At 39.0% G+C, this 144,179-nt stretch overlaps 1 protein-coding gene, 1 long non-coding RNA gene and 1 pseudogene across 6 annotated transcripts; 1 reads left to right on the top strand and 2 right to left on the bottom strand.

Moving 5' to 3' along the window:
• Positions 1-17,204: 17,204 nt before the first annotated feature.
• Positions 17,205-17,798, bottom strand: LOC106844404 (small ribosomal subunit protein uS2 pseudogene; annotated as a pseudogene).
• A 13,774-nt stretch (positions 17,799-31,572) lies between these two features.
• On the bottom strand, positions 31,573-85,347 carry ZNF782 (zinc finger protein 782). Of its 4 annotated transcripts, XM_044756758.2 has the most exons (7): positions 85,257-85,336; positions 84,026-84,196; positions 83,483-83,877; positions 83,081-83,136; positions 79,044-79,170; positions 35,608-35,703; positions 31,573-34,896 (listed from the first exon to the last, which is right to left on the bottom strand). In XM_044756758.2, exons 3-7 carry the CDS (start codon positions 83,487-83,489, stop codon positions 33,032-33,034), a joined length of 2,151 nt encoding a protein of 716 aa, XP_044612693.1. In that variant the 5' UTR covers positions 83,490-83,877; positions 84,026-84,196; positions 85,257-85,336; the 3' UTR covers positions 31,573-33,031. The 4 variants fall into 4 exon arrangements, with proteins under 4 accessions (XP_044612693.1, XP_070351743.1, XP_070351744.1 ...); XM_070495642.1 differs by lacking the exon at positions 84,026-84,196 and having other exon boundaries at positions 85,257-85,347; XM_070495643.1 differs by lacking the exon at positions 84,026-84,196 and having other exon boundaries at positions 83,523-83,877; positions 85,257-85,347.
• An 18-nt stretch (positions 85,348-85,365) lies between these two features.
• Positions 85,366-136,812, top strand: LOC139041685 (uncharacterized). 2 transcript variants are annotated; one of them, XR_011497344.1, is made up of 3 exons: positions 85,366-85,559; positions 135,655-135,801; positions 136,535-136,812. It is a non-coding gene; the product is annotated as an uncharacterized lncRNA (long non-coding RNA). The 2 variants fall into 2 exon arrangements; XR_011497343.1 differs by having other exon boundaries at positions 85,407-85,559; positions 135,658-135,801.
• Positions 136,813-144,179: the final 7,367 nt, after the last annotated feature.

Raw genomic sequence — 144,179 nt, 5'->3', positions numbered from 1 at the left:
TGCCTCTCTATATAAACTTTACAATCAGTTTGTTTATATCCATTGCTTATATGTGGGATTTTGATTGGAATTGCATTGAATCTATAGTTCAAGTTGGAAAGAACTGACATCTTGGTAATATTGAGTCTTCTTATCCATAAACATGGAATACCTCTATATTTACTTACTTATTCTTTCATCAGTTTGTAGTTTTGCTCATATAGATCTTGCATATATTTGTTAGATTTATATTTAAGTTTTTCATTTTCTTGGGATGCTATTGTAAATGGTATTGTTTTTAATATCAAATTCCACTTGTTTACTGCTGGTTTTTAGGAAAATGATTGGCATTGTATATTAACCTTGTATCCTGCAACGTTGCTATAATTGCTCGTTAGTTCCAGGAGTTTTTTTTTTTGTTGATTCTTTCAGCTTTTCTATGTAAGACAATCATATCATTTGTGAACAAAGATGCTTTTATTTCTTCCTTCCCAGTCTGTAAATGTTTTGTTTCCTTTTCTTGTCTTATTGTATTAGTAGGATTTCCAGTATGATGTTGAAAAAGAGTGGTGAGAGGGGACATCCTTGCCTTGTTCCTGATCTTAGTAGGGAAGCTTGTAGTTTATAGCATTAAGTATGATGTTAGCTGCAGGTTTTTTGTGGATGTTCTTTGTCGAGTTGAGGAAGTTCCCCTCTTTTGTTCCTGGTTTGCTGAAAGTTTTTATCATGAATAGGTATTGGATTTTGTCAAATGTTTTTTTCTGCATCTATTGTTATAATCATGTGATTTTTCTTCTTTAGCTTGTTGATGTGATGGATCATATTACATTGCATTGATTTTCAAATGTGGAACCAGCTTTGCATACTTGGGATAAACCCCACTTGGTGGCGTATAATTCTTTTCATCCATTATTTGATGCAATTTGCTAATATTTTGTTGAGAATTTTAGCATCTCTGCTAATGAGAGATATTGGTCTGTAGTTTTCTTGTAATGTCTTTGTCTGGTTTTGGTATTAGGGCAATGCTGTCCTCATAGGATGAAAGGAATTATTCTCTCTGCTTCTATGTTCTGTAAGAGATTGTAGAGAATTGGTAATCTCTTCCTTAAATGTTTGGTGGAATTTACCAGTCAACTCATCTGGGCCTAGTGCTTTATGTTTTGGAAGGTTAGTAATTATTGATTTAATTTCTTTAATAGATATGGGCCTGTTCAGATTGTCTATTTCTTCTTGTGTGAGCTTTGGTAGATTGTGTCTTTTAAGGAATTGGTCCATTTCATCTAGGTTATTACATTTTTGGGCATAGAATTGTTTGTAGTATTCCTTTATTATCCTTTTAATGTCCATGGGATTTGTAGTGATGTCCTAACTTTACTTTCTGATATTAGTAATTTCCGACATTAGTATTGTGTCTTCTCTCTTTTTTCTTAGACTGACTAGAAGTTAATTTTATTTATCTTTTTAAAGAATCAGGTTTTAGTTTCATTGTTTTTCTCTCTTGACCTCATTTTCAATTTCACTTATTTCTGCCCTAATTGTTTCTTATTTCTGCTTACTTTGGATTTAATTTGTTCTTCTTTTTCTAGTTTCCTAATGTGGAATCTTGGATAATTGATTTTAGAACTTTCTGCTTTTCTAATATATGTATACAAGGCTACAAATTTGCCTCTAATCACTGTTTTCACTGAATTCCACAAATTTTGATAAGTTGTATTTTCATTTAGTTCAAAATATTTTTAAATTTCTCTTGAGATTTCTTCTTTGATTCATATGTTATTTAGAAGTGTATTGCTTAATCTCCAACTACTTTGGAATTTTCCAGCTACCTTTATATCTTGATTTCTAGTTTAATTCCATTGTGGTCTTAGAACATACATTGAATAATTTCTATTCTTTTAAATTTGTTAAGGTGTGTTTTATGATGTAGAATGTGGTCTGTCTTGCTGAAGGTTCCATGAGAGCTTGAGAAGAATGTGTATTCTAGTGCTTTTAGATGAAAGAGTTTATAGACAATAATATCCAGTCGATCCATGGTGCTGTTGAATTCAACTATGTCTTTACTGATTTTTTTGCCTGCTGTATATGTCTGTTTCTGATAGAGGTCTGTTGAAGTCTCCAACTGTACTAGTGGATTCATCTGTTTTTCGTAGCAGTTCTATCAGTTTTTGCCTCACATATTTTGATACTCTGTTGGTAGGTGCATACACATTAAGGACTATTATGACTTCTCGGACAACTGACCCCTTTATCATTATGTAAACCCTCTTTTTTCCCTGATAATTTTCCTTGCTTTGAAGCTGCTCTGTCTGGATTCATACAGCTACTACAGTGTTCTCTTGATTAGTGTTAGCATGGGATACCTTTCTTCATCACCTTACTTTTAATCTATATGTAGCTTCACATTTAAAGTAAGGTTTTTGAAGACAATATATAGTTGGGTCTTATTTTTTGATAAACTCAGACAATCTCTGTCTTTTAATTGGTATATTTAGGCCACTGACATTTAAAGTGATTATTGATATAGTTGGATTAATATCTACCATATTTGTTACTGTTTTCTACTTATTGCCCTTGTTCTATGTTCTTATTTGTCTTCCATTCTTTTTCTGCCTTTTGTGGTTTTAACTGAGCATTTATATAATTCTGTGTTCTCTCCTTTTTAGCATATCAATTTTACTTCCTTTTTTACTTTTTTTAGTGGTTGCCATAGAGTTTGCAATATATGTTTACAACTAATCCAAGTCCACTTTCAAATAACACTATATCACTTCACGGGTAGTTCAAGTACCTTATAAAGACAAAATATTCCTAATTCCTCCCTTGCAGCTCTTGTAACATTGCTGTCATTCATTTCACTTATATATAAGCTATAATCATTGAATACATTATTGCTATTATTATTTTGAACAACTGTTACCTGTTAGATCAATTGGGAATAACAGAAATAAAAGTTTTTATTTTATTATCACTTGTTCCTTTTCTAATGCTCTTCCTTTTGTAGATATGAGTTCCTGACAAATAGAATTTTCTTTATCTTTGAAGAACTTTAGCATTTCTTGCAAGGCAGGTTTACTGGCAACAAATTTCTTCAATTTTTTTTTTGTTTGAAAAAGTGTTTATTTCTGCTTCACTTTTGAAGGATAATTTTGCAGGATATAGAATTCTAAGTTAGTGGGTTTTTTCTCTCAACACTTTAAATGATTTTTTCTACTCTTTTGTTGTTTGTGTGGTTTCTGAGAAGTCAGATGTAATTCTTATCTTTGCTCCTTATAGGTAAAGTATTTTTCCTTCTGGCTTCTTTCAAGATTTTTTTCTTTATTTTTTATTTTCTGCAGTTTTAACATGATATGACTAGGTGTAATTTTTTGGGGTATTTATCTTGCTTTGTGTTCTCTGAGCTTTCTGGTTCTGTGGTTTGCTATCTGACAATTCAAGGAAATTCTCAGTCATTATTACTTCAAATATTTCTTTTGCTCTTTTTTCTCTTTCTCCACCTTCTGATATTCCCACACTTTTTGGATGTTCTGTTCCACTTTTTCAGGCTTTTTTTCTCTTTGCTTTTTAGTTCTGGAGGTTTCTATTGATATGTCCTTAAGCTCAGAGATTATATACTGAGCCATGTCTAGTCTACTAATGAGTCCATCAAAGGTATTCTTCATTTCTGTTACAGTGTTTTTGGTCTCTGGCATCTGTTTTTTTGAATTTCCCTCTCTCTGCTTACATTATTCATATGATCTTGCATGTTGTACACTTTTTTCCATTAGAGCCCTTACCACATTGATCATGGTTAAATTGCTGGTCTGATAATTCCAATACTCCTCCCATATCTGACTCTGCTTCTGATGCTTGCTTTGTCTCTTCAAACTGTGTTTTCTTTTACCTTTTAGTATGACTTGTAAATTTTTGTTGAAAGCCAGACATGATGTACCAGGTATAAAGAACTCTAGTACATAGGCCTTTAATTGTGTTGTTGTGAGGTGTTGCGGGAGGGGAAGTGTTTTAAAGTCCAGTGATTAGGACTCAGTCTTTTAGTGAGCCTGTATGCCTGGGCTCTGTACTTCACAAGTTCTCATTAGTCCCCTTCCTCACATTAGGAAGGGGAGTGAGTTCCCCTTCCTAATGGAGGCTGGAGTTGGGTATTTCTCTCCCTCCAAGTCATTTAGGTTCTGATAAAACCTCAGCAGGTTAGCCTCTGATCACAGTTTCCTTTGAGGGCAAACCTTTTGTTAAGAAGAACAGAATGCTCTGGCTGACTGTAAAATGGCTACTTTCCCCCTCCCCCTGCCTGAAGCATGAGAAGATTTTTCTCCAGTCTTCACTGGGAGCACTTGATAGAGCTTCTGGAGGTAAAACTCATGAAAGTGTGAGGACACTCCCCTAAGACTGGGCCACCTTGAAGTTTCTGATCTCTTAAACTTGCTCCTACTTAGCCTCTAGCAGTTCATCAGTTACAGTTCAGATTTTTCTCAGTGCTGGTTTCCCACGGAAGTTTCCGCTCACGGGTCTCTGTTCCAGTAAGTCATGATTCTCTGTATCTGCCTCTGTGTCTCTCCAACTTTTGGGGCTGTAGTTTGTCTTGTGACTTCAATTCTTTGATGTTTCTAAGAAGAGTTGTTGACTTTCAGCTTGTTCAGCTTTTTACTTGTTACTGGGACAGAGTAACAGCTTCCAAGCCAGACATTCAGACTATCTCCATCCACTTTTTTCTTTTTCTCTTTTTTAATTTAATTGTTCTCTGGCACTAAAGAAACTCCAGGTTAATGTTATATTTTCCTTGCCCCCTTCATCAAATCAGCAATTTCTCCAAGGAGCCCTTGCTCCTTTCATTTAAGAACCCAAGATATGGGCACTAGGTATGCTTATTACTATTGGGGTATCACTGCTTCTATGTACTCTCAGCAGACAGAGCTAGAATATATTTATACCAACCCACACTTAACTTAAACATGAGTTCATACTAATGTTTCTGACTCTAATCTAGCACCACAGAGTCCATTGTAGCATCTTCCCTCTTGCTAATTTGTAACTTATTTCTCTGACAGAGAGAAACCTAGCTCTCTACAATATATTTACTTATTTGCTCAACTCTCATATACATGCAGCTTCAGAATTGCTAAACTCTATCCCTGTTAGAACAAATTTGCTAGCTAAAGTAGTGGTTATATATAATTCATTTTGTCTTTGGCCTTATCTTATCTAGACAAAACATTGTTTTCTGGATTTATATGGGTCAGCTCCTTCCCAACCACGTTCAGTGAGGTTATGTCGTTTGTCATAGTCTACATTCCATCCTGAGTTCCTTCGACTCCAGTCAATTTTTAAAATTTGCATGTAGTAAGTCACTCTTACTGGGCTACAGTGCTAGGGGTTTTCAGAGATGCACAGAGTCACATATCCTCTGCCATACAGAACAGTGCCATCACACTAAAAATTCCCTTGTGTGGCACTTTTGTTGTCAATGACTCCCTATACTGCCAACCCCTGGCAACTACTGAACTATTTTTCACTCTTCGTTTGACCTTTTACAGAATGTCATGTAAATTAAATCATAGAATATGCAGCTCGTGAGGTCTGGCTTTGATCATGTAGCAAAATTCATCTATGTTGTTATGTGTGTCCATAACTTACTTATTTTTACTGAGGAATAGTATTCCAGGGTATGGATACACTAAAGTTTGTTTGGTTGAAGGACACTTGGTGGCTTCCAATTTTTTACAATTATAAATAAAGACACCGTAATGTAACATTCACATACAGGTTTTTGTATGAAAATTAGTTTTCAATTCTCTTCTTAAAATCTTTTCTTCTTTGAATTGTCTTGTATGTCTATTCTTTTGTAGATATGCTGTTTGGATTACTCTACCTTTATAGAAAGTCTTGAAATTTCTTAGTGTGAATCTTCCAATTTTGTTCCTCTTTTGCAGAATTGTTTTAGCTCTTCTCGTTCCTTTACTTTTCCATGTAAATTTTAGTATTAGTATGTCAATATCTATAAAAAGATTTCAGAGATTTGGGAGAATTGATATCTTAATCCTTTAATCCATGGAAATGGTATATCTCATTTAGCTCTTTGATTTCTTTCATCTGTGTTTCGTAGTTTTCAACATACAGATTCTGCACATATTTTGACAGATTTATACATAAGTGTTTTTTTCCTCTCCTTCTTTTTTTGTGTTATTAGATTTTTGTATGAATAGGTTTTTTAAAAAAACATAAGAAGTGGGGTTCAAGATGGCAGTGTAGGAGACTCTGAACTTCACCTTCTTTCATGGACACAACAAATTTGCCAGTACATATGAAATAATTTTCCTCTGAAAAGGACCTGAGATCTAGATGAACAGTGCCTCTAAAACAAAAGGGAAAGAGACACACCACCTCAGGCACAGTGACCCACATTTGGGAAAGTATCCCCCAAATACAGAACTTTCCCTCAAGGAGTGAAGGGATTGTGCTGCACATCTGGCACCCCAACCCTTGGGCCCGGCACCAGAAAGGCAAGCCCTCAAAATGTCTGTTTTGAAAATTAACAAGGATTAAGTCCAGGGGAACCATGGAACTGTAGGGAATGGAGAATCTGCTCTTAAAAGGTTTGTGCACAGACCCACTCACCCTGAGATCCAGCACAAAAGCAACAGTTTGAAAAGCACCAAGGCCATAAGTGAGGGAGTGCCACTTAGTAATCCTAAAGCAGCTGCTGAAGAGGCAGGAACCTGCAGTGGCTTTCTCTGGGGATGGAAGCACTGGTAGGCACCATTTTGGGTGCCCTCCCTCTAGGCTGCTAGCACTGCTGGGTGTGCCCCACACCCCACATCCCCCATGCAGTAGCTGTGCCACAACTGTGCTCCACCCACCCACACCACATTCACAACCCTGCCACAGCTGGCCAACACACATAGCCCACACAAGGGCTCTAGTGGCCAGGGAAGATGTGCTTCTGAGACCCACAGATCATCTCCTACATAAGACCACTCCTTCAAGACTGGGAGAGGTAGATATTTTGCCTAATACATATAGACAAATGTAGAGAGTAAGGCACAATGAGGCAGAGTAATATGTTCCAAGCCAAAGAACAAGACCAATCCCCAGAAAAAGACTTGATGAAATGGAGATAAACAGCCTACTTGATAAAGAGTTCAAAGTAATGGTCATAAAGATGCTCACTGAACTCAAGAGAAGAATGGATGAACACAGTGAGAACTTCAACAAAGAGATAGAAAATATAAGAATGCACCAAATAGATGTTATAGCTTAACTGAAAAATACACTAGAGGGGTTCAACAGCAGAATGGATGAAGTAGAAGCATGAATCAGTGAGCTGGAAGACAAAGCAATGGATCTCACCCAGACAGAGCAGCAAAAAAAAAAAAAAAAAAAAAAATGGAGGGGTCAGAAGATGGGCATGGATGTTAGCTCAGAGCTAGTCTTCCTCAACACAAAGAGGAGGATTGGCAGCAGATGTTAGGTCAGGGCTAATCCTCCTCAAAAAAAAAAAAAAGAAAGAAAGAAAGAAAGGATGCCTTAAGGGACCTCTGGGACAACATCAAGTGGAATAACATTTGCATTATAGGAGTAACATTTGTATTAGAAGGTTTGCATCTCAGAGAAGAGAGAGAGAAAAGGCTAGAAAAATTATTTGAAGAAATAATGGCTGAAAACTTCCATAATCTGGGGAAGGAAACAGATATTCAGGTTCTAGGAAGACTGGAGAGTTCCAAATAAGAAAAGCTCAAAGAGAACCACACCAAGACACATGATAATTAAAATGGTAAAAGTTAAGGATAAAGAGAGAATCTTTTTTTTTAGGAAGATTAGCCCTGAGCTAACTACTGCCAGTCCTCCTCTTTTTTGCTGAGGAAGCCTGGCCCTGAGGTAACATCGTGCCCATCTTCCTCTACTTTACACATGGGACGCCTACCACAGCATGGTGTGCCAAGCGGTGCCATGTCCACACCCGGGATCCGAACTGGCAAATCCTGGGTTGCTGAGAAGCAGAACATGTGAACTTAACCGCTGCGCCACTGGGCCAGCCCCTAAAGAGAGAATCTTAAAAGCACCTAGAGAAAAATAACTTCTCACATACAAGGGAAATCCCATAAGGCTATCAGCAGATTTTTTAGCAGAAACTTTAAAGGACGAAAGGGGGTAACATATTCAAAGTGCTGAAAGAAAAAAATTCCAAGCAAGAATTCTCTACCCAGCAAGGTTATCATTCAAAATTGAAGGAGAGACTAAGAGTTTTCCAGATAAGCAAAAGCCAAATAAATTCACTACCACTAAACTGGCCTTACAAGAAATGTTAAATGGACTTCTCTAAGCTGAAAAGAAAAGACACTAATTAATAATAAGAAAAATATAAATATAATAATCCCACTGGAAATGGTAAATATATAGTAAAGGTAGCGATCAATCACTTATAAAGCAAGGATGCAGGTCAAAAGACAAAAGTAGTAAAATTAAGTAAAATTAATTCATTAAGGGATGCATAAAATAAAAAGATGTAAAATGTGTCATCAAAAATATAAAACGTGGGGGCAGGGGAGTAAAAATGTAAAGCTTTAGAATGTGTTCAAACTTAGGTTGCTATCAACTTAAAAGAGACTAGGATATACATAGGATGTTATATGTGAACCTCATGGTAAACATAAAGAAAAAACTTATAGTGAACATACAAAAGAAAATGAGAAAGGAATCTAAACATAATACTAAAGTAAGCTATCAAACAACCTGGGAAGAGAGAAAGAGAAGAAAGAAACAGAGAAGAACTATAATGACAGAGAAGGGAACTCTTCCAAACACATTTTATGAGGCCAGCATTAACCTGATACCAAAACCAGATAAGGACACCATAAAAAAAGAAAATTACAGGCTAATATCCTCGAAGAACATAAATGCAATTAGTTTACGACAAAGAAGCCAAGAACATACATTGGAGAAAGGACAATCTCTTCAATAAAGGTGCTGGGAAAACTGGACAGCAATGCGCAAAAGAATGAAACTAGACCACTATCTTACACCATAGACAAAAATTAACTCAAAATGGGTTAAAGACTTGAATGTAAGACCTGAAACTCTAAGACTCCTAGAAGAAAACCTAGGTGGTGATTTCCATGACATTGATCTTAGTGATGTTTTTGTGGATCTGACTCGAAGGGCAGGGAAACAAACGGAAAAATAAGCAAACAGGACTAATCAAACTAAAGAGCTTCTGCACAGTGAAGGAAGCTATAATGAAAACAAAACGACAACCTACCAATTGGGGTAAATATTTGCAAGTCATATATCTGATAAGGAGTTAATATCCAAAATTTATGAGGAACTTGTACTACTCAACAAAAACAAAAAAACAGATTAAAATATGGGCAGAAGATCTGAAAAAACATTATCCCAAAGAAGACATACAAATGGCCAAAAGGCACATGAAAAGTTGTTCACCATCACTAATTATAAGGGGAATGCAAATCAAAATCACAACGGGACATCACCTCATAACTGTTAGAATGGCTATTACCAAAAAGACAAGAAATAACAAGTGTTGGAGAGTATGTGGTAAAACAGAACCCTCATACACTGCTTGTGGGATTGTACATTGGTGCAGTCATGGTGGGAAACAGTATGGAGATTCCTCAAGAAATTATGGATAGAAATACTATATGACCCAGCTATCCCACTAGCAGGTATTTATCTGAAGAATACAAAAACATTAATTCAGAAAGATATCTGAACCCCTATGTTCATTGCAGCATTACTTACAACAGCCAAAGATACAGAAACAACCTAAGAGTCCATCAATGGATGAATAGATAATGATGCAGTATATATGCAGTGGAACACTTTTGTTTTTGTTAGTGCTGTTGAGTCATTTCTTTTTTTTTTTTTAAGATTGGCACCTGGGCTAACAACTGTTGCCAATCTTCCTTTTTTTTTTTTTTTTAAAGATTGGCACCTGGGCTAGCAACTGTTGCCAATCTTTTTTTTTTTCTGCTTTATCTCCCCAAACCACCCCCGCCCCGCCCCCCCCCCCCACCGTACACAGTTGTATATCTTAGTGGTAGGTCCTTCTAGTTGTGGGATGTGGGACGCCTCCTCAACATGGCCTGACGAGCGGTGCCATGTCCGCACCCAGGATCTGAACCCTGGGCTGCCGCAGCAGAGCATGCGAACTTAACCACTCGGCCACGGAGCTGGCCCCTGTTGAGTCATTTCTGACTCCTAGCGACCCTGTGTACAGCAGAGTGGAACCCTGCCTGGTCTTTTTGCACCATCCTCTATTCTGGTGCCATATCACAATTCTCCACTGCTGTTCATAGTCTTTCATGGCCAATATTTTCAGAAGTGGGTGGCCAGGTCCTTCTTCCTAGTTTGTCTTAGTCTAGAAGTGTCACTGAAACCTGTCCACCATGAGTGACCCTCTAGGTATTTGAAATACTGGTGGCATAGCTTTTAGCATCACAGCAACATGCAGCTGCCACAGTATGAAAACCAACAGATCAGGAAAAAACCCAGGCTGCAATGGTGAGACCACTGAATCTTAACCACTAGACCATAAGGACTGGCTAATGGAATACTACTCATCCATAAAAGAGAATGAAATCTTGCCATTTGCAACAACATAAATGGATATTGAGGGTATTATGCTAAGCAAAATAATTCAGAAGGAGAGAAATATTGTATGATTTCACTCATATGTGGAATCTGAAAACAAAACAAATAGAACAAAAACAAACTTATGGACATAGAGAACAGATTGGTGGTTACCACACAGGAAGGGTTTGGGATTGGACAAAAGGGGTGAAGGGTGTCAGTTGTAGGGTGATGGATGGTAACTAGGCTTTTGGGGATGATCACCTTGTAGTATATATGGATGTTGAATTATAATGTTGTACACCTGAAACCTGTATAATAAAAAAGAGAAATCCCCTCATCAAGTTCCTATTCATTACTTGTATACAGGAATATGATTGACTTTAAAAAAGATTTGAATTGAGGTAATATTAGTTTATAACATTATATAAATTTCAGGTATACATCATTATATTTTGACTTCTGTATAGACTGCATTGTGTTCACCACCAAAAGTCTAGCTTCCATCCATCACTATACACATGTGCCCCTTTACCCTTCTTGCCCTCCCCCAGCCCCTTCCCCTCTTGTAACACCAATCTGTTCTCACTATTGATGTGTTTGTCTATCTTCCACATATGCATAGAGTCATATGGTAATTGTCTTCCTCTATCTGACTCATTTCACTTAGCATAATACCTTCAAAGTACACCCATGTTGTCACAAATGGCAAGATTTCATCTTTTTTATGGCTGAGTATTATTCCAGTGTGTGTGAGTGTATGTTTGTGTGTGTGTATATATATATACACACCACATCTTTATCCGTTTGTCCCTGATGGGCACCTAGGTTGCTTCCAAGTCTTGGCTATTGTGAATAATGCTGCAATGAACATAGGAGTGCATATATCTTTTTAAGTTAGTGTTTTTGTGTTCTTTGGATAAATACCCAAAAGTGGAATAGCTGGGTTATATGGTATTTCTATTTAAAATTTTTAAAGGAATCTCCACACTGTTTTCCACAGGGATGCACCAATTTACATTCCCACCAGCAGTGTATGAGGGTTCCTTTTTCTCTACATCCTCTCCAACTCTCATTATTTTTTTGTCTTTTTAATAATAGCCATTCTAATGAGTGTGTGGTAATATCTCATCATAGTTTTGATTTGCATTTCCCTATTAATAGTGATGTTGAATATCTCTTCATGTCCCTGTTGGCTATCTGTATATCTTCTTTGGAAAAATTTGTGTTCATATCCTCTGCCCATTCTTTGGTTAGGTTTTTGTTTTCTGTGAGGAAGAGTGGCCCTGAGCTAACAACTGTGCCAATCTTCCTCTATTTTGTTTATGGGTCACCACCACAGCGTGGCTTGATGAGCACTGTGTAGGTCTGCACCTGAGACTCGAACCCATGAACCCCGGGCTGCCAAAGCAGAGCATGCGAACTTAACCACTACGCCACTGGGCTGGCCCCAGGTTGGTTTTTGTTGTGGTTGTTGTTGAGTTGTATGAGTTCTTTATATTTTGGATATGATCTCATTATTAGATATATGATTTGCAAACATTTTCTCCCAATTAGCATGTTGTCTTTTTGTTTTGTTAATGCTTTCCTTTGCCGTGCAGAAGGTTTTTAGTTTGATGCAGTCCCATTTGTTTACTTTTTCTTTTGTTTCCTTTGCCTGAGGAGACATGATATTCAAAAAGATACTGCTAAGACCACTGTCAAAAAGTATACTACCTATGTTTTCTTCTAGGAGTTGTGTGGTTTCAGTTCTTACATTCAAGTCTTTAATCCATTTTGAGTTAATTTTTGTGTATGGTGTAAGATAATAGTCTGCTTTCCTTCTTTTGCAGGTGGCTGTCCAGTTTTACCCACACCATTTATTGAAGAGACTTTCTCCATTTTATGTTCTTGGCTCCTTTGTGGAAAATTAGCTGTCCATAGATGTGTGGGTTTATTTCTGGACTCTCAATTCTGTTCCATTGATCTATGCATCTTCTTTTCTGCCAGTACCATGCTGTTTTGATTACTATAGCTTTGTAGTATATTTTGAATTCAGAGAGTGAGATACCACCAGCTTTGTTCTTTTTTCTCAGGATTGCTTTGGCTAGTCAGAGTCTTTTGTTGTTCCATATACATTTTAGGATTCTTTATCCTATTTCTGTGAAAATGTCACTGGGATTCTGATTGGGATCGCATTGAATCTGTAGATGGCTTTAGGTAACTTGGACATTTTAAGTATGTTTATTCTTCGAATTTATGATCATGGAATATCTTGTCCTTTCTTTATATCTTCAGTCTTTCAACAATGTCTTATAGTTTTCAGTGTACAGGTCTTTCACGTCCTTGGTTAAATTTATTCCCAAGTATTTTATTATTTTTGTTGTGATTGTAAATGGGATTGAATTCTTGATTTCTCTTTCTGCTAGTTTGTTAGTGTATAGAAATGAGACTAATTTTTGTATGTTGACTTTGTAATCTGCCATTCTACCGTATTCAATAATTATTTCTAATAGGTTTTTGGTGGATCCTTTAGGGTTTTCTATATACAGAATCATGTTATCTGCAAATAGATAAAGTTTTACTTCTTACTTTCCAATTTGGATCCCTTTTACTTCTTTTTCTGAAACTTCCAATACTATGTTGAATAAGAGTGGTGAGAGTAGGCATCCTTGTGTTGTTCCTGTTCTTAGAGGAATAGCTTTCAGTTTTCACCATTGAGTATGATGTTGGCTGTGTGTTTGTCATATATGGCGTTTTTAAGGTGTACTTTCCTTATGCATCTTACTGATAGTTTTTATCATAAATGGATGTTAATCTTGTCAAATGCTTTCTCTGCATTTCTTAAGATGTTGATGTGATTTTTATTCTTCATTTTGTTAATGTGTATCACATTGATTGATTTGCAGATGTTGAACCATTCTTGTGTCCCTGGAATAAATCTCACATGATCATAGTATATTATCCTTTTAATGTATTGTTGTATTCGATTTGCTAATATTCTATTGAGGATTTTTGCATCTATGTTCATCAGTGATATTGGCCTGTAATTTTCCTTTTTTGTGTTATCCTTTCTGGTTTTGGCATCAGGGTAATATTGATCTCATAAAATGGGTTAGGAAGCATCCTGTCCACTTCAATTTTTTGGAAGAGTCTGAGAAGTATAGATATTAAATCTTCTTTAAATGTTTGGTTTCACCAGGGAAGAATTCATCGGAGAAGCTGATTTATCCTGGATTTTTTGTTTTTTGGGAGGTTTTTAATTACTCTTTCAATCTCTTTACTTGTGATTCATCTATTCAGATTCTTTATTTCTTCTTGATTCAGTTTTGGGAGGTTGTATGATTCTAAGAATTTATCCATTTCTTCTAAGTATCCAATTTGTTGGTGTATAGTTTTTCATAATATTCTCTTATAATCTTTTGTATTTCTGTGGTATCCACTGTAATTTTTTCTCTTTCATTTATGATTTTATTTGGTCCTTTTTTTTTTTCTTAGTGAGTCTAGTCAAGGGTTTGTCAATTTGTTTATCTTTTCAAAGAATCAGCTCTTAGTTTCATTGATGTTTCTATTGTCTTTTTAGTCTCTATTTCATTTATTCCTGCTCTGATTTTTATTTCCTTCCTTCTACAGACTTTGGACTTCATTTGTTCTTTTTTTCTAGTTCTTATTGTTAGATTATTTGATATTTTTCTTGTTTTTTAAAGTAGTCCTGTATTGCTACATACTTCCCTCTTAGAACTACTTTTGCTGCATCCCATAGGTTTTGGTATGTTTGTGTTTTCATTTTCATTCATCTCCTGGTATTTTTTGATTCCTCTTTTGATTTCTTTATTGATCCAACAGTTGTTCAGTAGCATGTGATCTAGCCTCCAGATATTTGTGACTTCTGCAACTTTCTTCCTGTAGTTGATTTCGAGTTTCATACCACTGTGGCTGTAAAGAGGCTTGATATTATTTTAATCTAAATTTATGGAGACTTGTTTTGTCTCCTAATATATGATCTATCTTTGAGAATGTTCCATGTGCACTTGAGAATGTGTATTCTGTTGCTTTTGGATGGAATGTTATATATACATTAAGTCCACCTGGTCTAATGTTTCATTTAAGGTCATTGTTTCTGTGTTGACTCTGTCTGATGCTCTATCCATTGATGTTAGTGGGGTATTAAAGTTCCCTACTATTATTGTGTCACTGTTAATTTCTCCCTTTAGGTATGTTAATATTTGCTTTACATACTTTGGCGCTCCTATGTTAGGTGTACACATATTAAGTGTTATGTCTTTATTGGTGGAATGTCCCCTTTATCATTACATAATGTCCATCTTGTCTCTTATCATTTTTGGCTTTAAGTCTATTTTGTCTAAGTATGGCAACACCTGTTTTATTTTGCTTGCTATTTGGAGTATTATCTTCTATCCCTTCACTCTGAGCCTATGTTTGTCTTTAGAGCTGAGATGGGTCTCCTGAAGGCAGCATATTGGTGGCTGTTGTTCAATCCATCTATCCACTTTTGTGTCTTTTGATTGGTGATTTCAAACTACTTACATTTAAGGTTTGACATATGGATTATTGGCATATGAGGGCTTATTACTGCCACTTTATCTTTTGTTTTCTGGTTGTTCTATATTTCCATAATTTCTTTTCCCTTGTATTTCTGTCTGCCATTTCAGTTTGGTGATTTTTCTGTGATGTGTTTCTCAGTTTCCTCTTTTTTTTTTTTTTTAATGTTTCATGACTCTGCTCTGAGTTTTTGTTTTGTCGTTACCATGTAGTTTGTATAAAAGATATCATAGATGAGATGGTTCTTTTTCTGCCAATAGCATCTTATCTCCATTTGCCTATGCAGGTTCCATCCTTTTCCTGTTCCCCCTCTATGTTTATGTTGTCACAAATTATCCTTTTTTGTATTGTGAGTTTGTTACCAAATTAAAATGGTTATAGTTATTTTTGATGCTTTCTTTCCTCCAGGCTTTATAATTGTTTTCTAACCTATTCTGATATAGAGTTGCAATTTTCTGATTCTGTCTATCACCTTGCTCAAAGCTGTGTATACCTTTGTTATTTTGTTTCAGGTAGGAGGGCTCCTTTCAACATCTCTTGTAAGGCAGGTCTGGTGGCAATGAACTCCCTCAGCTTTTGTTTGTCTGGGAAAATATTTATTTCTCCTTCAAATCTGAAGGATACCTTTGCTGGATAGAATATTCTTGGCTGACAGTTTTTAATCTTTCAACATTTTGAATATATCATTCCAGTCTCTCCTGGCCTATAGAGTTTCTGCTGAGAAATCCACTGATAGCTTAATGGGGGTTCCTTTTTCTAAGTAATTTTCTTCTTTCTGGCCACTTTCAATATTTTGTCTTTGTCATTGACTTTTGGCAGTTTTAATATAATGTGCTTTGGAGAAGGTCTCTTTGTGTTGAGACAACTAGGTGTTCTATTAGTTTCATGTACTTTTATATCCAGTTTCTTCCCCAGGTTTGGGAAGTTCTCAACTATTATTTCTTTAAATAAGCTCTCTGCTCCTTTCTCCCTCTTCTCCTTCTGAGATACCCATTATCCTTATGTTGCTTTTCCTAATTGAGTCAGATACTTCCCATAGAATTGCTACATTAAAAAGCAAATCTTAGTTCTCTGTCCTATTCCACCTGAATCATTTCTAGAGTTCGATATTCAAGCTTGCTAATTCTATCTTCCATATTACCTGCTCTATTTTCAATACTTTCTACTTTATTCTTCAGCTCATTAATTGTATTTTTCATTTCCAGAATTTGTGTTTCAACCTCTTTGGTGAAGTACTCCTCCTGTTCATTAATTTGATTTCTGAGCTCAGTAAACTGTCTTCCTGAGTTTTATTGTAACTCATTATTGTAATTTCTTCATGACACCTATTTTGAATTCTCTATCAGACCACAATCTTCTGTGACTTCAAGTTTGGTTTCTGGAGAGCCATCATTTTCTTCTTGTGCTACCATGTTACTGCAACTCTTCATGGTGCTTGATGAGTTGTTCTGCTGCCAGTGCACTTGTGGTAGTAAACACCTTTCTTATTTGGATGCGACTTTGGTTACTTTGATTCTAAGCTGATTCTTGTTGTATTTGGGAGCCTCCATTTTTCGCCCTCCACTGACTCTGCCAGAGGCATTGACAGTTCCCTCCTTGTGCTGCCTTTGCCTCTAAGATTGTTGATGCCTTGCTGCTTATATCACTGTAGTTGTGGGTGCTGCCACTGGGGTCATCAGGGTGCAAGCACCTTTGCTGTTTCTGGGGTCACCTGGATCTCATGTTACCTCAGCATGGTGGAGGGAGGTGGTGAGGTGAGAGCTGGGGTCATGCGCACCTTCACCACCTCTGGGTTTATTGGGTCTGCGGGCACCACTGCCACATATGGGGCTGATGTGGGCACGTCTACTGCGGGGGACTGGGGTTTTGGGCTCCACTGTCAGTTTCCTGGCTCTCTTCACAGGCTCAGGTGCTGCTGCTCCTGGGTTAATCTGAGGGTGCTGACAGCACTACTGCCAGAGGTGCTGAGTTCTTTGGTGTTGCCACTGCTGCCAGGGACCTGGGGTCTTGTGTCCAGCCCCCATTGCCAGTAGGGCTGGTGTTGGTGGTGCCATTACCGGGACCTGGGTCACGTGAACTGCTGTGGCTCCTGAAGCCTCAGGTCACAGATGCCCCTTGCCACTTCTGGGGGCGAGGGTGATTGTACCCAGCACATGGGAAACTTCCCAGGTCAGCATCCACCACATCAGACCCACTTAGTGAGCTCCTTTTCTGTTGCACAGGATGGCATGTCCACCTAGTGCAGAGTAGACTCTGTGTAACAAAGAAAAATGGTAGGCACGTTAACATAATATGCCTCTGTGAGAGGAGGGTGGTCAGTCCTGAGATCAGTACCAGAAGTCTCGGCTCCTGGAAGGCTGCCCATATCTGGTAAGTGAAGCTTCCCAGGAGTGAAGCAGCCAGCAGTGAGTGTCTCCAGTGGCATCATCAAACTTCAGCACAGCTTTCTGGCTAGTATTCATCAACAATGTGACACTGTCATCAGCTGGGTTTTCAATGGCAACAATGGCACAAACAGTCAGCAGAAACATCTTCCAGGTTCTCTTCAGATTTATGATGTAAGTGCCTTCAGTTTTCCTTTTGTAGTTGAACTGTTCCATTTGGAAGTCAAGATTGGTGCCACCTAAGTGGGTTCCTGCTTCAAGGAACTTGAGAACATCCTCCTTCATTTGCAGGACATGAAGGGCTCTAAACATTGTGGAAGTATATACTCCTCTCTGGGTAGTGCAGAAAGGCCCATTTGGTGTATAGTGTAGTTCAAATCCAGCTTCCTTACTGATTTTCTGTTTGGATGATCTATCCATTGTTGAAAGTGAGGTATTAAAGTCCTCTACTATTATTGTATTGCTATTTATTTCTGCTTTTAGTTTGTTAGTATTTATATATTTAGTTGCTCTGATTTTGAGTGACTATTTTTAATTGTTATCTCTCCCTGAAGAATTGACTCCTTTATCATTGTATAATGAGCTTCTCTGTCTCTTGTGATCTTCTTATTTTGGCGAGGAAGATTGGCCCTGAGCTAAAATCTGTTGCCAATCTTCCTATTTTTGCTTGAGGAAGATTCACCCTGAGCTAACATTTGTGCCAATCTTCTTATATTTTGCATGTGGGACGCCACCACAGCATGGCTTGATGAGTGGTGTGTAGGTCTGTGCCCAGGATCTGAAGCTGTGAGCCCTGGGCCACCAAAGAGGAGCATGTGAACTTAACCACTATGTGACTGGGCCAGCCCCTCTTGTGACCATTTTTAGCTTGAAGTCTATTTTCTCTATATAGGTTTAACTACCCCAAGCTCTCTTTCATTTACCATTTGCTTGGAATATCTTTTTCCATCCCTTCACTTTCAGCCTGTCTGTGTCCTTAAAGTTAAAAAGAGTCTCTTGTAGGTGGCATATTCGATCTTGTTTTTCTTTTTTTAATCCATTCATTCTCTTTTGATTGCAGAATTTAATCCATTTACTTTTTTTTCACTTTTTAAATTAAGATTATGATAGTTTACAACCTTGTGAAATTTCAGTTGTACATTATTTTTAGTCATGTTGTGGGTACACCACTTCACACTTTGTGCCCTCCCCCCACCCCCACTTTCCCCTGGTAACCACTGATCAGTTCTCCTTGTCTACATGTTAACTTCCACCTATGAGTGGAGTCATATAGAGTTCATCTTTCTCTGTCTGGCTTATTTCGCTTAACATAATACCCTCAAGGTCCATCCATGTTGACGCGAATGGGACGATTTTGTCTTTTTTATGGCTGAGTAGTATTCCACTGTGTATATATACCATATCTTCTTTATCCAATCATCAGTTGCTGGGCACTTAGGTTGGTTCCACGTCTTGGCTATTGTAAATAATGCTGCGATGAACATAGGGGTGCATGGGACTCTTGGAATTGCTGATTTCAGGTTCTTAGGATAGATACCCAGTAGTGGGATGGCTGGGTCATAAGGTATTTCTATTTTTAACTTTTTGAGAAATCTCCATACTGTTTTCCATAGTGGCTGCACCAGTTTGCATTCCCACCAACAGTGTATGAGGATTCCTTTTTCTCCACAACCTCTCCAACATTTGTCACTTTTTGTTTTGCATATTTTTGCCAATCTAATGGGTGTAAGATGATATCTTAGTGTAGTTCTGATTTGCATTTCCCTGATGATTAGTGATGATGAGCATCTTTTCATGTGTCTATTGGCCATCCTTATATCTTCTTTGGAGAAATGTCTGTTCATGTCCTCTGCCCATTTTTTGATCGGGTTGTTTGATTTTTTGTTGTTGAGCTGTGTGAGTTCTCTATATATTATGAAGATTAACCCTTTGTTGGATAAGTAGCTTGTAAATATTTTTTTCCCAATTAGTGGGCTGTTTTTTTGTTTCAATCCTGTTTTCCCTTGCCTTGAAGAAGCTCTTTAGTCTGATGAAGTCCCATTTGTTTATTCTTTCTATTGTTTCCCTCATCTGAGGAGTTATAGTGTCTGAAAAGATTCTTTTGAAACTGATGTCAAAGAGTGTACTGCCTATATTCTCTTCTAGAAGACTTATTGTTTCAGGCCTAATCTTTAGGTCTTTGATCCATTTTGAGTTTATTTTTGTGAATGGTGAAAAAGAATGGTCAATTTTCATTCTTTTACATGTGGCTGTCCAGTTTTCCCAGCACCATTTGTTAAAGAGACTTTCTTTTCTCCATTGTAGGCCCTCAGCTCCTTTGTTGAAGATTAGCTGTCCATAGTAATCCATTTACTTTTAAAGTAATTATCGATAGGGAAGGACTTAGTATTGCCATTTTGTCAAATGTTTTCTGACTGTTTTGGTGTTCCTTTATTTGTCTATTGCTGTTTTCCTTTGTGCTATGTTAACTTTTTGTGGTGGTATGCTTTCATTCCTTTATCTTAATCATTTGTATATCTACTACACGTTTTCCTTTGTGGCTACCATAAGGCTTAAACAAATTATCTTATAGATACAACATCCTATGTTAAGATAACAACTTCAATAGCATACAAAAACTCTACACTTTTGCTTCTCCCTCCCTCACATTTTAGGTTACTAATGTTATAATTTACATCTTTTTAATGTTGTGTATCCAATAATAAATCATTGTACTCATATTTAATGTTTGTTTTTTTAACTTTTAAACTAGAGTTGAAAGTGATTTGTGCACCATCACTATATTAGAGAATGTGATTTTGAGTATATAATTAGATGTACTGCTGAGTTTTACATATTTCTATTTTTATGTTAATTAGCATCCTTTCATTTCAGCTTGAAGAACTCCCTTTAGCATTTCTTGTAAGGTAGATCTGGTGGTGATGTCTCTCAGCTTTTGTTTGTTTGGGAAAGTTTTTATCTCCTCTTCATTTCTGTAGGACGGCTTTGCTGGGTACAGCATTCGTGGTTGACAGTTTTTTCTTTCAATATTTTTAATATGTCATTCCACTCTCTCCTAGCCTGAAAGATTTTTGCTGTGAAATCCACTGATAAGGGGGTTTCAATGTATGAAATCAATTGCCTTTATTTTGCTGCTTTAAAAATTCTCTTTCTTTTTGACTTTTGACAATTATAATGTGTATTGGCGTAGCCCTTTCCAGGTTCAACCTTTTGGGGACTTTTGGGTCTCAAATCTGGGTCACCATTTTCTCCCCATCTTTTGGAATTTTTCAGCCCAGTTTTCAGTCTATTTGTTTCTTTAAATAGACCGTCCCTCTCTCTCTTTTCTTCCTGGGATTCCTATAGTGCCTATATTATTTCATGATATAAATCTTGTATGCTTTCTTCATTCTTTTTAATTTTTTCTCCTATGACTGGATACTTCCACATACTTTCTCTGAGTTCACTGTTTCTTCTCCTTGGTCAAGTCTGCTGTTGAAACTTTCTATTGAGTTTTTCAGTGCAATCACTCTATTCTTCATCTCTAGAATTGTTTTTATTTTTCTTTGTTGAATTTCTCTTTTTGTTCATGTATTTTTCCCCTAATTTCATTTAGTTGTCTGTGTGTTCTTGTAGTTTAGTGAATGTCTGTAGGAGGATTATTCTAAATTCTTTGTCAGATCATTCATAGATCTCCATTTCTTTAGGGTCAGTTTTTGGAGCTTTATTAGTTTCCTTTGGTAGTGTTATGTTTACCTGATTCTTTGTGATTTCCTTGTATCCTTGCTTTGGTTTCTGTGCATTTGAGGAACTGGTCCTCTCTTCCAGACTTTACAGGTTAACTTTAGCAGGGAAAGACCTTCATCAGTCAGCTCGGCTTGGGGCTCTGGAGAGGTGTGCCAGTAGTGTCTGTGGGCAGGTAAGGCTTGCCATTAAGGTCTTTAATTGTGTGATGTCACTGCCTGTACTCTGAGGTGTGGGGAAGGTGCCAGCAGGGCTCCATGTTCAAATGAGACTTCTGGATGGGTTCCATGGTCAGTCATGGCCACTAGTTGGGCTCTGAAGTCACCTCTGGTTGGATGTAGTCACAGGCTGTTGCATGGTATTGAATTGGTAGCCACTTCTTGGACACTGATTGGGTGGGGTTGCAGGCTCTGTTTGCAATTTCTCTTGGTTGAGTGGGTCCTCAGGCTGTTACTCAGTCAGATGGTGCCACTGGTTGGACACTTGATTCAGGCAGGATCACAGGGAAGGCTTTGGGACTGGATGGGGCTTCAGGTTGTGCTCTGTAATCAGGTGGGGCTGCAGGCTGTGCTCTATGATTGGGCAGGCTGCAGGTTGTGTGCCACTGTTGGGTGAGGTCAACCTGGCCCCCTGGTCTGGGGGCCTCCAGCTGTATCTTGCAGTTGGGTGGGATGGGAGACTGTGCTCTATAGTTGGGCAGGGTCACTGGACTTCCTGGTCAGAAGGGAGCCACAGGCTATGCTCTGTGATTGGGTGGCATCATTGGCTGGGATACCTGACTGGGCAAGATTGCAGGCTGTACTCAGCAATCAGGTGAGGCCATTGACTGGGATCTGTTGCTGGGTGGGGCTGTAGGCTGAGCTCTAAGCCTGTCTGGAGTCATTGTTTCAGCTTTCTGGTCAGGCAGGGCTGGATGTTATGCTCAGCAGTTGGGCAGGGCTGTTGTCTTACTTTCCTGCAGGGGTGTAGTTCATTGGCTGGGGACCCAAACCAGGCAGAACTCCTGATTGACCTCCTGGGTCAGATGGGGCCACTGGCTCAGCTCTGCTAAGGAGCAGAGCCACTGGCTGGGACCTTGGCTCAGGCACCACTGCCAGCAGGTTTGCTGAGATCTTCCTGTTAGTTGCTATAAGCCCTTCTTCTGTGTCTGCCCCTCCTTCTCTGTCTCTGTTTCCCGGTGGTCCAGCACCACCCATTCCCCTGGTGATTCCTGTGACATGAGACCTAAGTGGGCCTCTTGGGTAGCATCTTTTAATGCTGGGGATCCTACATGTCCACCTTGGGCTTTTTTCTACCCGAGAAACTGTAGACACAGGAGGGCTCTAAGCATGGCACTGTGACAGCCTGGGGGGAGAGGCGATGTGGCCAAAGTGAGATTGCATCTCTTACTCTTCTAATGTGGTCCTTTCCTTTCTGTGTGTTCAAGGGGGTGCTTCAGTATCACCCCTGGGTTCTGAGATTTTCATGAAGGTCTTGAATATGGATAGTTGCTAGTCAGTTTTTCATGAGGGGGTTCGAAGCTGAGGACGACCTCTTCTTCCATCTTGCTAATGTCACTCAAAATTACATCTTTAATGTAACTGGCCCCTCACTGCAACTTATCTATTTCTATTATGAGTGTGAGCAACAAGTCTCAGTAGTATTGGAGGAACCACGACTCTGTCACCAACAGAAATCACAAATATTCTCATATATCACATACCAGTTATTTTAAGTATTTAAATTTGCTGATGTCTACTTTGAAATTATGATAGTTAATAAATCTGACACTAGATTTTGGTATTTGATGCATTAATGAAGTTCACATTTATTACCATACCACAAATTTATATTTAAAAAGTTTTGATTACTTTTAGTACATTTGGTTTTCATTGTAATCCTATTATGCTTTATGCACTTAAAAAATTTATTGGGAAGGACTATTGTCTTCACTGAACTGCCAAAGTTGTCCATTGCATAAAATATTCAGAAACCAAGACACGAGGACTTGGCATTGCAATAACCATATTAATTTTCAGTAACATTACATTTCCCTACTATTTTGATTTAAAATACCACACACTGATTTCATACAGTGAATTAATTTTGATTAATGGAAGCCAGTAACAAACTTGAAGGAACCAATACTAATTAGCTACGGTGATTTGTGAAAATATAAAAGGTAATGAATCTTCATGAGTTGGTCTGCCAATGGCCCACAGCCATTCACAAGAGTCGTTGGCTTACTATTGCTAAACAGCCCTTCCACAGAAAGGAAGGACACCTGAAAGCCATATCTGATTAGAAAAATGAAAGACGTCAGGGCCCCCATAATTAAGTTTCACAAATAGTCTAAGTGGGATTTAAGAGGTAGAATGAAATTAATATTAACTGATAGCAGGAGTGCCACATAAGGGGGTAGGGAGATTTAACTCTTAGAAAACTACCCAACACAATTACAAATCTTTCCCATGGGCTTAAAGAAAAATGCTATAGATAAAAACAAGTACTTAAAATGTAAAATCATACATCAAATGCCCGACTAAACTGTTCAGCTTCTTAGAAACAAAAAACTTGGCTTTCCAGTGATTGAGGATATTGACTTCAGCTCTAAAAATTTCCAAGCCACAAACTGGAAAACGATCAGAAATAAGCAATAGAACTGAATATGGCTAAAGATGCTGTTATAGAAATAAAACAAAACATTGTCTCTTAAGTAAATTATTAACCATACTAAATTCAAATAGGAAAAGGAGGTGAAGCTAGAGGGAAGATGGTGGGATTAGGAAGGACTAAGAATCTTTCTCCCCACCTAGACAAAAATTCTGCTGGCAGAATCTGTCTGATGTAACTATTTTGGAACTCTGGAGTCTATTGAAGGCTTGCAACTTGCAGGGGAAGGCTTGGGCTTGTTGACTGCTGTTAATTTCAGCCCTTAGCACCACAGCAGGTACCCCTCTTTCATACCCCCAATCCCACTGCAGGCCACTATGAACGTGTTCCTGGAGCAGTCTGCATGTAGCCTTTGGGTCCAGGGTGGGCACCAAGGACCCATCCTCCAAATATCGGGGATCTGTTTTGATTGCTGATTGCTGTTTCTGATCAGAGGTGCAGAGACAGAAGTGGACAGCCATTGTTATAAACCCCACCTCCATGGTTGTAAGCTCCTCCTCCTCAGGCTGAAGCATATTCTAGGGGATTTATAGGGCCAGCACTGTTTTCTCCTTCATTTTTCTCTTTTTTCCATTTTTTTGGAGGCAGACATTTATAGACAAGGACAAAAGCAACCACACACGTAAGGGAATTTAGAAAGTCATCATGAATGCCCAGGGAAAGGAGCAGACTCAGAAAAGACCCAAGAAGACCTTAAGTTCATACCCGAGGCTAATTCCTAGCATAGAGACACCCTACAACATTTTAAAAATGAACAAAACAGTAAACCTAGGGAGAAGAGAGAGAATCTGATTTCTAGAGTCACTAACATCTAGTTTTCAACAAAAAAGTCAGAAGGCATACAGAGAAACAAGAAAGTATTGTCCATTCAAAGGAAAAAAATAAATCAAGAGAAATCATGCCTGAAAAGTCTGGATGGTGGACTTTACTAGACAAAGATTTAAAATAACCGTCTTAAAGAGGCTCCAGGAGCTAAAAGAAAATGTGCACAAAATCAGGAAAAAGATGTATGAACAAAATGGAATTATCGATAAAGAGACATAAAACATAAAATGGAACAAAAAGAAATTTTGGACCTGAAAAGTACAATAATTGAAATGAAAAATTCAATAGAGGGATTCACAAGCAGATTTGAGTAGGCAGAAGAAAGAACTGACAAACTTGAAATATGAGAATGGAAATTATAGAGTCTGAGAAAAAGAAAAAAAATTAAGAAAAGTGATCAGAGCCTAAGGGACCTGTGGGACATCATCAAGTGGACCACATTGTGGAAGTCTGAGAAGGAAAAGAGAGAGAGAGGGGCAGACAGATTATGTGAAGAAATAATGGCTTAAAACATCCCAAATTTGATGAAAGACATGAATATAAACATTCAAGAAACTCAACAAACTCCAATTAGGATGAAGTCAAGCACTCACACTGAGGCACAATGTAATCAAACTTTTGAAACACAAAGTACCTTGACAGCAGCAAGAGAGAAGCAAATCGTCACATACAAGGGATCCCCACAAGATAAAGAACAGATTTCTCATCAGAAACTTTGGAGGTCAGAAGGCAGTGAGTTCATATATTCAAAGTGCTGAAGGAACAAAACCGTCAACTATGAATCCTGTATCTGGCAAAACTGTCTTTCAAAAAAGAGGCAGAAAGTAAGACATTCCTAGATAAAACAAAGATGATGGAGTTCATAACAACTAGACCTCTCCACAAGAAATGATAAAGGGAGTCCTTCAGGTTTAAATGAAAGGACACTAGTAACTCAAAGTCATATGAAGAAATAAAGACCTCTGGTAATGGTAAATATAAAAATAAGTATAAAAATTAGTATTACTATAACTGTGGTTGGTAACTCCACTTTTTGTTTTCTACATGATTTAGAGAATAATGCATAAAAGCCCCTGATTATTAGTTTATGTTTTTGGACATACAATGTATGAAGATGTAATTTTGTGACATCAATAACTGAAAGAGTATAAATGGAGCTGTATAGGAGCAGAGTTTTTGTACGTTAAGTTTAAGCTGATATAAATGAGAGTGCTATAACTTTAGGAAGTGAAATGTAATCTCCACAGTAATCACAAAGAAAACAGCTATTGAATATACAGAAAAGAGAAGGTAATTTACAAGTTTCACTACAAAAAAAATCAGCAAAATACAAAAGAAGATGAATGCAGGAAATGAGGGACAAAAAGGCTTCAAGGCATATAGACAACACACACCAAAATAAATGGAAGTAAAACAGAAGTAAGTTCCTCTTTGTCGGTAATTACTTTAAATGTAAATGGATTACACTCTACAATCAAAAGAGAGACTGCCAGAATGGATTTTAAAAAACCATGATCTAACTCTATCTATCCAACTCTACATGAGACTTACTTTAGATCCAAAGACACAAACTGCTTGATAGTGAAAGGAGAGAAAAAAAATATTCTATGAAAATAGCAACCAAAAGACAGCAGGTGTAGCTATACTATCAGACAATACAGACTTTAAGTAAAAGAGGTTAGAGAAGACAAAGAAGAACATTATATGTTAATTAAAGGTTCAATACAGCAAGAAGGTATAACAGACCATCAAAATACATGAAGCAAAAATTGACAGAATTGAGAGAGAAACAGACATTTCTACAATAATGAGATTTCAATAACTCACTGTCAACAATGGATAGTACAACCAGACAGAAGATAAATAAGGAAATAGAAGACGAACAAAATAAACCAACTAGATCTGACAGACATTCACAGAACACTGTACCCAACAACAGAACTCATATTTGTCTTAAGTGTACATGGGACATTCTCCAGGAGAGACAAAATATTAGGATACAAATTAAGTCTCAATAGATTTAAAAAGACAGATATCATACAAAGTCTCTTTTATGACACAACAGGATGAAGACAGAAATCAATAACAGAAGGAAAACTGGGAAATTCACAAATTAAACAAGACACTCTTTTTTTGAGGAAGATGAGCCCTGAGCTAACATCTGCTGCCAATCCTCCTCTTTTCTGCTGAGGAAGACTGACCCTGAGCTAACATCCGTGCCCATCTTCCTCCACTTTGTATGTGGGATGCCTACCACAGCTTGGCTTGCCAAGCAGTGTCATGTCCGCACCCAGGATCCAAACTGGTGAATCCTGGGCCGCTGGAGTGGAACGTGCAAACTTAACCGCTGTGCCACTAGGCCGGCCCCACAACACACTCTTAAACAAACAATACATCAAATAAGAAATCACAAGGGGATTTAGAAAATACTTAGGGACAAATGAAAAGGAAAACGTAATACACCAAAATCACTGGATGCAGTGAAAACAGGGCTAAGGGGGCAAGTGTGTGGGAAGTGCTGCTGCGCAGCCTCAGTGGAGCACCAAGCTGACCATAAAAAACGTGTCATGATCCCCAGGACCCTGAAAGTGCCTGCCATCAGAGCAGCCAGTAAGAGAGCATTCCCTGCTGGTGTCCCATTTTTACCTACCTCAGACTGTCGCTCTCCATGAAATCAGGCAGTACCACAGGTGCAGGAGCTTCTGATCCTCAACAACCCTTTACAAATCTGATCTGGGAAGTTGCTCAAAGCTTGCAGCCTGACCAGAGTGGGGCCATCAGGATTTACAGGAGGCCCCTGACATCAACCTGTTTGGTCTGTTTGAAGAGACCAATCTCTGTGCTATTCATGCCACGAGGTTCACCTTCCTGCCCAGGGACCTGCAGCCACTGTGGAACTTCCGTGGGGCAAGCACTTGGCCTGTGGGCCCAGTAGAAGACATCCTCTTATGGGGATGCAGGCATTGGATTTTGCTTTTTCCAAGAATAAGTTACTGAAACATATGATGCAAATGGAAAAGCAAATAACTGAAACCCTCATTTCCATTTTAAATATAATAGGTGAATACAGAGCATTAATGCAGGGAGTAAGGGTCAGCAATTAGAACTGATGGTAACTTAATAGCTGCTGTTGCATACTTATGTACAGTAGACTCATCCTTTCACTATAACCTTCTATACTTGTTTTCCTATATCTTGTGACTAGAGGCATACCTTCGAGATAGTGCAGTTTGGTTCCAGACCATCACAATAAAGCAAACATTGCAATAAAGTGAATCACACAAGTTTTTTGGTTTCCTGGTCATATAAAAGTCATGTATATACTACACTGTAGTTTATCAAGTGTGTAATAGCATTATGTCTTAAAAAACAATGTAAATACCTTAATTAAAAAATACTTTATCGCTAAAAAATGCTAACCATCATCTGAGCCTTCAGTGAGTTGTAATTCTTTTTGCTGGAGGACCTTGTAAAAAATGTAGTACCTGTGAAGCGCAATAAAATGAGGTATGCCTGTATTGTTTTTGCCCTGTTCCAATAATTTCAATATGAAAATAAATTATACTACCAAATACAAGACTGCTTTTGTCTCATCACTTCATTGGATTTCACCTCATCTGCTGCTGAAGCACTTACAGGTATAGTTATGCCCGTACCACTGATGAGTGCTTCCCTTGGAGATATGGAAGGGCCTCTGAGAAGTCAGCTCAATCTCCCCTCGAGGTCCTTATCAACATTCTCCAGTAACCAAGATGAGTTTCAAACTCTGGCCCAAGTCCTGCCCCTATGAACTCTACACATTGGTAGGTGACTCTCTATTACTTGAAACGGTTTTTTTTTTTCAGGTCCTGATACACCTGTGGTGAAGAATGTAAAACCTCATGCCTTTTGCCCAAGATTAGGGCCAAATCAGCTGCCAATCTCTGAGTCCTCTTTTCTTAAGAGGTCACCATGATGTGATTCCATTACAAAGGAGAACTCAGGATGCAGTTCCTGTGTAAGAGGCACCATGGGTCACACCTGAAATCACTTCCAGTATAACAGGGAAACAGAACTTAGGGCAGCACTGGCATTATATGCTGCCAAAGTTAAAGGTTGTACGTGTGTATGTTGTTAGCTCTATCCTGAAGTGTGGCTTCTCTCCAGAATGTTTATACATCTGGTGTGTATACACGCTACCCTGAACTGTAGCAGAGAACCCAAGTGACAATACTTCAGCTTAGTTTTGGCTTCTAAAAGCTTCCATCAGAGAGAATCTCTGGGGGGAGGGAGGACAGTGAAGAGTCACGGAGGGCTTTTTCTGCCTTTGTGGAAAAGCAATTTCCCAGGAACTGGATAATTAGAAAATGTTTTGGGATAAGTCACGTCGGCCAGACAATAGGGCCTGAGGCTTCAAAAATTTCAGAAATAGTGTCATCAGATAGTTAGTATAATTGGTGCCACCATAGAGTGAGGAATTCCCACCTATCACATCAAGGCTGCACCTCCTTTAGGCCTAATTCATTCCTGTTTTATTATGAACTATAATCTTGCTTCAAGCTCTTTTAAGGAACACAGACCTTTATTTTGATTTTTAATAATACTAGTAAAATAATGATATCTATTTATTGCTTACTTACTCTGTGCCAGGCATTGTTTTAAGTGACTGACATAGATTAACTTAGAAAATGCCTCCCAAAAGGACTGTAGGTAATTATCATTATTATGCATCTTTCACACATGAGGAAACTAAGGAACATAAAGAATTGACTTGCCCAAGGTCACATAGCCTTATGGGTAGGGGGAAGGGAATAAACACCCAAGTAGTAAAGTCAGGAAGCCACTTGGCAAATGCTGAGTCTCATAATACATGGGGGATCCAAAATTAACTTCTATAATTTTTAAAATCAACTGTATTGAGGTGTAATAAAAGTGTACACATTTTTGGTACATTTTCACAACTCATTTTGATGAGTTACATCTTTGTAAACACTACCACAATCTAGATACAGAACAATCCCTCACGCTAAAACAGTCCCTAGTTCCCCTATGCAGTTAATCCTCACCCCCACTCCTAGGCAAACAATGGTCTGATTCCTATCCCTGTAGATTAGATGTCTTTTCTAGAATTTCATAAAAATGGAATTATACAGCTCTATTTTCTTGGCTTCTTTTCCCAGCCGAATCTTACTGAGATTTATCAATGTTGTTATATGCATGAGTAGTTCTTTCTTTTTATTGCTGAGTGGTATTCCACTGTAAGGTAATATTTCTGTTTATACACTTATCTGTTGATGGACATTTTGGTTCTTTCTAATTTGGGGCTATTATGAATTTTGGTACAATTCTTTAAAAAAATTATTTAAAAATTCTTTATGTTTCTCTGGGAGGTAAATATTTAGAACTGAAATTGTTGGTTGTAGGTAAGGTATCATTACCTTTATAAGGAACTACCAAATGGATTTGTAATGCTATCATATTATAGTTCTAATTTGCACTTCCTTGAGGACTAAAGCTTTGGACATCTTTTCTAGTACTTACTGACCGCCTACATATATCTCCTTTAATGAAATGCCTGTTGTGACCATTTTAACTGGATGCTTGTATTATTATTGCATTATGAATATTCTTTACATATTGTGAATGCAAGTCTTTGTGAGATAATTCTACTTCTATTTTTGTCTATAATTCTATTTCTCCCAATATTCATTTTCTGTAATCTTTGCTTTTCTTTTTTCCTTAATAAAGTCTTGAAAAGGAGACACTTTAAATTTTAATAAACTCCAACTCATCTTTTTTGCTCTAACATTTTTTTTTTGTTACATCTCAAAAAATCTCAGTGTCTCAAAGTACAACTAGTTTCTTCTGTTTTCTAATGAATTTTGTACTGTTAGCTATTTTGTTTGGATCTATGATTTATTTTGAAGAAATGTGTAATTATGGTGTAAACATCAGTGTGCATTTAAAATATATGAATATCCAGTTATTTTAACACCATTTTTGAAAATAGTCATCCTTTCCCCATCAAATTACCCTGAAACATTTGTCAAAAATCCACTGACAATTCTCAGTTATAGCTCAGATAAGCAGAGAGCAGGAAAGAGCATTGCTCCTATCCATAAAACAAGAAAACAGCTGGGCAGACTTTACATTAACAACTTTTCTTGAACATATCAGATATCTGAGATCACACAGCAAAAACTAACCCAAAGTCTGGAGAGCTAGGTGGCTGCAGGGAGAAACAAGAGCCCAGGCAGTTGCTAACTGAGACAGAGAATACCAAACACCATATAAAATGACTCAACATGCAAGACCAGATAGGTTATTTCAGAGAGAAATGGAAAGTACAATAAACTTTAAACACTAGAAATAAAAAACACAGTATCGTAAGTGAAGAATGCCTTCAAAGGGCTCATCAGTATACTTGACACTGCTGAGGAAAGAACCAGTTATCACTGAAGACACAGAGGGGGAGGGGGAGGGGGAGAAAGAGAGATATTTGTGTGGGGGCATATACGCTTAAATGTATATGTTTAAATGTACTGGTGACCCTGAGAGAATACAACAGTACAGAGAAAACCTTGTTTGGCTTCTTTGAAAAGAGACAGTTTAGTAACAATGGCCTTTCCTATATGCACAGGTCAGAAGGCAGCAGGAGAAAGGAAACGTAGCGTGGGATTCTGAATTTTCAGATAGTTCCTGTAAAAGGTTTATTTGTTATTCACATACATGTGGCAAAATGTAGCTGATGTCAGAATAGTTACTAAGCAAGGGGTACATAATTCTATTACAATGATGTTGAGTGCCAGTACACATATAAAACAAATAACTGTTAAGTGGCATGCACAAATACATACACAGATAAACAACAGAGAACTCAGAAAATATTCACATACATTCAATGCTGTTCAGTTTATGGAATTTATTTCTTGTTCTTTTAAAGCTGCTTCACCTAGTGAATGTCTATGAATCAATATTGTTATCTTTCATTAAATGTTTTAATACATGTGAAACAATAGCTTTGACATAACAATTTCTAGGTAAAGGCTATTACTTACCTTTCTCAAATTGACAGATTTTCCCCCTGTAACACACTGAGAGATATTAAAGTTTGATGACTTGAAAACTTTCACACATTCACAACTCAATTATCAGATATTGAATGAGACATCATTTTTTGATAAAGGATTTCCTACATATGTTGAAATATTGAATTTCTTCCCCTGCTTATTTACGTGACTGAGGAGGAGCAGTTGTGGATAAGAACTGTGGTGATTCAGGATGTCAGGGGATTCTTCTGAGTGATGTTTCCCATATTTACTGAGTTCAGATGTCCACAAAAATCATATTCATACGCTTTGTTAACTGAGGGCTGGTGACTATATGTCAGTATTAAGTATACCCAAATCTGTAGAAGCTCAGGAAAGAAAAAGTTTATTTCCTCACTGCAAAAAGTCTGTGTACATGGAGGAGAAAACTCCATCCCATGGTCACTCTTTGACCCTGTTTCCTCACATCTCGTACTCTCCCATCTTCAGTGCATGAGCCCCATGGTTTCAACTGGGGGTAATCTCCACTCCATTCTGATAAGGGACAGAAGAAAACATTGAGAATTTGAGGGATGTATTTAATGAGACTTGTCATTGACCCTCACATTCCACTAGCTAGAGGTTACTAACATGACCCCATTTGGATGACAGAGTGGTTGAGAAATTTGGACTAGGTATAGCATGAGGGAGAAGAGAAAATGGGTTACTGGTGAACAAGTAATGGTCATTATATGACATATGGGTACTACCCCAGTCTAAGTCAAATTGAGGGCTGACTTATAGAAGGATTCCCCACATCCATTACCTCATTCCTTGTCTGTGTTGAACTATGAGGTCTCTACCCTCTATGTATTTTCTGCTGTACTGAGAAAGCTGGCTTTTGGCTGAAAGTTATCATACACTCATTATATTCTCAGTTTTCTCATTGTGTGATTTCGATCATGAATGAGTTCTGACTGCTGGTACAAGTTTTCACATTTTTATTACATTCCCAGAGCTTTTATGCAGGGTGAGTTTTCTGCAGATTGAATGCACAGAGTATTTCTCATATTCATTATCTTTATAGAATTTCTTTGATGCATGAGTTCTCTGATTAACAATGAGGATTGTACTCTGGACGAAAGACAGCCCATATAAAATACATTCCAAGAATTTTTCTCCTGTGTAAGTTGTGTTTAGTGAAGGTTGGTATCTTGCAGAGGAACTTCCAAGTGTTCACTATATTCATAGGGGTTTCCCTCCTATAAGTATTCTCTTTTGTATCGTAAGATTTGATTTCCAGCTCAGAGTTTTTCCATATTCTTTACATTCATATGTTTAATTCCCTGTGTGGGCTTTCTGATGTTCTCTAAGGCTTGATTTCTGGCTGAAAGTTTTCCCACATTTATCACATTTGTGGGGTTTCTCCCCTGTGTGAGTTCTCTGATGCACTCTGAGATTTGACTTCTGGCTGAAAGCTTCTCCACAGTGATTACAATTATAGGGTTTCTCTCCTGTGTGAGTTCTTTGATGTTTTCTTAGGACTGACTTCTCACTAAAAGCTTTTCCACATTCATTACACTCATAAGGTTTCTCCCCTGTGTGAGTCCTCTGATGTCCTCTGAGATTTGATTTCTGCCTGAAAGTTTTTCCACACTCATCACATTTATAGGGTTTCTCCCCAGTGTGAGTTCTGTGATGTACTCTGAGGTTTGATTTCTGGCTGAAAGCTTCCCCACAATGACTACATTTATAAGGTTTCTCCCCTGTGTGAATTCTATGATGTCCTCTGAGTTGTGATTTCTGACCGAAAGCTTTTCCACATTGATTACATTTATAGGGCTTCTCCCCTGTGTGAGTTCGATGATGTTTTCTTAGACCAGACTTCAGTTTGAAAGCCTTCCCACATTCATCACATTTATATGGTCTTTCCCCTGTGTGAGTTCTCCAATGATTCCTTAGGCCTGACATGTGGCTGAAAGATTTTCCACATTCATTACATTCAAAGGGTTTCTCCCCTGTGTGAGTTCTCTGATGTACTATTAGGATTGACTTATAGTTGAAAGATTTCCCACATTCATTACATTCAAAGGGTTTCTCCCCTGTGTGAGTTCTCTGATGTATTCTTAGGCCTGACTTTGCACTGAAAGCTTTCTCACAGCCATCACATTTATAGGGTTTCTCTCCTGTGTGAGTTCTCTGATGTTTCCTTAGGCGTGACTTCTCACTGAAAGCTTTTCCACATTCATGACATTCATGCGGTTTCTCTCCTGTGTGACTTTTCTGAGGCTGAATCAGGTGTAAATTCATACAGCAGGATCTTCCACATTCATTACACTCATAGGATTTCACCATTATGTGAGTTCTCTGATGTATATTAAAAGTTGACTGGTAACCCAACGTCTCTGTACATGTGTCAAGATCAGAGGATTTGTCTGTTGTATGAGTTCTCTGATGCACTGGGAGGGCTGAATTCTGGCTGAAATTCTTTCCATATTCAAAAGGTTTTACTGCTATATGAATTTTCTGATGTTCTCTAATGTGTGATTTTTGGCTGAAAGATTTCCCTTCTATGTCAGCTCTTTGAGTGAGCCTACTGAAATTATTTCTGTTTTCAGTACACTGATGGAATTCATTAAACTCACAGTGACTCTTCTCCTCTGGAGGACTGTTAGGAGAGACTATAAGGGTTGATTTATCACATTGCTTTTCCCCAAATTTGTGTTTCACTTTTGAGTGGGTACTCTTAGATGTCATGAGGGCAGTCTTTTCAAGGAAAGCTTTTTCATATTGATTATATTCAAAAGCTTTCTGCAAAGTCTGAATTGTCTGGTGCTGACTAACTTCCTCTTTATGACCAAAGGGTTTCACATTTTTACTATAAACAAAAGATTTCTCTCCAGTATTAGCTCTGCCATCCTTAATACTGAGAAGCCATTTCTCACATACATTAAGCTCATGAACCTTCTTTCTTGAATACTGACAGTGTGGGGCCAATGAGCTGAGATGAAAGTAAGCAGGCCTTGTAGTGTCAAATTTACAGGGCATTGTTCTTGCAGGAAAAATGTTTATGTCCAGATTGCATGGTTTTCTTGAAATTTCTTGCTCTGTAGTCAATGATTTGTTGGTGAATAAAACTTGCCACAAATGTTTGCCTTGGTTTTCTAGGCTCTTCTCTGAGAGATCCTCATGTTGGGATTCTTCTAAAAATGAGAAAATTACAAATATTTCATGATATTTAACACATTTCTTATGGAATGGGACTTAAAGACATCTGCCCTACTATGTGTGTGACTCCTTGGTTTTTGGCTCAGTTCCCCAACAATAAAGTAATTCCAAGTGTGTATTCTCTCTTTTTTGTTGTCAAGAAAACTTTTTGTAGTGGAAGAGAAAAATGAATATACATAGATATTTGGCATCCTCAAGATGTATAATTTTCAAAATTGGTTAAAGAAGAAGATATAAAGGAAAGGAATAATTGAGAATAGAGGATACATTGAAGAGAGTTGGATCCAGTGAAGAGAAAAAGTAGAGAATGGGATAAATTCAAAAAGGATTATGGCACTAAGTAGATAACAAAAATCAACGGAAGATGGCTTCAGTGGATTTATCTGCTTTAAAAACCTTTCTTAGTTTTTACCTTTTTACTGTTAAGTATACATCCATTACTTAATTTTTCAGCTGCACATGGTATACTTAGCTCCTATCTGTTAAAGATGAGACTATCAACATGCTTACAATTCATTCCTTTTGTTAGCTGTCCCTATTCCACATTTTACTATTATTTCTAAAATTTCAAATGTAAAGGTCTCTAAAAGGAGAGTGCTGAAAAAATACTTCAAATTGCTCACTTGTAGCCATTCACTTTGGATCTAATTTTCTTGGACATCTTCTGTCAGTATTCAACAACTCACCTGGGGAGCTTCTGCTTAGAAATTCTTTCTTTAATAACCATGGATCATCTCCTTGTTCCAATGTGAAGATCAGTTCTGGTTTCGTAAAACAGTACCCTATAAATGGGAAATAATTTAGCATTTGAGTTAACTGCATACGTTTTACTGTTTCTCAATGTGAAGGAAGGCATAGCTTCAGGAGCAGCACATTGAGGGTGCTCACCAGAACTTTTTTAGGAGGAATTGACAATAAAAAACATTTTCCTATAATTTAAAGAATCAGTCTCCTTAAACCCTTGAATCACAAGCCTAAATAACATTAAATTCTAAAATGGTCAATGTGTTTCAAATAAGAGATTGTATAAGGACTTCCAAGTCTTTCCATAATGGAGTAAAAGGAATTGATTACCCCTCCATATCAGACATCTAAAAAACCATACATACTACATGAAATGGTTTTTAGACTTTAGACAACAGGCAGTGCAGACAGGGATACCTGAGAATACGGAAACAAATGAAGTGAGGCCTATGATTATCACAGCGTACTGCTGAGTTTCAAACCCATAGCACAAAAAGAGAGCACCAAAACAGAGTGCTTACCTGGCTGACTCAGTAAGTTGAGGCAACAAAACTAGATTTTAAGGAAGCCATGGCAACTAGAATTTGTAGGATAAAATACCAGAGAAGAAAGAGTTGTACTGATACAGTGTCTTGGGGATCTGCACAAGGGTCTCCTAAGTACTAACTTGTATAACTGTGTAGAGAAAGGACCAGTGAGAAAGAATAGGCTGAAAAATCACCAAAGCACACACAGAGGTAGGAGGTTTCTGTTCTCACCAGTCAGGGTAGAAAAATCTCATAATTCATGGCCAATTGAGTAGAGTAACCAGAAGGGTAATTATTTCTGAGTAGAGGAGACAAATTTTAGTCCTAGACCAAAGTGAGCTCTGAATCCAGCATAACAAACCTTAAAGCAATACTTGAAAGGATTAAATTAATTCCAAATAACTGAACGACATCCCAGAAAAGGCCCCAAAAGATTTAAAATAATATAACAAAACTAGTAGCTAAAATATAAAACTCATAACATACAACACCCAATAAAAAATTACTAGTTATGAACAGAAGCAGGGATATACGACCCTTATCAAAGGAAAATCAATCAGTAGCAACAGAATAAGAAATGACACATACGATAAAGCTAATAATCAAGGCCATTAAAACAGTGAATAAATGCCATATGTTCAAGAAGAGAAAGAAAAATATTAACATGATGAGAAGAAAAAGGGAATTTATTTAAAAAGTTCCAAACTGAAATTCTAAATACGAAAAGCAACTGAAATAAGAAAACAAATCAACCAAACAACAAGCAAGAAAACACTAGATAGGATTATTAAGAGTATAGATATCACATAAAGAAGAATAAATACATAAGACAGATTAACGACTTTAAGGCATAGCAATGAAAACCATGAAATAAGAAACCCACAGTGAATAAAGACTGGAAAATAATAAACAGTTATCTGTGACCTGTGTGATAAGATCAAGCAGTCAAACATGTGTAATTAGCACTTTAGAAGAAAAAAAGGACGATAAAAAATTTGAAGAAATAATGGGCAAATGTTCAAATTTTGATGAAGTGTATAAACTCTCAGATCCAAGAAGCTAAATTAATGCCAAGGAGGAGAAACATGAAGAAAATCATACCAAGTTACCTTAAAATCAAATTACTGAAAACACCTGATAAAGGGAAAATCTTAAGTCCAGAGAAAGATGAAATATGTACAGAGGGATGAAGATAAGAATGAATGCTACTTCTTGTCAGAATTATGCAAGCCAGAAGACACCAAAGTGAAATTTTAAAGTACTGAAAGAAAAAAAAATTTACCTAGAATTCTATACTTAGCAAATATAAGACATTTTCAGATAAATAAAAGCTGAAAGAATTTATCTCCCAATGACATATATTACAGGAGAAATTCTTCAGACAGAAGAAAAATGCTATCAGGTGGAAATTTGGATTTAAACAGTTATGCACTGCATGATGATATTTTGGTTAACAATGGACCGCATATACAATGGTGGTCCCATAAGATTATAATGGAGCTGAAAAATTCCTATAGCCTAGTGACGTCACAGCCGTTGTAATGCCAAAGCACAATGCATTACTCAAACCTACTGCAATGCCAGTTGTATAAAAGTACGGCACATACAATTATGTACAGTACATTATACTTGATAATAATAAACGACTATGTTACTGGTTTATGTATTTATTATACTATTATTTTCATCATCATTTTAGAGCATACTCTTTCTACATATAAAAAAAGGAATACTGTAAAACAGCATGCTGTGTCATGCCGATGGCAGCCTCATACATCTCATGTTTACTGTGTCTCTTGATTGCATCATTTTCTCTTGTGCTTGATTTATTCTCACATTGTTTTGTTCACATGGCCCCTAAGGGTACAAAATCCACTACTAATGTTGCCAGTAAGATGCCACGTCAAGCGACTGACCAGGAAACAAAATTAAAAGTGACTAAGGACTATGAAGGTGGAAAATCAGTGATGGTTAATTGCTTGCCAGTCAGGCATGTCCCATTCCACCATAGCTATAATCTCGAAGAACAAAAACAAGGTGATGGGGGCTGTTAATGGATCTACTTCATTTAAGGCAAGGACACCAACAAAATTGCGAGACAGGTCTATATCGGACATGGAGAAACTTCTAATGACCTGGATTGAAGCCCAGACACAGAAGTGTATCCCTTGCAACACTGTGACAATTACACCAAAGCAAAAAGTTTATTTGCAATGTTGAAAGAAAGGGTAGGATTCGACTACGATGTTGAATTTACTGTTAGCTCTGGGTGGTTTAAACAATTCAAGAATCGTTATTCATTATATAATGTGGAAGTGAGTGATGAGTCTGTGAGTACTGATGTGCAGGGAGTGAAAGAATTTTTTAGGAACTCTAGATAAGCTGATTGTGGAAGAAAATTATTTCCCAGAGCAAATATTCAATATAGATGAAACCTCCCTATTCTGGAAACAGATGCCTGAAAGGACTTTCATCCATAAGTAGGCCACATAAATGCCAGGTTTTCAAAGCTTTTAAGGACAGGATAACAGTCTTGCTTGGGAGGCAATGCTGAAGGCTACAATTTTGTGATCTGGCACAGTGGGAACCCCAGGGCCTTCAAGCATATCAGTAAGCACACACTGCCAGTGTACTAAAGGAACAGTAAGAAGTCACTGATGACCCAACGTCTCTTCCAAGATGTCCTCCTGAATTGCCATGCCAGCAAAATGGAGAAGTACTGTCTGGAGAATAACATACCTTTCAAGATTTTGCTTATTGTTGATAATGCTCCCGGACATCTTTCTACTGGTGATCTTCATCCCAATATCAAAGAGGTGTTTCTCCCTCCAAATACCATCTCTTTGATCCACCCAATGGATCAAGGAGTTATAGCAGCTTTTAAGGCCTACTACTAGAGCAAGACCTTTGCGCAGGCTATTGTTGCAACTGAGGAAGACACTGATGCAATTCTGGAAGGATTACAACATCTATGACTGCATCAAGAATCTTGTTTAGGCTTGGGGTGATTTCGCCAAGGAGTGTATGAATGGCATCTGGAAGGAGACACTCAGAGGGGTGTCCGTGACTTTAAAGTATATGCCAGGGGCTGGCTCCGTGGCCAAGTGGTTAAGTTCGTGTGCTCCGCTGCGGCGGCCCAGGGTTCGGATCCTGGGCGCGGACATGGCACCGCTCGTCAGGCCATGCTGAGGCGGCGTCCCACATCCAACAACTAGAAGGACCTGCAACTAAGATATACAACTGTGTACGGGGCGGGGGAGGGGGGCGGTTTGGGGAGATAAAGCAGAAAAAAAAAAAAAAGATTGGCAACAGTTGTTAGCCCAGGTGTCAATCCTTAAAAAAAAGGAAGATTGGCAACAGTTGTTAGCCCAGGTGCCAATCTTTAAAAAAAAAAAGTATATGCCAAGGATGAGGAGGTTGCAAAAACCAGTAAGGCTGTGGTAGAGATGGCAAACAGCTTTAACCTGGGCGTGGATGAGGATGACACTGAGGAGCTCCCAGAGGTGCTTCCCGAGGAACTGACTAATGAGGAATTACCGGAACAGGAATGCATAGCTGAAAAAGAGGCAAGAGAAAAGGAAACTGCAGAAGAAAAAGAACCCCCAAGAAAACTCACAAACTGGGTTTAGCAGAAGCTTTTGCAAACCTCAACAAGCCCCTTAAAAAGCCTGAAAACAGACTCAACACCAAAACGTTTTCATTAATAGGAATGTTCATGGTGCATTATTTGCTTACAAGCAAATCTATAATGAAAAACAAAAACAAAAAGAAATCAAGCAAACCACCATGGACATATTTCTGAAAAGACTGACACCTCTTCAAGAAGAGCCTCAGGCAGATCCTTCAGGAGGTGTTCCAGAAGAAGGCATTGTATCAGGAGATGACAGCTCCATGTGTAGTATTACCCCTAAAGACCTCCCAATGGAACAAGATGTGGAGGTGGAAGAGAGTGATTTTGATAATCCTGATCCTGTGTAGGCCTAGGCTAATGTGTGTGTTTGTGTCTTAGTTTTTAACAAAAAAGTTTACAAAATAAGAAAAAAATTTAAAAATAGAGAAAAGTTTATAGAATAAAGAAAATATTTTGTACAGCTGTACAACGTATTTGTGTTTTAAGCAGTGTCACCTCAAGAGTTAAAAAAATTAAAACATTTATAAAGCAAAAAAGTTACAGTAAGGTTAATTTGTTACTGAAGAAAAAAATTTTTCTAACAAATTTAGTGTAGCTGAAGTGTACAGTGTTTATAAAGTCTAGAGTAGTGTACAGTAATGTCCCAGGCCTTCCCATTCATTCACCACTCACTGACTCACCCAGTGCAAGCCCCCTTCAAATAAGTGCCCTATACAGGGGTACCATTTATTATCTTTTATACCATATTTTTTACTTTACCTTTTCTATGTTTAGATATGTTTAAATACAAAAGTACTTACCATTGTGTTACAACTGCCTACAGTATTCAGTACAGTAACATGCTGTACAGGTTTGTAGCCTAGGAGCAATAGGCTATACCATATAGCCTAGGTGTGTGGTAGGCTATATCATCTAGGTTTGTGTAAGTGTACTCTATGATGTTTGCATAGTGACAAAATCACCAATGAAGCATTTCTCAGAATGTATCCCTGTCATTAAGTACTGCATGACTGTACATAGAAATAAAGAGTACCACAATTTGGAAACATGAGGATAAAGATAAAATAGTTTTCTCATTTTCTGAACTCTTTTTTCAAGAAAGGTAAATTATCTTTTAAAACAACAACAATTGAACAATACCACAAAGGATGGAAGGCAAAAAATGGAAAATTATTATAAGATTCTTGTAATACATATGAAGTAATAATTTGAATATATATTGTGATAAGTTGAAGACCTACATCGTAAATGCCAAAACCACCACATAACCACAGAAAAGAGGCACAGCTAATAAATCACTAATATAGATGTAATGGAATCATTAAAAATACATAATTAATCCAAAGAAAGCAGCAAAAGTAATAAAAAGGGAAAAACAGATTGGAAAAACAATTAACAAATAGCCATATGGTACATTTAAACACAACCACATCAATAATAACATTAAACACAAATAGTCTAATCACTGCAATTAAAGGGCATAGATTAACATATTGGATATAAAAGCTAGACCCAAATATATGATGTCTACAAGAAATCCACTTTAAATATAAAGACACAGATAAGTTATAAGTAAAAGGAACAAAAAAGATATCATGCAGACATAATAAAAGGAAAGTCTGAGTGACTATATTAGTATCAAAATAAAATTCAAAAGAAAAAATATCACCTGGGATAAAGAGAAATGCTACACAATGATAAAGGGAATAATTCATCAAGAGGACAAAACAATCCTAAACATTTTTCCATCTTATAACACTACCTCAAAATATATGAAGTAAATCCTGATAAAGCCGAAATAACCAAATCCACAATTACAGCTGGACGGTAACTGAATCTTCTCAATAACTGATAGAAAAAGTAGATGAAAAATAAGTAAGGGTATAGAAGACTTGAACAATACTATTAACCAATATGACCTAATTCCCATTTACAGAACACTGATCCATGGATTTAAAAAAAAAAAAATGACCCAACTATATGCTGTCTACAATAAATTCATTTCATAAATACATTCAAATTGTTTTTCCCTTATAAGGTATCATTTTTCTCTCATTGCCTTTAAGATTTTTCTTGTCTTTAGTTTTCCTAAGTTTGAAAGTCATGGAGTTCTGGCTTGGATTCCTTTGGTGTTATCCTACCTGGAGTTTGCCCAGCCTCTTCAATCTGTAGGCTCTTCCTTCTGAGACTCCCGAGATACAAATGTTAGACGTTCTGTTGTAGAGCCATAGTCCCCGAGGCTCTGTTCATTTTTATTCAGTCTTCTCTGTAATGACTGAACCACTTCTATTGTTCTATCACAAAGTTCAGTGATTTTCCTCCTCTGTCCTCTCCATTCTGCTGCTGCGCACATGCACTGAGGGTTTTTTTTTTTTAATAAACTTTATTTTACAATAGTTTTAAATTCACAGAAGATTTGCAAGGAGAGAAAAGAAAATTCTTGTATACCCTGCACCCTATTTACTCTACTGTTAACATCTTATATCACTAGCAGATTTGTCATAACTAATGATATAATATTGATACATTATTAAATAAAATCCATACTTTATTCAGATTTCCTTTTTTTCCTCCTAATCTCTTTTTCCTGTTCCACAGTTCCATCCAGGATATCACATCACATTTACTTGTCATATTTCCTTAGCCTCCTTTAGATTCTAAATGACTTGCCTCGTTTTTGATAACCTTGACAGTTTAGAAGACACTGCAAAAATTCCTTCAGTTTGGGTTTGTCTGATGTTTTTTCATAGTTTAAAAACAGGGTTTTTCTCCCCAAAATAGACCACAATGTAGAGAGACTACAGAGGTAAAGTGACTGCTCTTCTTATCCCATCTCATCAAGGGTACATGCTATCAACAGGACTTATCACTCATGATAACCAGGATCACCTGGCTGAGCTGGTGTACGTCAGGGTTCTCTACTGTAAAGTTACTTTTGTCCCCCTGTACATATTGTACTCTTTAGAAGGAAGTCACTACCTCACTACAGGCCACTAAAGGGGTGGAGAATTATGCTCCACTTCCTTGAACGTAGAATAGGTACATATATTATTAGGAATTCTTCTGTATTGGAGATTTTTCTGTTCTCTCTCATTTATTTACTTATTCACTCATTTATATCAGTATGGACTTATGGACATTCTATACTTTGGGTTATAAACAACACTGTTATTTTATTGCTCAAATTGTTGCAGCTTTGGCTACTGAAGGCTCTTTCATTTGGCTTCTCTGTTCTTTGATATGCCACCATCATTATTTTTTGAGAATTTCCTTATGTTCCTCCACACTCATATGTTCCATGCCCCAGCCCTACAATCAGCCATGTCTCCACAGAACTTCGGCTCCTTTTATTGGAGAATGGCACTAGAAATTACTTATACATTTATTTAGATTTCCTTTTTTATGATTTAGTTTTAGAAGATTATGTTTTTAGGAATTTGTCCATTTCATCTAGGTTGTCCAATCTGTTGGCATACTATTGCTAATATTCTTATTTTTATTGCTATAGAATCAGTAGTACTCCCCTCACTTTGGTTTCTGATTTTAGTCATTTGAGTCTTCTCTCTCTTTTTTTTTTTTGAGGAAGACTAGCCCTGAGCTAACTACTGCCAGTCCTCCTCTTTTTGCTGAGGAAGCCTGGCCCTGAGCTAACATGTGTGCCCATCTTCCTCTACTTTATGTGTGGGACGCCTACCACAGCATGGCGTGCCAAGTGGTGCCATGTCCGCACCCGGGATCCGAACCGGTGAACCCCGGGCTGCTGAAAAGTGGAACGTGCGAACTTAACCACTGTGCCACCGGGCCGGCCCCTCTCTTTTTTTCTTATTTGATCTAGCTAAGGTTTCTGAATTTTGTTGACCTTTTCAAGGAATAGACTTTTTTTAAAGAAATTTTTTATTGAGTTAATGATAGGTTACAATCTTGTGAAATTTCAGTTGTACATTATTGTCTGTCAGTTGTATTGTAGGTGCACCCCTTCACCCTTTGTGCCCACCCCCCACCCCACCTTTCCCCTGGTAGCCACTAATCTGTTCTCTTTGTCCACATGTTTAAATTCCTCATATGAGTGGAGTCATACAGAGATTTTCCTTCTCTATCTGGCTTATTTCACTTAACATAATTCCCTCAAGGTCCATCCATGTTGTTGCAAATGGGACAATTTTGCTCTTTTTTACGGTTGAGTAAAGGAATTGACTTTTGATTTCATTGATTTTGCCTATTTTTAAAATTCTTTCTCTCTTATCTCCTTATTTATGCTAGCTTTAGCTTTCATTTGCTCTTCTTTCTCTAGTTTGTTAAGGTGTAAAGTTAGGTTATTGACTTGAGATCTTTCTTCTTATTTAACGTATATTTTTACAGCTACAATTTTCCATCTTAGTGTTATGTTCATCACATCCTGTAAATTTTGGTATGTTGTTTTTGTTTTCATTCTCTCAAGGTATTTTCTAACTTCCCTTAAGATTTCTTCTTTGACTCATTGGTTGTTTAAGAGTGTGATGTGTATTTTCCATATATTTGACATTTCACTTCCCTTCTGTTACTGATTCCTTAGTTTCACTAATTGTGATTGGAACAGATACTGCATATAATTTCAACTTTTACAATGTAATAAGACTTGTTTTTGGTCTAATCTGGAGAATGATCCACATGCATGTGAGAGAAATGCATATACTGTTGTTGGGTGGAGTCTTCTATATGTCTGTTGGGTTCAATTGGTTTATGGTGTTGTTCAAGTCCTTTATTTTATTTGTGTGGTGTTCAATCCATAATTGAAAGTGGGGTGCTGAAGTGTTTATTATTATAGAACTGTCAAATTCTCCTTTGAATTCTGTTAATGTCTGCTTGATATAATTTGGGACTCTGATGTTTGGTGCATATATATTTACCATTGTTATGTCTTCTTGGTAAATGGACCCTCTTATCATTATATAATGTCCTTTGTGTCTCTTGTAACAGTTTCTGAATTAAAGCCTATTTTGTCTGATATTAGTATAGTCACCCCTACTCTCTTTTGGTTACTATTTGTATGGAATAGCTTTTCTCACCTTTGATTTTCAACCTATTTGTATCTTTAGATCTAAATTGTCTCTTGTAAACAGCATAGAGTTGGATTTTTAAAAAATTCATTCTGCGTATCTCTGCCTTTTAATAGAATTTAATCCATTTTCATTTAAAGTAACTATTGACAAGGAAATATTTAATTCAGCTATTTTGCTATTGGTCCTCTGTATGTTTTATAGTTTCTTTGCCCTCATTTCCTCCATTACTGCTACCATTGGTTGATTTTTTTTTTTTTTGTATGGATGCATTTTGATGTCATTCTCATTTCTGTTTGTGTATATTCTGTCTATATTTTCTCTGTGGTTATCATGGAGATTACACATAACATCATAAAATTACAACAATCTAATTTCAATTAATAACTTCAACCCACAAAAAAACTACACAGCTCCATCCCCTACTTTTATGTTACTGATGTTACAAATTACGTTTGTATACACTGTGAGTCCAATAACATGGATTTATAATTATTTTTACACGTTTGTCTATTAAATTTTGCAGAAAGTAAAAAGTGGAGGTATAAACCAAAATTAATAATTATATAAAATTAATTAAAATAATGGCTTATATATTCACCCATGTATTTGTCTTTACTGAAGATCTTTATATCTTCATATGGTTTTAAGTTACTAGGTAGCATCCTTTCATTTAAACCTGAAGTATTCCCTTTAACATTTCTCATAAGGCAGCTCCAGTAGTAATGAACGCCTTCAGATTTTGTTTACCTGGGAAAGTCTTAACTTCTCCCTCACTTTTGAAGGACAATTTTATGGATACAGAATTCTCACTTGACAGTTTATTTCTTTTAGCACTTTGTATATGTCATCCCACTGCCTTCTGGTCTCCAAAGTTTCTGGGGAGAAACTGGCTAATAATTGTATTGAGGATCCCTTATATGTCACTTCTCTCATTGCTTCCAAGATTCTCTATTTGTCTTTTGACAGATTATGAGTCTTAGTTTGGGTCTCTTTGACCTTATCCTACTTAGAGTTTGTTGAGCTTGCTGGACTTGTAGACTCATGTCTTTCATAAAGTTTGGAATGTTGTTAGCCATTATTTCCTTAAATAATAGCTCCTTTCTTGTTCTTCTCCTTTGGGGAATCCCATTATATGTTTGTTGCTCTTCTTAGCAATATCCCACAAGTTGCTTAGTCTCTGTTTACTTTTCTTCACTCTTTTTCTTTGTGCTCCTCAGATTTGGTACTTTCAATTATCCTATATTCAAGCTCATTTATTCTTTTTTCTGCTTGCTGCTATCTGCTGCCAAAGCCATCTAGTGAATTTTTCATTTCACATATTGCACTTTTCAACTGCAGAATTTCCGTTTGGTTCCTTTTTATTACTTCCATCTCTTTGTTGGTATACCTATTTTATTCCTATTTTGTTTTCCTGATAACCTTTAGTTCTTTTCCCATATTTTCTCTTAGCCCTTTGATAATATTTAAGACAGTTATTTTAAAGTGTTTGTCCAGGAGCTCATCAAGATGGTGGCATAAGCAGATTCTGAACTCATCTCCAGCCATAAGCACAACCAAGTTACAACTATTTTTGGAAAAATTACCCTGGATGGAAAACTGAAAACTGAATAAAAATAATCCCCACAACAAGGGATAGTCCTGACTAAGGTGGAAGAAGCAGAAATTCCTGCTGGAGAGGAAAAAAAGCCACCTTCAGGAGCAGCAGAATTTCTCAGCTGGCTGGGTGGGAGCCACTGTAAGGTATGCAGCCCTCCCTGGAGGAGTGAGGTCTGGAGCAGGGACCGATACTGCTATAAGCATCCTTAAGACTCAGCACAACTGAAATGAGGGTCTTACTATCTGGCTTCGCTGGCTATTAACTGCAGCAAGGATACCCCCAGAAAAGCTATCCAACAAAAGCTGAAAAGACCTGGGTCTTAAAGGGCCCATGCACAAACTCACCCGTCTCAGCAACCTAAAATCACCAGAGAGAAGGCTGACAGCACTTTGGTGAAAAGAGACTCACCTGATGGGCTCTGGGGGCATCTTGGTGAGAGGAGGGACCTCTCTAGAGACCGAGAAATTGGTGGGGGCCATTGTTCTGACCTGGTCCAGGAATGCTGACACAGACCCTGGGGGACGCCTCTGAGGTCTTCCCCTGGCCTGCTAGCCCAGGGGTCTGCCACAACCATAAGAGTGCAGATTTAATCCAGTTCAGCCAGGGAAGGCAGCCCACCCTAGGGACTGGTCCCACTAAACAGCAAGCCCTCAGGCTACTTGTTGGCCTGCACTGAGTGGGTGCCTTGATCCTCTACAGGCAGGCAACTGTGTCTGCCTCTGTGGGGCAGGGGCTGTGTGAGGACCAGGTGAACTGTGGTGGACACTGGTGGAGAAGTGGGGGCCTCTGCAGTGGGCCACTGGGGTATGTCCCAGGGGGTTGGGAAGTGTGCAGGGACCAGGACTCTGTTGGCGGTGTGTGTGCTCCTGTAGGGGGTGAGGCCTATCAGCACCAGTAGACCTGAGCTTCACAAATGGCCATGAAAAGGATCAGCCCCACCTTCCAAAGCCTGAAACAATTGAGTTCTCCCCTGTCTAGGGGCAGCCCCACTCAGCTGCACTCCTAAGAAAACTGACAACAGTCTTGTAGGCATGAGGCCTATAGCAACTGTAAGCCCCTGAGCCTAGCAACCAGCTACACTGGGTACCTACCCAATTAACAGGAAAACTGCAACAGGAGAGTGCTGGTAGACCTTGTAGCCAATGGTGCTGAGGCTCCCCAAACTGGATTTACAAACAGCTGGCCAGGGAAGGAAAGGCTAGACTCCCTGGGTACCTGAATTAAGAGCAACCCTGCCACAGCAGAAGAACACAAGCAGCCCACAAAGGGGTCACTCCTGGATCGTTTGGACTGGTGACGAGAGGGAAGCACACTGGTGGGCCTCAAAAGGCATCTCTTACATAAGGCCACTTCTCCAAGATCAGGAGACAAAGCCGACTCACCTAATACATAGATATAAGCACAGACAAGCAAGAGAACAGGATAAAACGCCAGAAAAAGGACTAAATGAAACAGAAATAAGCAACCTACCCGACGAAGAGCTCATACAAAAACTCATAATGCTCACAGATACTGGGATAAGACTGATGAACACAGTGAGCTCATCAACAAAGAACTGGAAAATATAAAAAAAGAACCAATCAGAAATGAAGAATACAATACTGGAAATGAAAAATTCATTAGAGGGACTCAGTAGCAGAGTACAGGATACAGAAGAATGGACCAGCAAGCTAGATGAAAGACTAGAGGAAATCACCCAAGCTGAACAGAAAAAAGAAAAAAGAATTAGACAGAATGAGAACAGTCTAAGGGAACCCTGGGACGCTAACATTCGTATTATAGGTATCCCAGAAGGAGAAGAGAGAGAGACAAAGGGGCAGAAAATTTATTTGAAGAAATAATAGCAGAAAATTTTCCTAACCTAAGAAAGGAAACAGACATCCACATACAGGAAGCTCAGAGAGCTCCAAACAAGATAAGCCCAAAGAGGCCCACACCAAGACATGTTATAATTAAAAGGTCCAAAATTAAAGAAAGAATCCTAAAAGCGGCAAGAGAAAGGCAACAAGTGACATACAAATGAAAGCCCATAAGGCTTTCAGTGGACTTCTTAGCCGAAACCTTACAGGCGAGAAGAGGATGGCATGACATATTTAACGTGCTAACAGGAAAAAACCTACAGCCAAGAATACTCTATCCATCAAAGTTGTCATTCAGAATGGAAGGAGAGACAAAGAGCTTTCCAGACAAGCAGAAATTAAACGAGTTTATCACCAAGAAACAGGTTCTACAAGAAGTGCTGAAGGGACTTATTTAAGTGGGAAAGCTATCACCACAAATAGGGATAAAAAAATTATCAAACTGCCCCCCAAAAAAAATCAGGAAATAAAATCACTGGTAAAGGTAGTAGATCAACCACCTGTGAAGAAAATATGAAGGTTAAAAGACAAAAGTACTAAAATTACCTATTTCAATGACAAGAGGGTAATGGATAGACACACACAAAACAAGAGATTAGAGACGATTTCAAAAACATAAAATGTGGGATGAGAGGAGTGAAAAAGTAGAGCTTTTACAAAGAGGTCAAGCTAAAAGGACTATCAACTCAATAGAGATTGCTATATACGTAGAATACTATATATGAACCTGATGGTAATCACAAATCAGAAACCTATAATAAGTAAGCAAACAAATAAGACAAAAGAAATCAAACATATTACTAAAGAAAGCCATCAAACCACAAGGGAAGAGAGCAAGAGAAAAAGAAAGGAACAGACAAGAACTACTAAAACACCCCCCCCAAAAAGTAACAAAAGGGCAATAAATACATATTTATCAGTAGCTACTTTAAATGTCAATGGACTAAATGCTCCAATCAAAAGGCATAGGGTGGCCAATTGGATAAAAAAACAAGACCCATATATATGCTGCATACCAGAGACACAGTTCAGACCTAAAGATACTCACAAACTGAAAGTGAAAGGATGGAAAAAGATACTCCATGCAAATGGCAAAGAAAAGAAAGCAGGGGTAGCAATACTTATATCAGACAAATTAGACTTTAAAACAAAAACTGTAACAAGAGACAAAGATGGGCACTACATAATGATAAAGGGAACGATCCAACAAGAAGACATAACACTTGTAAGTATCTATGCATCCAACATAGGAGCACCTAAATATATAAAGCAATTATTAACAGACACAAAAGGAAAAATAGTAACATAGTAATAGTATGGAACTTTAACACTCCACTTACACCGATGGATAGATCATCCAAACATGGAACATTCTGAAGGATTGATCACATATTAGGCCACAAAACAAGTCTCAATAAACTTAAGAAGATCGAAATAATACCATGCATCTTTTCTGACCACAAAGGTATGAAACTGGAAATCAATTACAGGAAGAAAGCCAGAAAAGCCACAAAAATGTGGAGATTAAACAAAATGCTACTAAACAACAGTTGGGTCAATAAAGAAACCAAAGGAGAAATCAAAAAATTCCTGGAGACAAATGAAAATGAAAATACAACATGCCAAAACATATGGGATACAGCAAAAGCAGTTCTAAGAGGGAAGTTTATAGCAATTCAGGCCTACCTCAACAAAGAAGAAAAATCCCAAATAGATAATCTAATAGCACATCTAAAGGTACTGGAAAAAGAAGAACAAACAGAGCCCAAAATCAGCAGAAGGAAGGAAATAATAAAAATCAGAGCAGAAATAAATGAAATAGAGACTAAAAAAAAGAAAAAAAAAAGAAAAAAATTAATGAAACCAAGAGCTGGTTCTTTGAAAAGATAAAACTGACAAACACTTAGCTAGACTCACCAAGAAAAAAAGAGAGAAGGCTCAAATAAATAAAATCAGAAATGAAAGAGGAGAAATTACAACAGACACCTCAGAAATACAAAAGATATAAGAGAATACTATGAAAAGCTATACATCAACAACTTGGATAATATAGAACAAATGAATAAATTCTTAGAAACATACAACCTTCAAAAACTGGACCAAGAAGAAGTAGAGAATTTGAATAGACCAATCACCAGTAAGGAGATCGAAACGGCAATCAAAAACCTCCCAAAAAATAAAAGTCCAGGACCAGATGGCTTCCCTGGCGAATTCTACGAAACATTCAAAGAAGACTTAATACCTATCCTTCTCAAACTCTTCCAAAAAATTGAAGAGGAGGGGAGGCTTCCTAACTCATTCTACAAAGCTAACATTATCCCGATACCAAAACCAGACAAGGACAACACAACAAAAGAAAATTACAGACCAATATCACTGATGAACATCGATGCAAAAATCCTCAACAAAATGCTAGCAAATCGAATACAACAATACATTAAAAAGCTCATACATCATGATCAAGTGGATTTCATTCCAGGGATGCAGGGATGGTTCAACATCTGCAAATCAACGTGATACACCACCTTAACAAAATGAAGAGTAAAAATCACATCTCAATAGATGCAGAGAAAGCATTTGACAAGATACAGCATCCATTTATGATAAAAAACACCAAAATGGGTATAGAAGGAAAATGCCTCAACATAATAAAGGCCATATATGACAAACCCACAGCTAATATCATTCTCAACACAGAAAAACTGAAAGCTATCCCTCTAAGAACAGGAACCAGACAAGGATGTGCATTGTCACCACTCTTATTTAACAGAGTATTGGAAGTCCTAGCCAGAGCAATCAGGCAAGAAAAAGAAATAAAAGGGATCCATATTGGAAAATAATAAGTGAAACTTCCACTCTTTGCAGATAACATGATTTCATATACAGAAAACCCTAAAGAATCTACTAAAAAACTTTTAGAAATAATAAAGGAATACAGTCAAGTTGCAGGATACAAAATCAACATACAAAAATTGGTTGTTTTTCTATACACCAACAATGAAGCAGCAGAATGAGAAATTAAGAATACAACCCCATTTACAATTGCAACAAAAAGAATAAAATACCTAGGAATAAACTTAACCAAATAGGTGAAAGATCTGTACACCAAAAATTATAAAACATTGTTGATAGAAATCGAAGAAAACACAAAGAAATGGAAAGATATTCCGTAATCTTGGATTGGAAGAATTAACATAGTTAATTTAGTCCATACTTCCTAAAGCAATCCATAGGTTCAATACAATTCCCATCAAAGTTCCAAAAACATTTTTCACTGAAATAAAATAAAGGATCCTAAAATTTATATGGAACACCAAAGACCCCGAATAGCCAAAGGATTCCTGAGAAAAAAGAACAAAGTTGGAGGTATCACACTCCCTGATTTCAAAATATACTACAAAGACATAGTAACCAAAACAGTATGGTACTGGCACAAAAACAGACACACAGATCAATAGAAGAGAATTGAGAGCCTAGAAATAAACCCACACATTTATGGACAGCTAATTTTCGACAAGGGAGCCAAGAGCATACAATGGAGAAACGAGAGTCTCTTCAATAAATGGTATTGGGAAAACCGGGCAGCCACATGCAAAAGAATGAAAGTAGACCATTACCTTACACCATGCACAAAAATCAACTCAAAATGGATTAAAGACTTGAATGTAAGACCCGAAACCATGAAACTTCTAGAAGAAATCATAGGAAGTACGCTCTTTGACATTGGTCTTAGCAGCATATTTTCAAGTACCACATCTGACCAGGCAAGGGAAACAAAAGAAAAAATGAATAAATGGGACTACATCAAACTAAAAAGCTTCTGCATAGCAAAGGAAACCATCAACAAAACGAAAAGACAACCTAACGACTGCGAGAAGATATTTGCCAACCATATATCAGATAATGTGTTAAAATCCAAAATATATAAATAACTCATACATCTCAACAATAAAAAAACCAACTACCCAATTAAAAATAGGCAAAAGATCTGAACAGAGATTTCTCCAAAGAAGATATACGGATGGCCAACAGGCATATGAAAAGATGCTAAATATCATTAGCTATCAGGGAAATGCAAATCAAAACTACAATGAGATATCACCTCACCCCAGTCAGAATGGCTATAATTAACAAGACAGGAAACAACAAGTGTTGGAGAGGATGTGGAGAGAAGGGAACCCTCGTACACTGCTGGTGGGAGTGCAAACTGGTGCAGCCACTATGGAAAGTAGTGTGGAGTATCCTCAGAAAATTAAGAATAGATCTACCACATGATCTAGCTATTCCACTGCTGGGTATTTATCCAAAGAACTTGAAAACACAAATGCATAAAGATACATGCATCCCTATGTTCATCGCAGCATTATACACAATAGTCAAGACTTGGAAGCAACCTAGGTGCCCATCAAGGGACGAATGGATAAAGAAGATGTGGTCTATTTACACAATGGAATACTACTCAGCCATAAGAAAGGATGAAATCCAGCCATTTGTGACAACATGGATGGACCTTGAGGGTATTGTGCTGAGTGAAATAAGTCAGGGGGAGAAAGTCAAATACCATATGATCTCACTCATAAATAGCCATATGATCTCACTGAGATAAAAACGACGACAAACATACACATAGCAATGGAGATTGGATTGGTGGTTACCATAGGGAAAGCAGAGAGGGGGATGGCAAAAGGGGTGATTAGGCTCACATGTGAGGTGATGGACTATAATTTAGTTTTTGGGTGGTGAACATGATGTAACCCACACAGAATTCAAAATATATTACGATGTACATCTGAAAGCTATATAATGTTATAATCCAATGTTACTGCAATAAAAAAATAAAAATAAAAAGTGTTTGTCCAGTAAATGAATGTCTGAGCTTCCTCAGGGACGGTTTCTGTCAATGTATTCTGTTCCTTCAATGAAGCATGTTTTTCTGTTTCTCTGTATGCCTTGTAACTTTTTGTTGAAAACTGAGCATTGAGCATAACGTGGTAACTCTGGAAATCAGATTCTCCCCTTTTGCAGAGTTTGCTGTTTTCTTTTTAAACTGTTGGAGGTTATAGTATTCCATTTGTTCTGAGACATTTCCAAACTATTTTTGCAAAGTCAATGGCCCATAGTGTGTGATCACTGAAGTCTCTGTTCCTTTAGTTCATATTCACCTAATGTTTTGACACAGATTTCCTTGATAGGAGATTAAACAAACAAAATCCCCCCAAATGAAAATAATACAAAAAAGAGAAAACTACCCCTCCAGTCTTTGCAAACTGGCTCTATTCTGGGGCACTCCCTTACCACTCATCTAGGTTGCTCTGAGCCTAGGAATAAGCCCAAGGAGAAAGCTTAGGGTCTTTAATCTTTTCTGAGCATGAATCTTGCCTAGGCATGTGCATGGCTTTCTAAATTTCCTTACATACTCAGCTGCTTTCGAAAGTCCTAATTTTCAAGTCTTGCCCCAGCTTCTCCTCTGGGTCTTAGGTAGTCTGTTGTATATCTCCACTCATAAATCTCTTGCCCCAGGTATCCGTGGACTTGTAGTCTGCTTTATGCCTTTTAAGAGCAAGCCTTGCTTTTCTTGTCTGCATTCTGTATTATGTGAAACAGATGAGTACCTTTAGTCAGCCCTCCAGATGTCCCCCTGATGGGTCAGAACACACATATACAATAATTTCCAAGTAAGATGAGCTCTGCTCCCTCTGGTTCGAAGGAGGACCCAGGATCTGCGCTGTTGCCTGCTCAAGACAAAGAACACTGTGCTGGGGAAGGCAAGGGGTAGGGGTGAGGACAAACAATACAAAACTTTCCTACCATTTTGAAGATGGATTTTTCTTGATTGTTAAGTTGCCGTAAACCTCTGTTTTCCAGAGGTCTCACAAAGTTGATTCAGACAGTTTGGTTTGTTTGTTTTGTTTTGATGTTTCTATAGGGGATGTTTCTCTGGGTTTCCTAGTCCAGCATTTTGTTGACATCACTTTCTTACTGTTGAGTTTTAAGAGTTCTTTGTATATTCTGAGTACAAGTCCTTTATAAGGTATTTGATTAGTAAATTATTTTCTCCCAGTCTTTGGCTTGTGTTTTCAATCTTTTAACAGTATCTTTTTAGAGCAAATGTTTTTAATTTTAATGAAGTCTAATGTATCAATTTTTTCTTTCATGAATCATCTTTTGGTGTTGTATGTAAAAACTCAACAATCCCAGCTCATAGATTTTCTCATGTTTTCACCTTCTAGAAGTTTTTGTTTTGCATTTTACATATGGGTCTATGATCCATTTTGAGTCAATTTTTGTGTTAAGATATGAGGCCTGAATTTGAGATCATTTTTTAAGAAACATACGGATGTCCAGTATTTTATTAAAGGCTACCCTTTCTCCATTGAATGGCCTTTGCATTTTTGTCAAAATTCAGTTGATGATATCTGTGTGAATCTATCTGGGCTCTCCATTCTGTTTCATTGAATAACAAAAATATTCTTTTGCTAGTATCACATTGCCTTAATTATAACAGGCTTATACTAAGCCTTGAAATTGGGAAATACTACTCTTCTAATTTTGTTCTTTTTCAGATTTATTTTGGTTATTGCAGGTCCTCTGGTTTTTCCATATTAATTTTAGAATTAGTTTGTTGATAAAAACTTCCTAGGATCATGACTGAGATTGCCTTGAATCTACAGATTGTTTGAGAAAACTCATATCTTAACAATATTGCAATATTGAGTTGTCCAACCCACAAATACAAAACATCTCTCCACTATTTAGATGTTCTTAGTTTTCTTTCATCAGTGTCTTAGAGTTTTCTGCATACACATCTTGTATTTTGTTAGATTTATCTCTAAGTCCTTTCTTTTTTTAGCGCAATTTTTATCCTTTTGAAAAAAATTTCAAGTTCCAATTGTTCATTTTTGATACACAGAAAAGTAATAACTTCCGTAAATTGACCTTGAATCCTGCAAAGTTACTATATTTGCTTATTATTTCCAGGAATGTTTTGGTACATTTTAGGTGGGTTTGTATATAGAAAATGATGTCATCTGAGAATAAATATAGTTTTATTTCTTCCTTTTCAATCTGTATGCCTTTTTGCCTTTTTCTTGTCTTATTGTACTAGCTAGGAATTTCAGTAAGACATTGAATAAGAGTGATGAGAAATGAAATCCTTGCCTTATGCTCTTGGAGGCAAAGTGTTTTGCCTCCCACCAATAAGGATAATGTTAGCTTTAGGACTTTTATATATACCTTTTATTAGGTCATACCCTTGTATTTCTAATTTTTGGAGTGTTTTTTCTCCATGAATACTGTCTTAGTCTGTTTGGGCTGATATAACAAAAATACCATAGACTGGGTGGCTTACAAACAACAAACATTTATTTCTCACAGTTCTGGAGGCTAGAAAGTCCAAGATCAAGGTGCTGGTATACTCAGTTGTTGGTGAGGGCCTGCTTCTTGATTCACAAATGGCTGTCTCCTTGCTGTGTCCTCGTATGCTGGAAAGCGTGAGTGCGCTCTCTGGGGGTCTCTTTCATAAAGGCACTAATCACATTAATGATGGTTCTGCCCTCACGACCTACTCACCTCCTAGAGGCCTCACCTCCAAATACTATCACATTGGGGGTTAGGATTTCAACATATGAATTTTGGGAGTACACATTTAGTCTATTGCAAATTGATTACAAATTTAGTGGAATGCTTTTTATTCCTACACTGATATGATCACATAGTATTATTGTCTGTTAGTGTGATGATTTACATTGATTGATTGGTTTACGAATGTAGAACCAGCCCTGCATTTCTGAAATGAAACCCATTTGGATATATTACCCTTTTATATATTGCTGGATTTGGTTTCCTAACATTTACAAAGGATTTTTAGGACTATATTCCAAATATTAGTCTGTAGTTTTCTTTTAGTTTTCTCACTGAATATTAGAATAATACTGGACTCATGAAATGGCTGGGAATTGTTCCCTCCTCTTTATTTTCCTGGAAGAGTTTGTATTGAATTGGTATTACTTCTTAAAAGTTTAGTATAATTCACTGGTGAAATCATGTGGGCCTGGTGTTTTGTTTTTTAGAAGGTTTTAAAGTCTAAATTCAATTTCTTTTATAGATAAAGGACTATTCAGGTTATGTATTTCATCATGTGTACATCTGGAAGTTTGTGTTTCAAGGAATTGGTCTATTTTATCAAAATAATTAAATTTGTGGCCATAGAGTTGTTTTTTAATATTCCTTTATTATACTTTTAGCATCTATGGGATCAGTAGTGATGACCCCTCTTTCATATTTGATATTGGTAACTTGTGTCTTTCCTCTTTTCTCTATGTTAGACTGGCTGGATGATTATCAACTTACTGATCTTTTCAAAGAACTCATCCTGTTTTGTAAATTTTTCTCTACTGTTTATTGATTTTCAATTTTATCGATTTCTGTTCTAATTTTTATTATTTCCTTTTTCTGCTTGCTTTACATTTGTTTCCTTTCCTAGTATCCTAAGATGGAAACTCAGGTTACTGATTTGAGATCTTTTTCCTTTTCTATTTTGTGCACTTAGTGCTATAAACTAACCTCTGAGTATTGCTTAGCTGCATTTCACAAATTTATTTTCACTTAAACATTTTTTCAAAATTTCTCTTGTGACTTCTTATTTGACCTACGTATTATATAGAAGTGTGTCAGTTAATTTCCAAATATTTGGGAATACTCCAGCTATCCTTCTGTACTTGGTTTCTCGTTTACTTCTAGTGTAGTCTGAGAATGTATTTTTAATTTTGCACTTCTAAATTTGTTCAAGTGTGCTTTATGGCCTAGAATGTATTCTATTTTGGTGAATGTTTCAAGTATGCTTCAGAAGAATGTGTATTCTTCTGTTGCTGGAATAGTCTATATATGTCAGTAGACCTAAGTTGGTTAATAGTGCTGTTCAGGCCATCTATATTCTTACTAATCTCCTGCTTTCTTGATCTACCAATTCTGACAAAGCAGAGTGTAAGGCTCCAACTCTAATAGTGGATTTGTCAATTTCTCTTTTTAGTTCTATCAGTTTTTTGCCTCATAGGTACATAGCTATTTAGGACTGTTATGTCTTCTTAGGGAATAGACTCCTTTACCAGTATGTAATGTTCTGGTAATGTCTGTAATGACTGGTAATCCTCCACGTTTTTAAGTATACTTTGCCTGAAATTAATATACTTACTTGCAATTTTCTTTTGATTAGTGTTAGCACAGTGTATTTTTTTATATCTCTTTACTTTTAATCTGTCTGAGTCTTTGTATTTATAATGTGTTTCTTGGAGACAGTATAGAGTTGGGCTTATTTTTTTATCTAATCTGGCAATCTCTGTCTTTCACTGAGTGTTTTTAGACCATTCACATTTACTGTGATTTATTGATATAGTTGGATTAAATTTTTGCAACCTTTCTCTTCATTGCATTTGTTCTTTGTTTTTCTCCACCAATTCCCTTTTTTTTTTTTTTTTTTGCCTTCTGTTTTTAAGGAGCATTTTATATGAATCTCTTTTATTTCTTCTCTTACTGTATCATTTATACTTTCAAAATCATTTTAGTGGTTGTCTAGTGTTTACAAGATACATTTTTAAGTAATCTATGTCCACCTTACAATAACACCATAACCATATCACTTTACACGTAGTGAAGGCATATTTATTCCCTGTGGCCCTTGCCAACTCTTGTGGAAGTGCTTTCATTAACTTATCCATATGCTATAATCACCTCATACATTGTTATTGTTATTATTTTCAATTGCATCCTGGATATTCTAGGCATCATGTTATGAGACTCTGGATATTCTTTATCTTCTGTTTTAGTACGTTTCCTCTGACACCATGGCAGCTGGAGAGGGAGATATTGTTTCTTACTGCCATTGAAGTCTGAAGTCCAGGTTCTCCTCTTGGCCTCTACTGACACCATGGGGTAGGGACTGGGGCCATTTTTTGCTGCTAGTCAGTGGTGAAAGTCCTGGCTCTCCACTAAGCCTCCTCTGACATCACCCCAAAGGAAAGGTGGAGGGATACCTTGTTAGGATGAACAACAGTACAAGTCTTTCCTGATGGAAGTGGGATTCAGTTTTCTCCATGGTGTTTAGTTGAAGTAGGGCAGTTGTCCAAAATTTTCTGTCTTTTGAGGCTGCCCCTTTCCTTTTACTTGTCTAGAGAAAGCAGGCTTTACTGGGAATTTTTTGTTTGTGCCCAGTGGCTGGCACAGATTGGGTTCTCTGGGTGGTTGGTTTTATCTAGTACCCAGGCTCAGATATGTTAGCAAAAATAAAACTGAGGAAACTCAGTGTTCTTTCTTGGGTTCTGAGATCACTAGCCAGTCTGTTTCTGTCTTTCCACTGTCCAAAATCTTGTTTGTTTTATATATAACATCTAGAGTTTTAGCTGTGCTTAAAGAGAGGAACAGGTGAAGTATGTCTAATCAATATTACCTGGAACTATCAGTACCAAAAATTTTCTTACTTAAGGGTTGCTTTCAAGTGTAATTTTTAAATATGTAAAATATTTATGTAGTTCAAAAACCCAAACTGTATAAAAAGGTATATTCAGGATCCCACTTCCATTCCTCTCCTTTCCACTCAATCGCCTCCTATCCCATTTTTATTATTTTCTGATTTTTCTTTCAGTATTTTATTTTTGCAAATATAAGCAACTACATAATTCCTGCCTCTCTTCTCTTCTCAAAAGACGGCTTTTTATACACACTGTTCTGCTTCTCTGTTTTTGATTTTATACTAAATATTACTCATTAACTGTACATAAGCTCTTGCCTATACTATGATGCATAGTCTTCATTTGTGGATAGGTGTAACCCAAGTTTAGTCAATTAGTCAATGATGAACATTTGGGTTGTTGATATTTTACTGCTATTACAGCAATGCTGTAATGTATAACCTTGTGCATATATTATTTTGGACTTGTGCAGGTATTGCTTAAAAATAGATCCCTAGAGGTGAGATTCTGGGTAAAAGCTAATGCATCTAGAATTTTTCTTACTGCCAAAAATTTACATTTCTTAAAGGCAGATGTGACTGTGCTACTATTTTACTTAAAACACTCAATGATTACTCGTTGCTTAAAAACTTCAGAATATGGACTCAATAAAATATATTTTCTTGGTTTTCTTCTACATCTTGTACTATATGCCCTCTTGCTTTCTTTGTTCCAGCCTTACTAATCTGTTTTTAGGACCCTGTGCTATCTTCTCTTCTACCAAGGATCTTGGTACTTGTTCTTTTCTATGCTGGGAAGACTTATATTTCTTTATTTCACTTATTTCTACATTTTCCTTATAGATTGGCTCAAGCATCATTTTACTTTAACATTTTTTTTTTGAGTTTGAAAACTTTCATAAAAATAGTATATAGTCCAATGAACCCCTCCGGACATATCCTTCACCTAGCTTCAACAAATATCACATATTTTTTACGGGAAGTTTTCACTGAGTTCACTTAAGTACTGCTATTAGAGAAATTGCATTGCATATTTTCGCTTCCTGGTGTTTATCAAATTTAGAGTCATATCTGTTTATATAACTTAATTTCAATTTCCCCTCCAAATTTTGAGCTTCCTGAAAGCAGAGACATTCTGTATTTTGTTCATAATTACTTTTCCAACACTTAGCCCAGTATTTGGACTGAGTGTTCAAACTACCCTAGGAAAATTAAAGTCTGTGCTATTAAATATCTTGAGAACTGCATAGGTGTCTACCAAATACTGGCTATTTGGTAAATACTTGTTATGTTTTAATTGCATTTCTTCAAGATCACATACTGTATAAATCACAGTTACGTCAGAGAAGGAGATGCACTATAATATATAAATTAAGGATTTGTTTTAGTCACTTGATACACAATTTGCATAATGCAGCAAAAGCAGTGCTGAGAGAGAAATTTATAGCACTAAATGCTTGCATTAGAAAAGAGGAAATGTCTTAAATTAATATGTCTATAGAATCTCGCATTAAGAAACTATAAAAGAGCACAATAAACCCAACTTCAGCAGAAGGAAAAATCAAGAGCAGAAAATTGAAAACAAAAACAACAGAGAAAAATCAATGATAGAAGAAGCTGGTTTAAAAGAGCAATAAAACCGATAAACCTCTAGCAACAATGAAAAAGAAAAAAGAGATGGCAGAAATTATCAATAAGATGAACAAAACCAAGACATAAATAGAGATACGACAGACATCAAAATGACAATTAGAAAATAGTATGAACAACTCTACACATATAAATCTGACAGATTGAATAAAATGAACTAAGTGCTAGATAAGCAAAAATACCATAATCCACCCAAAAGAGATGATTTAAATAGTACTATAACTATTAAACTGATTTGTAATTTAAAACACCCCAAAGAGAAATCTCCAGGCCTAGAAGCTTTTGCTGGAGAATTCTACCAAGCATTTCAAGAATTAAAAAACATGACTTCTATACAATTTCTTCTAGAAAACAGAAGAGTAGGGAATAATTTCCAACTAATTTTATAAGACCAGCATTATCCAGATATGCTTTTGTCTAGAAGATGAGGACAACACAAAACTATAGACCAATTTCCCTCATGAATAGAGATGCAAAACTACTTAAAAATATTAGCAAATAGAACTGAGCAATAAATAAAAAGAATTAAACAACATGACCAAGTAAGGTTATTCCAAGTAAGCAAAGCTGGTTCAGTATTCAAAAATCAATCAATGTAGTCTACCATATTAATGGGGTAAATAAGATAAACCACATAATCATTGCAGTAGATACAGAAAAAGTTTTTGACAAAATTCAATATTCATTCATGATAAATACTCTCTGAAAACTAGGAATAGAGGGGAACTTCAAGTTGATAAAGAATATCTGTAAAAGATCTCCCACTAAATAACATTATCTTGTGAAAGACTGGATGCTTTCTCTCTAAGGCTGGAAACAAGGCAAATCTGTCTGCTCTTACCACTCATAAGAAAGTTCAGCAAAGTCTCAGCATAAAAGAACAACATATAGGGGCTGGCCCCGTGGCCGAGTGGTTAAGTTCGTGCGCTCCGCTGCAGGCGGCCCAGTGTTTCGTTGGTTCGAATCCTGGGCGTGGACATGGCACTGCTCATCGGACCACGCTGAGGCAGCGTCCCACATGCCACAACTAGAAGAACCCACAATGAAGAATACACAACTATGTACTGGGGGGCTTTGGGGAGAAAAAGGAAAAAATAAAATCTTTAAAAAAAAAAAAAAAAGAACAACATATAAAAATACTTCTATAAAGTAGCAACCAATAAGGAAACAGAAATTTAAAATACAATGCCATTTATAATCACTCAAGATAATGAAATACTAAGGTAAAAAACAGAACATGTACAGGACTTTTATGCAGAAAACTACAAAACAGTGATAAAAGAAATTAAAGATATAAATAAATATATATATTTTGTTGATGGACTACAACACAGCAAATAAACTCTTACACAACTGATGACTTACGTTTAATGTAATTCCTATCAAACACCAAGCAAGATTTATTTTTAACATAATGACATTATTCTAAAATTTATATGTGAAGATAAAGGAACTAGAATAGCTAAAACAATATTGAACAAGAAGTATAATGTGGGAAGCATCACTCTACTTTATTTGGAGAACCCAGAAATAGACCCATACAAGTACAGTGAACTGATTTTTGACAAAGGTGAAAAAGCAATTCAATGGAAGAAATATAATGGTGCATGAGCAAATGGATATCTAAGGGCAAAAAAATCTCAACTTAACTTCACTCCCTATACAAATATTAACTCAAAATGCACCACAGATTTAAACATACAATGATCTAATTTTTTTTTTTTTGAGGAAGATTAGCCCTGAGCTCACATCTGCCACCAATCCTCCTCTTTTTGCTGAGGAAGACTGGCCCTCAGCTAACATCCGTGCTCGTCTTCCTCTATTTTATACGTGGGACGCCTGCCACAGCATGGCTTGATAAGCGGTGTGTAGGTCCACACCCAGGATCCAAACCAGTAAAACCTGGGCCACCTCAGTGGAACATGCAAACTTAACCACTGTGCACTGGGTTGGCCCCAACAATGACCCAATTTTTAAAATTTGGAGAAAACTTTTAGACCAAGGACTTGGTGAAGCATTCTTAGACACAACAACAAAACCCTGACAAATTGGACTTCTTCAAAATTAAAAATTTAGGCTCTACAAAAGACTTTATGAAAAGGATGAAAAGGTAAGTTACAGACTGGCATAAAAATCCACAAACCACATGTATGAGAAAGAACTCATATCTAGATTACATAAACTCACAAAACTCAATGGTAAAAATACCCTCCAATTAAAAAATGTGAAGGAAGAGGAGGATACATCCAAACTCATTTTATGAGGCAAGGATTATCCTGATACAAAACCAGACAAGGACACCACAAGAAAAGAAAATTATAGGCCAATATGCCTGATGAACACAGATGCAAAAATCCTCAATAAAATATTAGCAAACCAAATTCAACAATACATTAAAAGGATCAGACACCATGATCAAGTGGGTTTCATTCCAGGAATGCAAGGATGGTTCAACATCTGCAACTCAATGTCATAATCCCATTAACAAAATGAAGGATAAAAATCATGATTATCTCCACAGATGCAGAAAAAGCATTTGATAAATTCCAACATCTATTTATGATAAAAACTCTCAAGAAAGTGGGTATAGAGTGAACATATCTCAACAAAATAAAGGCCATATATGAGAAGCCCACAGCTAACATCATACTCAATAGTGAAAAGCTGAAAGCCTTTCCTCTAAGATCAGGGACAAGACAGGGATGCTCACTCTCACTACTTTTATTCAACATATTGGAAGTCCTAGACAGAGCAATTAGGCAAGAAAATGAAATAAAAGGCATCCAAATTGGAAATAAAGAAGTAAAACTGTCTTTGCAGATGACATGATACTATATATAATAAAAACCCTAAAGATTCCACCAAAAAAATTGTTAGAGCTGATAAATGAATTCAGTAAAGTTGCTGGATACAAAATCAATACACAGAAATCTGTCCCATTTCTATATACAAACAGAAAGAGAAATGAAGAAAACAATCCCAGTTACAACTGCATCAAAAAGAATAAAATACCTAGGAATAAATTTAACCAAGGGTGTGAAAGACTTGTACATGGAAAACTGTATGACGCTGATGAAAGAAACTGAAGACACAAATAAATGGAAAGATTCTCTGCTCATGGATTGGAAGACTATGTTAAAATGTCCATACTATCCAAACTAATTTACAGATTCAATGCAATCCCTATCAAAATTCCAATGGCAATTTTCACAGCACTAGAACAAAAAATTCTAACATTTGTATGGAACCACAACAGACTCCAAATAGCCAAAGCAATCTTGAGAAAGAAGAACAAAGGTTGAGGTGTGATGCTCCCTGATTTCAAACTATATTACAAAACTATAGTAATCAAAACAGTATGGCATAAAAGCAGAATAGAGAGCCCAGAAATAAACCCAAGTGTATATGGTCGATTAATTTAGAACAAAGGAGCCAAGACTACATAATGGGGAACAGACCGTCTCTTCAATAAATTGCTGTTGAAAAACTGGACAGCCACATGCAAAAGAATGACACGGGACCACTATCTTACACTATACACAAAAATTAACTCAAAGACTTAGATTTAAGACCTGAAACCATAAAACTCCTAGAAGAAAACATAGGCAGTAATCTCCTTGATATCAGTCTTGATGATGAGTTTTCGGATTTGAAACCAAAAGCAAAGGTGGTATTATTCATTATTCAGCCATAAAAAAGAATGAAATCTTGCCATTTGCGACAACATGGATGGACCTTGAGGGCATTATGCTAAGTTAAATAAGTCAGACAGAGAAAGACAAATACAGTATGATCTCACTTATATGTGGAATCTAAAAGAAAAAAATAACAAACCAAGCTCACAGATACAGAGAACAAAAGCTAGAGGTGGGGGTGGGGGATGGGCAAAATGGGTGAAAGGAGTCAAATGATACAAACTTCTGGTTACAAAATAAATAAGTCATGGGGATGCAAAAAAAAAAAAAAAAAATTGCAACAGAGAGTCTAGTGTAAGATGGTGGACTAGGAAGTCCTAGCCATTTTTCACCAGTAATGATGTGAAAACTACCCATTGACAAAAACAGATCTGGGATAGCACTAGAGTACAATTAAGACATTGCAGCAATCTAGAGGAGCACAAAAACTGAGAGTAGTGGCACAGAAATGCATAGAACACATTTTATGCGTCACTCCATCCCTTAGGCTGGCACAGTTTGGTGCCAAGAGGGATTCTGTCAGCCACGACCTCCCCCTTAACAGGGAAAAAAGAGAGCAGGAGGACCCCTGCAGCCTTTGCCACCAACGACCCCAACAGCCCTCACTGTTGCAAGATACTTGTAACTTTCTCCACTGAGGACACCCATGGTCTTTGCCCACAGTTATCCCAGCAGATGGAACTGCCTGGTGTCCGTGCTGCTGTGACCCTCTAGAGCAGGAGATGCTACCGAGCTCCCTTTGGGGCTGAAGCCACTGCAGCTCCTCTCATCGGCCACTCCCCGCCCCCGCTGCCCCCTGGCAACACCATGCACTTGTTTGAGCCCTGGACTCTGGTGTGGTCATTGTCTGTGCCTGTCTAATGGCACTGAAAGGGAACCCCTTGGCTACAACATCCACCTGTAGGGGAAAAAGAGAGCAGAAGGAATCCAGAAGCCTTTGACACCAAGGACCCTAGCAGCTCTTGCCACTGCTGTAGACACCCACAGCCTTTGCTGACAAGGACCCCTACAGTCTTTGCCAATGCTGACTTCAGCTGATGAATCTGCCTGGTGGAACCAGTAGAACCACACCACCACTGCCCCCCAGCTCCTACATACCCATAAAGACTTCTGTAAAGTCTGGAAGAGGTGACTGCTTTTTCAAATGCAAAGACATCAACATAAAGCTACAAGGAACATGAAAAATCAAGCAAATATGACACTACCAAAGGTAAGCAATAAATTTTTAGTAACCAATCCCAAAGACATAGAGATCTATGAATTGGCTGACAAAGAATTAAAAATAATTGTTTTAGGGATGATCAGCTAGCTACAAGAGAAGAGAGAGGGAAAACTCAATGTAACCAGGAAAATATTTCAGAAACAAAATAAGAAGTTCAACAAAGAGATAGAAATCATAAAAAAGGACCAAACAGAAATTCTGGCACTGAAGAACACAATAAATGTAATGGAGAGTGTCAACAGCAGACTTGATCAAGGAGAAGAAATAATCTACAAGTTTGAAGATAGGTCATTTGAAATTATCACATCAGGGGAGCTGGCCTGGTGGCGCATGCAGCAATTAAGTTTGCAGGTTCCGCTTTGGTGGCCCACGGTTTGCCGGTTTGGATCCCGTGGGCGGACATGGCACGGCATGGCAAGCTATGCTGTGGTAGGTATCCCACATATAAAGTAGAGGAAGATGGGCATGGATGTTAGCTCAGGGCCAGTCTTCCTCAGAAAAAAAGAGGAGGATTGGCAGCAGATGTTAGCTCAAGGCTAATCTTCCTACAAAAAAAAAAAAAAAGAAAAAATTATCAAGTTAGAGGAGAAAAAATAATGAAAAAGAGTGAAGAACACCTTTGAGGTTTTTTTTTTAAATTTTAAAATACACTTTATTTTTAAATTTTTTAAATTATTTTTTGAGTTAATGATAGGTTACAATCTTGTGAAATTTCAGTTGTACATTATTGTCTGTCAGTCGTGTTGTAGGTGCACCCCTTCACCCTTTGTGCCCACTTCCCACCCCACCTTTCCCCTGGTAGCACTAATCTGTTCTCTTTGTCCACATGTTTAAATTCTTCATATGAGTGGAGTCATACAGAGATTGTCCTTCTCTATGTGGCTTATTTCACTTAACATAATTCCCTCAAGGTCCATCCATGTTGTTGCAGATGGGATGATTTTGTTCCTTTTCATGGCTGAGTAGTATTCCATTGTGTGTGTGTGTGTGTGTATATATATATATATATACACACCACATCTTCTTTATCCAATCATCTGTTGATGGGCACTTAGGTTGCTTCCATGTCTTGGATATTGTAAATAATGCTGCCATGAACATTGGAGTGCATGGGGACTTTTGGAATTGCTGACTTCAAGCTCTTTGGATAGATACCCACTAGCGGGATGGCTGGATCGTATGGTAGTTCTATTTTTACTTTTTTGAGGAATCTCCATACTGTCTTCCATAGTGGCTGCACCAGTTTGCATTCCCACCAGCAGTGTATGAGGGTTCCTTTTTCTCCACAACCTCTCCAACATTTGTTACTATTTGTTTTAGTTATTTTGTCATTCTAATGGGTATAAGGTGATATCTTAGTGTAGTTTTGATTTGCATTTCCCTGATGCACAGCGATGATGAACATCTTTTCATGGGCCTATTGGCCATCCGTATATCTTCTTTGGAGAAATGTCTGTTCATTTCTCCTGCCCATTTTTTGATCCAGTTGTTTGATTTTTTGTTGTTGAGTTGTGTGAGTTCTTTATATATTATGGATAGTAAGCCTTTGTTGGATGGATGACTTGCAAATATTTTTTCCCAGTTAGTGGGTTGTTTTTTGCTTTCAATCCTGTTTTCCTTAAAGAAGCTCTAGTCTGATAGAGTCCCATTTGTTTATTCTTTCTATTGTTTCCCTCATCTGAGAAGACATAGTGCCCGAAAAGATCCTTTTAATACTGATGTCAAAGAGTGTACTGCCTACATTTTCTTCTAGAAGCCTTATGGTTTCAGGTCTCAGCTTTAGGTCTTTTTACATTGACAAATCTAGGAGATCTGAAGGCTTCCTCCACACACATTTCTCTCTCAATCCCTAGACTTGGGAAGTTCTCTTCTATTATTTCATTGAGCACACTTTCTGCTCCATTTTCCTTTTCCACGTCCTCAGGAATTCTGATTATTCTTAAGTTGCATTCTCTCATTGAGTCAGCTATTTCTCGGAGATTTTCTTCAGTTTTTTTAATTCTTAGTTCTCTTTCTTCCTCTGTCTGGAGCCATTCAGCCTGTCTATCTTTGATTATGCTAATTTTCTCCTCTATGGTGTCTACACAGGCATTCAGGGAATCCGTATTCTCTTTTATCTGAGCCATTGTATTTTTCATCTCTAGTATTTCTGATTGATTCTTCTTTACAGTTTCAATCTCTTTTGTAAAGTAACTCCAGAACTCGTTGACTTGTTTCTCTATATTTCCCTTTACCTCATTGAGTATTTTGATGATAGCTATTTTGAACTCATCTTCACTTAGTTTACCTATTTCCAAGTCATCAGGATTTAATTCTGTGTTTTTACTGTTTTCCTTGCGGACTGGAGCTTTTACAAATTGCTGGATGGTAGAGGAGCGGTTTTTGTGCATGATACTATTATTTGGTTGCAGTTACAGTCTGTTGCCCTAGATGGGGGTCTAGAGCCACGCGTTCTGAGCCCTCCGCCTTCAGCTGCCATGGTGGTGCGCAGCTTGAGTTGGGTAGGAGGGGCACTTTTTCTTGCACGCAGACCTGGATTCCGATCAGCTCTCACTCTCTGATTTCCTAGGGCCCTGGCTTGATGGGGTCCCCCCACGCAAAAGCCTTCCCCCATTAGAGGGTTTCTGCTGCACGGGAGGTGGGAGTCCTGGATGATCCCTGGACAAGCAGCCCCTCCCTCACTCCTTCCCTCACGCGTGGCAGCAATCCCAGTCTCCAGGGGAGGGAGTGAAGTTCTCTCCTACCACGTTCCAGCTCCTCCGAGGGTGGCTCCAGCCTCTCCACCCCTCATTGCCTGGCTGCTGTGGGTTTCCAACGATTTCTGTTATTAGGATTTTTTTTTGGTTGGAAAGCAGTTGCTCTTTTTGGTTGTAATTTGGAGGGGAGAAAGTCCCAGGTGAGCTCATGCTGCCATGTTGCTGACGTCACTCCACCTTTGAGATTTATGGGTTACTGACGAAAGAATTAATACACACATTCTATGAGTCTCAGGAGAAGAGAGAGAAAAAAGGGTAGAAAGTTTATTTAAAGAATTCGTGGCTAAAAACTTCTCAAATCTTGGGAGGGAAATGACATCCAGACTCGTGAAGCCCAAAGGACCCCAAATAAGATCAACCTAAAGAAGAGCACATTGAGACACACTATTACCAAACTGTCAAAAGTCATGTACAAATAGAATTTTTGAAAGCAGCAAGTGAAAAGTGACTCATCACAAAGAAGGGAACCCCCATAAAACTACTAGCAGATTTCTCAGCAAGAACCTTGTAGGCTAAGAGAGAGTAGGACAATATATTCAAAACAGTAAAAGAAAAAACTTGCCAACCAAGAATACTATGCCTGGCAAAATTATCCTTTACAAATGAAGAAGAGATAAAGTCTTTTCCAGACAAACAAAAACCAAGGGAGTTTATTACCACTAGATCTTCCTTACAAGAAATGCTTAATCAAGGGAGTTCTTCAAATCAAAATGAAAACACATTAAACAGCAACAAGAAAGTGTATGAAAGCATATATTTCACTAATAAAGGTAAATAGACAAACAGAATAATGTAATTCTGTAATGGTGGCATGTAAATTACTTTTAACCCCAAAAATCAAAATTAAAAGATAAAAATTTGTTAATAGATACATAATATAAAAAGAAGCAAACTTGGACTACAAGAACATAGAATGTGAGGGGAAGAGTAAAAGTGTAGAGTTTTTGTGTGCAACTGAGGTTACCAACTTAGATAGTTATAACTATATGACTTTTTATGCAAGTGCCAAGTTAACTACAAACAATATATCTATAATAGATGCACAAAAGATAAAAAGAAAGAATCAAAGTAAATCATTATAAAAATAATTAAATAATAAAGGAAGACAGCAAGACAGGAAGAGAGGGACAAAACAACTGCAAAACAGACAAAAAACAATTAACAACATGCAACAGTATGTCCTTACCTATCAATAATTACTTTAAATGTAAATAGATTAAAATCCCAAATCAAAAGGCACAGAGCAGCCAAATGGAAAAAAACAAAGATCCAGAGATATGCTGTTTACAAGAGGCTTATTTTAAATTTAAAGACACACATACACTGAAACAGAAGGCATGGAAAAAGATATTCCACACAAATTGTAACCAAAAGAAAGCAGGGATGACTATACTTATACTCAACAAAACAGACATTAAATCAAAAACTGTCTCTAGAGACAAAGGTCATTATATAATGATAAAAGGCTCAATTCTATAGGAAGATATAACAATTATAAATATAAACACACCCAACATCAGAGTGTGTGTGTATATAAATATATAAATATTGACAGATCTGAAGGGAGAAACTGATAGCAACAAAAAGTAGGCAACTTCAATACTCCACTTAAAATAATGGATAGAAAATCCAGACATAAAATCAATAAGGAAACAGCTGACTTGAACAACACTATAGACCAAATGGATCTAACAGACATATATGGAACCTTCCATCAAACAGAAGAAAATACATTCTTCTCAAGCTCACACAGATCATTCTCTAGGACAGATCATATGTTAGGTCACAGAAAAAGTGTCAACAAATTTAAGAAGACTGAAATCATTCCAAGCATCTTTTCTGAATTAGAAATCAACAACAGCAAGAAAACAGAAAAATTCACAAATATGTGAAAAATGAACAACACTCTTGGACAAACATTGGGTCAAAAAGGGAATTCAAATGTATCTTGAGACAAGTAAAACCAAAAATACAACATACTGAGACTTAGGAGATGCAGCAAAAACAGTACTAAGAGGGAAGTTTATAGTAATAAGGCCTACATTAAAAAAGAATATTAAATAAACAAACTAACTTTACATCTCAAGAACTAGAAAAGGAAGAACCAACTGAGCCCAAAATTAGCAGAAAGAAGGAAATAATAAAGATTAGAGCAGAAATAAATCAAATGGAGAAAAGAAAAATCAGCAAAACTAAAAGCTGGCTTTTTGAAAAAATAAAATGAACAAATTCTTAGGGTAGACTAAGAAAAAAGAGAGAAGATTCAAATAAATAAAGTCAAAAACAAAAAAAGGAGATATTACAATAGATGCCTCAGAAATAAGAAGGATCATATGGGATTATTATGAACAACTATGCAAATTGGATAACCTAGAGGAAATGGATAAATTCCTAAAAATATACAACCTATCAAAACTGAATCAAGAAGAAATAGCAAACTTGAACAGACCTATAACAAATAAGGGGACTGAAACAGTAATCGAAAATCTGCAGACAAAGAAAAGCCCAGCACCAGATGGCCTCATGGTAGAATTCTACCAAAGAATTAATACCAATCCTTCCTAAACTCTCCCCAAAAATGGAAGAGGGAACACTTCCAAACTCATTTTATGAGGTCGGCATTACCCTGATTCTAAAATCAGAGAAAGACATCAGAAGAAAACTACAGGCCAATATCCCAGATGAACATAGATTCAAAAGTCCTCAAAAAAACTAGCCAACTGAATTTAACAGCACATTTAAAAGGATCTTATACAGGCATACCTCGCTTTACTGTGCTTCGCACATACTGCCTTTTTTTTTTTACAATACTCTCCACCAACAAAAAGATTATGACTCACAGAAGGCTCAGATGATGGTTAGCATTTTTTAGCAATAAAGCATTTTTTAAATTAAGGTATGTACTTTGTTTTTTTAGACATAAAGCTATTGCACACTTAATGGACTACAGTATAGTATAAACATAACTTTTATATGTACTGGGAAACCTAAAAATCTGTGTGACTTGCTTTATTGAGAAATTAGCTTTATTGTGGGAGTCTGGAACCAAATCCCCAATATCTCTGAGGTATGCCTATACTGTGAACAAGTGAATTTATCCCTGCCATACAAGGTGTTTAATTATATGAAAATCAATCTACGTGATACACCACACAGAGAAATGAAAAGGAAAAAAACACATGATTAGCTCAAAAGACAGAGAAAAACCATTTGACAAAGTTCAACATCCATTCATGATTAAAATTCTCAGCAAAATAAATACAGAAGGAAATTTCCTTAACACAATAAAGGCCATATATGAAAAGCCCACAGCTAACATCACAATCAATGGGGAAAAATTGAAAGAGTTCCCTCTAAGATGCACTATAAGGCAAGGATGCCCACTCTCACTACTTCTTTTCAACATAGTATTGAAGTTCTATCTGCGTCAATTAGACAAGAAAAAGAAATAAATGTGATCTAAATCTGAAAGGAAGTAGTAAAATTATCTCTGTTTGCAGAAGACATAATCCTATATGTAGAAAGCCCCAAAGACTCAACAAAAAAATTGTTAGAACTAATAAACAAATTTAGTAAAGTTGGAGGACACAAAGCCAACATAGAAAAATCAGTTGTTTCTACTACTAACAACAAACTATCTGAAAATGAAATTTAAAAACATTTAGAAATAAACAAAAAGGTGGAAGATTAGCACACACATATTATAAGAGTGATGAGAGAAATTAAAGAAGGGGCTGGCCCCATGGCCAAGTGGTTAAGTTTGCGTGCTCCACTTCGGCATCCCAGGGTTTCGCCGGTTCGGATCCAGGGTGTGGATGTGGCACCACTTGTCAGGCCATGCTGAGGTGGTTTCCCACATGCCACAACTAGAAGGACCACAACTATAATATACAACTATGTACTGGGGGGATTTGGGGAGATAAAAGCAGGAAAAAAAAAAAGATTAGCAACAGTTGTTAGCTCAGCTACCACTCTTTAAAAAAATAAAAAACAAAATTAAAAAAAAAGAAATTAAAGAAGACACAGATTAATGGAAAGACATCACGGATTGAAGAATTAATACTGTTAAAATGTCCATACTACCCAAAGTGATCTACAGATTCAATGCAATTCCTATCAAAATCCCAATGGCATTCTTTGCAGAGATAGAAACAACTATCCTAATATTCATATGGAACAACAAAAGATCCTGGATAGCCAAAGCAATCTTGAGAAATAAGAACGATGCTGGAGGCATCACACTTCCTGACTTTAAAATGTATTACAATGCTATAGTATAACGAAACAGTATGGTACTGGCATAAAGACAGGCATATAGACCAATGGAACAGTACAGAGAGCCCAGAAATATATCCACAGATCTATGGTCAACTGGTCTTTGACAAGGGTGCCAAGAACATACAATGGGGAAAGGTCAGTCTCTTCAATAAATGGTGCTGAGAAAACTAGATATCCACATCAGAAGAATGAAATTGGATTTTTATCTCAAACTATATACAAAAATCAACTCAAAATGGATTAAAGACTTAAATGCATTTAAGACCAAAATCATAAAACTCCTAGAGGAAAACATAGGGGAAAAAACTCCTTGACATCAGTTTTGGCAATGGTTTTTTGGATATGACACCAAAAGCAGAGGCAACAAAAGCAAAAACAGACGTGAGAGATTGTATCAAATGAAAAAATTTCTGGAGAGCAAAGGAAACAATCAGAGTGAAAAGGGAACCTATGGAATGGGAGAAAATATTTGCAAATTATAATAATAATTATAAGGGGCAAAGATCCGAAATATATAAAGAAGTTGTACAACTCAATGGCAAAAAAGCAAATAACCAGATTAAAAAAATTGGGCAAGGGACCTGAGTTGACATTTCTCAAAGGAAGCCATAGACATAGCCAACAAGTATAAGAAAATGTGTTCAACATCACTGATCATCAGGGAAATGTAAATCAAAACCACAATGACACACCTGTTAGAGAAAGGTGATTACCAAAAATACAAAAGATAACAAGTGTTGGTAAGGAGTTGGAGAAAACAGAAACTTTGTACACTGCTAATGGGAATGTACACTGGTAGAACCAATGTGGAAAACAGTATGGAGGTTCCTCAAAAAACTATAAATAAAAGTACTCTATGATCCAGCAATCTCACTTCTAGGTATATATCTAAAGGAAATTAAATCAAAGAGAGATCCACACTGCCATGTTCACTGCAGCATTATTCATAATGGCCAAGATATAGAAACAATCTAAATATCTGTTGATGGATGAATGACTAAAGAAGATGTCCTATGTAAACTATACAATGGAATATTAACCAGACAAAAAAGGGAAGGAAAACCTGATGTTTGCCCCAACATAGATAAATCTTGAGGGCAGTATCCTACATGAAATAAGCCAGACACAGAAAGACAAATATTGTATGTTCTCAGTGGAATCTAAAACAGTCAAACTCATGGAAATGAGAGTAGAATCATGGCTTCCAGGGACTCAGAAGTTGGGAAATGGGGAGATGTTGGTCAAGAAGTACAAAGTTCAGTTATGCAAGATGAATAAGCTATGGAGATCTAATACACAGCAATATGATATAGCTAACAATACACCATTGTATTCTTTTTTATTTTTATTTTTGTACTCAGGAAACATTGGTTTATAACATTATATACATTTCAGATGTACAACATAATATTTTGACTTCTATATAAACTACATTGCCTTCACCATCAAAAGTCTAATTTCCATCTGTCACCATACAAATGTCCCCCTTTACCCCTTTTGCCCCATCCCAGCCCATTTCTCCTCTGGTAACCACCAATCTGTGCTCTGTATCTATGTGTTTGTTATTGTTGTTTTATCAACCACATGAGTGAAATCATACTGTTTTTTACTCCTGAAATTTGCCAACAGGGCAGATCTTAAGTGTTCTCTCCACAGAGGAAAAAAAGGTAACTACGTCAGGTGATGGATATGTTAATTAGCTTTGACTGTGGCAATTAATTCATAATGTATATATGTGTATCAAAACAAGTTGTACATCTTAAATGTATACAATTTTTTTTTTTTTTAAAGATTTTATTTTTTCCTTTTTCTCCCCAAAGCCCCCCGGTACATAGTTGTGTATTCTTCGTTGTGGGTTCTTCTAGTTGTGGCACGTGGGACGCTGCCTCAGCGTGGTCTGATGAGCAGTGCCATGTCCGCGCCCAGGATTCGAAAAAACGAAACACTGGGCCGCCTGCAGCGGAGCGCGCGAACTTAACCACTCGGCCACGGGGCCAGCCCCATAAATGTATACAATTTTTAATTGTCATTATACATCAATAAATATGGGGAAAATGCATAAAAGTCATGAACAGATATATTACTGTCTAAGGATATATAGATGGTACATAAATACAAGAAAAGAGAAATATCACTATCCACTAAGCAAATACAAATTAAGACCATGATGAAATATCACTGTACTATTACAACCACTAATACATAGGAAGTAACTGGATTTCTCATACACTGCTGGCACAAAATGGTACAGCAATTTTGGAAAATACTTTGGCAGTTTCTTAAAAAACAAAACATATACTTACCATACAATCCAAATCACACTCCTAGGCATTTATCCCAGAGAAATAATAATTTATGTTCATACAAAAACTTAAACATGGATGCTTACAGCAGCTTTATTTATAATAGCCCAAGATTAGAAACAACCAAAATGTCCTTCAGTAGACGAATGGCTGAACAAACTAGAATACATTCACACAGTGGAACACTATGTAGTAATAAAAGAAATAAACGATTGATACACACTACAACTTGGACTGATCTCAATCTCACATCAAACACGGAATGATTCCATTGATATAACACTCCTGAAATGGCAAAATTATAGAGATGAAGAGCAGATTAGTAGTGGGCAGAGATTAGCGGTGGCGTGGGAGAGGGAATGGGTGTGACTACAAAGAAGCAGCAGGAGAGAAACCTTTGTGGTGATACAATATTTCTGTATGGACCAGATGGCTTCCTTGGAGAATTCTACCAAACATTCAAAGAAGACTTAATACCTATCCTTCTCAAACTCTTCCAAAAATTGAAGAGGAGGGGAGGCTTCCTAACTCATTCTACGAAGCCAGAATTATCCTGATACCAAAACCAGACAAGGACAACACAAAAAAAGTAAAATTACAGGCCAATATCACTGATGAACATTGATGCAAAAATCTTCAACAAAATACTAGCAAATTGAATACAACAATACATTAAAAAGATCATATACCAAGATCAAGTGAGATTTTTTTTCCCCAGGGATGCAGAGGTGGTTCAACATCTGCAAATCAATCAATGTGATATACCACATTAACAAAATGAAGCATAAAAATCACATGATCATCTCAATAGATGCAGAGAAAGCATTTGACAAGACACAGAATCCATTTATCAAAACTCTGAATAAAATGGGTATAGAAGGAAAGTATTTCCACATAATAAAGGCCATATATGACAAACCCACAGCTAATATCATTCTCAATGGAGAAAAACTGAAAGCCCTTCCTCCAAGAACAGGAACCAGACAAGGATGCCCACTTTCACCAACCTTATTTAACATAGTATTGGAAGTCTCAGACAGAGCAATCAGGCAAGAAAAAGAAACAAAAGGGATTCAAATTGGAAAGGAAGAAGTGAAACTGTCACTATTTGCAGATGACATGATTTTCTATATAGAAAACCCTAAAGAATCCACTAAAAAACTTTTAGAAATAATAAATGAATACAGTCAAGTCGCAGGATACAAAATCAACATACAAAAATCAGTTGTGTTTCTATATAGTAACAACAAAGTAGCAGAAACAGAAATTAAGAATATAACCCAATTTACAACCACAACAAAAAGAATAAAATACCTAGGAATAAACTTAACCAAAGAGGTGAAAGATCTGTACACCAAAAATTATAAAACATTGTTGAAAGAAACTGAAGACACAAAGAAATCGAAAGATATTCCAGATTCTCAGATTGGAAGAATTAACGTAGTTAAAACGTCGATACTTCCTAAACCAATCTATAGATTCGAGACAATTCCGATCAAAGTTTCAACAACTTTTCACAGAAATACAGCAAGGAATTCTAAAATTTATATGCAACAACCAAAGACCCCGAGTAGCCAAAAGAACTCTGAGAAAAAAGAACAAACCTGGAGGTATCACACTCCCTGACTTCAAAATATTCTACGAAGCTATAGTAACCAAAAGGGCATGGTACTGGCACAAAAACAGACACACAGATCAATGGAACAGAATTGAGAGCCCAGAAATAAACCCACACATTTATGGACAGCTAATTTTCAACAATGGACCCAAGAACAATACAACAGAAAGGAAAGTCTCTTCAATAACTTTTGGGTGTTGGGAAAACTGGATAGCCACATGCAAAAGGATGAAAGCAGACCATTATCTTATACCACATACAAATATTAACTCAAAATGGATTAAAGACTTGAATGTAAGACCCGAAACCATGAAAATTCTAGAAGAAAACATAGGCAGTACGCTCTTCGACATTGATCTTAGCAGCATATTTTCAAGTACCATGTCTGACCGGGCAAGTCAAAGAACAGAAAAAATAGACAAATGGCACTACATCAAACTAAAAAGCTTCTGCACAGCAAAGGAAACAATCAACAAAATGAAAAGACAACCTAACAATTGGGAGAAGACATTTGCAAACCATACATCTGATAAGGGGTTAACATCCAAAATATATAAAGCACTCATACATCTCAACAACAAAACTAACAACCCAGATGAAAAATGGGCAAAAGATCTGAAGAGACGCTTCTCCAAAGAAGATATACAGATGTTCAACAGGCACAGGAAGAGAAACAGGCATATCACTAACTATCAGGGGAATGCAAATCAAAATTACAATGAGATATCACCTCACTCCCATTGTAATGGCTATAATTAACAAGACAGGAAACAACAAGTGTTGGAGAGGATGTGGAGAGAAGGGAACCCCCATACACTGCTGGTGGGAGTGCAAATTGGTGCAGCCACTATGAAAAACAGCATGGAGACTCCTCAAAAAATGAAAAATAGATCCACCATATGATCCACCTATTACACTGCTGGGTAGTTATCCAAAGAACATGAAAACGTGAATGCATAAAGTTACATGCACCCCTATGTTCATCACAGCATTATTCACAATAGCCCAGACTTGGAAGCAACCTAGGTGCCCATCAAGGGATGAATGGATAAAGAAGATGTGGTATATACACACAATGGAATACTACTCAGCCATACGAAACCATGACATCTGGCCATTTGTGACAACATGGATGGACCTTGAGGACATTATGCTAAGTGAAGTAAGTCAGAGAGAGAAAGTCAAACACCGTTGATCCCACTCATGAGTGATCCCACTTATGATTCCACTCATAAGTAGAAGATAAAAACATCGAAAAACACACACATAGAAACAGAGATTGGATTAGTGGTTATCAGAGGGGAAGGGGGGAGGGTGGAGGGCAAAAGGGATGATTAGGCACATGTGTGTGGTGATGGATTATAATTAGACTTTGGGTGGTGAACATGTTGTAATGTACAGAGAAATCGAAATATATAACGATGTACACCTGAAATTTATATAATGTTATAAATTAGTTACCGCAATAAAAAAGAATAAAAATCAAAAAATAAAGTTCTGTATCTTGATTGTGGTGGTGATTACACAAATTTCCATATGTGATAAAATGGCACAGAAATATTCACACGCACTGTACCAGTATCTGTTTACTAGTGTTGAGACTATATTATGGTTATGTAAGACATAACCATTGAAGGAAACTTGTGAAGAATACAACTGTGCTAACTCCTGTAAATCTATAATTATGTCATAAAAAGTTTTTTAAAAGTATATGTAAAAACCAGAGGCAATCTGAAAACATTTTCTTCTTAAAAAGGAGGGGAAATGTTTGCAAAACATATTTGCTAAAGGTCTAAACTTCTTCAATTCAAAAATAAGACCAAAAAACTCAACTAAACAAAAAATGGGCTAAATATCTGAGCATACGCTTCATTAAAGGAGATTATGAATGGTTAAAAAACACATAAAAAGAGGTTCAACAGTATTAGTCATCAGAGAAATGCAAATTAAAACTCAGTAAGATACAACTAGACACCAATTAGAATGGTTAAAAATAGACTTGCCAAACCAAATGTTGGTAACCGGAGAGCAATGAGAATTCTCAGACATTGCTTATGGGCATGAAAAACAGTAGAGCCAGCTTGGACACATTTGGCAGCTTCTTATGCCGTTACATATAAACTTACCAGAAGACCCAGCAGGCTCACTCCCAGGTATTTATACAAGAGAAATGAAACTACGTCGACATAAAGACTTGTATGTTCATAGTGGCTTTACTCATAATCTCCCCGAAGTGGAAAAAAACCCATGTGGCCATCAACTGAAAGGACAACAAACTGGTTTATGCACAGAAAGGAACACTACTCAGGACAGAAAGAATCAACTAGTAGTACACATACATCACGAGTCTCAAAAGCATTCCACTGAGTGAAAGAAGCCAGACAAAAGACAGTCTATACTTTAAGATTCCATTTATATGAAAGTTGAGAAAAGGCAAAACTACTGCAATAGAAGGCAGACCAGACTGCTCTGAGGGGTCTGAGAGGTAGGGGTGGAGGGAGGGGACTCACTGCAAAGGGGGACAAGGATCTTTTGGGGATGATGGAAACATTCCAAATCATGATTTTGATGATGGTCATCTATTGTATTATTTTTCAATACTCACTCACTTGTACACTGAAAAGTGCTGCGTTTTGTTTTCTGTTAAATATACCTCAACAAAAGTGATTAACAGTTAAAAAAGAAAAAAGGAAAAACAGAATTTGCAGTCTAAATGGAGTCACATGGTAAGGTCTGCTCACCCACGGAGACGAGGTGGCTGTAGTTCTCCAGCATCACATCTCTGTACAGGGTCCTCTGTGCAGAGTCCATCTGCCGCCACTCCTCCTGGGTGAACTCCACAGTCACGTCTTTGAATGACACTGATACCTGCAACAGCACATTTCTAATCAATGTCCAGAGTCAGGGACATGGACTACTTTCGGAAACTGAGTCTTACTGTTTACTGTTCAAAGTCTAAAACAAAGTATTATAAAGGATGACTATCACAGTCCTAATTCTGTCTTATACTTTGAGGATATGTACACAACTAGTAAAAAATATTATTCTCATGCTCTGATTTACTTATATTTATTTTTAATTTATACACATAATATTGTCACAATATAATGAGAACGCTTAGTGCCTTATTTTTTGAGGTAAAGTTATTATAAATAGGATTCCTGTATACATTTCCCATACACCATGGATTATGTTGAGCTCTCTGCAGAGCATACACCCCAGCATGGAGAGCTCTGCTGTGGCAACAGCGAATCAATAAGAGATACATGTAAGACTGGGGAGGTATTACATACCACCAGATTTATATTTCAGGAGCAATGCTCTAGAACAGGGTTTCTTCAACATGGCACTACCAACACTGTGGACCATATAATGTCATTTTTGTGGAAGACTGTCCTGTGTACTTTAGGATGTTTATCCCTGTCTCCTATTGATTAGATTTCAGTACCATCCCCAGCTGTGACAATCAAAAATATCTCCCAACACTGCCAAATGTCTCCTGGGGAGCAAAATTGACCCGTTAGGATTATTTATATTGCTCTATGTGAATAGTGAACAATGTCTTAAGCAGCAAAACAAAAGATCTAACTTCAGAGATAATCTATATTAAGGCAAAGTTACAAAGATAAAGGATAAGAAACTAATCCTTATAGGAAACAAATCTGCTTCCTGAAACAAAATTATTTTCTTGTGCAGCTATACACAGAGTTGCACAAGCAACTGGGTAGATGCTACACAGAGACTGGAAGAATAAATAGGAGGCAGAGGTTGGGTCATAGCGAAGCAGATGTTTTTCATTTGCTCTCAAAATGGCTGTGGAATGTACAGATAGAATTATTTATTTTGCTGTTTTTGCATGATTTTGGAACAGAGAGGGAAGTCTAAAATGAAAATAAGGATTTAGAAGACATTAGTCATTAAGATGGTAATTGAAGTCACCAGAGAAAAAGGGCTGGTTCAGAAAGGACATAGAAACTGAGGAGAGAAAAGGACCAAGTACAGAATTCATGGAGATAGCAAAATTTAACAGGCAAGTAAAAAAAGAATAGGCCACAGAATCTCTGAATGTTGGAATGACAAATCAGAAATATTAGATTACTGGAAATTAAGAGAAGAGAGAATTAGAAGCATAAATGATTCCCCTAGTTCAAGGGAATAGATGGAGCACACACATTTACATCCCCTGCCTCCAAAAACACACTCGGATAAAATACAAACTTGCTACAAAAGTATGACAGAAAAGGACTACAGAGAAACGTCATAGCAGAAGGCCCGAAAATTTGAACAAACTCTGGAAGACAGAGGGTAAGGTCGTATTGAATAAGAAAGACAGGACAATTTAGCCCACAATCTAATGCAAACAGAGAAGTGGGCAGAGGAGCAGGGCACTGATGAGAGCCAGAACGACATGCAAGCTTCAAGCGAACAAGAGCCGGAATAAAGTGTGTGGTGAGAAGAACGGTTAACAGAGTAAACTTCCTATCTGAATACAGGTGACGTCATTCAAATGAGTGAGGAAAGGCTGGACACTAATGTCACAGGGATAGCTGGAGGCCACCTGGGAAAAGACAGATCTCTTTCTCACACCAGAGAGCAGGATAAAATTAAAATGTATTCAAGATTGAAATGCAAGAAATAACATCACATTCTAGAAGACTACACAGAACAATGATTTCACAATGCTAGAGTGGGAAATGTCCAACTCTGACTGAAAATCCAGGAATCAGAAAAAAACTGCTAAATTTGACAACATAAAAATCAAATGCCTTTATGGTAAAGAAAAATCCTGAGCAAGGTAACAATACAAAAAACAGTATGAAAATTGTGCAATTGATATCATAGAAAAAGGGCTGTAAGGGTATACTGGATACAGTCATTAAAATCAGCACATCAATAGAACAGGTAAGGGATAAACAGCTCAACAACAAAGAAATATTATGAACTACAAACAAAAAACAGTGTTCTGCCTCACTCATGAGAAGAATAAAGTGGACAGAATTAAACTGAGATCAGTTCTAATTCACACTGGTAAAAACCCAAAGTCTGATGCACACTCTACTTGCAAGGTTGTGGGGAGGAAACAAGCGGTTTCAGACTGTTGGCTCTACTCTCAATTACACCCAAAACCTGACCACTTCAAAGTAACTAACACCTGTGATTACCATTTCTTGCTAGGATTACAGAAATGGCCTCCAACACTGTATCTGCTTCCACCACTGCCCCACTAGAGTCTATCTTCAAACAGCAGACAGTGTTATTCTTTTAAACTCTAAGTCAAAACTATCCTTTTGACTCAGAAGGATAAAAACCCAAATCCTCAAAACCCTCTGTATCACCTAACTAAATGGAGAGAGATACTTTTGATGAACTGGAAGACTCATTATGATCAAGATGTTAATTCTCCCCAAAATGATCTATGCTACAAATTCTATAGAATCCGTGCAATAGAAATCAAAATCTCAGCAGGCTTTTTTGAGATAGACAAGCTGATTTTTAAAACTTTCTATAAAGATGCAAAGGACCTAGAATATCCAAAACAATTTCAAAAACAGAACAAAGGTAGAAGGCTCACATTACCTGATTTCAAGACTTCCTTTACACAGACACGCAACGAGACAGCAAGGTATTAACAAAAGGACTAACACAGATCATCAGAAGTGAAGAGAGTCCGAGACAGACCATACATACACTGCCGGTCAACTTCCCACAGAGGTGCCAAGGTAATTCAATGGAGAAAGGATAGTCTTGTCAGCAAAAGGTGCTGACAGGGGGCTGTGCAGAGCTAGAGAGCACAATATGGCAAGGGCATGTTCCTCTACTCCCGATGTTTAGAGTCCACTGCCAGCGCGTAATATGAAGACCCTCAGACTCAGAAATTCTAGGTTTCAGATTGTGCCAACTAGAACATATTCTGTCCTTTTCTGATTAGCAGCTTTATACTAAAATAAAATTTAAAAGCTGAAAAGGGCAATTATTAATATAATAGATAAAGACTTTGAAATTCTAAGAAAATACTATCAATAAGCTTATGAAAATACATTTAAAAACTTAAAAATACGAAAAATTTTCTTTGAAAATGTAATGACAAAAGTTATACTAACAAAAAATACAAATTCAGTATAGGCTTATGACTAATAAATTAATTCAATAATCAAAATCTTCAAGCAAAAGTCTTCATAAGGCCAAAATTTATATGTAATACAATTTTCTCACCTAAATTATTAGAAAAGAAAAGGAGCAGGAAAGTGCCCCATTTCCTTTTATGAGACTATGACCTCGATATCATGATTGGACAGGGAAACAAGAAATTATAGTCTAATCCAACCTGCGGATACAGAAATAAAAATCCTAAATATAGTATTAGCAAAAAGCCCTAGGAAAATATGTAAGAAGCAACTAACCAAACAGCAACTAGGGTCTGTACAGGAATTCAAGTTCATATTAGAAAATCCACTGTACCGTTTACACTATCTTCAGATGGAAGGAAATAAGCTATAGCTTTATTCCAATAGATGCACAAAGGGAATCAATATAATGCATTGCACAGTCATGACTAACATGAAATCTCAACAAACTGGTACCTGGAGGGAACCTATTTACCCTGACAAGGTCACCTACAAAAGCTGACAGCAAACATAGTTAACAGTCATACTGGGTATATTTTCCCTCAAGATTGACTTGATCTATTTCTATTTGTCCTTTTTCCATTTCATGCATGGATCCTTCTAAACCTATAAATCCCTTACAATACAAAGTAGGGAATGGAGAAAGCGCTCACCTGAGGGATGTTCATTTTCTGTGGCTCCTGGGCAAGTGAAGAGAACTGTGGCTCAGCTGAGAGGACAGAAAGAAGACAGGAGTCCTGAGATTTGACCTGCCACAGCTCCTAGAGTCACCTCCCCACATCAGCACCCCAGCTGGGGATCATCCTCCCCCAGACACAGGGCCCTCTGGGCCTTGAAAAGGCACGAGGAGGATCATGGACAGGCGGCACCACCTGTCTTTGTGTGACTCTGCAATGACCATCTGCAGTTTTTTACTGAGTGAACATAAACTTTTCTTGATTGATTTAATAGTAACGCATGTGTCCTTCTGACTAACACAAGGAAATAAAAACAAAAGATGAGTTGAATTAAACTACACCAAAGGACAAGACATTACTCTTTCATTAAATACTCACTGTGCATCGTTTATCTATTTTTCTCAGTAATATTATTTACCGCCTGGTAGAGACAATCCACGGGAAGCCTAGTAAAAGAGATGGGATGCTTGAAGGCAGGAACTTTTGTTCGTTTCAGCTGGGATGTATTCCTCAGAAGGCCCCTTTGATAAGATGCTTTTGGTGACTTATCCGAGAGGAAACTGCAGTTTTCCTTCTGACTCTGTCATAAACCGGGTTTCCCTGGATAAGTCACTGAAACTTTCAGGCCCAATGTCTTTACAGTTTTCAAGAGAGCTGCAAGTAGATGACTTTGGAAAATCCTTCAAGAATCATTATTCTGGGATCCTGCGAGGTCAGGATGATGTCACTAATATCACATGTGGTGGCAGACACGTCTGACAGTAGCGCAGCCTCTGTAAAGAGTGGGGGCCATTTAAGGGGACCAGAGCCAGAACCTCCTCCCTCTGCCTGGTTGTCCCTGTCCCCCGGACCTCGCCCTCACAAGCTCCCCAACAAAGCAGCTTTTCCTGAGCAGCCTGCCCCTGGGGCACCCCAGCTCACCTGCTCTACTGAGGGATGAACAAACCTCCCACTGTCACACAGTGTGGTGGCTCCTGAAGGTGGCATCAGCATCAAGTCTGGCTCATTCTGGGCAAGGGGATGAGAACGGCTTCTGACCTTGCAAATCTAGGACCTGCTCTTTCTGGGCTCTTCTGTCTCTGCTCTGAAGCTCTGGAGAGAGGTCTAAGGTCAGAGGGGTGCTCTCCTCCAGGTAAGACTCCTGCACAGAGGCCCCTCCTTCCTGCCTCACAAGGGTTGCTTTGTTCAAGGAAACTGGGAAGTGGATCTGGGAAACAAATTCATTTTAGGGGCCAAAGCCTGACTCTTGAAATTCACTACAATATCAGACTTAAAGGACATCCCGTCAGCGCAGAAGGGGCCAGGCCCCTCTGTCTGACCCAAGGGACCTGAAGAGACACTAGAAACCCCAAGGTACATGTGACACATGGTGGGATTCCATCCACATCCCTTCCCTTACATCCCTGGGGATGTGGGGACAGGCCACGGTCCTAAGAGCCAGGAAGGCCGCAGTGCCAGTCTTGGGCAGGTGTGACATCAGACAAAGCCTGAGGCTGAAGGGAAGCCACCTGCCCTTGAACCCAAATCCTGCGCTGCAACCTCCTGACCGAGCACATCGGGCCACCGACCTGAGCCTCGGCTGCTGGGGAAGCGGGCGTGAGGGCACATGAAGCCATCCAGCGACACCAACAAACTGACTTCCAACTATGGCAGCAGCTGTCCCTTACCCAGGGCTTCCTACCCGGCCCTCGCCTAAATACTGTACAACGATGACTCGGACCTAAGGCTCAAAACGACGCCGTGAGACGGCGCTATCAATCTCACGCCCACATGAGCACGCTGACCCAGGCCCTTCTGTCGCCCCTGCTCGGAGGTGACAGAGCCGGGACTGACCGGGCCTTTCCGGCTCCGCAGCTCGGCTGCCCCGCAGACCCGGGCCCCGTCCGCGTTTTAACCGGCCTCCCGCCGCCGCCGTGGGCTTCTCTCGGGTCGGGCTGCAGGAGGGCCGGGCACACGGCCCCCGCTCCCGACGGGCTCCGCCGCACCTGCGCCCCGGCAGCCCGTGGGCCCCCACCGGCCGCCCCGCCGAGGACCCGCCCGGGCGCATTCATGGCGCTGGGGGCGACGGGAGCCCAAGACTTCCCGCCCCCAGCGCTGCCCCTCACTCTCAACCCCGGCGCGCCCTCTACTCTCTGAGGAGATTCTGAGGTACCTAACGCCTCCCGAGAAGTCCGGAGAAGAGGAGCAAGGAAGCGGGGCTACGGCTGCACATGCGCAGAGGGAGCCCGGAATCCCCTTCCCAGAGTGCCGCGCGGGGAGCCAGAAGGAGGCAAGACTACATTTCCCATAGACCCCGGCGGTCACTGTTGGGGTCACTCTTTCAGCGCCTCCGCTTTTCGAGAGACTGGGGAATGATCTCTCCGAGCCCGAAGAGGTTGAGGATCAAACGTGACTTCCGCCGCCAAATGCAAAAGGTGGTCCTCTATTGGCTCCTGATTGAAATAGCGTTTTTTCCGTAAGTCGTGTAGAGACAATTTGGGGAGCTTGAATATGGATTGGTTATTGAAAATATTAAAATTACTCTTAATTAGATGAAGTGTGAAAAAATTTTGGAGTTATATAGGAAAATTTATTTTGTGAAAAAAAGAAGGCTTGACGACTGAAGTATTTGGGATTGAAATTATATAGGTGTAAAATTATGATTTCATAATTTTTCAACCAGTGGACCCCCACCCTTTACAGCCACTGGCCTGGTCCCAGCGCCCCTGGAGCCCAGTGTGGAGGTTCTACTGGGGGTAGAGACAGGGGCTCCAGGTGTAGATGTGTATAGGAAAGCTGTTGGTTTTCATACGTTAACATTGTTTCTTGCTGAAATCTCTTACTGTTTCAACAAATTTTTATGTTAATTATCTGGGATTTCTGTGCACAATATGACAAATTTGCTTTCTTTTTTCTGACATTTATAATCCTTTGTCATTCTTTCATGAATTACAAACAAAAGCACAAAAATGCTGGTCAAACTATATTAAATCAATCATAATAGACTTTAACGTAAAGATTACTAATGGAGAGAAAGTAGTCACTACATATGTTCATTTAATCAACATTTATTGAGAACCCGCTTGCAATAGACATTATTCTAGATGCTGGGATAGCAAGCATCAAATCAAATAAAAGAGATTAAATTCCCTACCCTCATGGAGTTTAGAATCCATGGGGACCTATTAGTCAGGGTCCCCTCAAGAAACAGGTGTCACTTGTCAAGGAACAATGAGACACTTGAGGAGAGTCTACTAATGTGTCTCTAAAAACATGGGTAGGGTGGGTGAAGCATCGTGTAACTAGTGACAGTAGGGAATCATTATCACCACCAGGCCTATAATGAAGGTAGGTAACATTACCAGACCTTGGCAGAAAAGGCCACACTTGGGAGAGCTGTGTGGCCTTAGGAAGAGAAACATTGTAATGGCCATTACATGGCTCAGCACAGAGTGCCAAAAGAATAAATACCCAACCTCATTTATTCTCTTCCCTCTAATGTCTCTTGTCTTTAAGCATTTGTAAACCCCATTCAATACCTGTACCTAGAATTCCATCCACATATGTCTCCTGCAGACCTTTTTGTCACCAATTTTCCAGTCTTATTCTTGTCTGTTCCCCTACTACCAGTCAACTCATTGAGCTATTGGACATGAATCAATATAAATCTAAACTCAGGACGTGTCTCCTCTTCACAAGGGGAGCAACTAAATATATCTCCTTAAACTCTGCCCCTTTGGAAGATTTCTTTTTACCACACGTTTCAGAACCACCTGTAAGTGAGACTAATCGCAGCAGCCATAACTTCCAATGATGCCACCAAACATAGTAGACTCAGGTTGAAGGAGATTCAACTGGTATATGCCACAAGTCTCCCTTGGGGACTTTTGAGGGTTGATTAATTGTATATACTTGTGACTAAATTATGAAGAATTTTGTCAAAGGGACCCAGCCTCCTCTTCAGTTGAAGCCTCTTGTCTATAAAGTAGGATATATAAAGGACAGGGAAAGAAGATATGAATCCCTGTTACTGTGACTTGTGTTAGTTCTCTGCCAGGAGACCTAGAATTTCATAGATAGATAGATAGATAGATGTCTCAAGAAGTATCTTAGTAGGGTGCCCATTTATTAAAACTTCATGATCAAAGAGACACCACCACAGATCCCTTCAGGTCACCACAAAAAATGTCTATACCTCAGAAATACTCTGAGAATTTAGAAAACTATTTTTCAGGATCCCAATAGAGAAATAACATATTTCATTGGTATGAAATGCGCCATGGGCTGCTCCTAAGTTCATGGAGTATAATCATACTGATAAATTTGGCCCTATCCAAAACATAGTAGTTCATTCTTCCTGGTCTAATTTCCTAAGGATGCTACCTAGTTTCTACTTGTACTATTGAGCAAAATCTTAAGTTCCTTTTGTATTTTGTTTTTATATTTCTGGATTAGACTTTGCTTGTCCTCTGAGCATAGCTGTTTTTTTAATTAACATTATGGGCCTGGAGTCAGTAAGGCAGGTTGTACAGGCAGGCCCTGAAGAGAGTGTGCATCCTCTTTCAGGGGTGAGTTATACTGGGATCACCCCTCAGGATTTGGAGAGAGAGAAAAGTGAGAGAGCCACTGTCAGAAGTCAGTTAATCTTCACTTCTTTTTCTCAGCTCAGCACAAGCAGTGACTTTTAGTAAACCTTGAGGGCCTTAAAATTGCAGGGAGTGTGCCAGGTACAATGAACCTGAATTGCCTAGTAAACTTCACAGGCTCAATTTGCCAGGCAAGGTGTACAGAGCAGAGAGTATCTGTTCTGAGCAACAGCAACCAGTTGTGGTGTTTGACCATATCCTTCTCCTCTGATAATAACTTTGGGCTTCCTGGATGCTTGGTAAACCAACCTAAGTGAAGGAATACAATTTCTTCACCTTGATCTTGACCTCACACTGAATCCATCCTAGCAGGGATTAGGAGAGAAGATGTATTTACCTGGCATCCATCCTTATATGGATTCTGATAATTTTATAAAAGATTCAGGAGCATAATTGCCCACTTGAAGATATTCTTGTATTTAAGTCTTACCTGGAAGAGTACTTGAGGTAATCTCCATCTACTGAGAGCCAAATATATTGGATCACTTTTTCAACTGTCCAGACACCTCCATCTGGGAATTGTCCTTCTTGATTTCTACCATTATAGATTAGTTTTGTCCTTTCTAGAGTTTCATGCAAAAGGAGTCATACAGTGTGTACTCTTTTGTGTGGCTTTATTTTTTCCCACTCAGGATAATGATTTTGAGATTCATCCTATAGTTGAGTACCAGCAGTGCCGGAACAGCCTCACACGGGGAGAAACAACTGCTTATGAGATCAAGAGGGACTCATTGCGCCTGATGAGTTCAGGCTGTAAATGAATCCGAACACATGTACTCATTCCAATTTCCAGGTTCCCAGACTTTCCCAATGAATGTCCCAAATTTTGTCTAATATACCTCCTCAAATTGTGGATCCAGTAGTTATTGGAATTTTTGGAAGAAATAGTGGCCCCAAACTTCCAAAATTTTATGAAAAATATTAATTTACACATCCGAGAAGCTTAATGAGTCCTAAGTAGGATAAGCACAAAGAGATTTATACCTAGACACATCATAGTCCAAATGTTGAAAGCCACACATAAAGGGGAAATCTTAAAAGAAGCAATAGAAAAACAATATGTACAGGAAAGCATCAATACAAATAATATCTAATGATAATAATATCATCAGAGAAAGTGAACCATAGAAGACAGTGGAATGACATATTCAAAATACTGAAAGAAAAAACTGCTAATGAAAAACTTTTATGCAGAAAAACTATCCACCAATTATAAAGGTAAAATAAAGACTTCCTAAATTTAAAAAGACTGGGAGAGTTCCTTGGTGTCATAACAAATTTATGAGAACTACTAAAGGAAATTCTTTGGGCTAGAAGAAAATGACACCAGACAGTAGGTCAAATCAACTGGAAGAAATGAAGAGAGCCAGAAGTAATAAATATCTGGGTTAAAAATAAAAGAATCTATAAATATATTTTTTTCGTGTCTTCTGTTAAATTCTTTAAAAGACAGGAGATTGTTTAAAGAAATAATTATAACACTATTATTGGTTTCATAAGGTATGGATGCAATATAAATAAAAATAATAGCACAAGAGGGAAAGGATTAGAGTTATATTGGAGAAAATATTCTATATTTCATGAAAATTAAGTTCATATTAACTTGAAATAGACTGAAATAAGTTAAGATTCATATTGGAATCCCTAGAGCAGACATTAGGAAAATAGCTAAAAAATATAGTAAAAATAATCAATAGAGGCATTAAAATGATATACTGAAAGATTTATTTAACACAAAAGAAGTTAGTGAAGGAAGAACAGAGGAACAAAGAAGACTGAAGACATAGAAAACAAATAGCAAAATGGCAGATGTAACTCTGACCCTATCAATAACTGCATTGTGCAGATGGTCTAAACAATCCAGTTAGAAGATAGAGATTGGCAAAATGTATAATAAAGCAAGACCCAACTATATGCAATCTAAAAAGACACACGCTAGATTCAAAGACACATAGATTGAAAGTAGGAGGATGGAAAAGATACATCATGCAAATAGTAACACAAAGACTGCTGGAGGGGTTGTATTGATACTTAAGAATGTAGATTTTAAAACAAGAAATATTGCTGGAAGCAAAGAAGGACATACCAAATGATAAAATGTCAATACATCAGAAAGATAAAAATTATAAATGCATACAAACATAATAACAGAGCTTCAAAATACATGAAGCAAAATCTGACAGAAATGAAAGGATAAATAGACAACTCAACAATAACAGTTGGAAATTTTAATTCCCTACTGTCCAGAATTGACAGAAAAAAGGAAAGAAAATCAGCAAGGTTATAGAAGACTTGAACAACACTTAATCAACTTAAGTGACGTATATAGAACACTCCACTCGATGACTACAAAATACACATTCTTTTCAATAGCACATGGAGCATTCTCCATGATAGACAATGTACTCAGCCACAAAATAAATATCAATAAAAATAACAAGACTGTAGTAACATAAAATACATCCTCCAACCACAATGGAATATACCTGAGACATCCGCAAATATTTGGAAATTGAATGACAGACATCTGAATAACACGAGTCAGAGTAAATTGGGAGGAAAATTAGAAAGTACTTTGAAATGAATGAAAATTTAAAAAATAGTATATCAGAACTTATGGGATATGCCTAAAGCAGTGTTTAGAAAGAAATTTATAGTATTAAACACCTATAGTGGAAAAGAAGTGTTGAATCAATAACCTGAGTTTCTACCCAAAGAAACTAACAAAAGAAGAAACCAAACTGAAAACAGAAAGGAAATAATACAGGTTAGAACAGATCTCAATTAAATACAAAGCACAAAAATCAATAAAACTAGAAATTGACTCTTTAAAAGATCAACAAAATTGACAATCCTTTAGCTAGTATCCCCAAGAAAGAGAGAAGATAGAGATTACCAAAATAAAAAAGGACCATCCATACAGAGATTAAAGGATTATAAGAGAATATTATGAACAACTTTATGCCACAAATAATCCAAGTTATAAAATATAGACAAATTCTTAGATCCAAATTTCCAAAACTGACTCAAAAAGGAACAGAAAATCTCAACAGACCTATAGTGAATATGAAAATTAAATTAGTAATTAAAACTCAGGAAAGAAAAGCCCAGATTCAGATGACTCAACTGGTGAATTCCATTGACTATTACAGGAAGAAATAACCCCAATCCCTCACCATCTATTTCAGAAAACATACCAGGAGAGAACATGTCTCACATCATTCTGTTAGGCCAGCATTACCTTGATATCAATGGCAAATGAAGACATCACATGCAAAGAAAAGACCAACATCCTTCATGGATATAGATGAAAAAACCCTTAACAGTATAAGAAGTGATGTCACCAAGATGGGGGAGTAGGAGACCTTAGCCTCCCTCCCTGCACAAAGGTCAACAATTAGACTGCTATCTATGGACAAAAAGAGCTCTGGGAGAGCTCTAAATTGCACTTAAGGAACTTGAGCAACACAGCAGAACAAGAAACTTAAGAATAGTCACACAAAAGGGAAGAAAGAACAGCTTCATGTTGCTGTGTCACCCCATCCTCCAAGCTGGCATTGCTCAGCACCAGGAGGGAACTCCCCAGCTAGAAAGAGAAAGGGAAAGGGACAGTGGAGTGAGCAACCAGCTTCCCAGCCTTTCAGGGTATACTGAATCATCCACTTTGATTTCCCTCCACCCAGAGACCAGCAAAGCTGAGACGTATAGAGATGGCTATGAACAAGGAGGAAGAACAGCATTTTCCAATATCAGCCATGCAGTGGGTGCAACCACAGTTCCATGACCTGCTCTGTAGATGACCTCAGCAGCTTTCACCACTGAGGAAAACAATGGCCAGCACAGCCACTGCAAACCCCTTGCAGATTTCAGTGGTTTTTGCCCCACAGGAATGTATTGTGTTGGCCGATGCCAGCCACCTGATTCCCTCCCTGCTCTTCACTCCCACTGCCACTGGAACCTGGAATCCATGCTGGCAGCAAACCCAGGACTCTGTGGCTGTGCAAGTGTAAAAAGGCCAGTCTAGATTCCCCCCATGGCTGACCCACACCACTGTCCATGCACTCGAGGCTAGCCCCTCAATCTGATCACTTACCTGCCACCGGCCTCCATTGTCATGTGTGCACCCATAGCAAGATCTTATAGCCAAGGAGGTGCACTCTGATAGCCAAGACCCCCCATAGCTGCTTGTGGGCCTGGTTTGACCGTATCTTCTATCACTGGCCTGCACCACTGGACTCGCCTTTAACTAGCCCCCACAGCTGCCTACCTGCATGCCCCCAGCCCAGCTCTCATCACTGGTGTCCACTGCCATGTGCACGCCTGTAGAAAGACTATGCAGCCACAGGAGTGCACACCAACAGCCAGGGGCTCCACAACCACTTGTGGGCCTAGATCCAGCCCTATCTCTTGTCACTTGCCTGCACCACTGGGCTCATTAATAGCTAGCCCTTTCAGCTATGCACCTACACACTCCCAGCCTGACCCCTGTCTCTGGCCTCCACGGCCATGTGCATGCCTGTGAGGAGACTGTACAGCCACCGGAGTGCATGCCAATGGGCAGGGCTTCCACAGCTGCATGTGGGCTTGTATCTGGCCTTATCTCCCCTCACTGGCCTGCACCACTGGGCTCACTTGCACCTAGCCTCTCCACCTGTACACTTGTATGCCCCTGGCTTGACACTCAACACTAACCTCCACTGCTGTGCACCTGTGGTGAGAATCAGCAGCTGTGCTAGTGTACACCAACAGTCAGGGCCCCCATAGCTGCCAGGGTGCCCACAGTTGGCCTCAACCCTTGCTGCTTACCCTGGTCCCCATCACTACATGTTTGTTTGCAACTGGCTGTACCACTGCACAGGCACCCACAGCTACCCCTGCAGCTGAGTGTGTATACATCATTGACTCCAGCTACCATTGCCGCCTGCCCTGTTTCCTAGCTGCTGGATCTCAAGGTGACTCTGAGGACTCCAACTACCTTTACACCTCTGTGAACTCCCTGCGGTGCTCCCCAAAAACCACACACTTGTCGACTATGCCAAGGACTCAATGGAATGAGCAAATGAGTCAGCATCCCCTCAAAACTGGATCCACCACATGCCCTAACACTTGGTGCCGTGCCTACTAGACCCGGGGTCACACTATGCCCCAGCACGTCCTCACCCACAGATGAATATTTTTCCTTACCAAAGTCAGTCCATAAAGTCTGGAAGAGGTAACTGTTTCTTCCAATATACAGACACTTATGCAAGGCTACAGGGATTACAAAGAATCAGGGAAAGGTGACTCTACTACAGGAACACAGTAACTTCTAGTAATTGACCTCAAAGAAATGGAGATACAGGAATTGCCTGACAAAGAATTCAAAATAATTGTCCTAAAGATACTCAGAGAGCTACAAGAGAACACAGATAAACAATTTAACAAAATCATGAAAACATTACAAGAACAAAAAGAAGTTCAACAAAGAGATAGAAAACATGAAAAAGAACCAAACAGAAGCTTTGGACCTGAAGAATACTGAATAACCAAACTGAAGAATTCAATAGAGAGCTTCAACAGCAGAATAGACAAAGCAGAAGAATGAATCAGTGAGCTTGAAGATGGAACATTTGAAATTATCCAGTCAAAGGAGAAAAAGAAAAAATAAAAAGGAATGAAGAAGGTCTACAAGACTTATGGGACACAATTGAGAGAAGCAATTTACACATCATGGAGTCCCAGAAAGAAAAGAGAGAAGGAAGGGCTAGAAATCTTTTAAAAGAAATAATGACTGAGAACTTCCTAAGCCTTGGGGAGAGATTTGGACATCAAAGTTCACAAAAGTAATGTCATCTCAAAATTTTAATCCAAATGATCTTCTCTAAGACATTGTAATAAAATCACCTAAAATCAAAGTTACAAAGAGAGAATTTTACAGCAGCAAGACAAAAAAATTTCTGTCATACAAGGTAACCCCCATAAGGCTATCAGCAATTTCTTAGCAGATACTTTATAGGCCAGGAGAGAGTGGGATGATATATTCAAAGTGCTGAAAGAAAAAAAAATGCCAACCAAGAATATTTTACCCAGCAAAGCTGTCCTTCAGAAATGAAGGAGAGATAAAGAACTTGCCTAATAAACAAAAGCTGAGGGAGTTCATCACCACTAGACCTGCCTTACAAGAAATGCTAAAAGGAGTTCTATAAACTGAAGTTAAAGGAGGTTAACTAGTAACATGAAAACATATGAAAATATATAATACATTGGTAAATGTAAGTATATAGTCATATTCAGAATACTCTAATACTGTAATATGGTGGTGTGTTAGCCACTTAACACTAATATAAAGGTTAAAGGACAAAAGCATTAAAAATAGCAACAACTACAATTTGTTAATGGATACACAATACAAAAATATGAAAATTGTGACATTAAAAACATAAAATGTGTGTGTGGGGAGTCAGAGGCTAGAGTTTTTGTATGTGACCAAAGTTGAGTCATTAACAGCTTAAAATAGACAGTTATATCTATAAAATGTTTGAAGTAAGCCACAGAATAACCACAAAATAAAAACCTGTAGTAGATATACACAAGATAAAAAGAAGAGAATTAAATATATCCCTATGAAATATCATTAATTTGCAAATGAAGAGAGCAAGAGAGGAAGAAAAGAACAAAGGAATTATAAAACAGCCAGAAAACAATGAACAAAATGGCAAGAGTAAGTTCTTACCTATCAGTAATTACTTTAAGTGTAAATGGATTAAATTCTCAAATCTAGAGGCATGGACTGGCTGAAAGGATGAAAAATGTAGACCCAATTATATAATGCCTACAAAAGACTCGCTTCAACTTCAAGGACACACATGGGCTCAAGCGAAGGATGCAAAAAGATTCCATGCAAATGCAAACTAAAAGAAAGCAGGGGCAGCCATATTTGTATCAGATGAAAGAGACTAACTCAAAATTGTTACAAGAGATAAAGAAGGTCATTATATAATTTTAAAGGGGTCAATTCATCAAGAAGATACAACAATTATAAATATATATGCATGCATAATTGGAGCACCTAAATATAGTAAGCAAATACTAACAAATTTGAAGGGAGTACTGACAACAATATAATAATAATAGGGAACATCATTACCTGAGTTTCAATAATGGATATATCATCCAGACAGAAAATCAATAAGGAAACATTGGACTTGAACTATACCTTAGACCAAGTGGACCAAACACATATATAGAACATTTCATCCAATAACAACAGAATACACATTCTTCTCAAGCACACATAGATGTTCTCCAGAAGAGGTCATATTTCAGGTAATGAAACAAATCTCAGCAAATTTCTAAACATTGAAATCATACCAAGTATCTTTTCTGATCACAATGGTGTGAAACTAGAAATCAATAATAAGAGGAAAACTGGAAATTTCACAAATAACATGGAAATTAAACAACGCACTCCTAAACAACCAATGGGTCAAAGATTAAATCAAAAGGAAAATCAAAAGATATCTTGAAACAAATGAAAATGGAAACAAACATACCAAAACTTACAGGATGAAACAAAAGCAGTGTTAAGGGGGAATTTTATAGTGACAAATGACTACACTAAGAAAAAGAAAAAATAAGCAACCTAACTGTACATCTCAAGGAACTAGGGAAATAAGAACAACCTAAACCTAAGTTAACAGATGGGAAATGATAACCAAGATCTGAGCAGAAATAAGTGAAATAGAGAATAGAAAAATAATAGAAAAGATCAATGAAACTAAGAAGTGCTTTTTTTGAAAAGATAAACAAAATTGACAAAACTTCAGCTTTTTCTAGAAAAAATGAGAAGTCTCAAATAAATAAATCAGAAAGGAAAGAGGAGACATCATAGCTGATACCACAGAAATACAAAAGATTGTGAGACTACTATGAACAATTATATGTTAGCAAATTGGACAACCTATAAGAAATGGATACATTCCTGGAAACAGGCAACCTACCATATTCACATCATGAAGAAATAGAAAATCTAAACAGACCAATAATGAGTAAGGAGATTGAATCAGTAATCAAAAACCTCCCTAAAGAAAAGCCTAAGACCAGATGGCTGCATGATTACATTCAACCAAACGTTTAAAGAAGAATTAATGCCAATCCTTCTCAAAATCTTCCAGAAAATTGACGAAAAGGGAACAATGTCAAACTCATTTTATGAGGCATTACCCTGATAACAAACCCAGATAAGGATACTGCAAGAAAAGAAAACTACAAGTCAATATCTTTGATGAATATTGATGCAAAAATCCTCAGGAAAATACTGGTAAACTGAATTCAACAGCACATTAAAAGGATCATACACCATGATCAAGTGGCATTTATTTCTGGGATGCAAGGATGGATCAACAAACACAAATAAATGTGATATACCATATGAATAGAATGAAATACAAAAATCATATGATTATCTCAATAAATGCAGAAAATGCATTCGATGGGATTCAACGTCCTTACATGATAAAAACTCGTAACAAATTGCGTACAGAAGGAACAAACTTCAACATAATAAGGGCAATATATTACAAGCCCACAACTAATATTACAGTCAATGGTGAAAGGTTGAAAGCTTTCTCTCTAAGATTAGACACAAGACAAGGGTGCCCACTATCACCACTCCTATTCAACATAGTACTGGGAGTCCTCTCCAGAGCAATTAGGCAAGAAATAAAAGGCATCCAAAGCAGAAAAGAAGAAATAAAATTGTCTCTGTTTGCTGATGACATGATCTTTTATATAGAAAATTCTAAAACTCCACCAAAACACTGTTAAAAATAATAAATTCAATAAAGTTACAGGATACAAAATCAACATACAAAAGTGAGTTGCATTTCTATATACTAATCATGAATACTATCTGTATACTATCTGAAAAAGAAATAAAGAAAACAATCCATTTACAATAACATCAAAGACCATAAAATACATAGGAATAAATTTATCCAAGGAAGTGAAAGATCTATACCGAAAACTGTAAATCATTGATGAAAGAAATTGAAGAAGACACAAATAAATGGAATGATATCCTGTATTCATGGATCAGAGGAGTTAATATTGTTAAAATGTCCATATAACCCAAAGCCATAGGTAGAGACTATGTCCTATCCAAATTCCAGTGGCATTTTTACAGAAATAGAAAAAGGACCCTAAAATTTGTATACAACCATAAAAGTCCCCAAATAACCAAAGCAATCTTGAGAAAGAACAAAGCTGGAGACATCAAGCTCCCTGATCTCAAACTATATGACAAAGCTATAGTAATCAATATATGGTATGGTACTGGCATAAAAGCAGACACATAGACCAATGGAACAGAATCAAGAGTTTAGAAATAAACCCATGTATGGGGCTGGCCCCGTGGCAGAGTGGTTAAGTTCACGTGCTCAGCTGCAGGCGGCCCAGTGTTTCATTGGTTCGAATCCTGGGCACGGACATGGCACTGCTCATCAAACCATGCTGAGGCAGTGTCCCACATGCCACAACTAGAAGGACCCACAATGAAGAAAATACAACTGTGTACTGGGGGGCTTTGGGGAGAAAAAGGAAAAAAGTAAAATCTTTAAAAAAAAAGAGAAATATACCCATGTATATATGGTTAACTAATCTTTGATGAGACAGCCATGAATACTAAATGAGGAAATGATAGTCTCTTCAAAAAATGATGTTGGGGAAACTGGATAACCACATGCAGAAGAATGAAATTGGATCCCTGTCTTATACCACTCACAAAAACTAATTCACAATGGAATAAGGACTTTAAATGTAAAAGCTAAAACCATAAAACTCCTATAAAAAAACATAGGGGAAAAAGTCCTTGACATCAGTCCTGGCAATGATTTTTTGGATATGACACAAAAAGCATAATCAACAAAACCAAAAATCAACAAGTAGGACTACAGCAAACTAAAAAGTTTCTTCACAAAAAAGAAACTATCAACAGAGTGAAAAGGCAGCCTATGAAATGGGAGAAAATATTTGCAAACCATATATCTGATAAGTGGTTAATATCAAAAATATATAAAGAACTCACACAACTCAATAGCAACAAACCATTAAAAAATGGGCAAAGGACCTGAATAGACATTTCTTTCAAATAAGACATACAAATAACCAACAAGTACATGAAAATGTGCTCAATACCATTTATCATCAGGTAAATGCAAATCAAAACCACGATGAGATATCACCTCACACCTGTTAGAATGGTCATTATCAAAAAAAGAAAAGATAAAAGATGCTGGTGAGGATGTGGAGAAAAGGCAACTCTAGTATACTGTTGGTGGGAATGTAAATCGGTGCAGCCACTATGGAAAATAGTATGGAAGTTTCTCAAAAAATTAAAAATAGAACTAACATATAATATAATAATCCTACTTCCAGGTACATATCCAAAGGAGATGAAATCACTATCTTGAGAGATAGCTGCACTCCCATGTTCACTGCAGCATTATTCACAAAAGCCAAAACATAGAAACAACCTATGGATGAATGGATAGAGGAAATGTGGTTTATATAGAGATATATATAATAGAATATTATTCAGCCATAAAAAAGGAGGAAATCCTGCCATTTGCAAAACCATGAATGACCCTTGAGGGCATTATGCCAAGTGAAGTAGGTCATACAGAGAAAGATAAATACTGTATGATCTCAGTTATATGTGGAAGCTAAAAACATTGAACTCATGCAAGCAGAGAGTGGAATGGTGGTTGTCAGGTACCAAGAGGTGGAGGAAATGGGAAGATGTTGGTCAAAGGACACAAGCTTTCAGTTATAAGATGAAAAAATTCTGGAGATCTAATGTACACAAGGTGTCTGTAGTTAACAATACTATATTGTATACTTGAAAGTTGCTATGAGAGTAGAGCTCATCATAACAACAACAACAAAATGGAAATTATGTGAGGAGAAGGAGCTTTAGCATCCATGAAAATGGGACGCATTTGTTTTGAAGGAAGACATAGCAGGAAAAGCATCTGCAGAGAAAGATTGCGAGTTCAGTCTGGGAGTGTTGAGTTTTTGGTACCTTTGTAAAATCTAAGACAATATATTATAATTGAATATACATAGGAGGGAAACCATGAGACTATTGAGTTATGAAAACTTACTACAGAGAATGTTTCCAAGAAAAAGTTATCATCATCTGCAGCCACTGTGAGGCCAAGTGAGACAAAGATGGAAAGGTGTGCATTAGGTTTAGCTGTAAGGAAGTCACAGGTGACCTTGGCAAGTGATGTTTCAGTGGAGCAGTGGGGCTAAAAGCCAGACTGTGGTGGGCTGGGAAATGAGTGGGAGGTGAGGAAGGAGAAGAAGTGAGTATAAACAACCATGGAGAAGTTTGGGACAGTCAAGGGGATGGAGAAGTAGGGTAGCGCCTGCAGGGGAAGATGGAAAGGGAGGGTTTTATGTCATATGGGAGAGAGTAGGGCAAGTTTCAGTGCTGATGGTAAGAGGCCCATTTTCCTACTGAAGAAATTTTTCTCTTCTCTGGCTCCTGCCTGCTGTCTAAAGATCTGTGTGGTTCCTGGAAATCTCAGAGCAGATCTTTTTTGTGTGTGAGGAAGATTGGCTCTGAGCTAACATCTGTTCCAGTCTTCCTCGATTTTGTATGTGGGTCGGCACCACAGCATGGCCTGATGATCGGTGTGTATGTCTGTGCCTGGGATCTGAAACTGTGAACCCCGGGCCGCCAAAGTGGAGTGCACAGACTTCACTACTGTGCCACCGGGCCAGTCCCTCTGAGCAGATCTCTTGGGAGCATCAGATTTCTCTCTCGCTAATCCATTATCAACTAACTCCTAACAACCAGATTTTGTTATCACCTCATAAGTCCACATTCCCCTCTGATGACTTTCTGGAGGCTCACACTCCGATTAGATCAAAACATCTCTCAAATATGTTAGTGGGGGTAAAGAGAGCAAAACCAATCTTCCCACATCTCAAAATGGCCTGTATATGAATTCAAACTGAGAAATTAACATTTTAGACCAAATTTTAAAGATCTGAAGAAATCGTTATTTATGCCTAATATTAACCACGCATTTAGTTACTGATTCTGTTTATATTTACTTCACTATTGTTTATTGATTGCCTACTATATAGCAGGTGTTTGGCATGAAACACCTAAAGATGACCTGAAAGTCTTGATTTTTAAGTATTTCACGTTTCAAAGATAAATTTCTGGGGTTTATGATGATTTTCTACATTTTTGGTACAATATTCCCTGCTGTGTCAAAACAGTGTTCTTTAAGGGATAGCTGAAGCTTTTCTTTTTTGTTATTCTACATCCCAATCCCTTTCTACTTCTAAAATAGGCCCTGCTGTGTGAATCTTACTAGGAAAAAGGCCCTGCTTCTTACTCAGGAAGTTGAAGAGGCCAAATACCTTCTCCCGATGACCACCGAAAGCTGAGATGTGCATGGCTGACCTAGAATCAGCCAGTGGGTCTTCTCACCCAGGGTGTTCCATCCTGAGGGCGTGGTAGAAAATCCGAGGACACTGAGAGTCACTCTTGGTGTTGGCAGCGGTGCTGAGTGTCCAGTGGTGTCCACGGCTTTGACCTGAACAGACTGCTCCTGGGAGCTGGCCCTGGCGTGTCCTCAGCTGCCAGGCCTCTCTTGGTTCCCATCTCTGCTCTGAGCCAGCTCCCTGTGCAGTCGCTGAGCTCTCTGAGACCCTTCTATGAACCTTCTCTTCTGCTTAGGTTAGCCAGGCAGTTTCTCTTGTTTGCCATCAAGAACTCTGACTGATCCAGAGGGTCACATGGAATATAATGCAACCAACAAAACCATTTAGAGTCAGCTAACATTCATGGCCTGCAGGCATTGTGCTAAATGCTTTAGATAAATGACGTCACCAAGTCCTCCAAACGACAGGGTGAGGCAGGCCTGTGAGTCTGTTCTTTCAGATATCATCTTAAGGGCCTTCCCCTCTATGAGGGCTTTTCTGACCTCTGCTCCCTCTTGCAAGTGGACTTGGTTCCTCCTTTGTGCCCATTCTATGCCCTATATGTATAATATTACATATAAAAAGTACAGGGGCTGGCCCGGTGGCGCAGCGGTTAAGTTCCGCACATTCTGCTTCGGCAGCCCGGGTTTCGCTGGTTTGGATCCTGGGTGCAGACATGGCACCGCTTGGCAAGCCATGCTGTGGTAGGTGTCCCACATATAAAGTAGAGGAAGATGGGCACAGATGTTAGCTCAGGGCCAGTCTTCCTCAGTGAAAAGAGGAGGATTGGCAGCAGATGTTAGCTCAGGGCTAATCTCCTAAAAAAAAAAAAGTACATATATATCATAATATATAGTGTATTCCATATAATATGTAATATATATATATATTTTATTTCCTTGCCACTTGTTATGCTTTTACTGTGTGTGAGATACTCTGCTTCGCAATTCACTCACATTATCTCAAGCCATTCCCACCAGAACTTTATGAGTTGGATATATTATCTATTTTACAGAAGAGGAAATGAGAACAGGAAAGGTCAGGTAACTTTTCAAGGTATTACCTGTGCATCACAGAGTAGAGATGTGCACTTGGTCCATTTGTTCTGTTCTGAATCCCGACCTTCTGCTCTTGTGAACAGCCCACACAGCCTCAGTGCATCCTAGGGGTGGTGCTCCCTCCTGCTCTGGACTGAGGCACAATTGGCATGTCACTTGTCTTTTTTTCTTACTGATCTGGGAGGGAAGGCAGATCTCTGTTCCTTATGGTTCATCACCCATTCCTCTGTCCGTGACAGACACCACGAGCCCAGGACTGTACTCCGTCCCAGTGAGCCATCTCAGGAACCCCTCCCCTCTTTCCATTGGAAGTCATTCCCAGGTGGTTAGAGATGGATCCTATTTGCCAGTCCTTGCCTAGAACAATGCCTCTCACACAAATGTGCTAAACAAATTGTTGTCAGCGTGTTGCTGTTTTCTTCATTTTACAGATGAAGAAATAACAATTAGAGAATTAAATAATAAGCCAATCACCTGGGGATGTTTGTCCCTACCTCACTGGGGTTTTGTGAGGATTAATTACATTAATGCACATAAAGCTGTTTGAATCATGTCTTGGCACAAGGTGAGTTAGTTATTAGCACCATTCCTCAAAAGCACATGGGTTGTATCCAGAATAGGTAAATCCAGAGAGGGAAAAACTGCCGGTGGTTGCAGGGGCTGGAGGAAGAGGGGAATGGGGTGTGACTGCTTAATGGATACTAGGTTTCCCTTTGGGGTGATGAAAATGTTTGAACGAGATAGAGGTGGTGGTTGCACAGCATCGTGACTGTACTAAATGTCACTGTATTGTACACTTCAAAATGGTTAATTTTATGGTCTTTGAATTTTCCCACAATTAAAAAAAAGTCACAGAGGTTGTAACGGATGGGGCAGGACCAGGGAGGCCCTGAGAGTGACCCTTACATTGTGCTCCTTGTGTCCTTAGCTCACGTCACCTAGTCCCAGCCCTGGTGATGTAGCCAGAATTTGGATCAAGTCTTTAGTTCTCTAAGTAAAGTGTTTTTTCCACTTCAATATGTAGCATTAGAAATCAGGAGAAGTCCATCCTCACTGGTGGACAATTGTGATCTGCGTGCTGATAATTGCAGAAATAGGAGGAGTGTCTCCACCTCAGGCAGGAAAACAAATGAATTTTTAAGGCCCTTTGTAGTTTACCAAGCAGTTTTAGAGAACAATGGTTGTAAATAATAGAACTTCCTGCACCTGAGTAATCCATCTAATGTACGTAGTTTTGATGCAAAAAATCTATAATTAATCTATAAGTCAAAATTGGGGTGAGTTTATTATATGAGCCAGTCTGAGGACCAAAGCCCGGGAGAAACTACCTTCACCAAGAAAGCACTCTGAAGAAGCAGAGGTACAGAGTGGTTATATCACATCTTGGAACAAGGAACATCCATCACGTATTACAGGAATATCTCTTTTACTACAGTCATGAGATGTTTTGCTAGAACAATAGGTCATTGGTCACAAGGTGAGCAAAGAAAGTTGGTGGTCAGCAGGTCAGTGGTCATGAGATGAATTACAGCAGAACAGTAATCAATCCTTAGTTTCTGGGAAGAAATGCTTATTCTTTAAGAAATGCTGATATGGGGCGAGGCAATATCTCTATCTTTAAGGGCATCATTCTCATCTTTGGAACATTGCAAATGTTTAAAGCAAATGTACAAAGCATGCTCCACAGGCCATGTCAGGCCTTTCTAGAAAAACAAGATCAGGCCAAATTAGTTTTAAATGAAATGGCTTCCTCATATACTCCAGTATATCCTATTGCTTTTCATTTATTTATCAATAGTAGACATGACTCAAGGGGAAGAGTGGGCCAGAAAGGAACTCCTGAAAGTTCATACTCAGAAATTTCTCTTCTTGCCCTTGGGTCTGTCTGTCTGACTGCAAAGGAAACTCAAAGACTTCAGAACTGTGTCTGTTAAAAGCAAAATGACATTGTTCTCTTCCCTCATCTGTAAGCAGCTCCACTGAGCCTGCTGCGGCATTAATGGGGCTGGTGATGATGAGGATTATTTTAGGCTGGTTACTTTTAAAACTGCAGATGAGAAGGGGGCTGGTTACTTTTAATAAAAGCAACTCTGAGGAGCAGAGTTTGCTTGCCCTTTGTTGGGAAACATTTACATTTGTAAGGGAAACCTCCATCTGTAAAGATGCCTGCCTTTCTGTGCCAGGAAGAAGGCAGGATGGCCTTATCTCTGGGAACTCTTAATGCCAAAGATGCCAAAGGCAAGAACTTAAGTTGTTTACTGTCTGGCAACCTCATGTAACTGACCCCCCCCCCCCAACATCCTCCTTTGTCTTTGGCTGAGGATAATATTTTAGTGGTGGCTTCTGCCGTTTACTCAATCCGGTTTGATTCTTATCTAAAAGTTATAGGACCACCCAATAACCAGACCCTACCAGCACTGATACCATTTGAACAACTTTTTTACATATTCTTTCCTTTGTCTTGTGAAGAGATAACTCACATACCTATGCCTTAAATTTAGCCTTACTCTCCACCCAGGTTAGCAGCAGCAGCTCACCATGCCAGCAGCATCTCTGACTGCCCATGGGTCCTGTCCCCACACAGCAGCTCTGACTGCCCATGGGTCCTGTCCCCATGCTATTCCACACTATTCTCTAAATAAAAGAGCACTACTGCTAGCTCTTGAGAGTCCAAGAAATCTTTCTTTTGACTCCTTGGCTCACCGACCCCGCATCAGTGACAGCCACTGAGTCTAGGCTAACTAGACCTTGGGGTACAGTCATGACTTTGCCGTTAAGCATGAAGCAACTGGGAGAGTCCTCATTAAAACAAATAAAATCTCGATCTTCTATTGCTAATCTCCTTGCAGTTTGCTTTATTTATAACTGTATAAATGTGTTGTGGTAACAACTCATTTCATAAACACAGCCACCTCACTGCTCATTAATAAACAGGAAGATATTAATAAACAGCCACCTCTCATTTTAAGGCAACTTGACCTATAGAACTTGGCTTAGGATTAAGTGGCAAAAGGAGGTTTTAATTTATTACATGTTGCTCTTGTATTTGTGTTAAAGGGATCCTGAGGTGGCCTTGACCTGATTTCTGGGTCAAGTGGGAAGCCAGTGTCCAAGTGGGCAGCCCAGATGTCTGCCGTCTATCTCCTTGTGGCCTGGCCCCGATGTACCAGTGGAGCAGAGGGGAGGGCGTGGGGGTTACTTCTATTGCTTACAAAACCTTTAAGACGTCTTGAAAACCTTTTCAGATTTTTTTTTCTTTCTCTCAGTATAAATTATGAACCTTCTTCCTCTGCCACTGGAGATATGGAGATAAATGGCACAGTTTCTGCCTCCAAGATCTAAAAATGTAATGGGAAGATGACCACCAGAAAAGCTGACTGTAACGTAGGTGAAAAGACCATAATAAAATTTGGGGACCAAGTACCAGGTGAGCAGAGGAGAGGGGATGTTTAATTATATTGGCCAGACTCGGGTTGGGGGTGGGCTGCAGTACGGGGTGAGATTAGTGAGGGGCTGAGAGAAGAGATGACATTTAAACTGGACCTTGAAGGATTTTCTGGGACAATGAAGGGAGTGGGAGTGTGTGCGTGTGTGTGTGAGTGTGGTATGTGTGTGTGTGTGTGTGTATGTGTGTGTGTATTGTGGGGACAGGGAAGAAGGTTTTCCAGAGCAATGGAAGAACACAGAACTCTGCACTGAATTGAATTTAGAAAGAGAAAGAGGCTTAGATGATTGGAATGTGGGAACCACCTGGAGGGCAGGTTTGGGGAAGAGTTAGTTGAACAAATCTTGCTTCCCTATCTCATCATTGAGAAAGAACAAAGATGGGGGAAGTTTAGGCAGCCCACTTTAAGATCACAAAATAAGAATGCAGAGAGTAATGGGAAAAGCATGCAAAGGGGAAAAATGATCTTTTGAGATGCTAAGAAGGACCAAATGACAAATAAAAATCTCAAGTAATAGGATATATTTGAGAATATGAGGAAGCCATTTGGTGTAAACCTAATTCGGCCTGACCTTGCCTTTCCAAAAGGGACTGACTGTGGCCATTGAGCATGCATTGTATATCTGCTTTAGAGATTCCCTATGGCAAGAACAAGGCCCTTGAGATAAAGGTGTAACTTCCCTTCCCCTTCCAGATGTTGGCATTCCCATAAGGATTAAGCATCTTTCCTTAGGCTAGGAACTGATTGCTGCGCTCACCTGTGACCTCCCAGCTCAAGACAATAGGCTTGCCTTCTGCTACGCCTGCTGAGATAGCAGACCCACTACCTGCTGTGTCCATCAAGCGCTGTGCTGACAGGGCAATCTTGTGACTATTTTGGGGGGGGACATTTCAATCATATGTAAAGCATCCTCGTTGGGGGTATATAACCACTCCGTATACCTCACTTCTTTGGTGCCCTTTCTTCCTTTGGGAAGAAAGGCCCTGGGCCATGGTCCTCAGATTTCAGCTCAGAATAAACTCACCCAAATTTTCATTTATAGATTGGTTATGGATTATTTTTGTGGACACAAGCTTTCTGTTTTCTAGGAGTACAGATGATTTTGTCTTGATTTTAGACTGCAGATGTCAGAAAAGGTACCATTGAGGGCCTGTTTTAGCAAAGATATGAGAAGAGCTGGTACTTTAATGGTTTGTGTAGACATGTCTGTGTGGGTGAAGTGGAGGCCGTGGCCTCCGTTTGTGAGCTCACATGGGATCACTGTGTCTTCAGCTTTCATTTTCAGCATTTTTATTTCCAGATTTGTTTTGGTGATTAATTTTTATCATATGTTTATCTATATTAATTTAGGTGACTGACATTTGTGTTTAAATACATTTATATACTCTTAATCCTGATTTTCTTGGCCTGAGGTTAATTTTTTCTCCTTGAGGAATATAATTCCATTTTTGCCAAGTGACTCAATGGGGAAATTTGACTTTATCACTGGTTTTATGTAATTTGAGTATTTTATATATCAATCACAACTATATTTTCCAGAATTTAGAGATTGAAATATATGTGCTGAATGTTTGCCCAGCACTTTCTGTGCCTGCTGATGTCCAAGGCACCAGCAGATCAGAGAAGAGGTCAGGTCCATCTCTCTCTGGGCTTGGGCAACCACTCCCTTCCCTCTTGCCCTGCAGGCTTTTCAGCTTCCTTGAGTGAGAACCATGAAGTTTAGGAGGGGTGAACCTTATCTTCAGATCTAGAGGAGGGCCCTGCTTGGTCAGAATAATCCAATTTCCTTGTCATAGTGATTTATATGGTTTAAGCCAATCAGAGCACAGCTTTCCCCTAGCTACAGAGACTGTATCTGGATAGTCCAAAGAGAGTGAAACTTGGGACTTTTTTTATGATGGTTCTAAAAACTGGCTTGGCCTTCACTCTGCCCTTGGATGTGAATGTGGAGCCAACGTGAATGCTGCTGGCAGTTTATGAGATCAGCCCAGGAACAAAGCCAACATTTGAAGGTAGACAGAACTGAGAGAACTGCAGAAAAATTGAGCCAGAGCCTGGACCAAACCATGCCTGCACTAAGCCATGAACATCCTATGGACTTTTCAGTTACAGGAGGCACTAAATTCAGGGACTTGTAAAATTTGGGTTGTCTATACTCCTTATCCTTCTGGTTCGATACTTGATTGTGAGATGTGCCTTTAAATATTGTTCCAAAACTGTTGAGCAAGGTACAAAATTCTAATACTGCAAAATGTCAGCCTGAAGCCAGGAACAAGAGAATATTTCCAAATGAGTGCTAAACAGTTTCATCCTCTAACCCAGATCTAAGCCCCAATTCAGCAGGAAGTAGCTAGATCAGTCATTGCCCCGAATCCCTCAAGAGTTAGGAATGACCAAAGAATAGGGGGATTGAAACTGGCAAACATTTAGCCATTGATGACTAAGTAGCTAGGAACTAAAGATTTTTTTTTTCCTTTTTGCAATTACTGATTATAGCTTTTAGCTGTTTAACCCACCCATTGTTAACTGTGCTGCTTAGGCAATTTGCTACCTGACTCCCACTAGGCTCCTATAGATCACATCTCCCTGGAGCCTGGGTCATTGTGTAATAGGCGTCTGAGCTGTTTTTCAGGAATTAGAACACCTTTGTCCACTTCAGGCCTGTTGAGACCACCAACTCATCAACTGGGCCCACGCAGATGTCTGATAGGCGACCTTTTGACGTCAAGAGGCTAAAAACTCCACGCTCAGATCATGCTAATGCCGCCATTTTGTGAACATGGGTCCTATGAAGAGCCATGAAGTCTGACTACGCTTGTGCAGATCATCAATTACCTCACCTCTCCTAACCTCCAATCACCTCTCTCCACATTTCAGACCACCTTGCCCCCGACCCCATAAATATCCCTGAGTCCCTATATTCAGGCAAGCAGATTTGAGACTCATTCTCTCATTTCCTTGCATGGCTGCCTTGTGATTAAAACCCTCTCTCTGCTGCAGTCTCGTCATCTCAGTGTTTGGCTTTCTGGGCAGCAGGCAAAAATGAACCTGGTGCGGTAACATTTACGGTTTCTGTTATATACACATTGTAAAAGATCAAAACTAAAATCCCCAAAGCTGAACCTCACTGCCTAATTCACACAGAATGAGGGCTATGGAATTTCAAGGAAAACAAACTTTTACTATTAAAGTTGCTTGAAGATAAAGGAAAAATTGTAGATGACCTAGAGAATGAGAGCTATTTTGATATAAACTTCTTCCAAGCTAGGCAGAATAGAAACGAAGGAAAACTGATACCAGTTTAAGTCTACTATGTATTGCCAGTTACTTTCATGTACGTTATCACGCTGGTTCCTACAAAAGTCCTTTGAGGTTGCTATTATCCCTTCCCTCACCTTCCCCCATTTTACATTTGTGGAAACAGGCTCACACAGGAAAAGTAATTTGTTCAAGACCACACAGTTACTTAGTATTAGAGGCAGAATTTGAGTCCAGATTATGCTTTTTCTACAACCTCACTGTTTCTTTGTAGGATATAGCCGGAAATGCCAGGGTCTGTTGATGCCAGCTGGGGTTAGAGCAACTTAGCTGAAACCATCATATGCTAGTGTCAGACTGCAGTTAGCAGTTTCTTCATGTGCTGGAGGTCTGTTATATTGCAGGCCCTAAGCTTTAGCTGTCTGGTATTATTTAATTTACAAACAAGTCTTGCCCTCTGCCTTGGAAACAGCCAACACAAGGGAAGCACTGGATTCAGTGATGTTTGCTTCCACAGAACCTAACCAAACACAGGATGCCTCACTCTAACGCACTACTTCCTCTCGTTTTCCTAAAAAGGTTCACGAACCCTCTGCCAAAATGAAAAGTGTTGAGGGAAATGAGTATCTGAATTATCATTCTAGGAATTGCCTTTTGCAGCTGAAACTTCATCATGTAGTCATACCCTCCCCTGCCATCTGCTCGGCTCTGCAACTGCTGCAGAGGCTGAGAGGAGCCTCTTCAGTTCCAGAGAACTGAATCTGTGATAGAAATGCCACGCTGTGAAATTTCCTCTCATTTTCCCAGCTTCAAGCACTGGCTCCAGTGGACCACACCTTTAGGCTCTCCAGGTACCATTGCAAGGTACCAGGTCTTCAAAGGCAGCCCTTTCATTAACAGATCACTGTTCACAAAAGTTCATCTGAACCAACCTCATAATCCATGCTTGCAACTCATCTCATCCCCGCTGGGCCAAATGAGTCAGAGAGAATTTAAGGAAACCTCTATCAGTTTTGATGGCTTAATATCATCTTAGTCTGTTGGTGTAGGTGACAGTGACTTGCTGGCACACAGTAGGCATTGTTCCACAGGTCTAATTGTTAGACTCTTCCCCAGTTTTTGTGATCAAACACACTGTCTGGTGCTGCTGTTCAAGAATGACATCCCTATCTGTTCTCTCTCTGTTCAAGTCTTTAGTTGATCAAGGGCTAAAGTTCTTTTATTACCAGTTCAGCCTTTGTAAAGGCCTGAGTAAGTTTTTGATACTTGCTTCCATGTCTCTCTAACATTTACTCCTTCATTTGTTTATTTGTTTATTCATTCAATGTTTTGTTTATTAGAGAATTTTTGCCAAGTGTTACTGCCAGTCATGGGGATTCAAAATCTTAGTTCATGCTCCCTAGATGCAGACACTGAGGTGGAAATTCTAATGCAAGTGGTCTACTGAGGGAACGCTCTAAAGAGGGGTGGAGGGAACAGAACAGGGCAGGGGAAGAAGCAGGGCAATGCAGTGATTTCAGGGGTCACCTGGAGAGTGAACTGTATGTGCAGGTTATTCGCCCATCACAGGAGGGCTGGGCTCTCAGACCCCTTGACCAGTCACTGATGTCTATGGACCCCCCTGGGGGTGGGATGGGTGGAGGCTAATGTAAATCCCCAAGCGGCCCAGACAGTCCTGTCAGGCAAGGACAGGTCCTCTGGAGACTTGAGGCATGCACCAGTAGCAGCCAACCCTCTGATATCTGGGGGATGAGTGAACCCCCCTGACAAAGGATCTGAGCGGGGCATCAAGAGCTTCTGCTGTACAATGATCCCTGGTATTTAGTCTCTGAGGGACTCCATAGAAATAGGTGGTGACAGAGCTCTGCACATGAGGAGCAGATAAACCAAGCTGGGTGTGAGTACCCGAGGGGAGGGAGTGGTGGAGATAGGAGGGTGGTTATCAAGGAATATTTCCCCAAGACAGTGACTCTACATTGAGTCCTGAAGGGTGAGACAGATGATGGGAGAGGGGAAGTTTCAGGCAGAGTGTGAGTGTGGACATCAGTGCCAAGGGCTGCATCAGGACTTCCATGAGCCCTGGGCCCTTTGGCCTCTCCTGGGCCCTCTCTTCCATAAAACATATATTAAAAATTGTATTTCATGACTGAGTTGATGTAAGTATGAATATAATCCAGGTTGGATTTTCTTTAGACTTTAAAGGAGATGGAAACATTTTCACGGGTCCCTGCAAGTACCTTGGCCCCGTGCTTCTTGTGCCTGATGGATACGTGGGCCCTGTTAGTGAAGGGAGGAACGTGTGGGAAGGCAACCCTGAGTGGTTCAGTGCTGCTGGAGGCTGAGTGTGCCTCTTTCTGTCTCCCTGCCTTTCCTCCCTTCTCCTGCCTGCGCCTCAGCTAACCCTCATCACCTTCTCTTCCTAAGACAAACTCTACTGAGACTGGACTGGGTTGGATAGTGTCTCCTCCACATTCATATCCACTTGGAACCTCAGAATGTCATTATTTAGGAATAGGGTCTTTTCAGATGTAATTAGTCAAATTTAGGTGAACATCCTGGAGTAGAATGAGCCCTTAATCCCAGGACTGGTGTCCTTATAAGAAATGACACAGAGAGAAGAAGGCCATGTGATGATGGAGGCAGAGATTGGAGTGCTGCAGCCTCAAGCCAACGAATGTCGAGAATTGCTGGCATCCACCAGAAGCTGGAGAGAGACATGGAACAGATTCTTCCCAAGAGCCTTTAGGGGGAGCGCGGCCCTGCCGACACCTTGCTGTTGAATTTCCAGCCTCCAGAACTGCACAATAACCAATGTCTGTTGTTTCAGCCACCCAGTGTGTGGAACTCCATTATGGCAGCCCTAGGAACCCAGTCCAGAGTGTCTCTGCAAAGTGTCTCCTCTGCATCTCAGGTGTTCCTGGTTAGGACTCTCTGGGCACCGTTGGGCCCAGACTCATAAACTCTGTGCCTTACTTTCCGAAGTGGCTGTCTGCTTCCCAGCACTGATAGCTAGCCCCTCAGTGCTGAAGAGCAAGCAGAGGAAGGTACAGACCGGGGAGGCGGTGAGGTAGCTTTTATCTCACCAGAGTGGTTTCCTTCCTTCCTTCATTGCATCCCACTCATCAGCAGTGCTCGATGCTAGAAGGAACTGGAGTGATGTCTTCAAAGTTCCAAAGAAAAGTGTTTGCTTTGGGGGACAGGGGGAGGAGAGGAAGCTAGGTGCATTTATTGGTTAATATCTTTCTTTTATCCCTGATTCAGAAAGAATAGCCATAATACCCTATCCATAAAAATCAGGCTTTTCCAATTTTCTAGCCATTTAACAAAACATTGGGTAATGTGTAAAAAATTTGGTTGTGTGTGTAATACACACAAATGTGAAGATGATCCACTGAAATATCTCATAAACTATGCGCAACTGGAGGAGAAGGACCATATCTTTTTCTTCTTAATGCTCAGCATCTGGTACAGCACCTGGAACATCATGGTCTTCCAGGAAATGTTTGCTGAATGAATTAATCTGCCATTGCATGATCACCAAGGTGACTTAGCACATCAGGGTCACTGGGCGGATGTCCCTCTCTGTATCACATGCACAAGTCCTGAAGGTGCATCTTTGGGATGGGACCACAATTTCTTTGGTGGGGTGAATGAATGAATAACTCTGTTCTCCAGGTAGTACCTCCAAACAAGATCTCAAGATCGAATACTCTCCACTTACATGTCAATATGCTTGACTAAGGCACTGTCCTTTATATACAGTAACACTAGTACAAAATTGTAATTAAAAATTTGTGTTTGTGATTGAAAACACTTTATTTCTAGTAGGTTTACTGGATACGGAGAGTAGTTTTAGCATTTGTTGAGTGTTTACTATGAACTAGGACTATGCTAAGCACTATATATGCTTTATCTCATTCAATCATCAGAAGCTACCTATGGGGTCATTATTATCACCACTTTACTGATGAGAAAAATGACATTAGACAGATGAATTAATTTTCCCATAAGTGGCAGAGATGGAATTCAGATAATTGTTTTTCTAACTGCAAGACACTCTGTTGGTGAATCTCCAGCTGTAGTGTACTAAAAATCATCTAAAGGGATTTTGATAAAAATACAGACCCTTAGGTCTCACTCCTAGAGAATCAACAAGTGTAAGGCAGGCTCAGGAATCTATATCTGTAAGTATCACCCAGGTGACTTGCATGCAAGTGGTCCATGGGCAACAGTTTGAGAAGCACTGCTGTAGACTATGAGATGTCAAATACACAATGTGAATTACTTTTTATCTAACATTTTGATTCAACATGATTTTCCCTCTGTCAGATATCCAGTTGTTCCAGCAGTATTTATTGTAATGATCATTCTTCCCCCACTTCTCATAGTTTTATTTTTGTCATAAATCAAGTGTCCATATATACTTGGGTTCTGAACATGACCCTCCTATTTCATTTTTTCTGTATAATTCTTATCATCATTCATTGTAAAAACTGTATGAGAAATTCCACTCTGGACCAATGGGCAAGAAACCTCAGAAAACTCCATGGATCATATTGTGAGTGGACATGATATCCGTAAAATTTAGAGATGGCCATTGACAAAGCAATGCCCAGCATTTCCTGAGATCCTCATTTAAATACATTTGTTTGGCCTACCAAGTACAAATTTTGGTATTTTTGGAAGTCTGTCCACAGCTCTGTAACACGCAGGAATTACTCTTTTTTCCTCTCCATTTTCATAGCTCTCCTTACTTGGAACCTCTTTTACCAAACCAACAGTACAACATTTTGGAAAACAAGTCATCTTTTATTAAGAGCATCTTCTCTTACATTCAGATGTTGTTAGGAAAGAGATATAAAATACAGACATAATAGTATTTACCTCTCAGGTGTTCTGCTTTTGAACAAACATTTTCCTCCCCAGCAATTTGCTATTGCCTCAAATAGGGTGCCTATTTAAATTTAGTTTCATTCAATCTGATTTAAAAATGAGAAAAATAAGAGATTATACGTATTTGCCCACTGGAACAAAAGGCTTCCATTTAAATATGGCTTCATGCCAACAAGTAATTTGGGTATCCTGTCACGCAAACTCTTAAAAACATCTTTTATTTTTATAGTATCATATGATACAGGTTAAAATTCATCATTTATGATGAATCACAGGTGAGGAAACTGAGGCACAGAGATATGAATTTATCCAGCTAAACTCATGAAGGAAACTATATAAACAACACAAGATTCTACCATGTTGCTTTTCAGTGAGTTCTGAGGTTGAAGGCAGTTACCCAGCTGGCTTCCCAAGCAGGCAAACAGCTTTCCCTTAGCAATGGTTCAGGCTCCCAGCACCAAGTTTCCATTTATAGCTGCATCACGGACCGTCGAGCGGTGACCCAGCTGGTCACAGGAAGTGTGTGAGCTTGAGGGTTGCTATCCACATGATAAGAGAATGACCAACTCAAACTCTGAACACTAATTTCTCAACAGCACAGAAAAAGTGTTTCTCCTGTACAGGGGGTGAGGCAAACTCAGACTGGCTGTGTGATGTGTGTATACATCCTTTCTGCATTCTCTGTCGGTGAAAAGCCCGACCACTAAGTGCTGGAGGAATTTCATTTGTTCTGTAGTCGGCCACACAGCTCTTGGGACCTCAACTGGTGATTTAATTGTTAGTCATTTGGGGAGAAGCAAATGGATTTGGAGGCCTAAGAAATCACCCATAGACTCCACATGCATGGAAGGAGTTCACACGTGTTCTTCCTTCTGCACAGCATCCAGTTTCTCTAGCTTTTGGGCATAATTGGCTGAAGTTTTCCTCCAGTTGCATGTGCAATTCTCCCAAAGATATGATGACTACACTTGTATTTTCCATGTGCCAGCACAATCATGCTTTATCATTATATTGGGAAAAAGGTCATTATGTTAATTCCTAATGGAAGTTGATGTTTTCTTTGACAGCCACATCCCTGCCAGGCCAACAGACAGAGCTGGGAAAGGATGCTGAGCTCACCTGAGGGAGGAATGGGAGTTCCCTTTGAAAATGTTTCTCAAGCTTCCCTGATACTAAGACTTACCTGGGGTGTTGGTTAAACATGAGATTTCCAGGCTTCTCCTTTGGGGATGCTGATTCGGGGGGTTGGGATATGTCCCTGGAATGTGCATTTTAACAGCCATGTGACTGTTTTCCTTAGGGAAATGTGGGAAACACTGTGCTATGAAGTATGATTTTGAAAAGGTGACCAGAGACGGGAGTCCCTGATTCCCACGCATCCCCCATCATTCCTGTGAAGGCATTTCTCTCTTTCTGATCACCTTCCCCAACCTTTATCTGTACGTCCTGCTAACTGCCTTTCAGTCCCACTTGGGTGTGTTGTTCTTACCTCAGATTTATCGTGTCCTCCTCTCTTCACCTCAGCCCACAGTTTCCACCCCATCTCAACTCATTCCCTTCCCACACACTCTCGGGCACAGTGGTGCCTCACTATCTGCTCTTCCAGGATATTCCTAGCTCTTCAGGACTGTTGACTTTTTCACATTCCATCTTCTGCATAGAACGGCTTCTCTCACTAGTTTGCCCATTGCACTTCTATTTCTTCTACAAGAGCTCAAAGGCCACCTCCTTAGAAGTCTGTCTTCTGCCACTTCCTGAGGCAGAGTTAATTCTTGCCTTTGTGTTCTCATCGCGCCTGGATTTCTCTTACCTACAATGTGTGTCATGTTGTAATTATTTGTTTACTCATCTGTCTCTCTCAGGGGGCAGCAAGGACAGGGACAGTGTCTTCATCTCTGCATTACAGTGCCGGCAGAGTGCCAGGTACATGGTGGGGATTTCATAAATACTTGCTGAGTGAACTTTAGACTTTTAATAACTATATATTAAATGGTTATTATCAAATAAAAAATATGGATTAACTTATTTATATAAGTCTACATATTCATTCATTCATCCATTTATTGAGACAAATATCTATTGAAGCCCTATTATATGTTAAGTGTTAGCAATTCAGTGATAAGCAAACAATAGACATGACCCTTGCCTCATGGAGCTTTGAGTAGAGAGAAATATATTAATTAAGTAATTATGTAATGGATAAAGGATTTGCTACAGTGAAAAATACCAAGAAGGATAGGCATATGGGGGCAATGAAAGCACGTGGTGGGGATTGAAAGTGACAACTCACCTGAGTTTTGATTATGAAAAGGAATTATCTAGGGGAAAATTGGAATGAAGAGTCTTCCAGGCTCAGGAAAAGCCTGTTCAAAGGCCCTGGGGTGGGAGGGAGTATGGTAAGAACAAGGGACTGAAATATGTCTGGAGCAGAGAGAGCAAGTGGACTTATGGCAGAGAAAAGGCTGTCATGTAGGGCATATGGGTTTTTATAGGTCCTATGAAGAAGTCTTATCTTTATTCTAAATATAGTGGAAAATCAGTAAAAAATGGGGTGATTCTGATGAGTGTGTTATCGCATTTTTGGTGGGGATTTATGCTATCCAAGTGATGATTTGCTTTACTATGTATTTTTGTTTTGATCATGAAAACTCCCTCAGGACAGGAACCATGTCATGTCTTATATTTCTTAGTGTTCCCAGCATCTAGCACCATATAATAAATAGAGTGGGCGACCAAGAGATGTGTGCTTCTTGTTTCATTTCAGATTCCTGTGAGTGAGGCTTTAGGTAAACATACTTAGAGAAACTTAATTAACCACATCCCTTGGATAACTTATAGTGTATAACAGTTTGTGTTAAAATTGTGAGAAACATGTTTGATATGGTGAACAGACTGCTGGTTTTCCACTATTAGCTTAATCGATAAAGACTGTTTCCTAAGTGTTTGGGAAGCTGATAGTCAGGTTTAGTTTCGGAAGAAGCTGTTTCCCAGTCCCATATAAACTAATTTCATCACTGGTGATGCTTCAAGTTTGACTATTGCAGAATCATCACCAGGGCCTTAAAGACCCTTTGGTCTTTAAAAGTCCTCTTTGAAACTGTAAATACTTAATTGGGGGTAAGAGATATATTAATATTTATCAACTGACATCTTTGGCATATTTGGATGGAGATTCAACTGTAAAGGAAATATATGTACAGTCAGATGCTTAATGACGGGGATGTGTTCTGAGAAATGCATCGTTAAATGGTTTCATTTTTGTGCGAGTGTCATAGAGTGCACTTACACAGACCTAGGTGGTGTAGCCTACCACACACCTAGGCTCTATGGTACTAATCTTATGGGACTACGGTTGTATATGTCGTTTGTCATTGACTGAAACATCATTATGCAGTGCACGAATATACTGGGGGTAGAGCAGGGGCATTGGCCATGTGGCTGCCAGGTGGCCAGTTCCTCAGTTTCACTTTTGTTTTCACCTCTAGAAATGAAAGTCATTTTGAGAATGATGGCAATGGCTGTGACTACTGACTGTAGCCGAATCTGCCTGGGTTTCAGTTTCACAATAAAACAGAGAGTACTTTTCTCCCTAACCTCTAGGACACTGAAGTTTAATGTCATCATGAGGGACAGTGCAGTGACCTTTGGGAGACAAGTTGCTCTGTCATACAATCTGAGCCAGCAGCACTCTCTACCCAAGCCTTTGTGTTTCAATGGACTCCTCAAATCAACTTTTCAGAAACAAGTTCTTTTTGTAAGGCCAGGATTTCATTAGAACGTCAGTGTACCTAATATTAAAATAAAGCTTTCTGATCTTCCGTCAAATTTTCCAGACTTCTTTATTTGCCTCACTGCTCAATAAATTTCTAGTTGCTAGAGGGGACATGAATGAGAAAGAGAGCCTTTGTTGAGGTTTTGGGGTGAGTGTGGTTTTCCAGAATATTCCATGGTGATTTGAAAATTAAGACCTCTGTGCATGACAGGGGCACACTTGCACTGTACATGTTCTATGAGGGTTTTCTTATTTCCTTCTAGGTCTTCCTTCACTCTGCCTGTGGATTTCTATAACACTGTTTTCGTATTTGGCAATTGCTCCTCATGAATGAATTATGATTATGGCAAATCTTGTATTAAAAATATTTTTAAATGAATAAAGCCATTCTATTATTAAATGTAACTCCTTTATTTTCTCACATATTCATGGGATATGTCATAAATCTTATTTGTAGTTTTAATATGTTAAAATAATCACCAGCAAGAAATAAGGTTGTGATTATTCAAGTGGCCACACTAACCAAAGACTGATCCACCTGTTTTTCCCTCTTCCTCTGAGATGCTCATCTCAGGTCCTATTTCTCTGATAGAGTCTAAATCAGGGGTCAGTAAACTATAGGCCAAATCTGACCAGTAGCCTTTTTCTGTAAATACATTTTTATTGGAACATAGTCCCACCCATCTATGTAAGTACCGTCCATGCTGCTTTTGTGCTACAAGAGTAGAGCCGAGTAGTTGCAACAGAGAACATATGACTCAGGGAGCTGAAAACATTTACGTTCTGACCTTTTACAGAAAGAGTTTCCTGACTCTGGTCTAAGATATGTTTCTATATAGTCTTTGACTATTGTGCGGGATCAGAATTGGCCACCTCAAAATGTGTCTCTTTGGTCTGATTATTTTATTTTTTTATTTTTTATATATTTTTTAACTTTTTCTTAAGATTATGATAGTTTACAACTTTGTGAAATTTCAGTTGTACATTATTGTTAGTCATGTTGTAGGTGCACCACTTCACACTTTGTGCTCTCCCCCCACACTCTTTCCCCTGGTAACCACCAATCGATTCTCTTTGTCTCTATGTTTAACTTCCACCTATGAGTGGAGTCATACAGAGTTCGTCTTTCTCTATCTGGCTTATTTCACTTAATATAATGCCTTCAAGGTCCATCCATGTTATTGTAAATGGGACAATTTTATCCTTTTTTATGGCTGAGTAGTATTCCATTGTATATATATATCATATCTTCTTTATCCAATCATCTGTTGATGGGCACTTAGGTTGCTTCCATGTCTTGGCTATTGTAAATAATGCTGTAATGAACATGGGGTGCATGGGACTTTTGGAATTGCTGATTTCAGGTTCTTAGGATAGATACCCAGTAGTGGGATGGCTGGGTCATATGGTATTTCTATTTTTAATTTTTTGAGAAATCTCCATACTGTTTTGCATAGTGGCTGCACCAGTTTGCATTCCCACCAACAGTGTATGAGGTTTCCTTTTTCTCCACAACCTCTCCAACATTTGTCACTTTTTGTTTTGCATATTTTTGCCATTCCAATGGATGTAAGGTGATATCTTAGTGTAGTTTTGATTTGCATTTCCCTGATGATTAGTGATGATGAACATCTTTTCATGTGCCTATTGGCCATCCATATATCTTCTTTGGAGAAATGTCTGTTCGTGTCCCCTGCCCATTTTTAAATTTTTTTGTTGTTGAGCTGTGTGAGTTCTTTATATATTATGGAGATTAAGCCTTTGTTGGATAAATAACTTGTAAATATTTTTTCCCAGTTAGTGGGTTGTTTTTTTGTTTCAATCCTGTTTTCATTTGCCTTGAAGAAGCTCTTTAGTCTGATGAAGTCCCATTTGTTTATTCTTTCTATTGTTTCCCTCGTCTGAGGAGTTCTGGTGTCTGAAAAGATCCTTTGGATACTGATGTCAAAGAGCATACTGCCTATATTCTCTTCTAGAAGACTTATTGTTTCAGGCCTAATCTTTAGGTCTTTGATCCATTTGGAGTTCATTTTTGTGAATGGTGAAAAAGAATGGCCAATTTTCATTCTTTTACATGTGGCTGTCCAGTTTTCCCAGCACCATTTGTTGAAGAGACTTTCTTTTCTCCATTGTAGGCCCTCTGCTCCTTTGTTGAAGATTAGCTGTCCATAGATGTGTGATTTTATTTCTGGACTTTCAATTCTGTTCCATTGATCTGTGCACCTGTTTTTGTACCAGTACCATGCTGTTTTGATCACTGTAGCTTTGTAGTATGCTTTGAAGTCAGGGATTGTGATGCCCGCAGGTTTGTTCTTTTTTCTCAGGATTGCTTTAGCAATTCGGGGTCTTTTGTTATCCCACATGAATTTTAGGATTCTTTGTTCTATTTCTGTAAAGAATGTCATTGGGATTCTGATTGGGATTGCATTGAATCTGTAGATTGCTTTAGGTAGTATGGACATTTTAGCTATGTTTATTCTTCCAATCCATGTGCATGGAATGTCTTTCCATCTCTTTATGTCGTCATCAATTTCTTTCAGGAAAGTCTTGTAGTTTTCATTGTATAGGTCTTTCACTTCCTTGGTTAAATTTACCCCAAAGTATTTTATTCTTTTTGTTGCGATTGTGAATGGGATTGAGTTCTTGAGTTCTCTTTCTGTTAGTTCGTTATTAGAGTATAGAAATGCTACTGATTTATGTATGTTGATTTTATACCCTGCAACTTTGCTGTAGCTGTTGATTATTTCTAATAGTTTTGCAATGGATTCTGTGGGGTTTTCTATATATAAGATCATGTCATCTGCAAACAGCGAGAGTTTCACTTCTTCATTGCCTATTTGGATTCCTTTTATTTTTTTCCTGCTGAATTACACTGGCCAACACCTCCAGTACTATGTTGAATAAGAGTGGTAAGAGTGGGCCCCCTTGTCTCGTTCCTGTTTTCAGAGGGATGGCTTTCAGTTTTTGCCCATTGAGTATGATGTTGGCTGTGGGTTTGTCATATATGGTCTTTTTTATGTTGAGGTACTTTCCTTCTATACCCATTTTATTGAGAGCTTTTATCATAAATGGATGTTGGATCTTGTCAAATGCTTTCTCTGCATCTATTGAGATGATCACGTGGTTTTTGTTTCTCATTTTGTTAATGTAGTGTATCACGTTGATTGATTTGCGGATGTTGAACCATCCCTGTGTCCCTGGTATAAATCCCACTTGATCATGATGTATAATCTTTTTGATGTATTGCTGTATTCAGTTTGCCAAAATTTTGTTGAGGATTTTTGCATCTATGTTCATCAGTGATATTGGCCTGTAGTTTTCCTTCTTTGTGTTGTCCTTGTCAGGTTTTTGGATCAGGGTGATGTTGGCTTCATAGAATGTGTTAGGGAGTGTTCCATCTTCCTCAATTTTCTGGAATAGTTTGAGAAGGGTAGATATTAAATCTTCTTTGAATGTTTGGTAGAATTCTCCAGAGAAGCCATCTGGTCCTGGACTTTTATTTTTGGGAGGTTTTGGATTACGGTTTCAATTTATTTGCTTGTGATTGGTTTATTCAGATTCTCTATTTCTTCCTGCTTCAGTTTTGGGAGGTTGTATGAGTCTAAGAATTTATCCATTTCTTCTAGGTTGTCCAATTTGTTGGCATATAGTTTTTCATAATATTCTCTTATGATCCTTTGTATTTCTGTGGTATCTGTTGTGATTTCTCATCTCTCATATCTAATTTTATTTATTTGAGTCTTCTCTCTTTTTTTCTTAGTAAGTCTTGCTGAGGGTTTGTCAATTTTGTTAATTTTTTCGAAGAACCAACTCTTCATTTCATTGATCCTTTCTACTGTCTTTTTTATTTCAATATTGTTTATTTCTGCTCTAATTTTTATTTCCCTCCTTCTACTGACTTTGGGCTTTTTTCGTTCTTCTTTTTCTAATTCTGTTAGGTGTCATTTGAGATTGCTTATCTGAGATTTTTCTTGTTTATTGAGGTGAGCCTGTATTGCAATGAATTTCCCTCTTAGGACTGCTTTTGCTGTGTCCCAAATGAGTTGGTATGGCATGTTTTCATTTTCATTTGTCTCCAGATAATATTTGATTTCTTCTTTAATTTCTTCAGTAATCCATTGTTTGTTAAGTAGCATGTTGTTTAGTCTCCACATTTTTGCCCCTTTCCCAGCTTTATTCTTGCAGTTGATTTCTAGTTTCATAGCATTATGATCAGAAAAGATGCTTGATATTATTTCAACCCTCTTGAATTTGTTGAGGCTTGCTTTGTTTCCTAAGATATGGTCTATCCTTGAGCGTGTTCCACGTGCACTTGAGAAGAATGTGTAACCTGCTGTTTTTGGATGGAGTGTTCTATATATATATTAAGTCCATCTGGTCTAATTTTTCATTTAATTCTACAATTTCCTTGTTGGCTTTCTGTCTGGATGATCTATCCATTGGTGTTAATGGGGTGTTGAGGTCCCCTACTATTATTGCATTGTTGTTGATGTCTCCTTTTAGTTTTATTAATAGTTGCTTTACAAATTTTGGTGCTCCTGTGTTGGCTGTGTATATATTTATAAGTGTTATGTCATCTTGGTGGAGTGTCCCTTTTATCGTTATAAACTGCCCCTCTTTGTCTTTCTTTATCTGTTTTGCTTTGAAGTCTACTTTGTCTGATATAAGTATGGTGACACCTACTTTCTTATATTCATTATTAGCTTGGGGTATTGTCTTCCATCCCTTCACTCTGAGTCTGTGTTTGTCTTTGGGGCTGAGGTGTGCTTCCTGGAGGCAGCATATTGTTGGGTCTTGTTCTTTAATCCATCCTGCCCCTCTGTGTCTTTTGATTGGAGAGTTCAATGCATTTACATTTAGAGTGATTATTGAAATGTGGGGGCTTAACGCTGCCATTTTATCACTTGTTTTCCAGTTCTCTTGCATTTCCTTTGTTTCTCATCCCATGATTTTTGGACTACTAATTCAGGTAGGTAGATTTGTATATTGGCTTTCTTCTTACTTGTAATTTGTGTCTTTATTCTTGTTATTTGTTTAGTGGTTACCAAGTGGTTTGTATAAAACATCTCGTAGATGAGATAATCCATTTTCTGATAGCCTCTTATTTCCTTAGATTAAGACGTTCCATCCTTTTCCTCTTCCCCTTCTAGGTTGTTATTGTTAGATTTTTTTTTTCTTCCTTCTTGTGTTGTGAGTTTGTGGTTAAAATGACAAGATTATATTTATTCTTGGTGTTTCCCTTCCTTTTATCTTTAATGTTATACTTAACTTTTGCTAACCTGTTCTGATGGAAAGCTGCAACTTTCTGATTTTGTCTTTCTACTTATCTCCTTTGCTCTGCATTTTGTAACCCCTTTCTTTTTTTTGATTTTTCAGGTATGAGGGTCTTCCTGAGCATTTCTTGTAGGGGAGGTCTTGTGGCAATGAACTCCCTTAACTTTTGTTTATCTGGAAAAGTTTTTATTTCTCCATCATATTTGAAGGATATTTTCACTGGATAGAGTATTCTTGGCTGCAAGTTTTTGTCCTCCAGAGTTTTGAATATATCATTCTACTGTCTTCTAGCCTGTAAGGTATCTGCTGAGAAATCTGCTGACAGCCTTATGGGGGTTCCTTTGTAGGTTATTTTCTTCTGCCTTGCTGCCCTTAGTATTTTCTCTTTGTCATTGACTTTTGTGAGCTTCACTACTATATGCCTTGGGGTTGGTCTTTTTACATCGATAAAGTTTGGAGATCCATTGGCTTCTGTCACATGGATTTCCATCTCTCTCCACAGGTTTGGAAAGTTCTCAGCCATTATTTCTTTGAACAGGCCTTCTGCCCCCTTCTTCTCTTCTCCCTCTGGGATACCTCTAATCTTTATGTTGCATTTCCTGATTGAATCAGATAATTCTTAGAGAGTTTCTTCATTTCTTTTTAGTCTTAGTTCTCTCTCCTCCTCTATCTGCAGCATTTCTATATTCCTATCCTCCAAATTGTTAATTCTGTCCTCCATATTGTCTATCTTACTGTTCAGAGAGTCCATATTTTTCTTAATCTCCTCCATTGTGTTCTTCATCTCCAAAATTTCTGATTAGTTCTTATTTATTGTATCAGCTCTTTCGTGACATAGCTCCTGAACTCGTTGAGTTATCTATCTGTATTCTCTCTTAACTCATTGAGTTTTTAAATGATGGCTATTTTGAATTCATTCTCATTTAGGTTATAGATTTCATTGTCTTTAGGATTGTTTTCTGGGTACTTGTCATTTTCCTTCTGTTCTGGAGATTTAATATATTTTTTCATACTGCTTGATGGTGTGGATTTGTGCCTCTGCACAGAGATAGAATTTAGTTACTGCTTCCACTTGCTTCTACTCGAGTGTGGAGGGGGAGAAGCTGTTTAATCTGCACCAGCCAGAATCACTGTCAGCTGTTGCTGACTGGACCTGGGCCCCTCCTCATGGTCACAGTGGTCCTGTGGGGTCTCTTGTCATCTGTTTCCACCATCGCTCTGCCGATGCGTGCACATGCCCACCCTTGGTGTGTGGCGATGCTATGAGCGTGTCCGCTGGAAGAAAGTCACTTGCAGGTACTGGGCTGTTTGGAGGTCGGGGTCAGAGAGTTTTCAGCTATCTCCACCTCCTCCCGGGGGGAAGTCTGTCCACCTTCCAATGTATAGCAGCACGGGTCTCTCAGGCATCCTGAGATGCTGTGTGGATATCCTTTGTTGACTGATGAATGTCCAATTAGTTGTAGATTCGAAGGGGGAGAGACAAAGAAAACTGCTCACTCTGCCATGTTGCTGACGTCCTGGCTTGATTATTTTTAAGAACAAAAGACTCTAAAAGAAACTTTGACCTTCCCTCTAATTGCCTAAAAAAATTTAAGATAAAAGGCCTGTCCCCAGGATAGGCCATCACCATAGATAACTCTGGGTATTGGCAGACTGGGAGGATCCTTGCTAAACCCACTCTTATCAAAGTTCTGTCTACCAAACATTTGCTTTTCCATTTCCATGCGAGTTGTCTTCCTCCCCTTGGAAGCCCCAAACCACTACCCCCAACACCCTCCTTTGTTTTTAGCTGAAGATGGTATTTAAGGGAACAGCCTCTGCCATTTTGACGAGTTGCTCAGTTTTCTTGAGTGTCTCCCATGTATACACGTTATAAAGCTTTGTTTGATTTTCTCCTGTTATTCTGTCTCATGTCAATTTATTTATTTAACTTTTTAATTGAGATTATGATAGTTTACAACCTTGTGAAATTTCACTTGTACATTATTGTTTGTCAGTCGTGTTGTAGGTGCACCACTCTGCCCTTTGTGCCCACCCCCCACTCCCTTTCCCCTGGTAACCACTAATCTGTTCTCTTTGTCCACATGTTTAACTTCCACATATTAGTGGAGTCATATGGAGATTGTCTTTTTCTATCTGGCTTATTTCACTTAACATAATACTGTCAAGGTCCATTGATGTTGTTGTGGATGGGATGATTTTATCCTTTTTTATGGCTGAGTAGTATTCCATTGTGTATATATATGTATATATATACATATATATACCATATCTTCTTTATCCAATCATCTGTTGATGGGCACTTAGGTTGCTTCCATGTCTTGGCTGTTGTGAATAATGCTGCAATGAACATAGGGGTGCATGGGTCTTTTTGAATTGCTAATTTCAAGTTCTTTGGATAGATACCTAGTAGTAGGATGGCTGGGTCATATGATATTTCTATTTTTAATTTTTTGAGAAATTTACATACTGTTTTCCATAGTGGCTGCACCAGTTTGCATTCCCACCAGCAGTGTATTTTCTCCACAACCTCTCCAACACTTGTTATTTTCTGCTTTGGTTACTTTAGCCATTCTAATGGGTGTGTCTCATGTCAATTTAATTCATAGCCCAGCCAGAAGGACCTAAAATGGATGGAGGAAATGGTCTTTCTCCCCTACACTATCAATTAAGCTTTTAGCTCCTTGAAAACAAGATCAAATGCTGTTTCTCTTTGTATATTCAGTACTTATCACAGAGTCTTGTTAGAAAGAAGTGCCCAAGTTCAGAAAGAATGAAAGTAACCTAATCTGTCTGTATAATCATGCTCCCCCTAACCCCCACCTTAAAGAATATGGGAAAGAACTGTTGAAAGCCAAGCATAGGGTGATTTCCTGTCAGGACAATTTGGGGTTGATTTTCAGGAAAATCTGTATCAATAGGGCAAACTGACCTTGGTTGCTTCTGTTCTTGTTCCAGCAATCCAGGGGTGGGAAGGCAGGGATGTGAGGGAAGGACCCATGCAGCCTTTCTGCCCCAAGAGCAGCTTCATACCTGTGATTTCCCACAAGTCTTTGTAAGGACGTCACTGTCTCAGGTGCTGGGCAGCTTGGCCGAGGACTGGCTCAGCGGCATGCTGGGGACATCTGTGTTCCCCAGTCACTCATCCCAGCAGGCAGATTCTGTTTGACATTTGGTAATGCATGAAGAGGGTTCTGGGGAAGCACATGGAGCCTGTTCTCTGTCCTCCTTCTGCCTTGGTTTGGATGCTCTTGGTTGACTTTCCCTACATGTGTAAACCTGGGAAGTGACTAGAATGTAAATTCATTTTTATAAATGTTCATAGATCTAATACCTCATTTGAGTAGGCCTTGGAAAGCCCTCAGGGAAATACTCTTCTTGTTTCCTTAATAACCAAGCAAGATGTGGCAAATCTGTACTAAGTTTATTACCACTCCGACCCCTTATTGCCCTTCTGCTGTCAGACATCACTAATAGATCACTGCATTCTTTCAGACAGAGCCTCAGAATCCTTCTTAACATGTTCCACATAGCCATCACCAATTAGTCAGAATTGGCACATGAGATGAAACCTTACTTTCCAAAGCTGGTTTTGTGTATTTCTTAGTGTGAGAATTTTATTCCACCTTTTATTTTTTCTTAGCTCTTCATGTGGTAACTGATCCAGCCTGAAGACAGAAACTGGGGAGGCCTGGCAAAGCAAGGCACTCTCATCAGAGTGCTGAGCACAGACAAGATGTGAGGTGACCAGGTGGAGTAAAGCAGAGTGTGCACTGGAAAGTCACGTGCAGGGAACCTGGAATAGGAGGAAGGAGCCAGGTTAATGTGGGCATTGGATCCAGGCCAAGACATCTGAATGTGATTTGGAAAGTCAGTGTTTCTAAAGGCTGGTAAGGGTGTTAGGGTTCTCCAGAGAAACAGAACCAATAGGATAAGATGTGTATACACACACACACACACACACACACACACACACACACACATACATATATAGAAGGAGAGACAGAGACAGACAGAGGGGTGGGAATGGGGATTTATTTTAAGGAATTGGCTGATGTGTTTGTGGAAGCTGGCAAGTTCAAAATCTGCAGGCAGGCCAGCAGGCTGGAAATGCTGGCAGGAGTTGATGCTGCAGGCTTGAATGTGAAGGCCGTCTGGAGGCAGAATTTCTTTTTCTTGGGAGAACCTCAGTCTTTTATTTCAAGTCCTTCAACTCATTAGATAAGACCCACATACATTATGGAGGGTCATCTGTTTTATCTAAAGTCTACTAATTAAATGGTAATCACATTTTAAAAACACCATAACTGCAACATTGTCTGGCACTTGACAAAACAATGGGGCACCACAGCCTAGCCAAGTTGACACATTAAAATTAACCATCATAGTCAGCACAGGTAATTTTCAATGGCAGACAGATTTGTGTTTTTAAATTTGTATTCTATACTTTAATTTCATTTATGTAAAACTTCTGATTTCACAGAAATTATTGGTTAGAACGAAGGTAAATTTATTTAAGTAAAACAACATTGATTTAAAGAAAATTCTTAAGTAAATATTGGGCACAGATGGTATATGGATTTGGTGAGTATACGAAGGTTGTGCTGAAATGACCGAGATTAGAGAATGGCAGGCAACAGAGAATTGCTACTTTTGGCCTTAAACAAATGACAACCAGATATTTCTCCAGCAAAAATGGATTTATCCAGGATCAGCAAAGACTTGCAATTCAGGGCCTGCACCCATGGCAAGCCACATACTAGTCCCTAGCAGCAAAGGGAGAAGAAACTCTTTTATAAAAGGGAAGAGGAAGTTGGGAGGGCCATTGTACACAGAGTTTCTTGCAGGAACGGAGAGTTCTAAGCGTACTGGCTTTTCATGGGCTGAGTTGCTTGCTGGTCAAGAAGAGGAAGTCTTTCTTCTTCCTGTTCCATGTAGGGCATGACAGCGCCTCCTTTTGGCCTCCTAACTCCATTTTAATGAAGTTTCTGTTCATTAGTTTCTACATTTTCCCCTTTTGATTGGGATTTTTCTCTGAAAGCATCACTGATCAAGAGTCAGGTTTTTGCAGTTTCAGCAGGCTTTTGTCCTTCAGTGCCAAGGAGGACCTTTCTTAGGTGTGATATCCCATGTTGGAGGGAAAGTGCACACTGATTGGAAAACTATTGAGGCCACATTTGAGTAACAAGGAGGAGTAAGAAGGACAACTCTCAGGCATTTTTCCTTTCTAAAGTCCATATGTTGTCAAGATTGTAGACACCGGAGATCACATGAAGCATTATGTTGTCATCAAATGTTTGGCAGACAGACTTTCAACAGGCCTGGTCCAGACATTGTGGGAAAGCTGTCTCATCAGATGTCATCTGCTTCAATTCCAGGAAATCTTTACTTTTTGATCACCAGATGATGTGTAGGTCAAGTCAGGCTTTGGTACTTTCTGTAGGTGTGTCACATGAGTCCAAGAGTCAAGGCCCTGGAGTTTGGCAGCACAAGGGTTAGTAATAGTACCTGACAGAGACCTTTCCAGCGAGGTAAAGCAGGTCCTTCCGGCCATGTCTTTTCCAATAGATGAAATCTCCAGGTTGTGAGGTGTGATGCTGAAGGTCTTCATCTCCTTGGTGTGCACTGTGAAGAGATTTCTCTACCAAAATGTGGTTATTTTTAATAGAAGAAATTAGGCTTTTGCAATACTGGAGAGTAGCTCCTTTATCAGCTGTGGGTCAAAAGGAGCCAAGTGCATTGGGCATCATGTGACTGTCTCAAAGGTGAGAGTTTATGAGTTCCAGAGGGGGTGGATCTGAGATTTAGAAGGACACACAGCAATGCTTTTGGCCAAGGTATTTGGGGCGTCTCTACAAGCTTTGCCAATTGAGCCTTAATGATGCTGTTAGTGTGTTCAAATAAACCAGAGGATTGAGGGCGGTAAGCGCAGTGAAAGTGAAAAACAGGCTGAACAGCACAGACTTGCTGAAGTACCTGATGAGTAAAACGGGTTCCTCAATCACTAAGAAGCTCAAGAGGAGTTTCCCAGGTGGGATAATCCTTCTCAAAAGGACTTTAGCCACAGAAGAGGCAGTAGCCTGTCTACAAGGGAAGTCTTCAGTCCAGTGAGAAAACATGCAAACCATGACTGATACATGTTTATCTCCATGAGACCAGGGGAGCTGTATGAAATCTGATGCAGGGTCGGCAAGCTGAGGAGTCTAAAGAAAGATTTCTTGGACTCTCAAGGTCTGGCAGTAGTGCTCTTTTATTCAGAGAATAGTGTGGAATAGCATGGGGACAGGACCCATGGGCAGTCAGAGCTGCTACAAACATGGGTTGAGGGTAGGGCTAAATTTAAGGCATAGGTATGTGAGTTATCTCTTTACAAGACAAAGGAAAGAATATGTAAAAAAAGTCTTTAAAATGGTATCAGTGCAGGTGGGGTCTGGTTATTGGGTGGTCCTATAATTTTTAGATAAGAATCAAACCAGATTAAGTAAATGGCAGAAGCCACCACCTTAAATATCATCTTCAGCTAACGACAAAGGAGGATGTTGGGGGTGGAGGGGGACTCGATCATGGGAGATTACCACACAAGTACAGGAAACAAGATGCAGATTTAAGTCCTTGCCTTTAGCATTGATTAAGAGTTTCTAGAGATAAGGTCATCCTCCCTTCTTCCTGGTGCAGAGAGGGAGACACCTTTACAGATGGAGATTTTCTTTACAACGTCAATGTTTCTTAACAAAGGGTAAGTAAATTCTACTCCTCAGAGCCTCCTTCCCATCTGCAGTTTTTAAAAGTAACCAGTCTAAAATAATCCTCATCAAAATCCATTTGCCAACCTTGAATGGTCCATTAGGTAGTTTAAAATGTCCAGCAGTAGTATGAACAGGCTTCTTTGGATTGTATTTTGGACAAGTGAGGTAGGCACTTTTTGCAGCCTTGTTGATATTTCCCCACCAATATTGACTCATGAATGCTATCATTTTGTCAGTAGACCAGTGGTTTAATGCATGTACAGTGGTTAGGAGTGGGAATGTTAGAGTTTCCAGTAGGACTGGGCTGTTATTGGTCTGAACCAGAGCTTTCTCTTTTTATCAAACCAACAATTGTTGAATTTACAATCTTATTTTTTTCTTCTCTCAGGCCAATTGTTGGGCTTCTCTAGTCAGTTTTCTAAGTTATCATTTTGGGAAATATCCCTTTGAACCATGACAGAGGTTCGGCTGCTGTTGGTTCCCTTAAGGGCTTCATACTTTGTGGAAATGTCAGCAAGATGATTTCCTTTAGCTTCCAGAGAGTCAAGTTTAGAATGTCCTGGGATCTTAATAATAGCTAACGTGGCAGATAAAAGTATAGCATCTAATAATTCCTGAACATAGTGGCCATTTTTAATTTTATTTCCACTGGAAGTAAGGAACACTGCTTCCACAACATTCAAAAATCATGAGCTACTCTAAAAGCATATCTACTGTCAGTATAAATATTGGCAGTTTTGCTTTTGGCTAAAGTACAAGCCCATGTAAGAGCATGTAATTCAGCCTGTTGGGCCAAAGAAGCCATAGGTAAAGGTGCTGCCTCAATGGTATCAAAAGGAGTTTCAATAGCAAACCAAGCATAGTATTTGCCATTGTCATCTTTAAATAAGAACCATCAGTGACTCATGAGAAGTTGGTGTTCCCTGAAGGAGTTTCCTGCAGGTCATCACGAGGAGTCAGGAGGTGATCTGTCAGCATTAAGCAGTCATGAGGCACTTCACTGGTAATGGAGGCGAGAAGAGTGGCAAGGTTAAGGTTAATGACAATTTAAAAGAGTTATGTGAGGAGCAGTTAACAAAAGGATTTCATAGGAGGTGAGGCAGCTGGCTGGAAAATGTCGAGCGTGATGAGAATTCAGGGGGGCTTCTACTGCATGAGCTACAAAAATGGTTAAAGGGGATCCCACAATGATTTTCATGGTGGTCTTAACCTAAAGGGCAGTGGCAGTAATGGTTCGGCGAGGGGGTGGGCATTTCCATACTACAGGGTCCAATTGCTGGCTGTAATACCCTATGGGTTTATGGTGGTCCCCTTGTTTTGGGGTAAGTACCCCAAGAGCACTCTCTTCCTTTTCACGTATAAGAAGGGAAAACTGGACTCTGATAATTGGGATGTCCAAGGGCAGGTGGGTTCATCAAACTCTCCTTTAAGGCTTTAAAAGCTGTGTCATCCAGTTCTTCCCTTAAAATCAGGTCGGGGTTGTTGTTCTTCAGTAAAACATGCAGAGGTTTGGCCATAAGAGAGAAATTTGGAATCCAATTTTGGCAATAACCAAGTAGCCCGAGGGAACCTCACAGCTGGTGTTTAGTTTCGGGTTTTGGGAAGCTTAGGCCATCATGAAACCTATCTGGATTTAGGTGTAGCCCTTGTTTTGATATATGATACCCTAAATGTTGAACCTGGGTTTGGGCAAACTGCCATTTCTCTTTAGCAACCTTATGTCCCTTTAAGGCCAAAAGCTTTAGCAAGTGGAGGCTGTCTTCCTGTGGGGAGACTTGGGAGGGAGAGCAAAGAAGAAAATTGTCCACATATTGCAATAAAGCAGAAGCCCTAGGGAACTCTATATCCTCCAGCCCAGCCTTCAGGATTTGTGAGAAATAAGAAGAGCTCTCAGGAAAACCCAGAGGCGTTTCTGTCCAGGGGAATTGTTTTCCTTCCCAAGTGAAGGCAAAAATGTACTGGCTAGCTTCCTCAGCCAGAATGTAAAGAATGCACTGCATCAATCAATTAGCCTGAAGGATTTGCTTCCGGTAGGGATGGATGTTAGTAGTGTATGAAGCTTAGAACAACAGGGTGTTGAGGGATAACGGTGTTGTTTATTGTTTGGAGGTCCTGCAGTAACATCCACCCTCAGCCCGTGGGTTTCCTCACAGGTAAAGTAGGAGCCTTACAGGGACAGTAAAGGGACAATGAGGCCTGGAGCCTTGCGATCCTCTATAATGGGTTTTATACCTTGAAGGGCTTCTTTACTTACAGGGTATTGATCAATTCTGAGGAGAGATTTGGAGGGATATTATTGATTCTTGATGGAAGGTGTGCTGTGAGCTTCACCAGTATCAGTTAAAGATTTTGCCCTTAGGAGGGTGGTAGTTGATTCAATAGGAACAAATGATCAGTGTTTCCAGAATCAGCTCTAGTACCATCAGAGACAGGGCAAATAAAAGATGTCAAAGTGTCATTTAATTCACCTGGTTGGCTGTTTTGATGGCTACTGTGAAACTCTAGAATTATTTCTCCCTTTCGGGAGAAAGAAATTCCAGCATGATACTTTTCTAAGAAGTCTCGGCCTAATAAATAAACAGCAGTGGAGGAACTAAGAAGAAAAAGGTTTGCATCTCTAAAAGGGCCTAAACAAAAAGGAATAGGTTCAGACAGGAGCCTGCTGAGGCTTCTTAGAGATGCCCACTCTCTGCACTGTGCTAGCACTCCGAGGCGGGGGCTGCTTTACAGTAGTGGGGTTAAGCACGGAGAGGGTGGCTCTGGCATCAGTTAGGACAAAAAGAGATCCATTTCCAACCTGGAGAAATGTTTCTCCAAGCTGATTAAGAGGGAGGATTGGGAAGAGCCCCTGTAGTTCCTTGGAGCCCCATCATTGGGAATTTGGAGGACGTTGGAAAGGCTGGTTAGAGGGTTGAAGGTGCCTGAAGAGCTTAAATTTGCAACAATCTCTTTCCCAGCATTCTGGCTCTTTGCAATAATAACACAAACTAGGAGGTTTTGGATTTCATTTAGGGGCCTTCATTTGCTGGAGTTGGAGATTAAGAATTTTAGTGGTCTGGGGGCTGGCCCCGTGGCTGAAAGGTTATGTTCACATGCTCCACTTCAGTGGCCCAGGGTTCACTGGTTCTGATCCTGGGCACAGATCTACACACTGCTCATCAAGCCATGCTGTGGCAGCGTCCCACATAGAAGAGCTAGGATGACTTACAACTAGGATATACAACTAGGTACTGGGGCTTTGGGGAGAAAACAAAAAAGAGGGAGATTGGCAATAGATGTTAGCTCAGGGCCAATCTTCCTCCCCCCCCCCCCCCCCCCCACACACACACAAGAATTTTAGCAGTTTGTCTTTAGGTGACACATCTAGAGTGCAAGAGAGTCGGTTTGCCAGATTAACTAAATCTGGAGTGGACATGGTTCTCATCCCATCTGGGTCCTTTTTACTAGAAGGGAAGGTCCTAGTTCAGCCCATTAATAAATGTACAGTTAAAAGCTACCTAGAAGCTAGACCAGAATTTTCTTTAAAAACAATCTGAAGTTGATTCTAATAGTTCATCAGGTTTTTGTGTACAAACCTGAATTTTGGTCCAATCAACAGCTTTGCAAAAGCCCTAGGAATTGCCTGACGATGTCATCTAGTGATTGCCTGAGCCCGATCATACAGCAGGGCAGTGGGTTGATCCACTGATTGTAATTCTATAGACCTTTCAGTATTTTCCCTATTAGCAGTTTTCATCCAATGCTGGGCCTGGCCTTCTCTGACAAGTGTATGAACCAGCTGATATAAGTCAGAGAAATTGGGATGATAGGTTTGAATGACTATATTCAATTCCTCACCAAATCTGTGAGAATCTTTGGCTATTTGGGGGAAATCTTTGACTATGGCTTGCAGTTCAGCTGTAGTCCAGGGAATCTAAGAAACTGAGAGTTTAGCTTTGGATCCTCGGAAGGCTTAATTTTAAAGGTATGGTTCTGATAGCTTCAGAGGAAGAGAGAGTGGGGAGAGGTCCAGGGAAAAGGGGAAGCCTGGCAGGAGAGTTAGTGTCGGGGAACTGAGGGTGTGGAGGAGGTGTAGGCGGTATAGAAGGGGAGGAGGAAGATGGCGCTGAAGGCAGGGCCGGAGCCCGAGGGGTTGGGGGAGAGGAACATGATGGCGCCTGAACCCATTTTATCTTTCTTTAATCGTTTGTTTGCCTCAGTTAATCTTAAAATCTTATTTTGCAAAGAGGCAATTTTAGACTCCTGGTAACATTTGGAAACCTCAAAAAAGCAACAGAAATAGGCCTTCCCTTCAGCTTTGGAAATTGCAGAGCTGTGATTGTCCAATTCAGTTTTATTAAAAGTAAGTTTGGGGAGTTTGAAACCTCCCTATAATGGCCATTAAATGACTTTTGGTCAAGTCAGTCCATTTAGTTAGAAATGCACATGAGGAATGATGGAGGTTTTTAAATATAAAATCATCTGGGGTCCCTGTTGAGGGGTGCCCTCAAAAGATTTCGATAGCCAGGTCGAAGGCTAGACAGCACAGTTCCAGTAGAACATTCCTGCTCTGAAGGAATGGGCCAAAGGCTGAACGGCACAGTTCCAACAAAACAGTCCAAAAGTTGAACAGAAGGCTAGCACGGTTTCAGTAGAAACAGTCCAGTTCCAAAAGGAATCCAACCAAAGGCTGGCACGGTTTCAAGGGACAGCCTGATTCAGAGTGGGGCCAAAGTGCCGCCTGAGTGCTCGCAGACAAACAAGGTCTTAACCGAAAAACGACAAACTTTAAAGTAGATCCTGAATAAGGTCTGGAGAGCTTCAGACACAAAGTGGGCAGAAGCTCAGACCCAGGAGGAAGACTGACCCTCAAAATCCCGGGTCGAGAGACAAGCAGCGAGCTCAGTGGGTCCTGTGCGGGGCCACACCTGTTAGCTCATGAGCCTCGGAGCCATCAGGGGTCTTCTCTGGATTCTCGTATGGGCCACCAAAATGTTGACCTTAAACAAAGATAGCCAGTTATTTCTTGAGCAAAAATAAATTTATCTGGGATCAACAAAGAATAGCAATTCAGGGCCTGCACCCATAGCAAGCCATATGTAAGTCAGTAGCAGCAAAGGGAGAGGAAACTCCTTTATACAGGGGACGAGGATTGGGGAGGGCTGTTGTGAACGGAGAGTTCATGGGAAGAACTGAGAGTTCCAAGTGTAGCCGCTTTTCCTTGGCTGAATTGTGACAGTCTCACACTGGCTGACAGCTCTTACTCATCAAGAAGAGGGAGTCTGTCTTTCTGTTGGGCTCTGCCATCTAGATAGGGCATGAGAGCTCCCCCTTGTGGCCTCCTGACTCCATTTTAATGAGGTTTCTGTTCACACTATACTCCTGTAACAAGGAAATGTCAGAAGAAAATGGGGTTTTAGGAGGATTAATTTTGCTGCCCTGAACAAAGGCCATGGACAGACAGAGTTCATCAACAAATAATAAATGTGAAAATGTTCTCTCTTATTATAATAATAAAATTATGCATTTTCTAAAGATATCAACTCTTTTTTTGTATGTGTGAGGAAGATCTATGCCAATCTTCCTTTATTTTACATGGAATGCTGCCTCAGCATGGCTTGACCAGCCACGCTCAGCCCACACCCAAGAACGCACGCCTGGGATCTGAACCTGTGAACTCTGGGGCCGCCAAAATGGAGCACGTGTACTTAACCACTGATGCAGGCTTGGCAAGCCGAGGAGTCAAAAGAAAGATTTCTTGGAATCTCAAGGTCTGGAAGCAGTGCTCCTTCATTCAGAGAATAGCATGGAGTAGCATGGGGACAGGACCCATGGGCAGTGAAGGGCTGCAGACATGGGTTGAGGGTAGGGCTAAATTTAAGGCATAGGTATGTAAGTTATCTCTTTACCAGACAAAGGAAAAATTATGTTAAAAAAGTCATTAAAATGGTATCAGTGTAGGTGGGGTGTGGTTATTGTGTGGTCCTATAACTTCAGATAAGAATCAGATGTGATCAGGTCAGGACGGCCTATGTTTCCAGAGGGTGACATAGGTTGGTATGCAGGGCAGCACGCCTTGGGCTTCTCTCCCTGGGGCGGCCTCAATCCCCATCAACCACTATGACCTGGGTCTGGCTTAAACAACCCTAAAGATGCTAACATTTTGCCCTATTTTCTGAATGTAATTTTCGCAGTCTGCTGTTGTTTTTTAAAAAACAGTTGCTCATACTACCTTTTTTTTCACAAGTAGAAGTTTTATGTTTTTTCTTCTTTTAGTAGCGTCTTACTTTAATTATCATAGCCCTACAGTATAGTTAAATACCTAGTGTTGTTAGTTCCATCTCATATTCTTTATTCAAATTTTTCTTTGATAAACTTATCTAGTTTTTCTTCCTGAGACCATCAGAATCTAGTCAGATTCTCCAAAATTTTCACAGAATGTTAATTGGATTTTGTGTAAATTATTTTGAGAGTTGTAATGAATTCATGTATAATTCACTTATGGCTGAATTTATGCACATTCTCAATAAAATTTGATGTTTGTGACTACAAGCACAGATAAGATTAGAGTCAATGAATTGGTCTAAAGTAACAACAAAGACATTTTATCTCAGTTGCCTCCTTCGCTTGAGCAATTTAGACTATAAATAGCTAAATTGGATTTAATTTCCTTTCACTTTTGCACCTAAATGCTTGGTTGAGATGTAATCCAACAATCAAAGAGCCAGTGACCGGTGGCAGGGAGCAGAATAAAATAAACAATGATCAACATTGTCAGTGAGCGGATTTAGAAACTCTTGAAGTGTAATTCCCATTTCAACTTTTATTTCAACTTTGATTTTAATTCCTTAATATTTCAAATGGAAACTCATGATCCCTTTCTGCAAGGATCGGCACCTTGGGTGTTCTTATGTAAATTTTTTTCTCACTTCCTCTGCACTCCTCATGCTGGTGGTGTCTGTGCCGCTGGGTCTCCTGGCCCGGGCTAATTCTTGGTACTCTTGAATCTCTCCTGACAGCAGAAAGCAGTGCTCAGACAAGTTGAATGATTCAATGAAAATTTAATCTGATCTCATCTTAGCTGTAAGCGGCAGCCTGCTATCAACTAGAATTGTAATGCTGGGAACGATCTGCTTCCTGCAGGCCTCTCTCCCTTCTCTGCCTTGGTGAGTGACTGCTACAGGAATTTAAAGCATGTAAAAAACGTGGTAAATGTTGGTTTGTTGACTTGACCATTGAACTGGACATCTTGCCTTCCTGCAGGTAAAATGAAAGAGGGCAATCACAGATTCTAGATTTTGTTTCTAAGGGCAACGCATTTAAGTGCATTCACTTAAGTTGCTTCTTGATGCAGTAATGTCCTGTTTTGCTTTAAACTAGACTTCCAGCTTTGAACTCAGATATAAAAGCAAAACAAAACAAAACAACAACCAGAACGAAGGAATCTCTGTCAATAGAACACTTGAGCTGCAAAGACTGGCGACCTGAAGGACGGAGTTGACATGATGTGATTTGTCAGTTCGTGATCTGAAGGAAGGGAATCCTTTATTTGTGGCTGGCTAAGGAAGGCTAGTTATGATGCAGAAAAGCTGAGAAATGGTAGAAGAAAGGAGGGACAAACAGGAGAAGAGAAAAAAGCTGGATATAAGAAAATTATTAGGAACAGAAGAAATGGCAGCCTGTAGAGTTGGTGATGCCAATGTTGAAGAAGGTTATGGTGACCACTGTCACATTGCTGGCCCCCAGTGATCCACATCTCCCAGTAGTTGCCTTTGTGTGGTCCTCTCTCTTTGAACCTGAGTTGAGACTGTGACTTATATTAACTAACTGGAAGTGGCAGAGTGATGCTGTGTTAGTTCTCGGTCTAAGCCTTAAGAAGTTCTGCTTTTGTGTTCTTAGGAGCCCTGGTCTGCCTTATAAGAATTTTGTTATTATGCTAGAGCTATGTGGAGAGACCGTAGGAGAAGCCACATAAGAGGGAGAGGCCCTGAGAGAAAAGCCCAGCCATCCCAGTGTCCCAGCCAAGCCCAGGCCCCTGCTGACCTACCAGCTGGATGAATCCGCAAGAGTGACCATTGGCAAGATCAACAGAAGAGTCACCCAGCTAAGCCCGGATCACAGAATTGTAATTAAATAAAATGTTTATTGTTTTAAGCCTCTAAGTTTTGGGTTGGTTTGTTAAACAGCAAAAGATAGCTGCTGGTATGACAGTGGAGGAGAAGAGTCAGAGATCAAGACCCAGTGACTACTCTCCAGGACAGCATCGTGTAGTGTGAAGATGCAGGCCTGGGACCAAAGCAAGCTTGGTTCAAATCCTTACTTTGTCACTTTTTAGCTCTGTGGCCGTGGGCAAGTTATTTAATCTCTCTGGGGCTCAGCCTTATCTGTAAAATGAGAAAAATATTTCCTCCCTCACAGGACCGTTAAGAAATGAAGTGAGTGAAAGTTTGGGGCACATAGAAAGTAAGTACCCACCAAACAATAATTCTGTTCCGTCCCCTCCCTGTGCTTCCCTTGGCCTGAGAGGATGAAAGTGATCCAAACTACATTGACTCTGAAGGGTGGTCCCGTGACCTGCCAAAGGCAGTTCTGTCACAGGTCAGTTTTACACTGTGTGTGTGTATTTGATAAACAGTCATTGTGTCTCTAGGAAAAGAGGTAAACCCCTAAAGTAGAAATGATGGATTATTTTTAATGATGACAGGTTTTGGGGCCATGGCTGGAGTCAATATGCATTTGTGTCTATGTCTCAGACCGTCTACACCTGTTCCTCTGGAGGAGCACAATTGCTCATTAGACTAAACTTCCATCATCAGGCAATGTGGAAGTTACATTCACCTTATTTTATTGCAGAAGGCATGAAGGCATATACTATATTTCCATTAGATTTTCACAAAAAAGCATTATTATCCCAATTGTTTATAAAGTTTGCTTAAGCAAAAGTTGCGCATTTTGAGGGTCAGCCCCAGTGGCCTAGTGGTTAAGTTTAGCACACTCCTCTTCGGCAGCCTGGGTTCAGTTCCTAGGTGCAGACCTACACTGTTCCGTTAGCAGCCATGCCATGCTGGTGGCCCACATTCTAAAAAATAGGGGAAGACTGGCACAGATGTTAGCTCACAGAAAATCTTCCTTGGCAAAATAATAAAATAAAATAAAAAATTGCACGTTTTGAGGCAGCACTGGATGACATATGGCAATTGTTGAGGCCTTGCCTTCTTACTGGAAGGTGATTTAGGGCCCTGGAAAGAAAAAAGCCCCAGATTGAGGGTCTAAATTATGTTGAAACTGTACAGACATGAGGTTTCCAAGCCTTTTAAGAGAAACACACACTCATGAAAGAAAGGATAAAGAAGAAAATAAACCTACTCTGGCCTCAATTTCCAATCTGTAAAATGAGAAAGCCAGACTGGAAGGTTCTGCAAGGTCCTTCCAGCTCTGAGTGCAAGAGACTCTCAGATCCCATGTCTGTGTTAGCCCTCTGTGGACAGTGAGATTAAAAACACAGGCTGCTCTCCAGCAAAACTTTAATTGCAGACCTTTAATTAGAAAAACAATCAAAGTACACTTTCAGATTATGTTTTTTAATTTTATTTTTGTGTTTTTCTTGTTTCCATTTTATTTTGAAAGAGACATGAAAGCCACAATTTTGCCAAATTGCCGCACCCATTTCCTTGCTATACAACTACCCTGTCAAGATAACCAAAAACAATTTTCTAAAATTTATTTTTAATGAGAAACTTAGGACCCTGAAATTTGTCTTAAAAATGATTTTCCTTCGGACTCTTCTAGGGCTCACAGGGTTTCCGTACCTCAATGCCAACGGCAGGGCAAAGGGACACGGCTCAGTTTAGTAATTCCCTCGTGTTAGTCTTGTTCAAAGTTGTTTTTTTCTTAATGGCTTAGAAGAGCCATTCAAGTGCTTTGATTCTAGTAGTAGAAGCTCCAATGGGGACGGTAGGTGAACGCCCGTGTAATGTTTAGTCTATTAAAATGGCCCTATCCAAAGCTTACGCAGAGTGCATTCTTACCAGGGACCCTGAATAAGGGGAGGTCATCATGGAAGAAAGCATGAGAAAATAGGAGCGCTAAAGTGAGTCTGGGAGTGCCCCTCCTCTGTCCAGATTAGGTCCCATGATTATAGTGGACATTTGGTTTTGCCCCCTCTCACGGCGAGAGGGAAGGATCTCCCCGAAGTCTCCCTGTGTGCTTCCAGAATGCTGACTTGCCCGCAGGCTTCACAGTGGAGCCTGTACATTAGACCACAGTTCCTCAAACTGCCTGTGTTGAAGGACCAGTTTGCTTTCTCTCCTACATCCCCATCCACTGTGGACTGATACTTGTGAAAAATACCATATGAATGAAGCACTGGAAAAATGACACACAAAATAAAGACGTACAAAATATAAGCCTCAATTTTTTATTATTAGATTTAATCACTCTGTCGAATTGCAATAAAAGTTTGTAACCATCCTCAATTTCTATACTTATCTTGTTGCAGATGGTAACAAAAATGTGGGAGCAGGCCCTGGTCCGTGGACTACACTATGAGCAGCACTGACTTAGATGAGGCCAGTGGTATTCTCTGGTTCCCAGTAAGTATCTCAGGGGTGTTCTTATGTCCTGAGCTGGTCCCATTCACGTGAATGTTGGGGCTTGAGTTGAGGACACTGGGACAATAATGCTCTGTTTTTCCTGGCTGGATGCCACCTTAGGATCACAAGAGAAGTTTGGCTTGAGAATGAATTAACACTGAGAAAGCAGAACCAAGTGATGGCGAGTCAGAGGCTGAATCTACTCCTGTATTGTAGGGAAATATAAGCCAATAAATTAAAATTTTTTGCTTACGCCAGAATTCATCTGATTTTCCATTGTCTGTGAAAGAAAGAGTCCTATGTGATACAGTGATTAATTTGCATATTTCCCATGAACTCTCAGCCAGCTTCCCTTTTGCCAGTCATCTTTCCAAAACACAGATCTGGGTATGCCATTCTTCTGGTTATGGAAACCTAGCTTCCCACTGCCGTAAGCATAGGTTCAAACTTCCTAAACTGTCACTCAAAGTCTTTCACAATTGAGTCTCCTATACTTTTTCAGCCTAATTTCTTGCTACTCTCACCCTCAGGCACATACCCTGTGCTTTAGCGTGACCAGACATCTACTCTCATATGTCACAAGTTTGCTCACGTTCCCTCTGCCTGGATTGCGCTTCCTCTTCCTACACCCTTTCTGACTTTCCAAGAACGGACCCTTGAGGACATAAGGTGTACATTATTTTCCAATGTTAAGCATTAGACATCACCATCATTCCTGCTGATTCAAGGGCTAATTTTGAGAGTGTTGGCAGGAGGGCAAATTGATGCCCCCAGACATTTGATAAAAACTGCGTTTAGACCCCAAAGATCTCATTTCACAGGTAGTCTAACATAGTTATGCTACCAACATCTCAGAAAGCAACAAGCTTATATGAAGTGTGACTTTAACTTATTGCAAATATGGATAAGCAAGAAATGAAAACATACATCCACACCAAAACATGTACACAAATGTTCATAGCAACTTCATTAATAATAGCCAAAAAGTGGAAACAACCCAAATGTCCATCAACAGATCAATGTATAAACAAAATGCGGTCTATCCATACAGTGGAGTGCTATTTACCATAAAAAGAAATGAACTAATGATACATGTTACAACATAAATAAACCTTGAAAGTATTATGCTAAGTGAAAGAAGCCAGATACAAAAGGCCACATATTGTATGATTCCATTTATATAAAATGTCTGGAACTGACAAATCTATGGAGAAGGTAGATTAGTGCTAACCTAGGGCTGGGGGGAATGAGAAGATAAAGGGCGAAGGCTAAGGGGAATAGGGTTTCTTTTTATAGTGAAAAAATGTTCTAAAATTGACTGTGGTGATGGACGCACAGCCTTGTGAATATACTAAAAGCTGTTGAATTGTACACTTTTAATGGGTGAATTGTATGGTATGTAAATTAGGCCTCAATAAAGTGATTTTTTAAAAAATTTCATAGGAGTTTTATTCATAATTGCCAAAACTGGGAAGAAACCAAGATACCCAAGGTGACAGGATAAATCAACTGTGGTGGATCCAGACAATTGAACATTATTCAGTGCTAAAGAGAAATGAATTATTGAGGCATGAAAAGACATGGAGGAACCTTAAATTCATATTACTAAGTGAAAGAAGTCAATTTGAAAAGACTGTGTACTGTACGATTCCCAACCACATGACATTCTGGAAAAGGCAAAATTATGGAGACAGCAAAGACATCAGGGGTTCCCAGGAGGCAGTGGGGAGGAAGAACACAGAGGACTTTTAGGGCACTGAAAATACCTGCAGTGGTGGATACCTGTCTTTGTACGTTTGTCCAAACGCATAGAATGTACAACACCAAGAGTGAAGCCTAATGGATTTCGAGTGATAATAATGTGTCAGTGTAGGTTCATTGATTGTAACAAATGTCCACTCTGGTGCCAGATGTTGATAGTGGGGGACGCTGTGTGTGTGTTGCAGGGGAAGGGGACATATGGGAACTCTGTATTTTCTGCTCAATTTTGCTGTGAACCTGAAACTGCTCTAAAAAAATAAAGTAAGAAGAAGAAGATGAAAAAGAAGAGAAGAAGGAGGAGGAGGAGGCAGAGTAAGAAGAGGAGGAGGGGAAGGAGATGTCATGAGGCCCATCTCACTTGGCACCAGCTCTGAAGCTTTCCCTGACCCCTCTCTCCTCTGCCTCCTGGCAGGAGAATATCTGTGTTTTCACTGTGTTCTCATTCCTACTTCTTTTACAGTTCGTGTCACTTTATCATAGTTGTTTACAGGTCTCACTTACTGAACCATGACCTGCTCGAGGACAGAGGCACTGCCTTATTGTGTTGATGTTTCTTCTAGAAACACTACAGACTAGATTTCGACAAAAGTTTGTTGTGTGGATGAATGAAGGACATCGTACAGCTACTCTTTTAAATGCAGCTTTAAAGGATTTCGCTCCAGAATCTGTTCTTCATGCTTTTTGGTATCCTGAAAACAGCTGCCTCCATGTGGCTCATGCCAGGGACAGTGGTCAGGATGTGAGAGGACTGTCCCTAGAAAATTGAGAATGTATGAGAATCCCAAACTAACGACTTAGCCCTCTTGAGTCTCCTCCAATGGCAGCATGTTATTCTAGTAGAGCCTGTGGAAAACACTCCTCCTGGGAGACATAAGCAAGTGCCGTCTGAAATCCAGGACCAGACTTCTGTGGTGACGTTGGTCCACTGGGAAGATGTTATGGGGCTGTGGGGAGAAGATCTCACGCTACCAAAAGCCATCTCTGCCACCTCTGCATGGCTGCCTGAAATGCTCTGGCGAGAGCTTTGTTCCAGGGCTTAGCGGGGAGAGAGTTGTAAAGTGTGTGAGCTGTATTCCTGGAAGGGGGACATTTGAACTGTTATTGTCCATTTACACCTTACTGAGAGTCATATGTAATATAGTTCTTGAAAGCAGGTTTTAAGAGGGCAATAGAGGAAACCTATAAAGACGCTGGTGTTGAGATGGAAAAGGAAACGATACCTAAGAGGTGACAGAATAACAAAAATAGCTTTTCTTTACTTCCCACATTTGCCAGCATTTAATGGACAAAGTGAATATGCTTAGCCACACAAGTGCTTTAATTTTAGGACTCGGGCACACTTTTTATTTTAAGAAGTCGCTTATTGACATTGTTTAAAATAGAAGCGTTGAAGATGTAGGGGATTCAGTAGTCAGGGTTCTGCTACTCACTTGCTGAACAATCTGGGGAAGTCACTCACCCTCTCTGAGCTTCAGTTTTACTCATTGATAAAAGGGTCACAATAATACCTGTCCTGCTTGCGTCCCAGCGCGGTTGTGAAAATCCACTGAGATCACGGCAAGTAAAGTGCTTTATAAATTAGACACGTAAGTTTCTTATTCACAGTTGATGTTAGTGTGGGGGGAGCAGGAACTATGGACCTCTCCCACTAAACATCGATGGGGTTTCTTTTTGGTGGTACAAAAAGAAAAAAATCCCAAAATATTGTACCTTTAGTATCTTGTGCCTTGTTCTGAAAAGGAATCGTACCAGCATTTGGGGAAAGCCTTTTTATTGAAACTTCTGGTAGGTGTTAACTGAAGGCACTCGGTGTGTGTTAAGGATATTTATCCAACACGTGCCCTTGTAAAGGAGGCAAGCTGCTCTTTGACCATCTTTGTTGATTTGTATCAGAAACTGGAGAGGGGAGAGCTGCAGGGACGCCCTCCTGAGGAGCCCGGTGTGTTGGAGCAGTTGTCACCCACAGTGTCTGTCCCTTCTCTGATGTCTTCTGGAGATCGCTTGGCAGTTCCCAGATGTGCCGGGGCCTCTCCTGTGCAGTGGTGTCACTCTTGACCTGTGCAGGGCTTTTCCCTAAAACCGCAGCTCATGGTTCAAGGACAGAGACATGACCTACAGGTACTTGTGTCTCCTGGTTTCCAGCAGTAAATATTTATTAAATGAAACTTGGCTCAGGCTGCCTATCAAGGCGAGGAGGAAGTGGCGCCTCCCGGTAGGTTTTGTCCTCCAGGCAGGGTACCTGTTCCTGCGTAACTGAAAGGAGACCCCACCAGAGTGAAGGCTGTCTCACCCTTTCACAGAGATCAGGTGACAGTGCTGGGCTGTGGGTGTCAGAACAAGGGCATCACAGCTTAAGAAAGACGTGAGAAATTAGGAGACCCGTCAGAGGACAGCTGTCATGAAGATAAGGAGTTTGGAAAAGATGTAGGAGGAGGGGAGGGAAGTACTGGGATTATTTAAACCTGGCAAGAGGAGCCTGAAGAAAGCGTGACAGGTGGTTGATTTTTGAGCATACGTGGGGTGATCATACAGAGCAGAGCTTCTCAGCCTTTTTTGTGGCAGGCGCTCTTAGGAAGAGATCATATTTACAGGGCCCACAAGGACACTCGGATGAGGCTGCACAAGACGAGATTCCGCCCTGGGCTTTCACACTCCTGGGTCCCACCTGCCACCCGAGGGCTGAGGGATAAACAGCTTAGCACAAGGTAACCTATCCCGGCCTTTGGGGAGTATATGGACTGAATGTTTGTGTCCCCCCAGTTCATATGTTGGAACCTAATCCCAATGTGATGGCATTAGGAGATGGGGCCTTTGGGAGGTGGTTCGGTGATGAGGGTGGAGCCTCATGAAGAGGATTAGTGTCCTCATACAAGAGACCTCACAGAGCTCCCTCACCCTCTTTTTCCACCACGTGAGGTTGCAGGGAGAAGGCAACTGTCTGTGAACCTGGAAGTGAGCCTGGCCAGACACTGAATCTGCTGGTGCCTTGATCTTGGATTTCCCAGCCTGCAGAACTGTGAGAAATCAATGTTTGTGGTTTAAGCTGCCCAGCCTGTGGTATTTCTGTCACAGCAGCCTGCACTGACTACGACAGGGATGTGTACACCTGTCAGGAAACTGATGGAGAGGGCAAGGACTGTCTTTATATTAGGTAGAGTAAGAAAAAGTAGAGTCAAAATAAAAAATGAAAG

The sequence above is a fragment of the Equus asinus genome, chromosome 23, assembly GCF_041296235.1.
Source record: "Equus asinus isolate D_3611 breed Donkey chromosome 23, EquAss-T2T_v2, whole genome shotgun sequence".
NCBI classification, from domain to species: domain Eukaryota; kingdom Metazoa; phylum Chordata; class Mammalia; order Perissodactyla; family Equidae; genus Equus; species Equus asinus.
Note: the sequence above shows the minus strand (reverse complement) of the source record. Positions and strands in the feature narration are given on the sequence as shown.

Coding starts and splice junctions, on each gene's coding strand:
- ZNF782 (XM_070495642.1), bottom strand. Junction 79,171..83,080: donor AGAAAATGAACATCCCTCAG/GTGAGCGCTTTC, acceptor GTGCTGTTGCAG/GTATCAGTGTCATTCAAAGA. Junction 35,704..79,043: donor CAGCCACCTCGTCTCCGTGG/GTGAGCAGACCT, acceptor TCCCATTTATAG/GGTACTGTTTTACGAAACCA.